The sequence below is a fragment of the Diospyros lotus genome, chromosome 11 (genome assembly GCF_014633365.1).
Source record: "Diospyros lotus cultivar Yz01 chromosome 11, ASM1463336v1, whole genome shotgun sequence".
Taxonomy (NCBI): Eukaryota; Viridiplantae; Streptophyta; class Magnoliopsida; order Ericales; family Ebenaceae; genus Diospyros; species Diospyros lotus.
In genome coordinates, this window is record NC_068348.1 from 19,661,186 (window position 1) to 19,770,515 (window position 109,330).

The following is a 109,330-nucleotide window of genomic DNA, read 5'->3' on the forward strand; positions in this document are numbered from 1 at the left end:
GCAGGATCATAGTAAGTCATTCTCAAATCAAATTAGGGACATACAGAACTTTGAAACCATAAATAAAAATCCATTTATAAGTGTAATAATTTCACAGATAAATCGCACCCAAAAAAGCTTACGCATGAAAAGCTCGGCATCAGAGTCCATAGACTTCTCATTGTGTGAAGAAAATGAGGGTGGGATCTGTGTATATATAGACTACAAAATAAAGGTATACACACAAAATGACTACAAAATACACACATATACATACACACGCACACATATACACATGCACACACACACAAAATACATATAAAATAATTACAGCACACAAAATGACTACAAAATACACATATATACATAATACACATATATACATACACATGCACACACAAAATATATATATACATATACACACACATACAGGTAGAGGTGATGGAGCTGGAGACGGCGAGGCAGCGAGGAGACTGCAATGGAGCTTGAGGCGATGGCAGCAATGTAGAGCTTCAGGCGGGCCAGCTGCGATGAAGAGCTTCAGACGGGCTGTGCAAGGATGGGGGGAAATGATGGAGGGGCGACGACGAATGGTGGGGCGACACAGGAGCTGGCAATTAGTGAGGGAGACAGGTGAGTGGGAGAAAGAGAGGGAGAGAGTGGGACAAAAAGAGAGAGACAATGAGTAATAGGGAGCTGCAGGAAGAGAGGGAGAGAAAGAAAGAGAAAGTGACTGGGCGGGAAATAATTTAATTTAAGCGATTTATCTGAAATATTAAATCTTAGCCATTGAAATATAGACATTTTCAAAACCTTTGTGTCTTATTATATAGATATACACATACATACGACATACACACGACACACACACTATTATATGACGCCTTTCTGTTTCCAACCAAATAGCAGAACCGTGCCATGATCATAGTAAGTTGTTCTTAAATCAAACTAAGGACATACAGAACTTTAAAACCATAAATAAAAATTCATTTATAAGTGCAATGATTTCATAGATAAATCGTACCGAAAAAAGCTTACGCGTGAAGAGCTCGGCATCGGAGTCCATAGACTTCTCATTGGGTGAAGAAAATGATGGAAAGATCTTTGTAAATATAGACTACAAAATAAAGACACACACAAAATGACTACAAAATATACACATATACATACACACACACATCAAATACATAAATATACGCACAAAATGTAGTTACACACACACACACAAAATTACTACAGAATATACATACACACATACACATACACACGCACACATACACACACACATACACACAAAATACATATAAAATGACTACAGCACACACACAAAATGACTACAAAATACACATATATACATACACATGCACACACACAAAATATATATATACATATACACACACATACAGGCAGAGGCGATAGAGCTGGAGATGGCAGGGTAACAAAGAGGCGGCAATGGAGCTTGAAAAGATGCCTATGATGGAGAGCTTCAGGCAGGGTAGTCACGATGGAGAGATTTAAGTGGGCCATGCAAGGATGGAGGGAAAAAGAAAGGGGCAACGGCGAGCGGTGGGGTAACACGGGTGTCGACTATGATGTGGGTGGGTGGGAGTGTAACATCCGGTGTAACCGGTGTTAAGAGAATAAGAAAGGAAGTAAGAAAACTTCCAAAAATACCCTTGAGGTGGTGATGAATCCTTGAGATTGAGGGTGCCCTATGAGAGGGGTATTTTGGTAATTTGGATGGTGAAATCCAATAAAAAGGGTATTTTGATAAATTGGAAATAATTCCTATGTGGAATTAGGTGAATAAGTGGATTAAATCCCAATTTGGTATTTATATGGAGATATATGGGATTAAAAAATTCACAAAGGGTATTTTGAAAATTTTGGAATCTACTTCCATAAAAGAATTTAATTATGGAAAGTAGGGAAAATGGAGAATATGAAATTATTGGAGGAAATAATTATTTTTCCCTAAAATGGTGAATTAATGTGGTAATGCCACATGGATGGCCAAGATAAAGAATTGGAAGCCAAGTTTGTGTCTTAAAGTGACACTTGGCATAATCTTGGAAATTTGAGAGAAATATGTATATTAGTGTTATATGTATTTCCCGCATCACCCCGCATGGGCCAGACTCGGTCCGATAGACCGGCCCAATCACCCAAGGCCAAGAAGGCCCGGACGACCCCGTCAAGGAAGGTCCAGCCTCCACCAAAGATCCGGAACTCGTAAAGCGAGCATATGGCGAGCTCCCGGTAATCCCCCAACGAGCTCGGAGCAATCGACTAACGAGCTCCTGAAATATCCTCCAGATCGCTGGCCCATCCAGGTCGCTGGCCTAAAACCTCCAGCTCGCATGAGCGGCAAAGCTGCTGAGAAGTCAGAGGTAGGGTCCGATCACTTTATCTGTAACAGCCCATGCCCTTCGTAATGAGGATCCCACTCCCGGTCTTGCGAAGGCGGTAAGAACTGTTTGTCCCCCATTATACAAACACTGTATTTTTATATATTATCTAGATTGTAAAAGCCCCTCAAGATAAATGAGAATCAAAGAGACCATGAGGGGCAAGGAGGACAAGAAAAATAATAATTAGATACCGCTACTCGGGGAGAATAATGAGATGGCGGCCGTGGACTAGGCATCGTTCTGGCCGAACCACGTAAAAGATTCTGGTGTACACGCTTGGAACTTTGGGGGGAGGGGTTTTCTTCCTTCCTTCTCGGTATTTTTGGATTGACTCACCGCGGCCCAAAACGAATCACGGTCGGCCGAAATCAAACGTCGACATTTTGGCGCTAGAGGAAAGGGCCGCTCTGATCAATAGCCATGGCTAGAGGAAGGAATACTAGAAGTTCCGAGGCGGCGGTCGACCCACCTGAAAATCACCACGACCGACCACGAGACTTACCACCAAATGGAGGACCCATTGCCCCGACAGCCGATACTCCTTTGCCGCCGCCCGCCGGAGACGCTCCTGGCATACCACTGAAGGATCATACACGAGGAAACAAAGCATGCAACGGAAGCGTTTTAAAATCAAAACCGTTCCTCGCATTGATTAGAATCTAAGAGACTTACTTTTGCGGCGGATTACCGGACGGAATGGAGCGATGGGAGCTTCTTCGCGTTGTGGAGACGACGGCTGTCCTGCTAGCCTTCGGCTCCGTCGCATCAGAACTCAAACGCACCCTTTCGGTCTTCCGGAGTATGACTCGAACTCGTGGCCTCTCTTCGGTGAAGAAGAATGAAAAACGACTTGGATGAAAAAACAACCAAAGAGAGATATATATAGGGAGAACCCTAGGGTTAAAACCCTAGTGGGCCAAACCCTAATGGGCCAAGATCATTTAATTAATATCTAATTGGGTTAGCCCAATTAATTAATTAAAAAAACCCTAATGAACTATTATTTTATTCTAGCCCAATTAATTATGGACCATTCTGAATAAAATAATTCTCTCTCAATGTAATTCATCCAACAAGCCAAATGTATTAAAAAAATACATGAGTTACATAAAGCTACCCCGGGGACCAAAAGACAAATTATTCACGGCTACTAAAATGACCAAAATATCCCTGCTACCTAGTAGCTATATTTTGTCATTCTAAGTGTTCCAACTATCACCATATGGTAACACTGACCCCACGAATAATTTTACATATGCCATGTCTTTGACCTACTAGTGTAATGACGAAAATACCCCTCTGCGTAACACCCATCATTTAGAAAGGAATAATGTACTAACACCTTTCTAAATGACTTCTACCATCCTTAGATCACTAGTCCAATAATCCGTGACTACTCGAATGTACTTGCTTATCACTGGGAGCTACCCAGAAGCACACACTCTTAAGTCACGTTCCCAGGGCCCTGGATTATTCGATTATTCTTGGACAATCACAAGGGGGTGAATCACAAAAACTATCTTGTATTAGTCTGTCTTAGCTAATTAGAAACCATACTCCCAACTCAAAAGGATATTGATCTTTGATAGACCTCACCTACAATGAATCTAAGAATATAGCTCTAGGTTCACTAGACCACCAACTAATACTCAAGTATTAGAGTACTCATCCACGTAGTAGCAGTGATAGACTAGCTTCATGATAATTAGTACTTTGTCATTAGCTTCTATCGCAGGTCCACTCTACGCATTCCAAATGCGCTTGTACAATTAGAGTAAACGGACTGTTTACTGGCTAAGGCAAGCCATCCTCCATTAGGATCTATTGCACAATGATCTTATCATGATAGAATGCCCAGTTCTATCAAAAGATCAAGAGTAATATTTTCTTGCTTATTAAGTACCCATGATTCATGCCTAACTGTGAAGAACGACCCATCACATGAATCACTTACTTAATAGCATGGACACCTTTCCAACAATTAAATGCAAATAATATATGTGCCATAAACTGAATAAAAGAAACATCATTACCATAAATTAAACAAAACGTGTCTTTAGGGCATACATTTCCAACAACCACCACGGGTCCCTGTCCAGCCTACTGTCCAAATCACTGGGACAGGCACGATCCGGGACTGGCAGCAGCGCCAGGAAGCATTGGAGAATACGGTAATGCAACTCGCTGACGCGGTCAGAATTCTGGCCCAAGCTCAAGCACGGGCTGTCCACGACCCACCGGCGTCGCCTCGCAGGGTCTGCCAACCGCGGGAGGAGAGACACCCACCCGCGGAAGAAGATATCGGGGATAACTATCCGTCCCCAATTCACCGCTCCCCAGTCCGAGAAAGAAGCAGGCGATCGCAAGCCCAGCAATCAGTAGGACCGGACTCAACTGTGGAAGAGCTGTATCAAAGGGTGCGACAGCTGGAAGAACGACAAGGAGTCCGCAGCCAGAATAATGGCCGTGGGGATAGGACGCCGTTCGCCAGAGAGATTGAGCTCGAACCCCTACCCCGGAGGTTTAAGGTCCCGAGCATGCCACAATATAATGGGGACAGCGACCCCTATGATTACCTGGATGCGTACAACGTGCAAATGGATCTACAAACAACCAGCTCGCTGGCTAAATGTCGTGCCTTCCCAGCAATCTTAAGAGACATCCCCCGAGCTTGGTTCAGGAGCCTTCCGCCTCGTAGTATCAACAGCTGGGAAGAGTGCCAACAGAGGTTCCTTAACCAATACAGGGCTCTAAGGAGACAGCTCGCGCCACCTTGCCACCTCGCCACCGTATTCCAGAAAGCAAACGAGCCACTAAGGGATTACATCACTAGGTTCAGGCGCGAGGTGAGCAACGTCGAGGATCCCTCGGATGAAAGTATCCTAACGGCGATCTCTGCCGGCCTCCGAAAAGACGGAAAGCTCTACGAGAGCATCTACCGAACCCCGGTCAAAGACCTGGGGGAATTCTATGAACGAGCTTCCAAGGAAATCCGATGGGAAGACGCCTTCGGGACGAAGAAGCCCGTCGGGTCAAGAGAAGAAGCTGGGGGCTCCAGCCAGAATAAGAGAAGGCACAACGGAGACGCCGGAAGAGAAGCTCGGGGGGAGCGCTCGAGCAATGAAGTGTTCAAGCGAGCTCGGAAGGCAGAGGGAGATGAGCGACCTCATAGATCACAGCGCTTTGACAGCTACTGTGCCCTGTCAGACCCCCAAGAAAGGATCTTCGCCATCGAAAGGAACAAAGAGGAATTCGGGAAGCCCAACCCGTTAAGAACCCCAACAAATTCTGAAACAAAGAAAAATTTTGCGTGTACCACAATGAGGTGGGTCACAACACCTCGGAATGCTGGGCCCTAAGGTACGCCATCGAAGATCTGATAAGAAGAGGTCGCTTGAAAGATTACGTGGTGCGACCGACTAATCAACCAAGCCAGCCGCCGGTACAGCAGCAGCCTCCCACCGATGATGACCAATCACCGGCTGTACGAACCATCTACACGATCCATGGCGGGCCCCACCTCGCTGGATCCTCCCACAAATCCCGCGACAAATACATACAAGAGGCCAACCATGTCTTGCTAGCGAGATCAGGCGAACAGCCGGTTCCCGCGAAGCGGCCTAGGGGTAACCCAATCCCAGAGAAGATGTTTTTCTCGGAAGAAGACGCCAGAGACGTCCATTGGCCGCACAACGACGCACTCGTTATACGAGCCCAGGTCGGCAACTCCGAAGTGCGAAGGATAATGGTGGACACGGGCAGCTCGGTAAATGTAATGTACAGAGCATGCTTCGATCAGATGGGTTTGGGACCGGAACAGTTGAGTTCGTCCCCAGAGCCACTCTATGGGTTCACGGGAGACGCAGTGATTCTCGTCGGTCGGATCAGCCTTCCCCTCACCATCGGGGATGCGAACCGCCAGGCCATTACTTTGGCAGAATTCCTAATAATTGACTGCCCCTCAGCATACAACGTCGTACTCGGAAGGCCGGCGATGAACGACCTGGATCTAGTCACCTCAACCAGGTCGCTTACGGTGAAATTCCCGACCCCCGACGGTGTAGGGTGTGTACGAGGCGAGCAGCACCTCGCAAGACGTTGCTATGAGGACGCCCTGAAAATGGGAGCAAAGGGAAAGAAAGTAAATATCATCGCAAAAGTCAGCCCGCGATCAACTGGCCGATGGGAGGACCTGGATCCACGCAAGGTCGACTGCGAAAAGCCCACCGGTCCCATGGAAGAGCTCGAAGATATCTCAGTCGGTGAGGCAGACGAGGAAAGGCACCTCAAGCTAGGCAAGAGTCTAGCCCCCGAGGTAAAATCCCAACTTACAGATTTCCTTAAAGCTAACCTTGATGTATTCGCATGGAACCACGAAGATTTGGTGGGAATCGCCCCAGAAGTCATGTCACATAGGCTCAACGTAGATCCAAGCTACAGGCCAGTGCACCAGAAGAGGAGGCCAATGACTCCGGAGCGTTATACCGCTCTTAAAGAAGAAGTGGACAAACTCTTGGCGAATAATTTCATCAAGGAAGCCCACTATCCGGTCTGGGTGGCCAACCCGGTCCTAGTAAAAAAGAAAAACGGGAAGTGGAGGACCTGCATCGACTTCACCGACCTGAACAAGGCCTGTCCTAAAGACAGCTTTCCCCTCCCCAGAATCGATCAGCTCGTGGATGCAACGGCTGGTCACCGCCTCCTCAATTTCATGGATGCCTATTCAGGCTACAACCAGATCCCCATGAACCCCACGGACCAAGAGCACACCTCGTTCATAACCGACCGGGGGCTCTATTGTTACAAGGTCATGCCTTTTGGATTGAAGAATGCTGGCGCGACCTACCAGAGGCTGGTCAATAATATGTTCGAAACACTGATCGAAAAAACCATGGAAGTATACGTTGACGACATGCTGGTAAAATCCGAGCAAGTGACGGACCACGTTTCCGATCTAAAAGAAACGTTTGGAGTCCTCAGGAAATATCAGATGAAGCTCAACCCGCTCAAGTGCGCCTTCAGTGTAGCCTCTGGAAAATTTCTTGGGTTTATGGTAAACAACAGAGGCATTGAAGCCAACCCAGACAAAATTAAGGCTCTGCTCAACATGAGGTCGCCCATAAGAAAGAAGGAGGTGCAAAGCCTCAATGGTCAGGTCGCGGCTCTGAGCCGTTTCATTTCAAAGGCAACTGACAAGTGTGCCCCGTTCTTCGAGCTTCTAAAAAAGGAAAAAGACTTCAGATGGACAGAAGAATGCGAGTTCGCATTCCAACAACTAAAGGAGTACATGGGACGGGCCCCACTGCTCGCCAAACCTAAGGAGGGAGAGAGGTTGACCTTGTACTTAGGAGTATCCCAACAGGCTCTCAGCGCGGCCCTCATTCGGGGGGAAGAAGGGGTGCAGCACCCCATTTATTACGTCTCCAAAAGCCTAATCGATGCAGAAATAAGGTACGCACCAATCAAAAAATTGGCTTACTGTCTAATAGTGGCATCAAGGAAGCTGCGACCCTATTTTCAAGCTCATGAGATTGAAGTCCTGACCAAATACCCATTGAAACAAATCCTCCAAAAATCGGATACCTTAGGCCATTTACTAAAATGGTCTATTGAGCTCGCTCAGTTCGACATAAAGTACAAACCAAGGACGGCAATAAAGGGTCAAGCGTTGGTAGACTTCATTGCCGAGTTTACTGGGCCAATTGACGAGGAGCCAGAAAACCTGAAAGGACCGTCCTGGGAACTATACGTCGATGGATCATCGAACGAACAAGGAGCGGGAGCCGGGGTTATGCTAATAAGCCCCGAAGGTCACAAAATCCTCTGCGCCCTGAGGTTCGGTTTTTTAGCCACCAATAATGAATCCGAGTATGAAGCCTTATTAGCAGGACTCCGCTTGGCAAAGGAAATACGAGCTGAATTCTTGGAGATCTTCAGCGACTCTCAACTAGTTGTCAACCAGGTGCGGGGAGAATACTAGGCCAGAGACACGAAGATGGCAGCATACTTACAGAAGGCACGCGAACTTTTAGCCACTTTCGAAAAATATGAAATGCATCAAATCCCCCGTTCCCAGAACTCTCATGCGGACGCTCTGGCTCGCCTAGCAACTGCTCGGGACGCAGAATTCTTGGGGGACATACCTGTCGATTTTTTGGCCACCCCGAGCACGGAACAACGAGATGAAACGCTACTGATCACGGTGCCCCAAAACTCATGGATGACCCCCATCTTGGAGTATCTGCAAGACGGGAAACTACCGGAAGACAAGCTAGAAGCACGTCGCCTGCGAGCTCAAGCCGCCCGATATTGCATCTACGATGAAAGACTGTACAAGAGGGGATTCTCAGCCCCACTCCTGAGGTGCATTGACGGCACCGATTGCCAGTCTGTGCTAGAAGAAATTCATGCAGGCCACTACGGTAATCATCCAGGGGCACTCTCTCTGGCACAAAAGGCCCTCCGACAAGGGTTTTATTGGCCTACCGTGAAGCAAGATGCCATAGAGACGGTCAAGAAATGCGAGAAGTGCCAAAGGTTCGCCAAGGTTCCGCGAGCTCCGCCGGCTTACCTGCAGCAGATGAGCAGCCCTTGGCCCTTTGCCATTTGGGGCATGGATCTAATCGGGCCGCTGCCCACGGCTCGCGGAGGATGCAAACATGCCATAGTGGCAGTTGACTACTTCACCAAATGGGCAGAGGCCAAAGAGCTCGCACAGATCACCAGCGCGAAGACACAAGCTTTTACATGGGATAACATAATCTGCAGATTCGGAGTGCCACAGCAAATAGTAACGGACAACGGAACCCAATTCACCAGCGAGCAATTCATCCAATTCTGCGAGTTAATGGGGATTCAAAAGAGTTTCACCGCCGTTGATCACCCCCAGGCCAATGGGCAGGTCGAAGCAGTCAACAAAATAATCAAGCAGACCCTGAAGACAAAGCTTGAGGCTAGAAAGGGGGCCTGGGTGGATGAACTGCAAACAGTACTATAGACCTATCGGACAACAGCCCGAAGTAGCACTGGAGAAACCCCATTCTCGATGGCGTATGGGTCGGAGGCTATGATCCCCGCTGAGAATAAAGTGGCCAGCCACCGAAGGGCCACCTTCAGCTCAGATCGCAATAACGAGCTACTGGCGGCTAATTTGGACCTGCTCGAGGAATCAAGAGATGTAGCTCGCGTGAGGATCGAGATTTATCAACAAAGGGTGGCACGATACTATAACAGGAAGGTCCAAATCCGACGTTACAACGTCGGAGATCCGGTACTACGCCTAGTACTGCCAGGAGCACGGGCGGCAAGCGATGGCACCTTAGGTCCTAACTGGGAAGGTCCATTTATCATCAAAGAAAATTTGAATAACGGAGCATATCATCTGGAAAACATGGACGGTCTCCCCCTCCCACGAGCTTGGAACGCAGAACACCTTCATCCTTACTTCAGATAAATGTAATCGTTCTTGCCTATGCTCTGTCTTTTTCATTACGAATGACTTTCATGATTCTGGTCAGAATTTATGAACTTTCATTGCACTTTATTCTTATTGGTATTCGATTGAATGCCCCCGTAACGAGGGGTCAAAAAGCCATGGTTTGCGAGCTGAGAACCAATCATCTTGACTTTATGTCATGGTTTGGAACCTACTGAGCAACCGCTTCCACAAGTAACCCCGAGCTTGGGTTCGCTAGCCAATGTCCTTTTATCTTGGCTTAAAGCCTTGGTCTGCAACCTACCTGGGTGTTCCCTCTCAGTTCAAATAAAACTTGTAGAAGCCACTGGGTGTTAGCTGAGGCCGTAACGCGACCTACCTGGACACATATCCCGGCCGTACAAGTCAAACGAGATAACAAGCCATGGTGTGTTAGCTGGGGTCACTCTATGACCCGCCTGAACATATAACTTGGTGGTACAGGCTGCGCTTTCACTAGCTGGGGTCCTCCTATCTTGGCTTAAAGCCATGGTCTGCAACCTACCTGAGTGTTCGCTCCCAATTTATTGAAAACTTATTAAAGCCTCAACATGCCGGCCGAGGCCATGGCATAATCTCATACCCTAGCAAACTTTGCGTATTGGACCCTATCAGCTGAGGTCCGTCTTAACTTGGCTAAAAATAAAGCATTCGCGACCTACCAGGCACACGCCCTATAACAAGCTTCTCAGCCACTACATGTTAGACAAGATCACAAGGCCATCCGACTTTACATATATCTCGGGAAGGCTCTCGTTATTTCGTCAAAATATGCCGAACGGGGTTTCCTGGAAATTGCCTAAGTATGAGTGTTCGCGCTGATTATTACAACTATCATCAACGAACTAGTTAAAGAGCGTTAGTCTACGAGCTGATAAAACTCCGGATCTACCTGGACCTATGTTCGAACAGTTCATTATCAAGTTACATACTCAAAAGTTTCTTATCAGTGAACCTTTCAAAAATACGGGAGCTTTGTTGAAGAGATTTTCAAGTTATACCATGAAGAAGTTACTTTCAAGTCATGATTCAAGAATCGTCATGCCAAAACCTCGTCAGAGTTAACTTGAATTCGCGAAGAAATCTGAGGCAACGTGCACAAAATGCCAATTTTTATTATTAGATGAAGCTCACGTTACAAAAAAAAAAAATACATGTGGGAATCCTAGCTAAGAGGGGCGTTCGGTTCTGCAGGATCAACCTCGACAGGGCGAGCTTCAGTAGGTAGGGTCGGCTGGAGATCGACCTCGACAGTCCCGGCTGGGCAAACCTCGGCAACCTCCACAGGAGGCTCCTTGGCAGTCTCACCAGGCTGAGCCGCGGCGACCCCGGATAGCTCGGCCCCGACCTGAGGAGCTTGCGTTGCGACCAAAAACGAGTCAAGGGGACTGGCATCATCAGCATCCTCCACGGCCTCGGCAGCATACCGAGCCACCTCCTCGACAGCCTGCGCACCAAAGAAGGAGAAATCCATCTCAGGATGGTTCACCCAAAGGGTGTACAGAAATGCCAAGCAAGTGTCGGATCTAGTCTCCCTACACGCCGCGTCCATCCGCTCTCCGACCTCTGCCCTTATATCGTCAATGGTCCTCTTGGCAAGCTCCTCGCATCGGACGACATGATCATCCGCCCGTGTCCGCTCCTCCTTCACCGCCCTAAGCTCTGCCTCGGTTGATTTGAGTCGCTCCTCAGCCCTCCGCAACTCCGCCTTCGCTCCATTTAGCTCGCCGGTGAGCCCGGAGTTGGCTTGCTCCCACATGTTCTTCAACCTGCGAAGCTCCTCGTCGAGATCTTTATTCTTCTAGATCTCCATCCTCAGACGCGTCAAGCAACCCTCCACCTCCTTTTGAGTGGCAAGGAGCTCGACCTGGAGATCTTTCTTCTCGTCCGAGAGCTTCGTTATTTCGGCCTTTTGGGCGTTCTTCTCGTCCTCAAGCTTCGCTATTTCGGCCTGACGGGACATGCTCACCGACTGAAGCTGCTCCTCAAAATCTTTGTATTGAGCTCGGAGCTTCACGACAGCAAGAGAAGTCTGCAAAAGAAGAAATGTTAGCTCATTAAAAAAGTAGGCTAAGAAACCGAGGTACGAAGAATTCCTACTTACCACCAGGCTGTGACGGGCGACAAAATCACAAAGGGGGATTCCCTTTAACTTCGGGTCGTCGAGGGGCTTCGAGTTCGGACCCAGGAAGTCGGGCACGGAATCCAGGAGGGGACCAACAAAGACCCCTCCTGGCAGGGCCTCCACGGCCAGCTCCTTCTCACGGACCCTGACCCATTTGGCCCTGATATCCTCCCCTTGTTGCAGCTGGTCCGATCTCCGTTTCGAGCTGGCGGCAGGAGCGTCTCGAACCTCCACTGCGACCTCCTTCCCACGGGCTCCACTCGAACCATGGTCTCGGGAGGCAGGGGGCCGATGCCCCAGCTGCAGATGAGCTTGCTTTGACTGTTGGGGCTGACGGGGCAGTGTTCTTTGCCGCTGCTCCTGCTGCCCCCCCCCCACGCGACTGTTGGGTTTGCTGCTGCTGAGGGCGTGATTGCGGCTGCGGCTGCTCCGACCTGCTATCCCGCGAGCTATAGCTCGGGGTTATGGAGGACGTAGTGCTTGACCTTGCCCTATGACGCTTCGGTTGGAGGAGCTCGAGATCAACCATATTATCGTCTTGGTCGGCTTCCCCTCTTGAACTGTTCGTCTCAGTGAGCTGTAAGCCGGAAGGGAGAATCTCCGCACCCAAGTCCCTGAAATGATCTCCCTCGATAGTCTCGGTGCCAAGAGGAGGGGCGAGCTCGTATTCGCAAAGTAGCTCGTCCGAAAGTTCAAGAATTTCCGAGCTCGACTCCACAGCCACAAGTTTACCAAGGATATCAGTCTCCTCGGCCGATAAAATCGGGTTCTTCCCCCCAAAATCTGCATCAAAGCATGAGCAAGTTAAAACAAGCACTCTCGGAACAAAGGAAAGATTTATGAGAGCTCATATTCTCTTACCAGGGGTCAGTGCGAAGCTACAATTCCTAAGTAGAGAAAGGGAAGGGCAAGACACGAAGAACCAACTGGACTTGTAATCGCCCACGTTGGACTTCCCCTTTGCTTTACCCTGAGGAAGGGCGGCCTTGTACGGAGAAGGACGAGCCGCCAGGTAATACAGCCCGTCCTTGGCATTTTTGAAAGAAAATAAAAATCTTATCAGTTTTGGCGAAGGGAGAGGAAGTTTGTTTATAAGGAATAAAACGGCCAAAGAAGTAAGTTGGGCATACGAATTCGGTGTTAGTTGGAAGGGGGCGAGCTTGAAGTCGTTCAAGAGGGCGATAAGGTACGGGGCTACTGGGAACCTAAAGCCAGACTCGAGGTGTTGGGGGCTAATAGCTATGAAATTGGCTGGCGGGTAGGCTGCATGGGAGCTCGAAGCAGGGATGTATATTCGGCAGGTCCTGGGGAGACGAAACTCCTGAGCACAAGTCATCACCTCATGAAGCTTGGCCTTGGACGAGAATCTCTTGAAGACCACAAGATCAGCACTCCCACCAGCGATCTGATCTTGAACCTTCAGCTCGGTTTCCCGAGAGGTCGGGATGGCGACCTCCCTGCACCCCGAGCTCGCACCCCCAAGATTTTGGCCCTCCATAATGAGACAATCTTCAGAGCTCGAGGTGTCGTTTTCTCCTACGATATAATTGCAGCGCTTTTGACCTGAATTTCCACGGTGTTGGTCTGACATCTACAAAGGAAAAGAGAGAACAGTCAGGTCGCAAGTCGCGAACCAGACCTCAAGAAACTAGAAGAAAAACCCTAAAACGTCCCCTAGGTCTTCCAGGCCGAGCGCTTCGCAAAAGGGGTACCGCCTAGGGCGGAGGGGCTGCAGCCGCAAGCCCGGTGTTCCATGAAAAGCTAATCCTAAGGTCATTGGACCCAAAGGCCCAGCAAACGACAAACTGAATCGTGCCGTTTCCCCAAAAATGAGAACGACATCGATCAACGAAGCCAGAGAAAGCACCGACGGCTAACCAACGGTGGACGGCCTCACAAGAAAAAGAAGAAAGTCACGACAAACTTACCTAAAAGCTGCGCTTGACGACTGAATGGGGACTCGTACCAAGCACCGGACGAGAACGGCAGACGTCTGAAAGCACGGCGATAATGGAGGCCTCGAGAGAGGAAAGAGAAAGCAGGGAGGCAAAGGTTTGAGGGAGTTTCAAAATAGCGTGAAAGAAGAAGCGGGTGGACACTCCCCACTATTTATACTGACGGCCTGGTCCATCCCAACCGTCGGATCAAATGACGACTTATCACATGCTCCGCATCCAGCGGCCGCACAACAGCTTGTGGGTCCCACGAGTGTAATCATGCGCAGAAATGGGGAGGGGGCGCGCATTAAATGCGCTGCCGACAAAGCGTGCTGCGTGGAACGACGAGACTTAAGGTGATTGGGCAGAAGTCGGAGGGATGGAAGAACAGCTGGCACGCGTCAGTTCCCAGCACGAAGATCGTGCCGCGAACTGGGGGGCTTATGTTATATGTATTTCCCGCATCACCCCGCATGGGCCAGACTCGGTCCGATAGACCGGCCCAATCACCCAAGGCCAAGAAGGCCCGGACGACCCCGTCAAGGAAGGTCCAGCCTCCACCAAAGATCCGGAACTCGTAAAGCGAGCATATGGCGAGCTCCCGGTAATCCCCCAACGAGCTCGGAGCAATCGACTAACGAGCTCTTGAAATATCCTCCAGATCGCTGGCCCATCCAGGTCGCTGGCCTAAAACCTCCAGCTCGCAAGAGCGGCAAAGCTGCTGAGAAGTCAGAGATAGGGTCCGATCACTTTATCTGTAACAGCCCATGCCCCTCGTAATGAGGATCCCACTCCCGGTCTTGCGAAGGCGGTAAGAATTGTTTGTCCCCCATTATACAAACACTGTATTTTTATATATTATCTAGATTGTAAAAGCCCCTCAAGATAAATGAGAATCAAAGAGACCATGAGGGGCAAGGAGGACAAGAAAAATAATAATCAGATACCGCCACTCGGGGAGAATAATGAGATGGCGGCCGTGGACTAGGCATCGTTCTGGCCGAACCACGTAAAAGATTCTGGTGTACACGCTTGAAACTTTGGGGGGAGGGGTTTTCTTCCTTCCTTCTCGGTATTTTTGGATTGACTCACCGCGGCCCAAAACGAATCACGGTCGGCCGAAATCAAACGTCGACAATTAGAAATGTGGGAGCATATATATATGTGGATTTATGAGTTGGAGAAGGATTTAATTAAATGCAAAAATAAGTGATTTTGGTCTTTTAAGCATTTAATGAGAGGCGTGATTATATGGATTGAAGTAAATCCAAAAAAAAATGGTAAATGATCACCATTAATGCCTTGAAAAATATGAGATTTAAATAAATGCGAAAAGAAAATAGGAAAATGGTCCCATTAATGCTTTGGAAAATTATGGGATTTATTTAAATGTGAAAAAAAAGTGATTATGTCATTCAAAGTGGTCTCTCATGTGATAGGGGAAAATGACCAAATTAAATAAATAGAAAAAGAATTCTATTTTTGGGATTTCAAGACAAGATCAAGGGTGGAGATCTAAGAAGACCAAATGGCATGGATTGTGCTTCTTGTGTTTTCTCCAAGGGAGAAGTCTTGTTTATTAAAATGGATGGTTGAGATTTAGTTTTTCCTTAAGCACATGGATTGTGCCTTTAGTGAGTGGCTAGGATGCATTCTTGAAATATGAAAAACTAGTATAAAATGGCAAGTAAGGAAGTCTTCTCTTCCTTTGGCCATTTGGAGAAAGAAATGAAGAAAGAAGGAAAGAAAGAGAGAGAAAGAAGTCTTCCATGGAAGGAAAAGTGAAGAAAGAAAGAAGATGATGAAGAAATCAAGGCAAGTATACTTTCTTCTCTTTATTTTTTGGTATGCTTGTACGCAAAAATTAAGTGGCTTGTTGAAATGCCATTTTAGGTGGGAGAAAATGATGTTGGAAGCTTTCTTGAAATAAAGATTTAAAGGTTCAAGAATGCGGTAGGGGATGGCCCCATGTGGTGGAGGCCTTGCATTGCATTGTAAGTAGGTTGTATAAATTTTTATATATCTTTTTGCATGCTTTACTTGTACATGAGACCTATGGCTATGGGGTTGGGAAAGTAGTAGGTTGATGCCTCAAACCATGTTGGGTTGTGAGGATGGAATAACCTAACTATGCTTGCATGCATTTACCATTACATAGACTTGTTATGCTTGTATTTACTTTGCATATGCACCCTTATTGAGTTTTTGAGCTCATGAGGTTTCATCCTCCCCTTGTAGGTTGTTATTATGTCAAAGGAAAAAAAAGAAAAGTGGCAAGCTTGTGGTGGGAAGCTCTTGGTGAATATTTCTTTTTGTTGTAAATTTATGGCTTATGAAAGCCTGGGTTGTGGTGTTGATTTAAGAAATGTAAACTTATTCGATTGATAATTGCTTTTTAAAGCCAAAGTTATGAGTGTATTTTCTTTTGAAGGTTTGATTTTATTTTGAAATGAGGCATTGGCTTAAGGCATGTTGAAGCCTAGGTTGGGTGAAAGCCTCATTGTTGGGTGTGTTGTGAGAAGCAACCAAGATATAAAATAAAATGATTTTGTTAGAAAATAGAGACAAAATTTGGATGAAAGTGAAGTATTTTATTTAATTTATTTTTCTGAAAAATATGGGTTTAAAAGCACAAAGAAAAAAAAAAAAAAAAAGAAGTGCAGAGGTAGCCAGCAGCAGCAAGCCGCAGGGCGGGCTCTCGAGCGCGCGCTCTAGGGTGGGTGCGCGACCAGCGCCCTGCAGGGCCCCGTGTGGGTCCCGGCCGTGCCAGTGGGCCCCGCTAGCCAATTTTTTTTAAAAATTTGAATTTTTTGGGATTTTGGGCCATTTCTTAATTGATTTTGGGCCCCGGAGGAATTTTTCAAAATAAAGGGATTTTTCGAGCATTTTTGGAGAATAATGCCGAAATTTTGAAAAATTGAAAATGATGAGTTTTTCCTCCAAAAATTGGTAATCAATCAATGGATTGATTTAAATGGTGATTTTATAGAGCCCGGTAAAAATTTTTGAATGGGAAAAGAATTAAATAATTGAGAAAATGGCAGCTGGGCGTCTTCATGAGTTTTCTTTTCAACCGAATGCGGTGTGGTTGAAGCCCAATTCTGCTAGGGAATCCTAGGGTTTGAGGGAAGGGAAAGACGAGCCTAGTTCCCACTTAGGGTGTTTCGTCTTGAAACATGGTCCACCCTTCACCAAAGGCCGAGTAGGTGGACAATTCGGATATTTGTTCACGAGTAACACCCGTAAGTGGGAGCGGGGCGTTACAAGGAGAAAGAGATAGGGAGAGTGGGACAGACAAAGAGAGACAATGAGTAAGAGAGAGCCGCAGAGGGAGAATGAGAGAGAGAAAGTGGGAGTGACTAGGCGGAAATAATTTAATTTGAGCCATTTATCTGAAATATTGAATCTCAGCCATTGAAATGTAAACATTTTCAAAAACCTTTGTGTCTTATTATATAAATATACACATACACACGATGCACACATTCTTATACGGAGCCTTTCTATTTCCAACCAAATAGCAGAATCGTGGCAGGATCATAGTAAGTCATTCTCAAATCAAACTAGAGACATACAGAACTTTGAAACCATAAATAAAAATCCATTTATAAGTGCGATAATTTCAAAGATAAATCGCACCCAAAAAAGTTTACGCATGAAGAGCTCGGCATCGGAGTCTATAAACTTCTCATTGGGTGAAGAAAATGATGGCGGGATTTGTGTATATATAGACTACAAAATAAAGGCGCACATACAAAATGACTACAAGATACACACATATATATACACACACACGCACAAAATACATAAATACACACACAAAATGCAAATACACGCACACACAAAATGACTACAGAACACACAAATATACATACAAATGCACACACACACAAAATACAAATAAAATGACTACAACACACACGAAATGATTACAAAATACACATATATACATACACAAAAAAAATACATATATACATATACAAACACACATACAGGCAAAGATGATGGAGCTGGTGGTGACGGGGCAGCAATGAGGTGGTGATCAAGCTTAAGGCGATGGCGATGATGGAGAGCTTCAGGTTGACCGGCCACGATGGAGAGTTTTAGGTAGGGCGTGCGGGGATAGGGGGAAAGAGGGAGGGGTGATGACGGGTGGTGGGGAGACGGGGGTCGGTGGGATGGAGAGAGAGGTAGTGAGTGAGGGAGGCGGGTGGGTGAGAAAAAAAAAAGGAGAGTGGGACAGAAAGAGAGAGACAATGAGTAAGAGAGAGCCGCAGAAGGAGAGGGAGAGAGAGAGAGAGAGAGGCGGAATAAGTAGACAGGAAATAAAATATCTAAGCCATTCATATCTAACATTTAATCTCAGCCATTGAAATGTAAACATTTTAAAAACCTTTTGTGTCTTATTATATAGATATACACATACACACGACGCATACACTGTTATACGGTGCATTTCTGTTTCCAACCAAATAGCAGAATCGTGGAATGATCATAGTAAGTCGTTTTCAAATCAAACAAGGGACATACAGAACTTTGAAACCATAAATAAAAATTCATTTATAAGTGTAATAATTTCACAGCTAAATTGCACCCAAAAAATCTTAGGCATGAAGAGCTTAGAATCGAAAGTCCATAGACTTCTTTTTGGGTGAAGAAAATGAGGGCGAGATCTGTGTATATATAGACGACAAAATAAATACACACACACAAAATGACTAGAAAATACACACATATACATACACACGCACACACATGAAATACATAAATACACACAAAATGCAGTTACATGCACACACAAAATAACTATAGAATGTATATACACACATATACATACACACGCACACATATACAAACACGCGCGTGCACAAAAACATATAAAATGACTACAGCACACACACAAAATGACTACAAAATACACACATATACATACACACGCACACAGACACAAAATACATATATACATATACACACACACATACAGGCGGAGGCGATGGAGCTGGAGGCATATAGGTGGAAGCAATGGAGCTGGAGGTAGCGAGGCAACGAGGAGGCGGCGATGGAGCTTAAGGCGATGGAGAGCCTCAGGCGGGCTGGCTGCGATAGAGGGCTTCAGGCGAGCCGTGCGAGGATGAGTGGAATAAGGAAGGGGGGACGACGGGCAGTGGGCGACACGGGGGCAGCCTACGATGTGGGTGGGTGGGAAAGAGAAAGAGGGAGAGAAAGGCAATGAGTGAGGGAGGCGGGTGGATGGGAGAAAGAGAGAGGGAGAGTGGGACAGAAAGAAAGAGTCGCAGAGAGGGAGAGAGAGAGAGAGAGAGGGGGGGGAGGGTGAGTGACTGGGCGGGAAATAATTTAATCTGAGCCATTCATCTGAAACATTGAATCTCAGACATTGAAATGTAGACATTTTCAAAAATCTTTCTGTCTTATTATATAGATATACACATGCACATGGTGCACACGCTGTTATACGGCGCCTTTCTGTTTCCAACTAAATAGTAGAACTGTGGAAGGATCATAGTAAGTCGTTCTCAAATCAGACCAAAGACATACAGAACTTTGAAACCATAAATAAAAATCCATTTATAAGTGCAATAATTTCACAGATAAATCGCACCCAAAAAAGTATATGCGTGAAGAGCTTGGCATTGGAATCCATAGACTTCTCATTAAGTGAAGAAAATGATGGCGGGATCTGTGTATATATAGACTACAAAATAAAGGCACACACACAAAATGACTATATATAAAATAAAGGCGCACACACAAAATGACTACAAAATACACATATACATAGCCACACACACACACAAAATACATAAATACACATACACAAAATGCAGTTACACGCACAAACACAAAATGACTATAGAATATACATACACACACATATACATTCACACTCACACATATGCAAACACACGCTCAAAATGCATATAAAATGACTACAACACATACACAAAATGACTACAAAATACACACATATATATACATGCACACATACACAAAATACATAAATATATAAATACATACACACACACACGCACACGCACATACAAGCGGAGGCAATGGAGCTAAAGGCGTACAGGCGGAAGCGATAGAGCATGAGGCGGTGGGGTAGCGATGGAGCTTGAGGTGATGATAGCGATGGAGAGCTTCAGGCAGGCCGACCGCGATGGAGGGCTTCAGGCAAGCCATGCGGAGATGAGGAGAAAGATAGAGGGGCAACGACGAGCAGTAGGGCGACACGGGGGCTGGCTACGGCGTGGGTGGGTTGAAAAGAAAGAGAGAGAGGCAGTGAGTGAGGGAGGCGGGTGGGTGGGAGAAAGAGAGAGAAAGAGAGTGGGAGATAAAGAGAGAGATAGTGAGTAAGTGAGAGCTGCAAAGAGAGAGGGAGAGGGGGGGAGTGACTGGGCAGGAAATAATTTAATTTAAGCCATTCATCTGAAACATTGAATCTCAACCATTGAAATGTAGACATTTTCAAAAACCTTTTTGTCTTATTATATAGATATACACATATACACGGTGCACACACTGTTATATGACGCCTTTCTATTTCCAACCAAATAGCAGAACTGCAGAAGGATCATAGTAAATCATTCTCAAATCAAACTAGGGACATACAGAACTTTGAAACCATAAAGAAAAATCCATTTATAAATGCAATAATTTCACAGATAAATCGCATCGAAAAAGCTTACGTGTGAAGGGCTCGGCAGCGGAGTCCATAGACTTCTTATTGGGTGAAGAAAATTATGGCGGGATCTGTGTATATATAGACTACAAAATAAAGGCACACATACAAAATAACTACAAAATACACACATATACATAGACATGCACACACACAAAATACATAAATACACACACAAAATGCAGTTACACGCACAAACACAAAATGACTACAGAATGTACATACACACGCACATGCTCAAAATACATATAAAATGACTACAGCACATACACAAAATGACTACAAAATTCACACATATACATGCACGCACACACACACACACGCAAAATACATATATACATATACACACACATACAGGTGGAGGCGGTGGAGCTAGAGGCGGCGATGGAGCTTGGGGCGATGGCGGCAATGGAGAGCTTCAGGTGGGTCGACTGCGATAGAGGGCTTCAGGTGGGCCATGCAAGGATGAGGAGAAAAAGGGAGGGGCGACGACGAAATGTGGGGTGACATGAGGGGTCGGCTACGGCTTGGGTGGGTCGGAAGGAGAAAGAGGGAGAGAGAGGCTGTAAGTGAGGGAAGCAGGTGGGTGGGAGTAAGAGAGAGAGAGAGTGGGATAAAAAGATAGGGACATTGAGTAAGAGAGAGTTGCTGAGGGAGAGAGAGATAAGGAGTGATTGGACGAGAAATAATTTAATCTGAGTCGTTCATCTGAAATATTGAATCTCAGCCATTGAAATGTAGACATTTTCAAAAACCTTTCTGTTTTATTATATAGATATACACATACATATGGCGCACACACTATTATACGACGCCTTTCTATTTTCAACCAAATAGCAAAACTGTGGAAGGATCATAGTAAGTCATTCTTAAATCAAACCAGGGACATACAAAACTTTGAAACTATAAATAAAAATCCATTTATAAGTGCAATAATTTCAAAGATAAATCGCACCCAAAAAACTATACACGTGAAGAGCTTCGCATCGGAGTCCATAGCCTTCTCATTGGGTGAAGAAAATGAGGGTGGGATCTGTGTATATATAGACTACAAAATAAAGGCACACTCACAAAATCACTACAAAATACACCCATACACACACACACACAAAATGACTACAGAATGTATATACACACACGCGCGCACACACACACAAAATACATATAAAATGACTACAACACACACAAAATCACTACAAAATACACATATACATAAACAGGCACACACACACAAAATACATATATACATATACACGCACACATACAGGCAGAGGCAATGGAGCTGGAGACGTACAAGCGAAGGCGATGGAGCTAGAGGTGGCGAGCCAACGAGGAGGCGGTGATGGAGCTTAAGGCGATGATAGCGATGGAAAGCTTCAGGCGAGCCGTGTAGGGATAGGGGGAAAGAGAGAGGGGCGACGACGGGCGGTGGGGTGACATGGGGGTCCGCTACGACGTGGGTGGGTAGGTGGGAGAGAGAGAGGGGCAATGAGTGAGGGGGGCGAGTGGGTGGGAGAAAGAGAGAGGGAGAGTGGGATAGAAATAGAGAGACAATGAGTAATAGAGAGCCGTAGAAGGAGAGGGAGAGAGAGAGGTGGGGAGTGACTGGGCGAGAAATAATTTAATCTGAGCCACTCATCTGAAACATTGAATCTCAGCCATTGAAATGTAAACATTTTCAAAAACCTTTGTGTCTTATTATATAGATATACCCATACACACGGCGCACACACTGTTATGCGACGTCTTTCTGTTTCCAACCAAATAGCATAACCGTTGAAGGATCATAGTAAGTCATTCTCAAATCAAACCAAGGACATACAAAACTTTGAAACCATAAATAAAAATCCATTTTATAAGTGCAATAATTTGACAGACAAATCGCACCCAAAAAAGTTTACATGTAAAGAATTCGGCATCGGAGTTCATAGACTTCTCATTGGGTGAAGAAAATGATGGCGGGATTTGTGTATATATAGACTTCAAAATAAAGGCACACACACAAAATGACTGCGAAATACACACATATACATACACACGCACACATATACACACACAAAATACATATAAAATGACTATATCACACACAAAATGACTACAAAATACACACATATACATACACGCACACACACACAAAATACATATATACATATACACATACACACATACATGCGAAGGCGATGGAATTGGAGACAGTAGGGCAGCGAGACACATATACATACACACGCACACATATACATACACGTACACACACACAAAATACATATATACATATACACATACACACATACATGCGAAGACGATGGAGCTAGAGGCGACAGGGCAGCGAGGAGGTAGCGATGGAGCTTGAGGAAATTGAGAGCTTTAGGCGGGTCGTGCAGGGATGGGGGGAAAGAGGGAGGGGTGACGAGGAGCGGTGGGGCGACACGGGGGTTGGCTACGGCTTTGTGGGTGGGAGGGAGAGTAAGAGGCAGTGAGGGAGGGAGGCAGATGGGTGGGAGAAAGAGAGATAGAGAATGGGATAGAAAGAAAGAGATAATGGCCCCGTTTGTTGCAGCTTAATTAAAGAAATTATAGTTTATAGCTTCTAAAACTTAGAATAAGTTGTGAACCTGTTTGCTGTAGCTTCTTAGAAGTTGTAGTTAAGTAGTTGTGGTGTTTGATACCATAAGCTGTAAAATAACTTATTTTTGTATAATTGTTCATAATACCCTTAGTAGTTATAGAATGATAATTTAAAAATTAATTAGTGTATATATATAAGTTTCAAGTGTTATAAAAGAAAATTAATTAAAGTATAGAGAGAGAGGAAGAGATTTGAAAATGGAGATGACGGTGGAAAAGAAAAACCCATGATTGCGTAGACAAGAGGGTAATTCTTTGCTAAAAATAAGGACAAAATTGTCATAAAAATGTAATTATTTAAGCAGAAGTTATAAAAGCTGGGGTAACCCCAGTTTTGAAAAAGCCAGCTTCTAACCCTTTTAAAAGCTAGTAGAAACTATAAGTTAGAATTCTATAAGCTAAAACAAACACTACATCCCAACTTTTTTAAAACTAGAAGCTAGAAGTTGCAGCTTTTAAATTGCAACAAACAGGGCCAATGAGTAAGATAAAGCTACAAAGAGAGAGGGAGAGAGAGAGAGAGGGGGAGTGATTGGGCCGGAAATAATTTTATTTGAGCCATTCATTTGAAACATTGAATCGCAGCCATTGAAATGTAAACATTTTCAAAAATCTTTGTGTCTTATTATATAGATATATATATACACATATTATAATATGATTAAATTATCATATTATAATAACAAAATAACTTGTTATATCACCCTTTGACTCTGGATAGAATATTTTATCACAGACTAGCCATATTTATCTCAATAAATACCCAATGAAATGGAATTGTCATACTATTTTAACATGCTAAAATGATATCAAATATTAATATGCATTGACTTTATTTTAAATACATTATAATTGGTAGTTTTTAATGAATCTAAAATAAAATTAGAGTTTAATTATAAAGGAGTATTATAATTGTATTGAATATTTTTTTCGAAAATCTCAGGAATGGACTGTTAATTTGGGCTCCACTACGGGCCAGCCCAAGTCGCAAGGGCCAAGCCAGCCCAGACCGTAATAGAGAGTTACTGAATTCACGGACTGTGGGCTGCCCTGTTCTAGCCGGGCATAGAGACCCGACCCGACCCCGAATGTTCTCCCACTATAAAACATCGAAGCAAGACGGCTAGGGTTCCTCCTCTCCCGTTTCCATCTCCAAGACGACCTGAAAGAGCTTCTCTTCTCTCCTCTCTCAACCGACCAACATGGTGCGCCCTCTCCCTCCCTCTCTTTCTCTCCATATATATATATATATGTATATATGTATGTTTACATGTTCATTCATATACGCATATATTATGATCAACGTGTCTTATTTTCTTTGAGATGTTTCTACCAAAAACTTAATGGGGGCGTGAGATGACTGCGTCTCTCTCTTACGGATGGTTCTTGGTATATACTGATTTTTGGCTTTTTGGTGAGTTTGGCTTTTCGGATGGTAGATGTCGAAATATGTTGGAAGGTGGATATTGTAGTGTGATGGTTACTGTAGTCAAAGAGCCAATAGTTGCTGCCCATTTGTTCGATCAAGGTCTCTGATGTGTTCCAAGTTCAGCGGGCTATGTTTCTTTAAGCATTTTAGTTATTATTTGTTGTAACTGACCGGAATTGATTGAGAAGTTGACTTAGGGTTTTTGCATTGGCATGAATTATTGCTCTCTTTCCCTCACTTCCAAAATTTTTATGTGAGTGGCTATCACTATCTGGTGCTCTTTCAGCATAGATGGGTAACATGGGTTCTCTGTGTAGTCTTCCCACATAGTTTATACGGGATGAAATGTACAAATAATGTCCTTGGTTTTTCTGTTTCCATTGGAATTGTCCGTGCGCGTGTGTTTATAGTTATGCCTGTGTGTTGACATTATCTTGGAATCATACATGTTTATCTGAAATTGATCCACTTTGGAAAGAAAAATAACATATTTACTCATCTTCCCAATGTTTCATGGGCAAATGCGGTGCAGATTTGCATTGCTTTTTTCTCCTTTAGTTAGTTATTCTTCCATTGGCATTTTGTCTTCTCTTTTCTCTGATTGCTAGTTAAATTTTTTTATGCTCCCTTTTTTATTAATTTGTTTTCAAACACTGTATGACTTAGCTGCGGGGGAGCAGTTAAGGTCCCATTTTGGAGAAACTGGTGGACACTGACAGGTTTTTATGGTAGCAAAGGGGACGGTTACCTGTCCCACATCTGATACTGAGTAAGATCCTGAGAAGCTTATAAAGCTTGGGCTTCTCCCTAGTATGAGGCCTTCCAAAACTATAAAGGCTTGACCCAAAGCAGATAGTATGGTACTGGTTTTGAGGAATGGGGTTGTTACCTGTAGTATTAGAGCCGAGTCAGCCGACTTATTGTGCTGATATGGATTGTAGAGGGAGCTGTGCCCTTAAAGAGGGGTGGCTTTTTAAGTCCCAGCTGCAAGAGGGCAGGGGAGATTGACAAGCATTCTCTAGGTTCTGCAGTAGCAAGGGGGCATTCATCCACCCACATTGGATGGTGAGGGAGATGTTGAGAAGCTTGTAAATCTTGGACATCTATGCCTATTATGAGGCTTTTTGAAGCTGTGAGGACTCTGGTCAAAAGCAGACAATTTCATGCTGAATGGGGAATTGTTTGTTGAAAGAATTCCTTTGTGTGTACTTATCTTGGATTCCGTTTGTTCTAATTGAAAATATTTCTATACATGGGGTGAAAAAGGTGAATTGTCTCAATGGAATTTTCAAAGTTTGATGTAGAGTAAATGTTGTTCTTCATTCTTTTAAACAATGCTTATTGTTTTTAAGTGTACCTTGTTATATTTCTTTTTTTGATATTTCTGTATCGATACTGGTTGATTTGAGGGGAACCTTTTCCTAATGGACTTTGTTTGATGCAGACTAAGCGAACGAAGAAGGCTGGCATTGTTGGAAAGTATGGTAAGTTATAAGAGAGTGTTTTTGGTCTTATTGGTCATTTTGTATGTAGTTTTTAAAATGCCTTTGCTTCTAGACTGGTGAATATTTTATAAATGGCATATGCTTCTTGGTGGAGAACTTTGATGAAACTAGCCTTTTGTAGCAGCAGACTGATTCTAATGCTTAGTTTGGCTAGGCTTTTATTTTTGTAGCTTTTAAGCTAGGTAGTGTTTAAGCTGATTATAGCGTTTAAGTTAGGTAGCGTTTAAGCTGATAATGTGTTTGGATAAATGTACTTTTAAGCTATCAGTTAATAGTTATGTATTTGATTTGAAAGAGCTGATAAGCTATTACAACTTGATAAAAAGACGAAAATAGACATGTTAAATGATGTAAAATTTTATCATTAGATGTTGATAAATTATACATAATTATTAAAAATATATTAATACAATATTATTATATGTATTATATATGTTATAAACAACAATACATATTATTATCAATATATATATAAATGTTTATTGTTGTTATATATATATACATATATACACATAGACGGCATCGGGGAGGAGGGGAGGCAAAGCACGGACGGATACCGATAGTGGTCGATGGGGTGACGGACGGCCGCTGGTGGCGAACTTGAAGCAGATCAGGGAGAGGAACGGCCTGCGATGGAGGAGACGATGGGAGCAGCGGTGGGGAAGACGACAGCCAATGTTGCCAATGGGGGCGATTGCCGACGGGAAGCAGTCGATGGGGGCGACGGCGATGGTTGACGGTGGCGGCTGGAAGAGCTGAAGAAGAAGAAGAAGAAGGCAGGAGGCAAAGGTTGAAGAAGAGGGCATGGCTGGAAATTAGCAAAAAGATGAGGGTAAAATGGTAAAATGCTTGGTCAACCTAGCTTCTAAATAAGCAGCGTTTTGCAAAAGTTATCTCCCAATAGCTTTTGCAAAACGTTGTGGCAGTAGCGTCTAAGCTACCTAGCTTAAATGTTGGTGAGGTGCACCCAAACACCTCACCAGCTTTTCTTAACGGCTTATAAGCTGTTGATACAGCTTATAAGCAGTCTAACCACTTTGCCAAATGAGGCCTAATTCTTGTCTTAAATAGTGGTAGGATGAAAGTCTTCTCATATTAACTGTCTAGGGCACAAAGTTCTAATAGTCCTTTTAAGTTTAGTTTTGAGGGTGTTTTGTCTGACCCAAACAGAAGACTTCTATGTGCAGTAACAATTTACACATTTTGAATGTGTCTTGTAGGCCAAGGAGAGGAGGTCTAGAGAATGTGTAATGATTTCTGTACAAAGGAAATCATAGAGTTAAGGTTTTGTGATATTTTTAGAGGTTATCATAACTGTATTTGCTATTTTGGGATATAGTGATACATTCTTTTTGATTAAAGAATTGTACTATATCCAACTATTTATAAGCGAAGAGTGGCATGATTATACGGAGACTGTCAATTCAAGAATTCCACAGTGAACTGTTTCAATTTTAATTTATAATCTGGACAGTATTGATATCACTCTTCTGCATTGTGTGTCTTACAGGTTTTTACTAGGCTATTTTATTTAGCAAACCCACACAATTGTTCCTTGCAAAGAATACCTGAATTTCTAATTAGCCACTGATTTCAGGTACTCGTTATGGGGCTAGTCTGCGAAAGCAGATTAAGAAGATGGAGGTTTCCCAGCATAGCAAATATTTCTGCGAGTTTTGTGGAAAGGCACGTGACTTTGGAATCATAGCTGACCTCTTGATTTGAATTGTGTTTTATGCCTAATTAAATGTGGGATTTCTGCAGTATGCTGTGAAGAGAAAGGCAGTGGGGATTTGGGGCTGCAAGGATTGCGGCAAAGTCAAGGCCGGTGGTGCATACACGTTGAAGTAATTTGCTTAACTGTTGTATGCTTCTATAAGTGTTCCCTCAATTTTTATTATGATTAACGAACTAATGCCCCTTCTTTTGATTTTGCAACAGCACTGCTAGTGCTGTGACTGTCAGAAGCACAATTCGGAGGCTGAGGGAGCAAACTGAGAGCTAAGCGCCTTAGCATTAGGCCTTTTCTATGTCTATTGTTGTGGTAATTGCTTTATCTGGCTGGTGGGTACGAACAGCTTTTAAGCAATTCTCTTTCTATAATTTGAAGAACTATTCACTTTTGTTAGAGGCAGTGGGCATTTCAGAAGTAGAATGGCAATGGTATGATGCAGTGCAGGGGTGTCTTAAAATTTACCCTATCCTCTATTTGGGTTTAATTCGATTATTTGGGTGTTGAGAACTGTTTGTTCATTTCAGTGTTACAATGGTGATGGAAATAATTGGGTGGGGCCAATAGAGCTTCTTACTGCATATCTTCACGGCAAATTCAATCTCACCGTCCACAAAAGAATTCGCTTTTTCGTGCTTAATACTTCTGCTACTCTGAAAAATAGACCGAGGTGGCATTTTTTGAATAAAGGCATTTCTGTGATGTTGATTCAAAATTAAGATATATACATATACATGTTAACTTGAAAGCAAAAGTTATTTTTTCGTTGTGAAAGATTAAATTTAGAGCTTGCTCTTGTTTTTAGGCAAAACCACTATTGATCAAGATTTGAAAATATAAAGCGGTCAAATGAGTAATGTGTTGATGTTAATTCAGTAAGTTACGAATTCGATCTTTATCTGACACAAGCGTCAAATGTTTAATCTATAATTTACTTCTTTTGACGTAATTAAAAACACAAGCACCGTTCAAAGACAATCATTGCAAGATTTAAAATTACAAACATTACCCATATCAATATCAACATTTCTTGACAGTACCCCTATTTGCTAATTTTTTTTTAATCACAGACCAAACACATGTAACAAAGTGTTCCTACGATGATTTGTCTAAATGATACTGTTTTTTATTTACAAGTAATTCTAATAAAAGTAGTTTTTACATAGTGATTCTTACAACAAAAAAGATTTCACTACTAAGCCAAACAGGCACTAAGCAATGACCGCCAGCACAAGTATAATAAACATATATTTTGACCTCAAGCGCCTCAACCCTATACTTCAAAAACTCACAAACCATGCTCTATGTATTATATACATATTATTGAAGCAAACAGAAAAAAAAAAAGAAGAGGAACCCATCCTGCTCCCCAGACAGCCATTTGCTTCAACTGAATGCGGTTCCAAGCAGGTACCTCTCTAGAGAGAACAAGTTCAAGAGAATCTTGACAACTAGCAGATAAAAATTGAGAACTTCAGCATTCTTATATTTCCCCCGATCAGTACAATCAAACAATCCGAATTCGCATCCCATCATTGTTATCGTGGGTATGCATTCGGTTTTGTACAGCTTTTACAGCTGCAACTCTTGCTGCATTGGCTGCTCTGTTAGCTGTTGCCACGGCTTTATTCACCCTTTCATCCACCTTCACGATTTTAGCTGCTTTCTCAGCCACTTCTTGTGCCTCCTGATAGCAGGCGGAGCAACAGACAAAATTCTCAACAAAATAATTTCTCATCAAGAGAAAGCCAAATCTATAATGTGGAAACATCAAGAGCATGTCAAATCTATAAGGTGGAACAGACACTAATTGCTTGTGACTCAGACTGAATAGGAAGTTGATGAAAACTCTTTATCCATTTATGTTTGGCATATTTGTTGGATAATATCACTACTTGCTATGCAACAAACTTGCAAGTTAAGTTTGAGACCTCACTGGGAGTAGGTTCTTCAATTTCTCTCTATGGGCATCAAAAGACGTGTTAACAAGGTCTATCTTTCTTTCTCTCAGATTTAAGAAAAAATAAACACCCGCATATCATCGGCTAGCCAATGGCTGCTGAGCATGAATTTCTCTCCATTCCTTGCAGTCAGATTTATTCACTAGACGAACATCTACTTTGCCAAATATGTCAGAACATTAAGAATGTTGACAGAGCAAGGCAGGAGTTTATAAACCAACTTCAATATCATGATTTACCCAGGATGATGATTGCACTTTGGAGAAAAAACATATGAAAATCTGTTTAGGAGTCAAGATTAACAAAGGTCAATTACCTGCACAGCATTAAGAATTTTGGAATGGTAATTTGGGAAAGAAGATCCAGGTAAGGCTTCTTGAATACTTGACACATTGAGAATCCCATTTTGCCAGTGTCCTGATTGAGTATCACCATTTCTGAACGTGTACATACCAAGCCCTTGCCTTCTTCCCTCATGCCAGGCTCCTTCATAACACTGTCGATTACCAAAATGGTATACCCCAAAACCATGCATCTTGTCGGCAAAGTACTCCCCAGCATATTTGTCCCCATTTCTGCACGATCATGTAGAGAGAAAATTTAAAAACCAAATACACGTGATGGCATGTCATGAGCTTTTTTTAAACACATGACAAGTATTAACTACATCTCTTTTAGGAACAATCGTTGTAGCTAGCAACCTTGCTTATAATACTACTAATCAACAAAGAAAATTTTTACTTCAAAGTTTTTCAATATTTTCAATTTTCCCCAAACAGAATAAATACCTTAATAAGGTTAATACTAACTAGGGAATGCCTCTCTAATCACCATAGGTCCTCACCCAAAAGCAATACACTCACCTCTCCAGTAGACTACCAATGTGAAATTAAGGCTTCATTGGTATGGGTTTTTTAGTTGGCTTCTGCTGTTGGCAGCCACAAAAAAGCTCCAAGTATTTGGTACAACTTTCAAAAGTTGTTTTTAATGAGAAGCTCAGCCTAACCCCTTTTTTTGGGCCTCTGGCAGCACTTTTTATTGAGCTTTTGGCTTCTAAGCTTTTAAAAAAGATTTGCTTGTTAATGGCACTTGGGACTTGGTTCCACTTCCTCCCAGGAAGTCCTTGGTTAATGCTGGGTTTTTACTGTTAAAGTTCGTCCTGATGAATTTATTGATGGATTGAAAGCCTACTTGGTTGCCAAGGGTTATACTATATTTGGTCTTGATTATGGAGATACCTTTTCACCTGTGGCTAAGATTGCTTCAGTTTGTTTATTTCTTTCCATGGCTGCCATTAGACATTGGCCTCTTCATCAACTTGATGTAAAAAATGTTTTCCTTCATGGTGATCTTCTTGAGGAGGTCTATATGGAGCAACCACCTAGGCTTATTGCTTAGGGAGAATCTCACCCGGTTTGACACCTCAAGAAATCCTTGTATGGTTTGAAGCAATCACCTAGGTGATGGTTTGATTGCTTTAGCTTTATAGTTCAATCTTTTAGATTGACTATGAATGAAGCTGACCATTTTGTTTTCTACTGCATGCTCCTAGTGGTGTCATCAATTTGGTTCTCCGTGGATGATATTGTCATTACTAGCGATGATTAGCAGGGGATTTCTCAATTGAAGGCCCATTTGCATTCTAATTTTCAAACTAAAGATTTGGGTCCAGTGAGGTATTTCTTGGTATTGAGGTTGTTAGATGTGTGCATGGCATTTTTCTCTCTCAAAGGAAGTATTCTCTTGATATTTTGGATGAGGCAGGTATGATGGATTCTAGGCCCATTGATACACCTATGGATCCTAATTCTAAGCTTGTTCATAGACAGGGGGAGCCTATTCATGATCCGGGGCAATACAGGAGACTAGTTGGAAAACTAGATTATCTTACAATGGCTTGATTAGATATTGCATTTGTTGTTAGTGTGGTTACCCAATTTTTGGATTCTCCTTGTGATGGTCATTGGCAAGCTTTGGTGTATATTAAATGTTTGTTTGGTAAAGGTTTATTACTTGAGGATAAAGGTCATACACAAGTAATTGGTTATGCAGATGATGAATGAGCAGGCTATCCATTTGATAGGTGGTCCCCTTCTAGCTATTGTGTTTTGGTTGGAGGCAATTAGGTTTCTTGGAATAGTAAAAAGCAGAATGTTGTTAGATCTAGTGTTAAAGTTGAGTATAGACCCATGGCACTTAGCTACATGTGAGTTGATTTGGCTAAAACAACTTCTTAAGGAGTTGCAGTTTGGTGATTCAGGTGGGACAATCAGGCTGCTCTTCATATTGCATCTAATCCTGCTTTCATGAAGGACCAAGCATATTGAAATAGATTCAGCGAGGAAAACTAGTTTCTGGAGAGATTTCTACAGCATTTGTTGGGAATATGGATTAGCTGGCTGACCTGTAAACTAAAATTCTTCAAGGTTCAAGGATTGAGCACATTTGTTCTAAGCTAGGCACATATGATATGTATGCACCTGCTTGAGGGGGAATGTTGAGAATTCATATCAGTTTCATTGTATTTGGTGTTGCATATATTAGTTGTACCTTGTACCTAGTTTAGGTAACTTGTACATAGCAGTTACAATGTTTTAGTATAAATACTTGTAACACTAGCTTAATAGATTTGAATCAGTTTTTCCCTCCAACCTCTCTTTTTCTCTCAGTTCTGTATATCATTTCACATACATTAATAGACCAAACACTCTAAAGGAAGTTTGCTTTTAAAAAATGTTCATAAGCTTAAGCTTTAGCTCCACTGACACGAGACCGTTGAGGGAGATTTGGACAGGTTTATTGTACGCAAAGAAGTAGATTTTAGATGTATTTGTGTTTGTGATTATGTTGGGAAATTGTTCTCTTGTATTTGTGGGTAGTTTTTATTTTATGTTGGACATATATATATGTCTATATTTTGGATTGTGAGGCAGTTATTTTGATACAGTTTCTCAGATTTTCTCTTCTCAACTGCTCTATTCTCTCTCTCAATACTCTCTTCTTCTTCCTTTTATTCTTCTCCTCCTTCTCTGTTTCTTCTTCTTCTTCTTCTTCTGTCACTCCTCTTTTTCTCTCTCTTCTCTTCTGTCCTACATCATCCACCGTAAGCCATACCAAACAAAGCCTAACTTGTGATTAACTCCACTCCTTTCCTAGCATCCTCACCAGACCAGAAATCAATTTGACCCAAACCAATATCAAAACATTTTCCTGGCCAACACCCACTTGATGGTGGTCTTGAGTTGGCACTAACACCATGAGTCTTCACCCAAAAGTACTAACTAAAGGCAGCTCTTGAGTTCATAAGACCAAAAAATATATTCAAGACCACTCTTGTAGACTACCGATATGATCCAGACCAATCCAGTAAACTACCAATATATTTGTGACTCCAACAACCCCCCCCAAAAAAAAAATAAATAAAAAAAATGTGCTAAGGTCCTTGGTTTCTGCACCTTCTTAGGATATAGTAGAAAATGTAAGGAAAAATAAAGAAAAAGGCATTCATATTGGGAGGATCATCTTTGAAAAAACTATAAATAAATTATAAATGTCACACACATTGAAAACCATAGTGTATATGAAAAAAATTTAGAGATAGGAGTATATGAAAAAATCGTAAAAGATAAAGGGTAAATGAAAAAATCTTGAAAGGCATATGGAGACAAATGAACAAATCTTAAACTTAAGGGGGTAAATGAAAAATCTGAAAGTCAGGGGGCTCCATGACCCCCCCCCCCCCCCCCCCCTCTCTCTCTCTCTCTCTCTCTCTCTCTCTCTCTCTAGGCTCTGCCTCTGTTGGTAGCAATGGTAAGTAAGACTGCTCCTTTGTGATTGGTAAGTCAAGAGGGTTCAAGTTGTAGAAACAACCTCTTTGCAAAGTACGGATAAGGTTGCATTTAAAAATCCCCCTCCATCAACCTTGGCAAAGCAGGGTGCCTTGTACACTATGTATGCTTTTTTAGTATTATAACCATAATTTACCAGTTTCGCATACATTTGCCTTCAAAACATAACTAAACACACAAAGCAGCAGCTTCTATGAATGTCTTTGACTTTTACAAGTTCATTCAACAAATATCTCTTTCTCTCTCACTCATCACTCAATGTTTGAATGGGGATAAATGTATAAAATTCCCTCTCTCTCTCTCTCTCTCTCTCACTCAAACCCCATCCAAATAATTTTAGTTTCTGGTGGACAAGATATGTTGAAAATGTGCTACATGACCTGTTGTGAGTATTTTATTTCTAGTCTTCTGGGCAACACATATTATTGAAAGATAAAAACTTTTGAAGACATGCAATAACATACTCCAGTTAATCTCCTACGTCCCACAATCAAGGAAACTAGTTTGGTCAAAGCTCCCGACTTAGTTTAATCTGCTACCTAATCTCTTATGTCCTGTAGCATTATAATAATTGAAACCATAAAAGAAAAGATACCCCAAACGGCTTGAGGATGTAATAACTTCAGACACTAAATAAAAGATGACCTTCAAACTTGACACAACATTGAAACCACGAACTCAATAGACCAAACAAGGGCATAAACTCCAAGTTGGATGAAAGAGAGTTACCTGAAATGGTAGTGGCCAAGGCCATGCTTGACTCCCCACTTGAACTCCCCAAGATACCTGCTACCATCCTCACAAGTATAAGCTCCACATCCATGACACTGCCCATTACACCACTGGCCTGCATAGATATCACCCGTGTAAAATCTATACACCCCAAACCCATGCCTTAAACCCTGCCGGTACTGGCCCCGGTACCGGCTTCCTTTTGCCCAAGTCTCCACGCCATAGCCATCATACTTACCATCAACCCAATCTCCTTCATACCTCCCACTCATGGAATAGTAATGAACCCCACTTCCCGAGCACTTGCCCTTGTGGAATTCACCCTCGTACACATCACCATTGTCATGGACCTGCACCCAATAGCCAGAAAGCGGAATCTTTTCTGATTTGGACTTTGAGCCAATTGACCAAACAACTGGTGGGCGAGGCGTCGAGGCAGTGGTTTTAGAGGAGAACTTGGGAGACGAGCGAGCAATAAGTGAACGAATTGAAGGCAGGAGAAAGGGGGCGAAATTAAGCGTAATCACAATAGCGGCAGACAAAGCGAGGATTGATATGAGACGGAGAAAGAAATGATTGCCTTGGTTGGAAGTGAAGAAATACAGAGAAGGCAGTGAAAGAGGAAGAACGACAAACCGTAGATAGCTAGAGAGTCTTAGAACAACTTTTGTAGTGGCCGAAGCCACGGTAGAAAACGAGGAACAGCAAAGAATCGACGGGGATTGGGACATTATAGTCCTTCTCTGCGGCGCATCGTGGCAAATGAATTCATCCTGGGACCGTGTTTCGCTTGAGAAAGGGGAATCCGATTTCCAAGTTTGAGATGCTATTGGGTCTGGATTTGGATGTGATACGAAGAAGAAGGGGTTGTTGGAGGATTGAAGGAAGGGAAACAGGTGGGTTGGATTGGAACCGGAACTGCTTTGTTTTTCAATCAGATGAGAAGGTGGGATTGCCAGTTATGATGCATCTAATTAGGATGGAAGAGAAGAGAAGAGAAGACGAAGACGAGTACCCTTTTGCACTCCTCACAAAAACCCTTGGCTTTGTGCAAGACGAGAGGCGTCGCGTGCCATATATATACGCAGTAGGCTCTCATCTGTCTGTGCTCTTGCCTTCTGCCTTTTGGTGGGGAACGCCCTCCGGTGTACCCCGCCCAATCCATCCATTGATGCTGATGTTTTCAGGAATTAGGGTATAGTTGTAGAGTAGTAGTAGTAGTAGTCTTTCTTTATGATTTTTCTTTTTATTTTTATAAATCTCTATAACTTCTCACAAATTTTTGCTTCTACATGCATCCAGGGAGTCTGCGTTTGAGAGTTTTGAAGCCACCAAAATGAATGATTTATAAAATAAATGAAGAAAATATGAGAGTAAGTTTGCTCTATATTACTTTCACTTATTTACTATAGTGTGTGATATCATTTGGAGTTGATTTTTTTATCATTAGGGTTTAAGCATTTTTTGGGGACTAAACCCATGCATAGATTTCTGTGCATACGCCCAATGCTCATAAGATGTGGGACTAATACGTGATGTATGATTGTGCAAGTAAAATTAATTTTTTTTATATATATCCGATACACATAGTGAAATACATAAACACACACCATATATTTGGGTAGTTAAATTGTACGTATATTAATTTCATGAATAATAATAATTGCATATGTGAAGTTCGATGTTAGATTGAGATACAAAAATGCTTTTTGTATTGAAACTAAATTTCACTTCGTCTTGTGGTGGCCCTAGATTGTCCACACTAAGTATGTTATTTGGTACTGTTTCGATCACTTTTTCCTGTGCTAGGCTAGAGGTTGCCCGTATTCACCAGCACCCGTGTCTCAAAATTCTCACATGACAATCACATACTTGTGATTTTTAATAGAAGCATAGGAAGAAGACGGAAGTAGAAATTACATAGGTAAGCCTACAATCAAAAGCCTCAGTAATTCCCCTTATATATCTCCCCTCAATTGCTCCTGCCACTTCACCCCTCCTAATTTCACACTACGTGTAGCACAACTAAAAGCTAAAGCAGTGACTAGAAGTTGACTTCCCAACCATTAGGAGTCAACCTTCGCAACCACTGGGAATCAACTTCCACAGGGGAAAGTCGACTTCCCTGTCCAGCAAGTCAACATTTGGTTTGCTGTCTCTCGAAACGCAATAGGCATACGATGTCAATCCCAAACGCAACACTATACGGTGTATGACTTTTTAGATTTACTACCCACTAGCAATCAGATAGTACCAAAATCCATTTCAGCACCGTCCAATACCTTTACCTATTACTAGAATCTCTTCATATCCTGGTGATAATCTAAGAGTTCTTGAATAGCGCCTAGCAGCAGTTCAGGACAATATAAGTGGCAATGAAATCTCACTTCAAGTAAACCTATTATAGATGACGATTATCGTATACTATGATCATTCCATCACCTAACATCTCGATTGAGCGAGATCCATAGAGTGATAAACTCATAAACTTAGTAACTATGTGTCTAACCTCATCAATGTGACTAAATGACACATCAGGAAATACATTTCATGATAATCAATTTGCCCTGTTTATGGACTGTATGGTTACACTAACAGTAAATCACATAGGACACTCACCCCATCAATGACGACAAAAATGATGAATCCTATGCCCAACACCTATCTCCATATACCAGTAATATAAAACCACATGGATGCACCTCTTAACCTCGCAATTGGATGGTTTGGTCCATTAGCAAATCCCGCACACCAATATATAAGACAACCGTTTTAGTTCAAATCTAAGGATCAATTACACCATTGCAACTAAACGATATGACAATTATCTACTATGTCACGTGGTCAATCATTAGCGTCACATTTGATGCGTTATTCCCTAACAACCACCCACATGTCTACTGGACACATTCTAACACATTCTAACTCATATGGCGTGTGACACACCATCCTCCTATTAGTAACTCATACTGAACGAGATAGTAACTCATGTGTTAGTCCATACTCGACTAATCGGAGTCCTCATCCAAATAATCTAAGGACTATAAATCATTTAAGAAGTCATGTTACTAGAGAATCTTGTTACACAATCTCAATATCTTGAGAATAAAATTCTCAAATAGAACATCTTGGGACTTATTCATATAATAACTGGAGATATTATGAATTATAAGAACTTGTCTTATATTAATATATACAAATATACAACAAATGTGAATAATTAAAAGCCCACTAGACATCATCTAAATCTAGGGGTGAGCACAACTTCAATTAAACCAAAGTAACCGAATCGAACCGACAAGTTCGGTTGGTTTGGTTCGGTTATTTTTTTTGAAAAGTTCAATTTTCGATGTTCGATTTAGTTTTTTGCTTGAAATAACCGAACTTACAAAAACGATGCCGTTTTGGGTTTACTATAAAAGAAAAGTGAAAATATCTCACACAAAGTCATAAACACAATCACATAGAGAGAGAGAAGACCTAGATTAGAAGGCGAAAGGACGGAATCGATCCTTCCGTTCGCTCAACCCTCTCCCTTCCATCGTCTCCAACTCTCCGGCATGGCGACACCATCGCCCCCTTCGATGCCGACGTCGACGCCGTGGCACCTAAGGTAGAGACTCTCACTCACTTGGAACTAGAAGGTTGGACCGAGACGGACGCGAGTTGCCGAAAAAGACCAAGACCAATAGAGAAATAGAGACCCTTTGAGTCCATCACCATTGGTGTTGCCTTCACCTTCGACGCCTTTCCCTTTGCCGTCAGTAGTCGGCCGCCCCTCGCCTTTTCCTTCGCCGATCGTTGTCCCCTTCGTTAGACCTAGATCGATGCCTTTCCATTTGTTGATCATTGTCTCATTCTTCTCCTTGTTTCTTCCTTTCCTTGTGCTTGGACGATCGACCCATACCAACGATGACTGACCGTTGATAGAGGTTAGTATTGACAATTAGGTTAGGGTTTTGTAAGATTTTTCAATTTTTTTTTTACTTTCAATAAGGTTAGTTTCTTGATGTATTTCTTCGTTTGCATTATGGGTTTTTCGTTTGTATTTCCTTCGTTTGAACAAATGGATTTGTATTCTCTCAATCTCTCGTATGTATTTCCTTCGGATCTTCCTCATTGTAAATGATTTTGCATTTTTCTGTATCAATGGATGTTCTTGTATTTCATTTCTGCAAATTAGTTTGTTTCTATACCGGTTTTGCACAATCGATTATTGGTTATCTGTTTGGTTAACTTGGTTTAGAATTCGGTTAGTTAGAATTAATCGGTCGGTTTGATTTGGTTATTACATGCAATTCAGTTCGGTTGGTATTTTTTGGTTGGTTCGATTCAGCTATAATCGATTGTACACCCCTAGCCAAATACAACATTAAGGCACACAACACTAACAATCTCTCACTTGCACTAATACTAATTTACAACAAATCTATAAGTAGTGATTCACCATCGATAGGAATCAGATACCTATTTTCTCAAGATGTTGATCCAGCTGTGACTAAGTCATACCCTTGGCGAGTGGGTCACCTACATTATTTGTTGAATCTATTTTCTGCAACTACACGTCCCCATGAGTTATAATTTCTTGAATAAGATGAAATCGACGTTCAACGTGTTTGAACTTTTGATGAGATTGAGGTTTCTTTGCATGTGCAATGTACTCGAAAGAAAATACTGGTGACAGAATTGACAGAACCACTCCTACCTCAGAAAGAAATTTTCAAATCCAAACAGTTTAACAACATCACATGCTGCCATGTACTCGACTTCAATGGTTGAATCTGCTATGATTTCTGGCTTGGAACTCTTCCAGCTCACAACACCACCATTTAAGAGATATATGAAACCAGATGTCGATTTTTGATCATCAACATTCAATTGAAAATCCGAATTAGTGTATCCATCCACATGAATATCACCACCTCCATAAATTAAGAGCATATCTTTAGTTCTTTTCAAGTACTTCAAAATATGCTAACAAAGTTAACTGCTTAAGCAATTTCAAGCCTTGTAGATATCATCGTATACATAAGACTCCTACTACTGAAGCATAAGGTACCTTATTCATACGGTCCCTCTCTTCAAAAGTGTTTGGGGATATCCCATTAGAGAGATGAATTCCAATCCGAAAATGTAATTGTCTTTTCTTAGAATTCAACATGTTAAAGCTCTTTAGCATTTTCTCTATGTACAAGCTTTGAGAAAGACCTATTAACCTCTTAACTATATCTCTATAAAGACTAATCCCTGAAATATATGTAGCATCTCCCAAATCCTTCATGGAAAAAAACACTTTAGGCAACCAGGCTTTAGTAGAGATCATCATGTTCACACTGTTACCCATAATAAGAATATCATCCACATATAAGACTAGAACACAATATTGCTCCCACTAGCCTTTTTATATACACAATGTTCATCCAAATTTCTCATGTAACAAAACTCTTTGATCTCATGATCAAAACAGATATTTCAACTCCTCGATGCTTGCTTTAGATCATAAATAGATCTTTTCAGCAAACATACCTGATATGGATCGACGAACTCAAAACCACGCGACTATTCCGTGTAGATCTCTTCTTCAAGAAACCCATTCAGAAAAGTCACCTTAACTTCAATTTGTCAGATCTCATAGTCATAATAAGCAGCAATAGTTAACATCATCTTGATGAACTTAAGTATCGCGACTAGTGAAAAGTCTCGTCATAGTTAATTTCTTGATGCTGACGATAGGTTTTAGCCACCAACTGGGCTTTTATAGGTAGAAACCTAGCCATCAACACCGGTCTTTCGCTTAAAGATCCATTTACACCCAACATAAACAATCCTTCAGGCGGATCTACCAAAACCCAAACCTAGTTGGAGTATGTAGACTCCATTTCAAAACCTATAACTACTTGCCACTTCGAGACATCGATATCAAATATCGTCTTCTCATAGGTGGTAGGATCAACTAGCTTATCACTATCCTCATATAAGAACAATTCTTGCATTTCTTCCATTGATAAACCATACCATCAATCCGAATAATGAGATATTCTACCAAACCTACAGGGGACCTGTGAATGATTTGTCTAACTTGATTCACCAAACTCAGTAATCTGAGTAGGTATCCGTGGAACATAAGATTTTTCTTTTGCTAAATCTATTTTCTTTCTCGTACCACCATCCTAGATGAACTCTTCTTCTAAGAAGATGATATGCCTAGCAACCACAATACTTTGGTTAGTTGAAAAATAGACATAATACCCTAAACTGTCTTTAGGATACACTAAAACGATAATTCTCAAATCTAGAATCCAACTTCTCTGTCATCAATCTCTTAAACATGAACAGGACAACCCCAAATTCTAAAATGTTTAAGACTCGGATAGTACCAAAATCCATTTCGACACTAGCCAACACCTTGACCTATCACTAGAATCTCTCCATATTTGAATAAAGATATGAGAGCTCCTAAATAACACCTAGTAGTGGTTCAGGACAATATAAGTGGCAGTGAAGTCTCATTTTAAGTGAACCTATTATAATTGATGATAACCGTGTGCTATAATTTTTTTATCACCTAACATCCTGACTAAGAAAGAGCCATGGAATGCTAAACTCACAAACTCAGTAACTATGTATTTGGCCTCATCAATGTGACTAGATGATATCTTAGGAAACACTTTTCCTAATAATCAATCAACTCTGGCCAGGGACTGTTCCATCATACTAACAGTAGATCACATTGGACGTTTACCCCATTAGTGATGATGAAGGCAATTGATCATATCCCCAACACCTGTCTTCATATATTAGCAATACGAAACCACATGGATGTACCTCTCAACCTCGCAATTGGATAGTTTGGTCCATTAACAAATCTCGCACACCAATATACAAGACAACCGTGCCAATTCAAGTCTAAGAATCAATTACACCATCACAACTAGACGACATGACCATTATCCATTATGCCATGAGGTTAGTTATCAGCGTCACATCGGTGCGTTGTTCCCCAACAACCACCCACAGGTTTACTAGCCATATCCCAATGTCATATGGCGTGTGACACACCATCCTCCCATCAGTAACTCTTACTGAACGAGGTAGTAATTATTGTGTTAGTCCATACTCGACTAATCAGAGTCCTCATCCAAATAATCTAAGGACTAGAAATCATTTAAGAAATCATGTTAATAGAGAATCCTATCACACATACTCAATATCTTGAGAATAAGATTCTCAAATAGAAAATCTTTGGACTCATTCATATAATAACTAGAGAGATTATGAATGGTGAGAACTCGTTTTATATTAATATATACAAATATACAACAAATGTGAATAATTTTAAACCCGCTAAATATCATTCAAATTTAGTATTATAGCACACAACACTAACAATATGAATATTCAATTATTCCTTAGAATAGAGATTATAAAGTTACACATTATCACAAAAAAAAAAAAAATTAGTTTGAAAAATTATACAAGATATCCTTGAAGTTTTGAATGATTGCAAGAATTATCTTTGACATTTGAGAAAATACATCACATACCTCTTAGGTTTAATAGTATTTTGTAATTTTTTCTTTATTTTAAAAAACCCCAATTAAAAATTAAAAAAATTATCAAAATACTCTTATATATAAAACTTTTTTTCTCAATTTTTTTCATGTCTTTCTCATTTCCTTTTATCTCTCATTCTCACACATGCTCCATTTACTATTGCCAACCCTCTTTTCATCGCCATCACATTCCTTTTATCAAATTCAAGATAGATCCAAGAGAAAGAAGTTTAAAAAGAGAGATCTAAGAGACTTTCCTAACAGAGTAATTCTGAAAAAACTCTCCTGACTCCGAAGATACTTTGGAAGACTCTCCTAGAGCCTATCACAGGTCCTTGATACAAGATGATTGAAAATACATCAAATAATCTCCAAGATCTTTACTTAGAGATCCATAACAAGCAATTAAGAAAGACTCATATGCCCCTTCGATTGACAACCTCAATCTTTATAAATATGGAATAATCCCTCCAATTGAGATACATAAAAACTCTTACACAAGTTATTTAAATACTTTTTCAATTTTCATCTAAGACCAACTTTAATTAAATATCGAAGGGGTTCACACAATTGTCTTCTATTTTATAGGTTTCTTAGAGATTAAAAATTTATGATGAATATTTTTCTGTAATTATAAATTTATTATTGTACTTTGTCAGCAACAATAACAAATACATAGTATTTTTAATCCCAAAACAATTATATCCAGTGATAAATATATTATATTTTAAAACATTTCATTTGTTATGTGTGGCCACGTGTTCTAACATAAGACAAAAAACTAATCGAAACGTATTTTGTCAACATGACCCAAACTAATCATATATTATTACATATTTATGATAAAAATAAACTTGCAAATAATGATTAATGACTATGTTATATATATATAAGTTTACATTTATCACAAATACATAAAAAGTATGTGACTAGTTTAAACTATGGCTGACACAATGCCTTCAAAACATACAAAATAGTTTCCCCAACTAATCATATCAATGGAGCCATCAAGAGAGTGGGTATGTAGTAGTAAACCACAATATAACACGTACAAACACAAGTGCAAAGTATGAATAATGAAGTTGTCACTGGAGACTCTGTTTTGTAAGGGTCCAAAAGTCTGGTGCTTCCCCAATCCAATCATGACTTTTTATGACAAAAGAGTATCTTACCCTCTCATTATGTACCGTACCTTCCTTTTCTAAGTGCCAGAATATTATCCAGTAGTAGTTAACAAGAAGAATTGAGTGCTCATCCTTTCATTCAATTTTGCTTTTGTTATAAAGATTTAATTTTTTATTTTTACTCTAGTCCAATCTTAAAATAATATTATTAGTATTTTGATATTTAAGTGAATAAACAAAATATATATATATATATAATTTAGTGAAAATACTCCTATAAGTTTATCTTCCTTACGAAGATCACTGCTAACTAAAAAGAGATAGGACAAGAAGCATGAGTGAGTGAGAGAGAGAGAGAGAGAGATGGTCCAACACTGGACATAACATAAACATAAAGCGCATCAGAGCAATCAATCACTGGCCTCCCTCTTCACCAAGAAAACTAAAAAAAAAGAAAAAAGGACACCACCATACTATACATGTCGCCAACATGTCCATAGCCCAATCCAACTAGCTATAGTTGTACGCTCCCCACCCCCACGAAACTACTCTATTGTTGGGGTGGTTTTCATCGAGCTGCCTGCTCACATGATGTTTGCCTTTGCTGCATTGGGAACTTCCTAGAGCTGCAAATGGCTGTAGCCGACATGAATAATATTATTGATGACCATCTTTCAGCACTTTACGTCACTTCTCTAACAATTCTCGTACAGTGAGTGCACTTTCATCTTTGGTCAAACACTGAACATCCATTTACATCAATCAAAATATTAGTCATCAAATATATTCTTCCTCTTCCCATTGCATCAGTCCATGCATCTCTCACTGCCCGACTGCCAAAACATCGCAATGGGTAAAGTGGTAAACTACCCAAAGAAAAATTCCATACAGAAATTTCAGAGTGAGATTGATTCTTGGAAGAGAAGCCTGTCCGGCTTTAGATTTACGAAAACAGACAGATATAAATGTATTGAGGAGGAATTTTGTCAAACAAGTTGAGCTCAATCTTACTCCCAACTAACCAAATAATTTTGGGTCGGCTGGCTGACTGGAGAATTCACAAAATCCCATCTACTTATCCAACACGGTAGGTGGAGAGTACCTGTCAAACCAATCTGGTCCAGCTACAAATCTGGACGGCCTGCCTTGGCTGGCTCCTCCTCTATACCTCTATTTCATGGCCCTTCCCAACACATAACCTTGTCCTTATCATCAGCTGCTTTCAATGTGCACGTCCTGTTGTTAGCTTTGATCCAAAGAAATTAGAAATGCAATGTTTCGTGTGACTCAACTTCATTAGTTTTGAATTTCATATGCAAGAAAGAAAATAAGCATAATCTAAATTATTGCACATGAAAATTGACTCAGATATCACAAGCAATAATTGCATTAAAACTTACAGAATACAACCAGTCAAGGGTTAGGGGAGGGTCTTTTCTGTATGCAACCTTGTATTTGCTCTGCAGAGAAACTGTTTTCACAACTCAAAAAGTGACCTCTCAGTTATAAAGGAATACTTTTAGTATTGCTACCAAGGCTCACCAACTTTCAACGAGGGATTGAATATTTTATATTAACTACCCACTTAAATTCCTACTTAAATATGCAAGTCTTTCTTCAAATATACAATTTTTTAGGTAAGATTTAACATTTGTCAGAATATTATCAGGTTGCAGAATCCTTTTAATCAAAAAATCTAGATTATTTATCATATATGATTGATTGGATAAACTCTTTATGGGATATTAAATCCGTTAAAGAGTTTTTTCTAATTAGAATAGGATTACGTTCCTTGTTTAACTTATCATGTTCTCCTATAAATAGGTTGATTTTGTTATCATTTCATTATATGACATATGGGCTATTCCATGAACTCCAAATTGGAACCTAGATTAAATTTCCCGCCTGAAACATATGTTACAAGAACATAGATGATTCCACCCCCCAAAAAAAAAGAAAAAAAAAACGCTTGACAGATAAAGAGAAAGGATCACAGAGGTATTGAAGTAGAATCATGCAAAAGAATGTTCAAGTATAATAGCAACCTTTACTTAGGTTCCTTTTCAGAAGGATTATATGGCCAAACTCCAATAGCTCATACTGCACATATCATTTTATCATTATCCGTCTCCTTAACGTTCCTGTTCTCAATTTTTTTAGTTTCTTTTTACTTTTTACTTTTTTTCCTCTCTCAAGTTTTGGATACTAATTATTAATTATACCCATCTTGCTTATTATTTTCATGCATAAACTGTTAGATAGTATTTGCCTATTCTCTTATATGACCTAAAATCTCGTATTTCTTATTCCGTGTAGGACAGACATTTAAGTATTAGATGGCCTTATTTATTCCTTCATATAGCCTAAAGCCTTCCCTGTTTCATTTGATGTTGATTGAGCATTTACAGTCTAAGGACCTAGAGAGGGCCAAGCAACCTAGCCCACTCCCAGGCCAAGGGCCTTCCCCCCTCGCGGATATATGCAGTAGTTTCATGCATAGTTGCTGCATGCAGCAAAATATTAATAAAAGACTTGGCAGGCCTGCCTGTGGGCTGGCCTAGTATGGCCCACCTGTCCTGGGCCAATAGTGCTGGCACACAACAGCCCGTTTGACTTTGCTCAGTTGGTTCTTATCCAGTTATTAATTTTTTTGATTTTTATTAGTTTGAAAACTAAAATAAAAAAGTGTTTCATTGTATATTTTCATTTTAAAAAATGTTAAAAAAATAGTAAATAAAAAAATATATTTGCTGTTCTCATTTCACTTTCATTTTCATCCTCATCCTATTGGTCACCAGCAACCAGAAGGGTAGACAAGGGGTATAGCCCAATGACAAAGTAAGAGGTGGAAATGGTCTTGCTGAGATGTTGCTCATTGGACCATCAGTAGTGATCCCATGTTCGAGCCATGGCCACAACAAGGCACATCCCTAATTTGCTTCCTTATGGGCTGCGGGGCCGGTGTGTAGGGGTACTTGTGATGATGCGTAACCCAAAAAAAAAGGAAAAGCAAAAAAAGAAGTGCACTATATCAAAAATAAAACTACAAATAAACTATAGTTATCAAACATGTTTTCATTTTTTAAAATGAAAACAACCCAAAACAAAAAAATAAAAAATAAAAAACTGAAAGTTCTGTTAAACAGCCCCCAAACTGTTAGGGGATATCTCTCCTTTTAATTCAATGTAAGATATGTGATAAAGATCCTATTTAATTTTTAAATATCAACTTTGAGCCTCAATTTCCCTTTTAAGCCATTCTACTTTCATATTGAAGAGTTGTTGACTTTTTAGGTGAAAATAGAATACCTAGTAAAAGTTAAAATATAACTTATTACAAATATTATTTACCTAACATTTCTTGGATTTAGAAAGTTATATTTTTTATTTAAGACTTAATATGAACTTTATTTATTTTTGGCTGAAAACTAAGTTAAGAGGGCTTAAATGGAAAGATAAAAGTTGGAGATGTACATTTCAAATTGGAACAAGGAAGAGGATTACTTTGACAACCTTTGCTATTTTCCGCATCCTTTTTTGATTAAAAAGGTCACCCAAATGAGAAATAATGTCTATTATAAACAAAAGAAAAAGACCCAAATTCAATCAAGTTATGAAGTCATTTTCTATCCTTGTTTCATTATTAATTTAAGGGTAAATTACACTCAGCACTCCTGAGGTTTAGCAAAAAGACAAATATTCCTAATGTTTGAGATATGATAGTGACATTCTCTGACTTTATAAATCTAGCTACACTTTCTCCATATCATTGTTAAAATTATTAATATGGAAAAAATACCTTCACATTTTCTCTCCTGCTTCCTTTATTCTCCTCTGTCCACCAACCTAGCTAGAATCTAGCAGTTTGTTCTCTTTCTCTCTCTCTCAGGTTCAATGATGGCTAAACCATCGTTAAACTAAAGAGAGAACTTACAGACATCTGAATTCCGGCTAGTTTGCCATAGAAGGAGAAGAGATGGAAGGGGAGATAAAACATGAGAGTATTTTTGTCATTTTAAAATTTCTAACATCTGTGAAGTAACAGATGTAGAGTTGTAAAGTCAGATAAAGTCTTGGTTATTTCTTAGATATCAGGGGTGTCTATCTCTTTTATCAAACCTCAGGGGTGTTTGAGTGTAATTTATTCTTAATTCAACTGTCTACATTTGGTTGGTGGAAGATGTAGCTGAACTAAGACTCAGAAAACCAACAAACAGTTAAGAGCTCGGTATTGGTGGCTTGCTAGAGAAGAGAAAAAGATGTTGAATCTAACAATTGTCTGTTTGACCAGTCTAGATACAAAGGACGGAACCATTCAGCAATATTCACTTAAGAATACCAAAGCAGTATTCGAGCTTCCTAATCCTTGGTTTTGTTTCTAAAATAACTCTGGATTTCATAAAAAGGAGCATCTATTGTGCTCAAGGCTCCCCACCTTAAGGGTTAAGGAAGAGTTATTTTCATATGCAATCTTACCTTGGCTTTACAGGGAGACTGTTTCCACAACTAAATCCTGTGACCCATCAGTAAAAAAGGACCAACATTACTGTTGCTATCAAGGCTTGCCCTCAATTCCCCCTCCCTACTTGAGAAGGACTCCCCTATAGACAGTAAGGAGTAAGGTAATGATCCAAAATACAGGATCCAAATGGCAGAATCTTAGGATAATGTTCCCAACAAACATCAAAGCGACACTGACTCCATGGGGAGAACCAATACAATATGTCTCAAGATTCTGTTCAACTTGATTGTCAGGCTGTGAAGGAAGAGGCAGAAGACAAAAATCGCACTTCAAAGATAGAAGGCAACAGAGCAAGTACCACCTATAGAAAAATCTGTCAATAAACTAGGAGGCTCCAAAGTGCATCCATAATGAAAAAAGTCATCAATATTGAAAATAGGATTAATATCCACATCCGAAGACAAACTAATGCAAGAGGCTCAACCTTTCCAATAACGAGAAAAGGTTGGATTGAACATGAAATTTCTTGAAATAATTTTTAGGGTTATTTTCATAATCCCTTTTATTGAAATCCGAATTGCCAAAACACACATCAATAGCAATTTCATAATTTTTATTAGTTAATACAATTTTTTCCCTAACATCAACATGTAGGTCATGAATGCATTCTTCAAAAAGTTCAGCAAAGGAAGTTTGGGTATTAAGAAGAGGTAATTTAATAAGTCAATAGGCTACCAAACAGAAAACCCAAAAACAATTTCAAGATGACCTCAATAAACCAATTTGCTCCAATCCATTCAAAAGGTAACTAAGAATTTTTACTATAGGAATTGTTTGAATTCTTGCATATTCATAGTATAGATTAACAGTCATTAAAGGTGAGTCTTGACACCTTCATAAGGAAACTATCAATCTATCTTCCAAGGAAACCAGCTATTAAGGAAACACATATAATTAGGAAACTAACTAATTAGGCAGCTAATTGATACAGAAAAATCAAGTAACTGTACATTCCATATCTACATTAGGAAGCATAATCTTCTACATTCAATGGTGATCCACTTGAATGTCATGGCTGCATTCCAGTTCAGGATCTCGGTTGTGGTCTATTTCAAGCCAAGATCCAGTAGTTGTAAAACTTGGTGACATGCATTCCTCCTTGTGACGGAAACTGGAATGCAGTTGAGATAGAATCTTGAGAAGCGGTTGACAAATTGTGATGGAAAAAAAAGGAGAATGATTAGGAAAGGCTGCGATAAAGGTAGAATAGAAAATATGTGATAGTGGCAATGAAGGCCAGAGACTGGCAATGAAGGCTGAAGAGATAAAGAAAGCTAGAAACGAGAAAGGCAATGAAGGTCGGAGAAAAAATTCCCTAGAAATGTGGCTCTGATACCATGTAGGAATTCTCGAAATTCTTGTATATTCATAGCATAGATTTATAATCATATTTACGATGAGTTTTGACACAAGGAAACTATCAATCTATCTTCTAAGGAAACTCACTAATAAAGAAACATATACAATTAAGAAACTAACTAATTTGCCGGCTAATTGATACAGAAAAAATCATTATGAACTAATTAGCCCACTACGTTCACAAGCAAGACGAATTCTAGGTTTTTTTTCAGGACCTCCACATTCTGAACTCTTAATCACAATCACAATTTCATTTTCTTTTCCAATTTTCTTAACTCATCCAATGAGTGCTTCTCTAGTATCAAATAGCTAATACAAGAAAAAACATTTAGATATATTTTTTCTCTAATTAAAATAATTATTTCAAAAAAATTATTAAAAATCTATCATACCTGATTAGTAGTAAACTGTTGAATAACATCAAATTGCTGAATTGCACAATTGGATTCATAGAAGAAAAAATCAATAAAATAAAACTAATAACTTACCGAATTTATTGAAAAACACCATGCGTCTCGAAGACAAGGGTTCGAGAAAAACCATGCTTCCTGAACCTTGAGATTCGAGAATCATGGTATTCCAGAATGTAAGACTTCGGGAAGCTGTAGCTTTCCCGAACCCTAGCATTCGGGAAAGCTTGCCTTTCCGAATCCCAGAATTCGGGAAGCCTGGCCTTTCTTGAAGCTTGCAATTCGGGGAAGGCAAGCTTTCCCGAATCCCAAAACCTGAGATTCGAGAAAGGCCAGGCTTCTCGAAACCTGAGATTCGGGAAGCAACTTCTTTCCCGAATCCTATGGTGCTTCCCAAATAAATTATGGAATACCTCCATTTTCCCAAGCATAGCCCACAACATTGTTACACAGATTACACTCTTACAAACACAAATTTACTTACTTGTGCGTGATATTCTTTTTCTGAATAGTTGTTCTGTTCTTTCTCAAACTCTTCCCAGTTCTTCATCAACATTTGAGTGTAGTAATCCATGATCGATTGTAAAATGACTGAGTCGCTGATATTTTGAGAGAAAATGGATAAGTATGGGTGTGGGTATGAAATAAGAGGGATGAGAGATTTGAGAAGAAAATAGGTTCACTTGCGATATGAAATAATAATTGCTATGGAGACCGAGAAGAAATTACAGACTTTCGCTGACGGAAGACAGTGTGATGAAAAGTGGTTGAGTATTGAAGATGAAGGGTAAAATTGAATTTTTGTTTGAGGGTATTTTAGGTAATTGAAAAGTGGTTGCAGAGAGTAAAAACGTGGCTAAGAATAGAATTTCCCTTCTCTCTTTGGTCTCTCTCTTCTTTCATTGCTCTCGCTACTGACCCTCTCGCCGCCTTCCTCTCACCGCTGCATTACCTCACATCACCGTTGCATCGCTACCTCACCACCGCAGAGTCGGCCCAACAAATTTCAGAACCTTAGGCGAAAAAATTTGTCTAGACCTTTTCGAAAGTATTAATTTTTTTATAAAAAAATAAATAATATATCTTTTTACATAAACATTTCATCATTTTATTAAATAAAAAAAGCTAAATTTAATCAACTACAAAAATATTTTAGATTGGATCAAAGTTCTTGAGCATCTAATCTAAACACCCAAAACTTTTCCTTTCTTTCTCAAAGTAATTTTCATAAACAGAGCATAGGCATACACTAACATACTAGAATTAGTAAATCAAATAACCAAAATGAAAGACAACAAATCACAAGTTCACAACAAATCAAAGCCAAAAAAGCACCCACACAAGAACACCTATAAAGTCTCAGAAACAACAAATCGAGAAGTTAAAATTGAAGAAGAAACTTGTTGGCGCAACGACGACACCAATGACGGATGTGACCTTCAAAGCAGCGGCACAACTGTCTGGTGCCGCGGCCAAGGCCTGAGGATGCGTCTGCGGCTGCGAGCTCACTGGCAAGAGAGACTGCTTCGTTGCCAAGGAAGAGCAGAGTCAGCCCAACAATCATAATACAATAACACAAATCATAGATGGCAGATGCTGAAGTGAAGCTTGAAAGCTAAAGCAAGTAATAAGTATGCTGTGTGCAGTGACCATTGAAGCGCGCACACACGCAAAAAAGAGAGAATGGGGAAAAGGGAAAAATTGGGAAGGGAAAGTGGGTTTGATGGGATTTGGGAACAGTAGTAGCAACAGTAAAAATTTGGGAAATGGAGAAGGGAAGATAAAAAGGTTTATTATGTTTTGTATTTAATTTTTTAATAAAATATTTATTATTAAAAATATATATATATTACAAATTTTTAAAATTAGAGCCTTCCAATTTTTGGGGCCTTATGCCCCCTCATATATGGTTTCATTACTGGGTCGACACTGCACCACCGTCTCGCCGCTACATCCTCGCCTCGCCATCTCGCAATTGCCGAGGCAAGGCGGTCAACGCGCGAGGAAACCTCGATGATTGACGCACGAGAGGAGGCAACGACAGCAACATAAGGTTGGTTAGAGAATAAGAGGAAAGGGGGGAGAAAGAAGATAGGAGAGAGGGAGGCTTGGAAAATAAGAAGGAAGCAGAGAGAGGAGAAGTCGCTAGCTTTTCATGGGGGTTATTTTAATCTCATTAAATATGGTGAACAAAATAACACTCAAGCAGACCAGGGTCGGGCCAGCCCAACATGACCTAGAGCCCAGCTCGTTGGGTAGATTGGAATTAATTATTATTATTATTATTACTATTATGTTGTAAAGAAGAGAAAGAAATTTAAAATTTTGAAGCATAATTTTATTGAAAGAATATAGTTTTAAATATATATTAAATTTATGAGCATGATGTCAAGTTATAAATAGGAATGACAATGAGTAGCCTATTTATCCATTTGCATATAAATGTTTAAAATATATTTCATATTTAAATCTTTTAAATATAAATTTTTTAATTTTATTTTAATTTTTAATAGGTAATTAAGGATTATTTTAACAAATGTCCAAATAAATGTTATCTGGTCAAAATATGAATTTCATAATTATTCTAATTTTGAATAAGTAAATAAAATTTATTTATTAACCCATTGTCATCCCTATCTATAGATATAAAATCACAAAAGTATAAAATTTGAAATAATATAATATCATAAATTATTTTTAATTAATAATACCCTTGAGATTAAGGGTGAGTATTATTTAGTTTAAATCACCAAACTAAACATAGATAGTCTATTACTTTAACTTCCCTCTCCATTCTCCAATGTATAAGCAAGCATCCCGTCTCACTTCCATGTTTATGGGACGCTTCATATTATTATTCCTAGATACAATAATGGTTTCTCATGACGAAGAAGAAACAGTAATAATGAAGCGTCTAACATGATCTACAATCTAAGATTTAGGCTTGCCTTACTTTCTTGATTTACCCTCTCTCTCTTTCTGTCTCTCTCCTTCTTTATCACCGACGTGTGAAGCCACTAGCCTTTACCACAGATGCCTACCCTTTCCTGCTAGTCTCTACCACTTTGTAAGAATTATCTTATGATTTACATGATAATTGAAATAAATATTTTATCAAATATGATTGTGTTTATCTGATAAGATAATTGATTACTAAAATTCTATTTAGTTTAGAAGATATATATAACTCCTTATTAGCCTTGATGAAAGGTAACTTCTATAATTATAAATAGGGGTTTGGTCATTTTTCTACTCCATACATAGAAAAACAAATTACAGTTATATTTTCATCCATCATCAAGGTTGGGGTTAAGAAGGCAAAAGCAAATCTAGCAGTTTTCTTCATCAATTAGCAATCTCCTTTACGCATTTAAGTTCAAATGGATCAATGTACACTTTTATTTAATCTCCTTGTGTGAATTACATGAAGTTTCTAAAGATTTATGTGTTGGTTCCTTAGGATATGGCTCTTCAAGAGAGGGGTGAATTAAGTGATTAATTTTTTTTAATTTTAATAAATCTTCTTGATTAATAATTTTATTTAAAAATATATATTTGATAAATATAATAAATTATATTTGAGATTAATAATTAATGTAAGGCACAAGATATAATAAAAATAAATAAAATGAGACACAAGATAATTTATAGTGGTTCAGTGTCTCCACACACACTAGTCCACTCTCCTATGGTCTAACTACTCTTGGGGTTCCACTAAACCAATTTTACTAAAATTTTCACACTACCTCATCTTGGAAATTAGATACACACCTAGAGTACAATAGATTCTAAACAACCACTACACCAAGGTTTCCACCCTAACTTATTTTAAAAACTAGATACACCTAGATTTTAATGGTTCTAAGAAACTTATACAATTCACAATGGTAATCTAAATGTTTACAAATAATTTGTCCACACTTGATCACAAATAAGCAATTAAGAACAAGTTATACAAAGCAAATAAAATATAAATAAAGTAAATAAATTTGTAAACTCAAATGGAAAAATTCAAATTTGTTGTAGAAGACTTGAAGAACTTTTCTCCTATTTCCTTGTGGCTTTTTGATTGATGTGTAATAATACCTCGTGAGTCTTGAATTGCTTGAGAGCGTTTGAGAGCTTTCATGTGCTTTGAATTTGCAATTGAAGCGCTTGGATATCTCTAAAATGAGTTTGAGAAGATATTTATAGACATTTTAGACACTATTCCAATGATCAAAAAACTGACCATTATGGCGAAAGTCGACTTTTGTTTGAATCATGACCCTCTACGACAGAAACAAACGACCGTTTTGCAAGGTCCAGTTGACCGGTTCAAAAATCGGTTGATCGATTTTGTCATGTTTTGGTCAACCGAACCCAAGAGTCAGTCGACTGAAGTTGTCTTTCGTTACAAATTCTGTAAATTGCATCTAGGTTCGCTATTAACTCTTAATAGCATGCCTATCAACTCTTGACAACTATTTCGATTAATTTAAACCTGATCCATTAACTCTTAATGATGTCATCATCATTAACTCTTAATGATTAATAATTACAGCTTATATCATTAAGTCAATCACTATACTCAGATATGTGTGTGACCTTCTAGGTTCACTATTGAGTAATAATCGGGACACGTCAAACACTTTGACGATGATCAAACACTTTGGTCTATAACGAGGATCTCTCAATCTCTTCGATGTACCTCGAAAAATCCTAAGTGACAACTAGTATTATGCCAGGATGATTCTATCAGTAATGAAGTCTTACTTCAAAGATAACCTATTTGGACATTCAATTCCCATGTACTATAATCTCTCCATCGACTAACATCTCGATCGAGTGAGAGTCATGGATTGATCAAACTTACTAACTAGATAGTTATGCCAAGATCTAACGTGGTGTGATTAAGATGACACATCAGAACTCTTTCTAACATTGGAAACACATTTCCAATCGTGTGCACCTTGGCCATGGCTTTGAGCAATCACAATCACCATAGATCGCATAAGATGTTCACCTCATGCTGGAGATCAATAGATCTCATTAGCAATCACCTACCTCCATACGCTATTGCATAAAGACCATAGTGCATCTCCCATCCAAAAATTATGTGGTTCTTAGCAACGACAAATCTCAAACATCAACATACAAGACAACTGTATTATCTCTAGTCTAAGGACCATTAACACAATCGAAGCTAACAAATCATAAATCTTCTCAACCATGTGATCTATCACTTGCATTATATTCAATAAATATTCCACTAACATTTATCCACATGTCTACTATATTCATCTCATAGATTATAACATACGACTCACCATCTTTTATCATTAGTATCTTATCCTAAACTCTAAACTCATGTGTCAGTCCGTAATTGATTAATTATAGCTCTCTTATGATAAATCTAAGGATTGGAAATATTTTTAAGAAATCCTTGATCTGAAAGTTTTTGTCACATATTATTAACACTTAAGAATAAGACTATCATCTGGAAATCTAAAAACTCATTTATATATACAAATTGGAGAGGTATGGAAGAAGATATGACCTTAAAATATAAAAACATATGTTATTATATTTGCAAGATTTACACCATTAATCCCATAATATAATAGATAGATGTTATCTAAATCTAGCATTAGGACACTAATATTAACATGTTTTTCTCTCTTGAATCACTCGTTTGTTTCTATGCATCTAATCGAGCAATCAAATAAAATATACATTTGACTTAGTTATAAAACATAAAGGCAGAATTTACAATGCATTTGACTTAGTTACCATTAGATGACAATTACAGTTACAACTAACTAAGACTTGACTGATCTTTCATGCGCCTTTGGGCTTACAAGATGCAAACAAATAACATAGATTATGAGGAAACCTTTTCACTTATTGTTAGGTTTGTTTCAATTTGCTTAATATTAGTCATTGTAGTTCAATTGGACCTAGTACTCTATCAGATGGATGTTAAGACAATGTTTCTTGGTGAAGAATTAGATTAAGAGAACTATATGGATAAACCTAAAGGTTCATAGCCAAAAACCCAGAACACAAAGTTGGCAAACTCAACAAGTCCATTTATGACTTGAAACAATCATGTAATCAATGGTTTCTTTGATTTCACCAAACCATTCTTTTGAATGAGTTTAAGATGATTGAAGAAGATAATTGTGTTTATGCCAAAAAGGTCTAAAGAGAGCTTTGTAATCTTGTCACTATAGGTAGATTACATCTTATTGGTTAATAATAATTTGGAGATGCTTGTTGCTGCTATTAAAAAATGATTTTCTTTAATGTTTGAAATAAATGACATGTGTAAAGTTAATTTTGTGCTTGGTGGCAAGATTCTAAGGGATCATTCTAGGAAACTTCTTGGTTGATGCTTATAGACATCTATTAAAAAAATTCTAAACCGATGTTGGATGCACAATACACTACAAGAAAAATATTTTTTAGCGACAGAATAGTCGTCGTTAATTTTTTTTTAATTTAGCGACGGAAACACCCGTCACTAAATAATTTTTAATATTTTTAAAATTTAGCTATAGATATGCTCGTCGCTAAATAATTTTCATGATTTTAATTTTAAAATATAATTTTTAATTTAAAATTTTTATTAAATTTCTTAATTTAACGATAGAATTATTCTGTCATTAAAAGAAAATAAAATTAAGATTTAATTTAAGATAATTTAGCGACGGAATAATTCCGTCACTAAATGGGAAAAAATTTAAATTAAAATTGAAATCTTTTAGCGACAGAATTATTCTGTCACTAAAAGAAAATAAAAATAAAATTTAATTTAAAATAATTTAGTGAGAGAATAATTCAGTCGCTAAATGGAAAAAATTTAAATCATTTAAATTAAAATTATTTAGTGACGGAACAAATCCGTCGCTAAATGGAAAAAAAATAAATTTAAATTTAAATCTTTTAGCATTCCATTGCTAAAATTAAAAAAATTAAAATCTAAATTATAAGTTTTAGCGACCGAATTATTCCGTTGCAAAAATATAAAATTCATAAAATATTTAAATTAAATTTAAAATCTCATTTGACAAAGAAAATTTTCATATTTAAATGTAGAATATTTCATATTTAAATTCAAAATTAATGATAGAATATTTCATTGTTAAGTTATAGAATTAATACAAAATAAAATTACAAATTAAAATCAAAATAGGAACTGAATTTTTTGCATCTAATATAATATTTTATAAAACTTCCATTAGAATTAACAAAGAAAAAAATTAATAAACATTAAAATTAAAATTAATATCCGTTTAAATTAGCGACGGAATATTCTTTCTGCATTCAAATATAAGACAAACAAAGAAGCCCATATTCAAATATAAGGTAAAAATTAAAAAAAAAAACATATTCAGATATAAGATAAATACGAGTAAAACATATTCAGATATAAGATACAAAGAAGAAAATATATCTAGATATAAGACACAAACATATATTTGCATATTTGAATATCATGGAAGGCACTCGATCATTGTTTATATATAGAAAAATTACAAATAAACTTAGAGTTAGTTACAAAAATTACAAATTATAAAATTTATTAGATTTTGAAGATATTTTTTATTAAATATTTAGAATTATTTACTTACAAAATTATTTCTTGAACATATAAATCGTAAATCATTTTTTTTCGCTAGTTTAACGTTGAATTAGAGTTTAAAAATATTATTTATATATATATATATTTTTGTTTATTTAGTATAAACATATAATTTATATAGTATTTTTGATTTATTATTTTTTGTTTAATATATTATTTATATATGAATTAATTCTTCTATTTGAATAAGATCTCAATTCTAGCGACAATTTTGTTAGATATCTTACAACTAGAATCCCTTATTTTTTTATCCAATTCCTCCACTAAACCCTATTTAGATTCAAGCATGTTATACTTTTTAGTTATTGAGAGAATCTAAGTACTCTATTTCGGATTCGAGAAATAACTCTCAGAGATATTTCTTTTTGGAATATACAGAAACGAAACAATCAATCTATCAATATTGGAAGACTTAAAAAAGTCTTCTAATGTGCCATTGATCGTGAAATATCGATTACTTATTGAACCCTGTAAATTGCATGAAAGTAGGATACTCCAAATTCGAGATTCTGTTTATTATTTATATATATTATTTTATGTTTATTATTGAGTATAAAATATATTTTTCTCTCTCTAAATATATTATTTATATTTTATGATTTTTTAAAAAATATTTGAATTTTTTTTTAAAAATAGCAACGGGCAACTGCCTGTCACTATTTCAAATAGCCTAAACAGCACCTCCCCCCGCACGACTCCCTTCCCCCATTTCCCGTTTAGCGACAGGTATCTTCCCGTCGCTAAACCCTCCCTCGTGGCCCCCTGTCCCGTTTAGCGAAGGGCATCTGCCTGTCACTAAACCCTTCCTTGCGCGCCCCCTTTCCCCCTCTTTCTCGTTTAGCGACGGGAAGATGTCCATCGCTAAATCCTCCCGTGCCCCCCTTTCTCGCTCGCGCCCCTCTTAGAATTTCACCCTCTCCCTTTTGAATTCCCCCCTATATAGATCCCTTCCCCTCCCCAGACACTTTCTGTCTCCCCTCTCCTCACCCCCTCTACACTCCTAGCCTCACATTTAAAGTTCTGTTTATTTATTTATTTTTTTGGTTGTAGAGTTTACATTTAGAAGATACGAGCATCAGTAAAATTTATAAGGTATTTTCTTTTTTTTCTCTGTATATTATATTTTTAGTATTTTGTTATTTTAATTTTTAAATACATCTTTGAATGTTTTTTAGATGAAAAATATCCATGTTATTTATATTTATTGCATGTATATTATTATTTAGTTTACATTTGTATAGTTGCATATTTTGTATATATTATTGTGTGTTGTATATATATTATTGATAATTTAAACGAGATAAAAAAAATTAGAAATAAAAAATTATTATGTCATTTTTTTTCAATGAAATATTAATTATACATAAAAAATAAAATGAATATATAATTTATTTGTAAAAATTGTTTTTAAGTAGTTATTTATTAAATATATTATAATAATAATTTTAAATAAAAAGCTTAATATTTGTATTTTAATTGATTCTCATTTGTATTTTAAAATAAGAAGTACAAATATAATGTTATAAATATTGTTGTCGAGTTGGTTATTTAGTAAATATAATTTTAAAATTAGAAATACAAATATAATGTTATACATATTGTTGGTGAGTTAGTTATCTTAATTAATTAATTAAAATAAATTGTTAATTATCAGAAATTTATTTGTATATATTTATATTACATAAATATAAAAATTTATATTCAAATTTTAATTTATATAATTTATATATTTTATTATTATTATTATTATTTTATTTATATTTAAAATTTTATTTTTTTATTTTTTTTTGAATCAGTAACAGAACATCCCCGTCATTGAATTCATCTGTCGCTAAAATTTAGCAATATCAATTTTAGCAACTAAATTTTTAGTTTTAGCGACGAAATTCGTTGCTAAAAGATGAATTTTTTGTAGTGATAACAACCCAAAATGTCATAATTCAAGTGCTAATCTGTGCCCAAAGACTCCAAAGGAACAAAATGACAAGGGTCAATTACCTTATGCAACTGTTATTGGGAATCTAATGTATATTATGTTGGGTTATTCAATAGATTTTGAAGCAATCTTAGTTCCAAGAATTGGAAGACAATAAAGAGAATTTTTCACTATCTTCATATGGGATCACAAATTACAGGCTAACCTTTTAACATTCAGACTTATGTTTGACTGGTTATAGTGATACAGATTGGGAAGGTGACTTGGATTAGCGAAAGTTTATCTCAAGATATGTTTTCTTGCTAGGGGTTAGTGCCAATACATGGAGTTGTATGAAGTAATCATGTGCATATTCTCCACCATACAAGTAGAATTCGTAGTATGTTCTGCAATTGCTCAAGGGGTCATTTGATTGAAAAGTTCCTTCAAGAGCTTGGATGTCTCAATTGTTATTGAGACACTTGTTACAATTTATTGTGATAGCAAGATTGTCTTAAAATATGTAAAAGATTCCAAAGAGTAAACATATAGACATCAAGAATAATTACATTTGAGAGGTAATCACAAATAAAGAAATTGTTCTGACTTAATTTTCTACAAAAGTTATGATGGTTGATCTATTGACCAAAATTGTTCATTTCGATACTTTTAAGACCCATGTTACAAGGATATGCGTGCATATGATTGTTTATTGTATTTTCAGTTCAGGACATAATTGTTTTGTGATTTATTTTAGTTTCCTAAAATGGTATAGTTGTTCTTTATCATTCTTAATGATATACATGTGTCATTTCTTTTTATTTTGTGATTATGGATGCATGAATGAACACTATGCATTAAAACACATACATATTAATATGCCACCAAGTTTAGATTAGCCCACTCATACGAGTAGTTGCCTCTAGCACTAATAAAGCAAGCAAAGATGAGGTATTAAATGTTTGTGTTGGATCCCTATGTTTTTACTGTGAGTTCTATTTATACAAGTACCTTTTATGATATTTGATTATGTCGTGAATCTATAATTTGATGCTTGCTATTTTAGCATGTTGCTAGAAAGTTATGATTAATGTGACCATATGGAACATGATTAGGAAAGTAGTTGAATTGTGTAATGATATTAGGGCAAAGGGAAGACATTTTGATATCATATCACAATGATGACACATATTACATGTAGAGTCACATCATGGCTTGAGATTTTGATATGGTTGTGGCTTCATTATTAATTATGTTTGTGGTCACAAGACTTAAAGCATGATTTCCAGTTATATATACACTTATAAGGGATTGAAATATACTAAAAAATGTTGAGTTCTAACCTAGTCAAGAGGGGGGGTGAATTGACACCTTTTAAAAACTTTAATGCAAAACTTATGCACGTGTATATATATATATATATGAGAAAACAAATTTAATACAAACCAAAATTATAGTTGAGAGTACGTAAGCACTTAAATACTAGATGAATAATATGATATCCGCCGGCTGTACTAGTATGTGCTTAGATCCAATATACTCTTCAAATTACAACTTGGTGAAAACATCTGATTTGAATGCACACAATAACAAGACTTTAAATAAACCAAATGGAATATTGAATGAGTACAAAGAATGATCAATTAAAACAAATCAGAATATAATAATCAACAAGAATGTAGGCCTTAGGATTTGGCCACACAAAACCAAAAACAAATAAGTATAATCAAACAAGAATAAGTAAAGAGTGAAGAGAAGAAGAACACAACGATGTATAGTGGTTCGGCCCTTATGGCTTACATCCACTACCTAAGGATTTCCTTCCTTAGGATTTTCAAACAAATCCACTATATGAAACTTTTGTTACAACCACCAAAGCCTTCACTTGGCTTCACCACCACCAAACTACTTCTGGAGTCTCACACTCACTAGTTTGGATTTTGTACGCTCTTTACAAGATACAAGAATAGTAGAGATTGAGAAATAGGGTTCTCTCAAAAATAATACAATGAAGTGTAGAGAACTCTCTTAGTTTTCTCTCAAGAAGATAGAGGAAAAGAAAGACTTAGAGATGGTGAAAATCTTGGCCAATGATGTAGAAAATAATAGGGCTTCCAAAAGTTGTTCCAAAGCCTTCAAGAGATCCTTTTATATAGTGTTAGAGTAGGCTTTCCTTGATCAATCTCAATCCTCCATGTGTCAAGTCTTCAAGCCAATCTTACCCCTTCATATTGAATTCTTGATTTACCTTCCATAATCAGCTAACTTGATTGATCTTCAAGACCTTTGACTTTTGTTGATCTCCAATCATCTTTGAATGAGCAAATCAATTCCAGTAATGCATGGCTAATTTTAAGGATTAAAATATCATCCAAACCCTTCATAATTATTACAAAATCAAAATTAAATAACAAATGATTAATTCTGACTTCTAGTTGATCTTCAAACTCCTTTGATTGTGCAATTGGCCCCTTAGCTTCCATAACAAGTATAGCTAATTTGAAATTTGAATTTAAACCTCCAAATGGTGTAAAATCCAACCAAATATTCTTAAATAATGAAGCAAATTTGTCAAACAATGAAGATATCAATTATAACTTCAAAAGCTCATAATTGATCAAGTTTCCATACTAAAAAATGTTGACAAGTAGAGAATCAATTTGTGTAGCTGAATATATGCAAGATATCCTTTGAATATTCTCCCATAATGAAGATATCAATTAGCTATAATGAGTATGATACTTGATTCCATGATTTGAGTCTCCATATCCTTTTAATGAGAGAGAATCAGCAATAAAGGAAAGTAATATCAATCAAGGTTTAATTTTCAAACCTTAATTTCCTCCATTAATGTTGAACAATAATGCTGAATCTTTAACTTCTCCAATTAAATGCAATTCAAACAATTCTTCCATATTTAATTGAGTAGATGAGCTTTTAGGAACCTTTAAATTTACTTCATGATTCTCTTACCATATCTAGACCAACGAGATGATGTAGCCTTGATGAGTGTGCTTCACGTGGCTGCCATGTCATCAAAATGCCATGTTAACAATGTCATGTCGCCAAGTTACATATATGGCAACTCCATATAGTGGACTACTCCAATCTCCTCAAAAACTTCCATATAGATCTTTTGAACTTCCCAACAAGGATTCCATATATATATTTTCTAGACTTTCCATTCCAAGAAGAACTTTCCATTCATAGATCAAATACTCAAATTTCTAAAAAACTCTCTAAAAACTTGTTTCCATATATAATGAAATCTCTATATCAATATAAAAAGTTTCCATATATAACCTGTGTCAAGAAATCACTAGAGAATAGCTTTGTAAGCCTTATGAAGATTTCATGTTTTGTTAGTACATAAAATATAAATGAACATTCACATTCACACATGTCAATCATCAATCATCAAAATCTACACTCAACAAAAAAGATGTGATTTAACGTGAGTGTGTGGTGCATGAGACACCATTAGTTATTGTCTTCCTGTTGATATCTAATATAAAACTACTATACATAGTGTGTTTTATAGTCACATAGTGTATTTCACCCTTATAATGGATATGTATTTGTGTAAAGATTGAGATGAGATATATGAGATTTTCTATATCCATGCATGTCGGTGGCAAATGTAAGAGATGTATGATTGCACTCACATGGATTGAATTATCTATTGATAGTAATTATATAGTATTTATATAAGATAAATAGATCACCTAATTATTTCTCTTATATAGGATAATTAAGAGATGTAATTAATATCTCCTTCTCTTATCAAGGATAAGATTCATCTTCTCACTTATCTAAGATAAGTAAGAGAAAGAGAAACAGAATTATTTATCTATATCACTAGTTATTTATAAATAAATGCATTTTTTTCATAAGTTTGATATGTTGTTCTTTATACAAATCTCTTTCTTCGCATACCATCTAAGAGTAAAATTTTGTGGTATTTATACCATAAGTGTTAGTGGTTATTCTATTAATAATCACACATCGCGGGCATAAAATTTTCCCATTTGGGACTCTTAAGAAACTTGTAATACAAGTCTGACCTTGAAGTAACAAAGTATATAAATAATATATTTTTACATTACGTGTAACTAATATTGTTTACAATTTCATATATTTCACAAATTAATTTTTTTTATATATTACATAGTTGATTAATATTAGGAGTATTCATTCAGTTTAGATTAGATTAGTCATATCTTAGATCAGACTGAACCTAACGAGTTAAAGAGTTAAAGAAAGATCAAATTGAAGCATATCGATCTGGTCTAATACCCAATATATCTTTATCCCCTTTTTATATAAATTTTGAACCCAAAAAAATACACATTAACATATGTTAATAAGTTAAAAAATTATTGTATAGTTTTAAAAAAATACTACAAATAGTACTAGTCGAATAATTTATCTATCTCTTTGGTGATATTTACTAATGAGCCTAGATTTAATCATTGACAAAATGAGACAAATAAATGTGGAGATCATATGATCAAAGTGGCATTAAATGTTAAACCAATGGCCATTGATTTTTTTTTTTTTCTCTTTTGCATTTGATCTAGAATAGTAGCCACCAAATAAAGGTTAATGTTCACCATTGCCATTAAACAGATTTTTTTATTTTTTTTTATACTCAGCACCAACATTTTATTTTCAAACAAAATATATATATTGCACCTAATTTTTAAAGAAAAACATTTTTCATTAACTGCATTTATGGTAATAATAAATGTATGCACTTTAACATCAACCAACATAATTGTATTTATAGACTTTGAGTATTTATAACCTACATATAAGTACATACAGACATAATAAACAAATAGGTACATTGTAGCTCAAGAAGAAGGAAAGAAGAAAAGATTTTCCAACTCAAAAAACAAGTTCAGACCATGCTGAGGTAAAAGATGGCCAGCTAACTACAGTAAGAAAAATCAACATACCACGCCTGCATGTTCACCATTTGAAGAAGCAACCTAACAAGAAGGGGAGGCAGAAGCAGCTTCTTCTCCAGAGAGTAGCCACGCAGCTTAACTAAAGGGAATCCAACAAGCATCGTTAATAACTTTCTATGAACTTCAAACTACCCCGAGTGAGAAAAGGCATTATTATCTCAGAGAACCTGTTGCCGCATCGCAGAGAATGTACAGCAAGCAGTGGAGGCAGAGCTATTCTCATTAAACATCAGCAAAATATTTTTCTTCGGCATCATGATTGGCTTCTCTCAGCCAGTGGTCGTCCAATCTGTCATCCTCATCGATTTTCGAATAATCTAAATGCTGATGATCTTCCCCTGACAGAAACTTTTGCTGCATGATATGGGTGAATTGGTCCATTCGATCTTGCATCTCCTCTTCGGATAAAGTTGCTGCCTCAGCGTGCTTCGCCTCGGTGGATTGATCAACATTGTCAGAAGCATCAGGATTTTGTGAATGCATCTAAATAAAGGTTAAAGAGGCACGGTTAGCAAAATACCAAGAGTTGCTAGTCAAATTATCAAATTTCCAAATTACAAAAAAAAATTCTAAATTACGATTTGCTCATGAAAACTTTGGGGTATATACAGCAATTGTAAAAATGACAGACATAATTGTTTTATCAATGGGCATGAAAGGTTTAAAGATACTTGCATCAAAGGCCAAGCTGAGGACTACTAGGAAGTCATAACAAGCACCTAATAATGCTCAAATATGTCCCAACAGGTTGAATAGGACAGAATTAATTGAGGTAACTAAAAACAGACGATGCAGATCCTTTACCTAACAAAAATAAAAAATAAAAATACAGATGACACAGAATATCTTAGCTTTGGTTCAGGGTGTATATGATCCAAGGCCTGTTGTAATGACCGGAGGTTTTGGGTGAATGAAGGAGATTAATATCCATTGTAATGCAAGTGTCCAACACTTACTACAAAGCTAACAAATCTTAGTTAACTACACTTGCCTGGACAAAGAGGTGGTGGAGAAGACAGACCGATGAAGTCAACCCTTGGTGGACAAATAGGAATGTAAAGATACAAGTGTTGAAAAAAGCATGCTTTAATTGGGGATTGTTGTAAATTAGAGATGATTTTTTTTCCTTATTCTTCTATCCGATCCTCTGTATAAATCGGGTTAATGAAACAGAATGGATTCTTTTTTCCAAACTTTTAAAAAAACAAAGAAGACTCAACAAAATAAATAAAAAATAAAAAAGAAGCCTTAACATTTCAGATCCTTTAAACTAGAGTTCAGATTAATTTGTCTTCCAAGTTCCATCAAGACTCGCAGTTGACCAGATTGTATCCTTTTATATGTCCCCCATGTGTTTTCACTATGGTTGCATGAACTTGTAAATAGGTATAAAATATAAATAAAAAATGGTATTTCATCTTTTGTTAAATCACAACCCTCATTCTTATGTAGTTTTTTTAATGATTGCATTGTTAATAGCTTATATTCTTTATGCTACAAAAATTTATACTCCTTATTTTATTTATATGCACTTCACTTTGCTTAAGCATGTGCTTTGCACTTAAGGTTCGTAGGCCTCCTATGCTTAAGTGCGCTTAGCAATTTTCAAAACACAGAAAGATACACAGCACCAATACCTGCTTAGTGAGATGCAGCATTTGTTAGCCTGCAACCATCAACCAACAGTCATGTGAACATGTGAGGGCTCCCAGTTGACAACCAGTTTGTGTGCTGTGGGGAGGCTCTTTGTATAGGAATACTCTCTCTTAATGAATGACCTAGGAATGGCCCTTCATTCTATGTTAAGCACAAGAGGACTGAATTCCATGGTGAGAACTTGAGTACAACCTCCAATTAACAAGACCTTGTGGATCTTGAGCTAAAGGAGATACTTCTGCTTATGTGCCTGAGTGCTCAAGGTATAATAATTAATAGCAGTGGCGAGCTACTAAGGAGGGTGATCATATCAAAGGATTAACAAAAATATTCTGAATGAAGAGAGTTACAAACAAGGATGAGAATGTGTAAATTTCTCCTGGCTGACACCATATCTGGAGAGCACTGCCATGCCATAATGGAGCCTCCTAGGCTTGCCGTGTGCCAACCTTAGTAGGTACACCAACAAACAATACATAATTCATGAACACAACTAAGAGAAATTATGGCAGCACATCCAAACATCCTGCACACTACATTGTGGAAAATAGTGGCAGCGTCAAGGTTTTAGAGCATCCTCAACTAAGGTCCACTGATGTTTGATTGATGATAAGAAAAGGGACATCTGGTCTGAGTACTAGGACTAAGTTGTAAGAGAAGAACTTATATGTTTGTCTTGAGACCAATGATAAATACATAAACTGAATGAAATGTGCAACAACTACAACATAAACGACAATAAAATGGTAATTTAAGGAGTGTAAATGTTATAAGAACTGCAATGGCCAAGTTAGCCGAATAAAAAAAAGACAGGCAAACATATTAGGCAAGGAGGCTGCATTCAGGTGTGTAGGTGAAATCATATATCACCTGAAAATTCCAAAAGTCCTTTAGTTAATTATGGCGTGGTTTATGAGCTAGCATTGCTATTGATATGTCAAATCATGTTTTGTCTCCTGGGAAATGATAATTTCATGTCGAGGTTGAATCAAGTATCACCTGAAAATTCCAAAAGTCCTTTAGTTAATTATGGTGTGGTTTATGAGCTAGCGTTGCTATTGATATGTCAAATCATGTTTTGTCTCCTTGGAAATGATAATTTCATGTTGAGTTATTCTTAATTTTGAATTTTTTTTTTTTTTTTGCATTCTCACATTAGATTTATAGACATGGGTGATAACAATATACGATTTTTCATAAGCAGTAGAGGAGAAATTTAGGAGACAGACTCTTTGCTAAGGGTAAGGCTGCGTACAATTAGCCTTCCCCAGAGCCTGCAATATGGGGTCCTCCTGCACTGGCTTCACCTTTACTAGAGAAAAGAAATCTATTAAAATAGAAGCAATGCCACGGTTCACCATTGTAGAGAAGAAAAGAAAAACAACTAAAACCATTTATGCAACAACATTTTCCCAAAAAAACACAGACAAAAAGAGTAGCAAAGACAAAGTCAACATCCTCCCTCAACCACAAAAACAAGCAAACAACAAAAGTTCTTTCAAACTAAGAAATTGTCTTCTATACCCTCAGAAAAGCTCTACATATCCCCACGCAAAATAAACCACAAGTTAGTAAAAGAAGGGATCAACCATAAAACCAAGGAAATGAGAATAATCCCCTTCAAACTAAAAGTTTTGTCTTCCATACACTCAAAAGCTCTACAATTATGTCCATGCCAAATAAACCACATGACACAGAAAGGGGAGACCAACTATAAGTATCTTCGATGCTTATCAGGACAAACCTTGGCCCCAAACACTAAGAAGCTCTGACCAGCAAGATCCACTAAACTACAAGATCAGGGGACAGATATGTTTGAATTCCCAGGCTACTGTACAATCCAAAAGAAGACAGGTCAACAAATTCCCTACCCCTTTCTCATAAACAACATCAATCATCAAAACTTGCCCTCTCTTCCCCTTTCTTTTAATCTTTTTCCTATATGCCGGGCCATTTCTACCCTAAATTTTATGGCACTAACATGATTCATATCCATATCGGTGCCAAGCCCTGCGTCCATCCATATCTGTACCCATACTGATGATTCTAAGCTTAATGAAATGCGCCTAAAGCAACATGAGTAGGGAAGGGTGACATCAATTTAGCTAATTACGCATTATATTTTGGATTGCACTTGCTTCGATCACTGTGTGTTCCAGAACACTGGAAGCATTAATTTTTAAACATTTATTGGCCACTGGGATACCTTCAATTTTTATGTCTAGCACTTTTTCGCTGATATGTCACTGTACCTTCTCTTTAAATAAGTGATATACATCTCCATGCTTGCCCCCCCCCCCCCCCACCCAAAATATATATATATATATATATCAATAAATAAAACAGTAAAGCCAAAAAGAACAAAGAGCATCCTGTAACTTCATCAATCAGCGAAAATGAGAACAGCTCTGACCCTTAACAGCCATGCTTTACAGGGTACAACATAAAGCAAGTATATCAATGAAAATGAATCATAGGCCAAAATCAATAGAGTTAGGGAAATTCTATATGCAACCACCCTTTTTGCTCTCTACACCCACATTGAAAAACACCTAAAGGAAAAAGTCATTTTTACCCTTGCTTGCAGCCACCCATCATCGTCAACGACTCAAGCTCCCACTAGCGGCCGTGAAGAACATGGCCACCATCAGCTCTCAGCTCCCACCTCCCAACCATCATCGCACCCACTTTCCTCTCTCTCTCTCTCTCTCTCTCTCTCTCTCGCTGGCGTTCCTCATGGCCACCAGATGCTCCCCGAACCCTGGGGTTCGGGTGCAATGATGGCGGTTACGTTCCTCGGGCAGCCGGTGATGAGGCCGCCGGTGGGAGCTTTGCGATGATGGGCGGCCACGTTCCTTGTGGCTTCCGGCGAGTGCAAAGATGGGCAGCCGCATTCGTCATGGCCGCCGACAAGTGCGATGATCGCTGGCGATGATAAGCGATGCAAATGGGATGGTTGTGTACAAGGGTATTTTTGGAAAATAATTATGTAATTGTAGAAGGTGGCTGGGGAGAGCAAAAGAGGTGGGTACAAACAGAATTTCCCATAAGAGTTATTTAGAGTAGATGTTCAGATGCATTGCTTGTGACCATAGAACTAATTTTGTGCCATGTCCCAATTCACAAGTACATGGATTGCATTCTTGCTTGTGCTTCTAATATTCCAGCTCCTCTATTATTTGGGATAAAAACAGTTTAAGTTTTTAGCTTTCAACAATGCAAAATATCACAACACTATTGGAAACAATCTCAGCTTATAACAAATTGAATCAGAAAAGCAACCATCTAAAAATCCTTAACAGTGCCAAAATCAAAAAGAGTGGGAGAGAGTGGGGCACAAAAAATTAAAGCAATCAAACTAAGAGCTAATTCCAAGTTGGCAACCGCATCATAGCATGCATATGCGAGTGTATCCCTGGGGCACGGGGTAGTTTGGCAATCAACTGAAGAAAATAGAGCACAAATCAAGCATAGAAGATCCACATCTTACCTTGATTTTCTACTGTAAGTACACCTACTGTTTACATGTTATATACTCCAAGGTGGCATGCCAGGTGGTGAACTGTCTAATTCTCTAAACACCCTCCCAAGGGTCAACTCTTCATAATATGACTCTCCAAATATGGCCCTCATTGAGGTGGTAAATGGGTTGATATAATCACTCCCTTCAATGAGCAAGCAACATGATGTATCTCCAAGTGCCAGCCTCCTTAAGCTCTCATTGGAGCTGGAGACTCAATTCAGCAAAGGTAAAGTGGTGTCCTACTGTAAGCAATTATCATGAGGATGATGCTAGCGGCAACTAGTTGGGTAATGGAACACTTTGCTTGAGTCCTTGGAAACTCATGTCACACCATTGGCTCAATCAATGAAATCTTCTACCTGAGCACTCCTTAATCATTGCAAGGATACTCACACCTCCAAGTCTCAGGTAATGGAACTCTTCAGCAAGTGTTCCACTCACCATAAACTGCCCCAGCCATCCAGAACCAATGCATACTCCATGCTGAATTGCACTCCCAGAACCTTATTATTGATCTCTAACAATAGGACCTTCAATGCTCAAGGACCTAGGTTTCCCTCTTTAAGAGACTTCTAGGGAGTCATGATTAAAGGCTGAAGCAGGGGCAGATCCAGAAATTTTATATTGTGGGGCACAATTTATAATCTGAAATTATCATTCACAAAATTTATAAATTTTAATACTTCACTTAACTTAAAAATAAGTATCTTTTCATGATGTATTAACTAAATACAACAAAACATCTTTCTTTTTCTTCTTTTTTTATGTTCAGAGAACAATTTCTTTGGGAAATACATAAAGTTTACATATCTAATTGATATTTCCAGAAGAAAAAATAAAGAGAAATGTATACATTGAAAGTTTTTCCAATATAATTTGAAGAATTTAGAGAATCAAAATTCTGATTAAGAAGTGATCCAAAGCACAAAAAACTCTACCCTATTCTATGGTAGACGGCTGTGTTAAATACAGCAATACAACTTATCTCCTAGCTAAAAAATAGGACATTCAAAATACAAATTAATAACAACTTATTTAGATAATAAAAAACCTAATTTTTCGGATATAAAAAGCTTTATCTTCTATCTTCTTATCTCGCCTTTAGTTTCAAATCTTCAAGATATAATTCCAGCTTTATCTTTTCCAATATTATCTTCAACACTACCCCTCAAGCTGGAGCATAGATATCCTTCATTCCCAGCTTGCCTCTTATCACTTCAAAGCCTTGTTTGTTCATTGCTTTTGTAAAGATATTAGCTTCTTGTAGGCCAGTAGGAATATACATTAGGTTTATTCCACCATCTTCAATCTCTTGCTTGATGAAGTACCTATCAATTCTCACATGTTTCATCCGGTCATGTTAAACTGGATTGTTTACTATACTGATGGCAGATTTACTGTCACAGTATAATCTTGTAGGATCAGTATTAGTCATCTTCAAATCATTCATAAATTTTTCCAGCCATATTATTTCACAGACTCCTTGAGCTATAGCCCGGTACTCTGCTTCAACACTACTTCTTGCTACCACACTCTGTTTTTTGCTTCTCCATGTGACAATATTTCCCCACAGCTTTATGCAATAACCAGAAGTTGATTTACTATCTTCAACTGAACCTGCCCAATCAGCATCTACAAACCCTTGAATTCCTCGGTCTTCGTATTTTTTGAATAAAATACCCTTGCCAGGAGTTCCTTTCAGGTATCTTAGGATATGATAAACTGAATCAAGATGTTTGTTATGAGGTGAGTGCATGTATTGACTTACTTTACTTCCTGCATATGAAATGTCTGATCTGATAAGAGATAAGTATATTAGCCTCCCCACTAATCTTTGATACCTCTCCTTATTTACATCTTTTCCTGTCCCATCTATATTGGCCTTCCAATTGGGTTCTAGTGGGGTACTAGCTGGTCTACAACCCAGCTTGCCTATTTCTTTGAGTAGGTCGAGTGTATATTTTCTTTGGGATATAAGAATTCCCTCCTTGCTCCTTGCTACTTCCATCCCAAGAAAGTATCTCATCTGCCCAAGGTCTTTTACTTCAAAAGTCTGCTGTAATTGTTCTTTTAAAGCTTTGATCTCCTGATGATCATTACCTATAATAATAATGTCATCCACATAGACAATTAAAATTGTTTTTAGACCATTAGCAGCATGTTTAGTAAATAGGGTATGATCAGACTGCCCTTGTTGATACCCTAGCAGATGTAATGTGGTACTAAATTGCTTGAACCAGGCCCTAGGAGATTGTTTTAGCCCATATAGAGATTTGATTAATCTGCAAACCTTCCCTTTTTCTTCAAATCCGGGAGGAATTCTCATATATATCTCTTCTTCTAGCTCTCCGTTCAGAAATACATTCTTTATATCAAGTTGGTGTAGTTCCCAATCTAAGTTGGTTGCAATTGATAATAACACACGTATAGAATTGAGTTTTGCAACAGGTGCAAAGGTCTCTTCATAATCTATACCTTGGGTTTGTGTGAATCCTTGGGCCACCAACCTTGCTTTGTATCGTTCAATGCTCCCATCAGCTCTATGTTTTGTTGTGAAAACCCATTTACTTCCTATCACTTTCTTGTTTTCAGGTAGTTCAACCAGTTCCCACGTGCCATTTTTTATTAGGGCATCCATTTCTTCCATTACAGCTTTTTTCCAATTAGGATTTTGTAGAGCTTCACCAATGTTTTTTGGTATGTACACCTCATCCATCTTTATAGTGAATGCCCTAAAACAGGGGGAAAGCCGAGAATACACCAAATGATTAGCAATGGGGTGTTTAGTACATGATCTTACCCCTTTTCTCCAAGCAATTGGGACATCCAGATCAACTGATTCAGCCTCCGAATTTCCTGTTTCTGATTCAGCATTCTGTGTTCTGTTGAGATCTTCAATTGGCACTGCTGATTCATTTCTTGCTCCCTCTCCATGTGTTGGACCTTGTTCCAAGAATAATGATTGGTCTTGCCTTGGTTCGAGATCCTTTCTTCTTGAATATACCTTGAGTGGCAGCTTTGATTTAGGATCGGTTGCAGTTTTTTTTGTTTTTTCTGTAGCAGATTTCTGCTGTTCTCCCCCTGAATAAGTTACATTATTCAGAATGGGAATAGAAGGAACAGCTGTTTCAGGCAAAATACTAACATCCCAACAATTATCTCTACCAAAAACTGCACTAAGTCATCTCCCCCTGCAGGTTAGTGGTAGGATAATAAGACTGATTCTCGAGAAAAGAGACATCACATGATACAAAAAACCTTTTAGTGTTAGGACAATAACACTTGTATCTTGGTTGGGTGGGTGAGTAGCCAACAAACACACACTTCAAGGACTTAGGATGCAATTTTGAGTGATAATTGTGAACGAAAGCTGCACATCCGAAGACTTTAGGGGATAAGGAATTCAGCATGCGGGTAAGGAGAGGATATGATGTAATGAGAGTGTTTAATGGGGTTTTGAAATTGAGGATTTTAGTAGGAAGCCTATTAATGAGATAGGCTGCTGTAAGGACAGCTTCTCCCCAAAAAGATGTAGGCACAGAACTAGAGAACATCAATGTGCGAGCAGTTTCTAGCAAATGTCGATTTTTTCTCTCGGCAATTCTATTTTGTTGGGGGTTATAGGGACATGTGCTTTGATGAATAATGCCATTGTCCCTCAAGTATGTCTCGAATTTAAAGGAGAAGTACTCTTTTCCATTATCCAAACGAAGGATATGAATGGATGTTTGAACATTGTTGAGAACCATTTAATGAAAGTTCCTGAAAAGTTTAAAGACTTCTAATTTTTCCTTCATCAAAAACACCCAACACACCCTAGTATGGTCATCTATGAAAGTGACAAACCAGCGAGTATTGGTTAAATTTGGTAACCTAGTTGGCCCCCATACATCACTATGGATAATGTAAAAAGGTTTAGTTGGTTGATATGCATGAATAGGATGAGAAGATTTAGTTTGTTTAGCAAGAATGCACTCTTCACAATTAAATGAATCACTCATATTATTGCCAAATAAATGAGGGTACAAAATCTTTAAATATCGAAAGTTCGGATGACCTAATCTTTTGTGCCATAAGTAGATGTTAAAATCTGAAACAGTAGAGGAAACAAAAGAATTCTGTAACCTAGAAAGAAAAGCAGGAGCTGCAGCCGATCCTTGCACATAGTAAAGGCCTTCTCTCTCCTTAGCATTGCCAATCATCCTCCCCGAAATGAGGTCCTGAAACACGCAATGAGTAGGAAAAAACGTCACTTTGCAATGCATATCTCTAGTAGCTTTGCTGATAGACAGCAAATTGCATTTTAATGAAGGCAGATATAGAATAGATTTCAGCCATAAACCATCTAGATATACCGAACCTTCACCTTCAACATGTGATATTGCACCATCTGCCATAGTTACCCTTATATTCTTCTCACAACGTTTGTAATCCATCATACCACAAAGAGATCCGATCATATGGTCAAAAGCTCCCATGTCAACAATCCAACCATTCTTATTAAGCAGCTTAGAAAGATAACAATCATAAACTATACCTTGTTTTACATGGGAGGCTGTTGGGTTCGATACTTCTTCAGAATCAGTGGGTTTTGTAACCCTTGTTTGGTTTAAAACTTGTTACAGGATTTCCAACTGGTTAGAAGTTAGGATGATACTTGTACCTTCTTCTGTATCTGCTGCATAGGCTAGTTGTGGTTTTTTCTGATTCTGGTTTCTCCCCTTCCAATTAGCTGGCCTTCCATGTAACTTCCAGCAGTTTTCTTTGGTGTGGTTTGGTTTCTTGCAATGATCACACCAAGATTTATCTCTTGTATGATCTCCTCGAGGTGCTGTTGTCTTTTGTTTGGAGACTGCAAGTGCTGATCCACCCTAATTGTTAACTTCCGTTGCTGAGTGCATCATCACTTTTTTTCTGCTTTCTTCCCTCCTTACTTCGGCAAAGGCCTCCTTGATGGAAGGAAAGGGTTTTATCCCTAGGAGTCGTCCTCTAACTTCATCTAAGTCAGAGTTTAGTCCCTGCAAGAAATCAAACACCCGCTCCTTTTCGACCATCTTTGCATATCTCACTCTATCTTTTGTACACTCCCAGTTTATATCATAATATAAATCCATCTCTTGCCATAGTTCAGATAGAATATTGTAGTAATCAGTGACCGAGTTGTTACCTTGGTGGATGGTTCTTCAGGCCGATCTTACCTCAAAGCATTGTGTTGTATTTTCCATATCCGAATACAGACTTTGAACGGTATCCCACACTTCCTTGGCTGTCTTATAGAATAGGTAGGTTCTCCCTATCTTTGGCTCCATAGAATTGATGATCCAAGCCATCACTATGGAGTTTTCAGCATCCCAGGTATTATACTCGGGTGTATCAGCATCTGGCTGAGTTATTCCACCTGTTAGATAACTCATCTTACCTTTCCCTTTCATCACCAACATAACCGACTGAGACCATTCCCGATAATTGGTTCCGGTAAGCTTATGCTGTGTGATTTGAAGGGTATGATGGTCTACTGAAATAGGCGAAGAGGATGGAAGAACTGATCGTGCTGCGGAAGGCGCGATATTGGAGGTTGCACTGGTGGTTGAGAAATAGGCCATATTGAGGAGAGTTAATGTGCTACGGAAGGTATGGTAATTTACACAAACCTAGTCTCTGATACCATGAAGAATTTAGAGAATCAAAATTCTGATTGAAAAGTGATCCAAAGCACAAAAAACTCTACCCTATTCTGTGGTATACGGCTGCGTTAAATATAGGAATACAACTTATCTCCTAGCTAAAAAATAGGACATTCAAAATACAAATTAATAACAACTTATTTAGATAATAAAAAACCTAATTTTTCGGATATAAAAAGCTTTATCTTCTATCTTCTTATCTCGCCTTTAGTTTCAAATCTTCAAGATATAATTCCGACTTTATCTTTTCCAATATTATCTTCAACATAATTTTTCTCTTAAGAATCTTTAAAATATTCTAAGACTTTTTTATTGTCAACTTTATTAATATGTCTAAATGTATGTAACCAAGAAAATACGTCTTTCTCATCGTCTCATCAATACTCAATACTATTAAATATGTCTTTACTTGAACAACATTGTTTTGGTGCTCAAACTGAATTGCTTTCTCCACAAACTTCAGAACTACTAACCCAACTCCAACTTGTTTAAAAAACAAAAAGAAAAAGAAAAATCACAAACTGAAAAAATACCAATAAAATCAGTCAAAATTGACCACAAGAATAAATGGTGAAATATTTTGTAACATCCTGTATCGAGCGATAGGAAGGACCGAAACAACTTACCCTGATGGGCCTACACGAACTTCTCAAGGGGTCATCCATCCTTCAGCTTCCCTAGTTCAAGCACGTTTAACTCGAGAATTATTTGCCTACATTCAGCCCAAAAGGTATCCAGCTAATGTTGTTTCCTTCTTTACTTATTCTTAATATATACTATCATTCTCTAGGCTCTTGAGTATTACATATTTAGCCACACTGCAATTGGAGGAAAAGGAAGGCAAAATTAGAACACTGTATTTTCTCTCCTCTTCACAAATTCTAGTATATTATTCACCTCTCCTAGATTCAAAGTTTCCTTTACAAAGGAAATAAAAAAAATGGAAAGCTTCAGATGTGCCCTACATTTTCTTCGAAAAACACACCTATTGAGTAGAGAAAATTGATGGTAATCTCCATCAACATTTCTGAATTGGATTAAATTACACATAAAAGTTTTTGGTTGCAATTTCGATACCTGTTTTTTGTTTCCATACATCGAAATAAGACCACTAGGTTAAAAAGTACAATTTATAAAGTTTTCTTATTTCTGCTTCTATAATTACAAAAAACAAAAGATTAAAATTTGAAAACACAAATCATGATAACAGCGTGAAACTGGGGCCAGGAAATTCTTGAGCTCTATTTGGCACCATTCTTGAGGTTGGACTTGACATCTATGAACCAAAAATTTCTAGGATTCACAATGGGGGCACGTGCACCAAGCACCCCCATTGTGGATCCGCCCTTGGGCTGGAGTTACAAGTTTCATCAAGAGCTTACCCCCTCTTCCCTAATACAAGCTTGGCCTTAACAAATCCTAAGAGAGACTCCAAGCAAAATGTAGGTTGTCCTACACTACACTTACAATCAACCATGTTACCCGACTACCAAAACCTGAGGCCATGATTAAATAACCATGTCCCTTAGGTACTATCACTTGGGCTTGACATCTCCATTACAAATAGGGTTTATCGCCATCGAGAAACTAGAAGAACAATAGTAAATCAAGCATTTTCCCTGTCTTCAAACATACTCAGGAGCTCCTTTTGCACAGTACACCCTCTAGTAACTTCCTAGCTCTTCTTTCCTATTTTTGACAGACTTCATGCTTAAGATGCCTGCCTATTCTCAGCAGACTTTCCACTTACCAACACTTTATACGCCCTATCAACTTCATTTTTTTAAAAGGAGCATTTTCTGTATTAAAAATGAAATCATCTATTGTTCCTCTGTAGTTGTTCATGAAATGAAAAACCAAAACCCTGTTGATAAGGAAGCAGAAAATACAAAATTTTGATGCCATTAATTACCATCAAAAGAAGTCAAGACATGATGAGCTAGAACAAAGTTTGATCATTGTTCGTTCCCCACTCTGGCCATTCATCCACTTCTCATCCATACGAAGTTAAGTTGATGCTAAAAGGTGAAAATAAAACAACTCACTATGATCTCTACGTTTCTTGCTCTGGTTAAAGTCATAGTTTGCAAAATGGTTCTGAATCAAGCAAATTCTTATGCAATACCTACATAAAAGACTACAAGAAGCTCGACCATTTGAAATGTCTTGGATGCAGAACATTTTCAAAGGACATGTTGAAATTACTAAAGAATTAAATAAAAAATAGATAAGATAAAATAAATTAAATAGAAAGTGGGATTGAAATAAAAATGTGAATAATCAAACCTATGCATCAATTATGGCACTATGCAAGTAAATATAACAATATGTAGTATATCAAACCATATGAAGCTGGAATCATAAAAATTTGACCTTCCTCCAAATTCACAACAATATCATTTTTTGCATCAGGGCCCCAGTCTCATTCTCACTGAACCAAAGCTCCGGTAGACAGGCCTGTATCCATAAGTTGTTAACAACCTCAGGCAAGGTATGACTATTGATCCTTTTTTTCCCTATTCATCTATTAAGAGTTGAGAAAGAGGCAGGGTGATAAGTTTTTATGCATATACCCCCGCCCTTAATCATCAAGAAGGTAAATACTTCAGGATGGTTCAGAGGCTGCAGCAATCCTGCACATTCTTCTTTAAGCTGTCCAGATTTCAATTATCCAAATTAGAGCAAAGCTTGTTACTAAAGACCTCAGGTAGGCTAAAAAGGGGTATCAATAGAATATGATGGTTCCTAGGATGAATATCAAAAGGGAATGGACCAACGGGTATTAAGCAATTACTCCCATTAGGTAGTACCTAAAACATTTGTAGAAAATATTTGAGAGAAAAGAATAATCTGCTTCTTATTCACTCGGCCAAGAGGTATAAATACATGAATATAAGATACCTACTCTCTATAGAAGTCTATTCTATTTACAAGATATTTAAACTATTTAAAATACAAACTAACTATCTCCTTTTTAGGAATGCAGTTGATTTATCTCCTTCTCCTTTTATCTCTTTATCCTTCCTAGAATTTAGGCTTCCTTATCTTCATCAAATCGATAGCTTCTATATCCTTGAATTTCGGCTTTCTTATCTTTGACAGCTTCTATATTTCCATACTCCCCCTCAAGCTGGGCTGAATATATTATTGAGACCAAGCTTGTAGCTTAACTCATCAAATAGTCTTCTTGGTAGGGCCTTAGTTAGAATATCAGCTACTTGATTTTCTATAGAATAGTTTGAACACTCCTTCTTCTATCTTCTCTTTGATAAAGTGCCTATCGATCTCCACATGTTTTGTCCGATCACGATGGACCGGGTTTTTAGCAATGCTGATGGCTGATTGATTATCACATAATACTTGAACTGGCTCTGTCATATTTACTTGTAATTCTTGGAGTAGTCTTCCATATTCCTTCACAAAAACCTTGAGCCATGGCTCTGAACTCAGCCTCTGTACTGCTTCTAGAAACAACTGATTGTTTCTTGCTGCGCCAAGTGATTAGATTTCCCCATACAAACGAACAATACCCAGAGGTTGATCTTCTATCTAGGATTGATCTAGCCTAATCAACGTCACTATAGATTCTGATCCCTCGGTTTGTTGTTTTTCTGGACATTAATCCCTGGCCTGGAGTTAATTTTAAGTACCTGAGGATGCGATAGACAGCTTCTAGGTGCTTTCTTTGGGATCATTCATGAATTGACTTACAAAACTCACAGAAAAACCTATATCTGGCCTGGTATGAGATAGGTATATAAGTTTTCCAACCAACCTTTAATATCTCCCTTTGTCAACTGGTGTGCTCTCTTTGCCAACATCTAACTTTGTTGTAGATTCCATAGGAGTATATGCTGGTTTGCAACCAAGCATCCTTGTTTCATTTAGGAGATCAAGAACATACTTTCTTTGGGAGACTGAAATCCCTTCTTTTGACCTTGCAACTTCCATACCTAAGAAGTATCGTAGACTTCCTAGATCCTTAATTTCAAATTCCCTTGCAAGGACTTCCTTAAGGCTTTTGATTTCAGTAGTGTCATTTCCTATAACAATGATATCATCCACATAGACAATAAGAATGGAAATTTTACCTTCCTTGGAATCCTTGATAAATAAGGTGTGATCTGTTTGACATTGATTATATCAATATTTCTTGACTGCCCTTGTAAATCTCTCAAACTAGGCTCTTGGGGACTGTTTAAGTCCATAAAGTGATCTCCTTAGCTTGCATACTTTGTTTCTTGTAAGCTTCGTTTCAAAACCATGTGGAATTTCCATGTAGACTTCCTCTTCTAGATCACCATTTAGAAACGCATTTTTTACATCTAACTGATGTAGAGGTCAATCCAAGTTTGTTGCTAGAGACAATAAAACCCTAATGGTATTTAGTTTTGCCACAGGGGCAAATGTTTCTTGATAGTCAATACCATAGGATTGGGTGAACCCCTTTGCCACTAGTCGGGCCTTGTACCTGTCAATCCTTCCATCCTCCTTGTATTTTACTATAAAGACCCATTTGCAGCCCACAAGGTTCTTTCTGGGGGGTAAATCAGTAATATCCCAAGTCTTATTCTTCTCCAATGCCTTGATTTCCTCACGAACAGCATTCCTCCACTTAGGGTGTTGAAAAGCCTCTTAAACAGTGTGTGGAACCTGTATTTTTTCCATATTTGAAACAAATGCACTGAATTTGGGTGAGAGACTCTTGTATGAAATATAATTTTGTATAGGATGTTGTGTACATGATCTTACTCCCTTTCTCAAAGCAATAGGCCAATGTAAATACTCATCATCTAGGGAAGTAGTGTCTGAATTCTCACTAGTTGCAGGATCTGAATTCTGGTCAACCTTTTGATCAGGTTTAAGGCATGTTTGGTCCTTACTTTCCTTCCAGTTAGGCTGTCTCCTAGAATAAACTTGTAATTTGAGAGGAATTGGGGGCTGTATGGACTGGTTCTTGAGGATGGTTACTGGTAGGTTGCTGATTTTCAGTAGGTGAGGATAGAATATCCCAAAACTGATATTCCAAGAAGTTATTTTGAGTGTTCTCCCCCTGAATATCAGGTTTGGGATAGTATGACTGATTTTCAGCAAAGGTTACATCCATAGAAGTGAAGAATTTCTGAAGTTCGGGAGAGTAGCATTTGTAACCTTTTTGATAAGGAGAGTAGCCGGGGAAAATGCATTTTATAGCCCTTGGATCAAGCTTGTTTTGAAGGTGGTTGTGAACATAGACAAATGCGCAGCAACCAAAGATTTTTAATGGGAGTTGGGAAAGGGTCCGAGTGTGAGGAAAGGTAGTTAGGAGAAGTTGACTAGGGGTTTTATGCTTAAGGATGCGTGAGGGCATTCTATTAATAAGGTAGGTGGTTGTAAGAATAGCTTCACCCCAAAAATGTTTAGGAACATTGGTAGAGAACAATAGGGATCTTGCCACTTCTCGAAGGTGTCGGTTCTTCCGTTCAGTAACCCCATTTTGTTATGGGGTATCAACACATGAGCTTTGATGTATAATGCCTTGTTGGGAGAGATAATGACCAAAAATAGAGTTAAAATATTCCTAGCCATTATCAGTCCTTAGAATCTGAATTTTGGCATTAAATTGTCTTGGCACTATTGAATGAAACATTTGGAATATAGAACCAGCTTCAGATTTATCTTTCATAAGAAATACCCAAGTAAGACGGGTATGATCATCAGCAAATGAGATGAACCACCAAGCCCCAGTAATGTTTTTAACCATAGAAGGCCCCCACACATCACTATGAACCGGGAAAAAGGATAAGATGGAGTATATGGTTGTCTAGGATAAGTATTTCGAATATGTTTAGAGAATTGACAAACTTCACATTGCAACATATGTGGATCTTGATTCTTAAATAATGAGGGAAATAACATTCGAAGATACACAAAATTTGGATGTCCAAGTCTATAGTGCCATAACATAATTGCACTATTATTGCTGGAATGAAAATTAGATAAATAATTAGAGGCTCTAGAGAAGTAATACTTGCTGATCGGAGCAAGTTTATTGCTGGAAGTAGTTTCTTAAAGGATGTATAGTCCCGAACATGCCTTAGCACTGCCAATCGTCATCCCCGAAATTTGATCCTGAAATACACACTGATTTTGTGAGAATTTAACCACACAATTATGATCAACTGATAGTTTACTGACTAATAATAGGTTGCAATCTAAATTTGGCACCAAAAGTACTGAGTTTAAGGTTAGATCTGTAGAAACAGCCACTAAACCCACTCCAGCAACCTGTGATAGTGAGCCATCAGCAATTTTTACCACCCAATCTTGTTGGCATGGTTGAAATCCAGTCAGGAGATTGTTATTTCCAGTCATATGATCCGAAGCCCCTGAATCAACAACCCAAACAGCAGAAATATTACCTTTAGCAATCAAGGCATGAAGAGAGTTACCTTTATGAGCTATTGAACTGGATGCTAAAGTAGGAGACTGAGTGATCAGGGCTTTGTCAAACATATTTTTAAGCCATTCCATTTGTTCTTTGCTGAAAACATTGGGTGATGAGGTTGCAGTTGTCTCGTCGGTTGAGGCTAGAGATCCTTTACTTTTCCTTTCATGTGCTGGCTTCCAATCAAGTAGCTTTCCATGGATTTCCCAGCAGGTTTCTTTGGTGTGTCCTATTTTGTGATAGTGATCACACCAAGGACGCCCCCTTTTTTGTTTAGATGAGGTTTGATGACTCCCTCGAGTGATTATGGCTGATTGCTCCAAGGCTGGATTTGTAGGTTTCAACATGACCTTCATCCGGCTCTCCTCTCTTCGTACTTCCGCAAACGCCTCTCTAAGACTAGGCAAGGGCTTTGTACTGAGAATTCTTCCTCTCACTCCATCTAGGTTTTTAAACAAACCTATAAGAAACTTGTATAGCCTTTTCTCTTCCACAATCTTCTTGTATCTTGCTGAATCATCTGTACACTTCCATTGGATAGTATCACACTTATCCAATTGAAGTCAAAACTTGTTTAAGGAGTTAAAGTACTGTGTAACATAAGAATCTCCTTGTTTTAGATCATCAAGCATGCTTTCTATCTCAAATAATTCTGAAGTATTCTCAATATGAGAGTATACTTTCTTAGCAGCCTCCCAAATTTCTTGTGTAGAGTTATAAAGGAGGAAATTCTCACCTATTTCAGTTGTCATAGAGTTGATGAGCCAAGACATCACCATATTGTTTTCAGACTTCCAAGTCTTGAACCTGGTTCTGTTTCTCCTGGTTTGATTGTGCTTCCAGTCAAGTAGTCATCCCACTGATTGTGACCATTGGAAATAGTTTTGTCCATTAAGTTTGTGTCCTGTAATGGCGAACATGTTGCTGTTGTCCATGGTTACAGCATTGCTGTTCGGTAGGGGTACAATCTTGGATGATTGGCTGCTGCTTCTGCCGGCCATTTTGAGTACCAGCGGTCTTGCAATTTCAGGTAGAGAGTGGTTGGGGAACAGTTGATCGGCTGCTACTTCTCTAGGGTTTGATAATCAGGAGGAAAATAAACCTTCTCTGATACCATGTAGAAAATATTTGAGAGAAAAGAATAATCTGCTTCTTATTCACTTGGCCAAGAGGTATAAATACATGAATATAAGATACCTACTCTCTATAGAAGTCTATTCTATTTACAAGATATTTAAACTATTTAAAATACAAACTAACTATCTCCTTTTTAGGAATGCAGTTGATTTATCTCCTTCTCCTTTTATCTCTTTATCCTTCCTAGAATTTAGGCTTCCTTATCTTCATCAAATCGATAGCTTCTATATCCTTGAATTTCGGCTTTCTTATCTTTGACAGCTTCTATATTTCCACAACATTGGTGGAACATCCATAGCTCTTTGCATCTGACACAATTTTAAGATGTTTCCTTCTCAATGTTATGAGAAGGCCATCGATTGACTCCTATCTGGGCAGCTGATGGATGTCTAAATTGTTTGTTCGTCATAGTCAAAACATAAAGTGCATTGTGTTGTTATCACTTGTATGTGAGTGGCAGAGTTATTATTATTTTTATACGTATACAAGTGGCTACATTTATTAGACCTAATCTACAAGGGATAATAGGAAAATTACAAAACCTTCAATTAAATAGGGAATTTCTTATTATATTTCTTTGAAATCCATCTACCAGTTAAAGATACAAAAATATCAGTCTGGTGTACGTAATGTGAGTTCAATTAAATATGATAAAAATGAACCTCAAGCAACAAAACAGCCATCTTCTGAGAGACTAGTTGACAAAAATTCTAACAATAGACAGTCTTAGTCAGAAATTCTTCTTGCAATGAATAAATTGTGTCAATTAACACTGCAAGGGTCATTCAGGGAGCTGCAGGAAAAATGGCTAAAAGAGTCTAAGAGTGCGTTTGACTGCAAAGGTGGAATTAAGTGGAAAGAAAATGAATTCCAGGGAATTGAATTGCATGGAAAATGAATTCCTGAAAATTGGAAGTTTAACCTGTTTGATTGGTATAATTTTTTACCTGAAAAATGATGTTATTTTTCATCTTTTGGTGTTTAATTGGTAAAATTTTCCATAGAATTTGATCATTTTTCATGGAATTCAATGGTGAAAATGTATTGAAAAATATTAAATTTTGCACAGAAAAATTAAAATAATAATGTATTTTAAATTAATTAAATTATTTTCTCAAAGAAATAAAACTACAAAATTATTTTTTTTTTTTGTTTTCCAAAGAAATAATTTATATAGAATATTTTTTATTTTATATATTTATATTTATTAATTATTAAAAATATAAAATATAAATAATTTGGAGACCCTCCCCATCCACCTGCCCTTCTCCCTCATCCCTCAGCCGCCACCCACCCCATATTTTCAATTGCCTAGAAAATTCCATCTCCTCCCTCACAAGGAAATTAATTTCCATGATTTGAAAGAAAATGGCCTCACGTGACCACTGCAAGGAAAATGATTTCCTTGAAAAAAAAATGGTTGTCAAACAATGCACAAGTAGGAAATTGAGTGGAAAATTTGCCTTTTCCATGGAAAAAATTGGCTATCAAACACGCCCTAAGTCTTCAACTAAGTTGATAAGGTTAATTGCATCGGCCTACAAAGCAATAAAAATCCTATTCCTGAGCTACATAATAGTCAAAACAAATGCCTTTCCCTTACCAAATCTTGATGAACAGATAAACCAATTCGAGAAGTGTTATGTTAGTTGGAATATTAGTTGACTATTAGACACATGTAGTAGGCAGTAGACCTAGATTTAGTAGGCTGAGGCCTTGTGTAAATAAAAGCATCGGATAGGCATAGCTAGAAGAATGTTCTAGCATGCTATCAGGCAAGTTGTTAAGCAAGTGGGTGGGATAACTGTTTTGGCGCCCATTTAGGCCACCGATCAATATAAAAACAGCTGATCCCTACCTACTCCCACATGTTGAATGAAATCTAGAAATTAGTTTTCCTCTCAAACTCTTTTCCCTCTCAATTCTCATTCTCTCTCTCTCTAATTCTCTCAATCCTTACTTCTCTCTTTCTCTCGCCCTACTCAATCGAGCGAGAATTCACTTGTTAGATCAAGAATCTGACAAATTAGTATTAGAGCACTTTCCTGGCCTACGCTTCCGAAAGAGGAGATACTATGGCTGATAGTACCCGCATGAAACAAATGGAGAGGCAGTTGCAATAGGTAACTGCTATAGTGAATGAGATGCAACAGTGGGTGGGAAGTATGGATGACGCGATCGGAGCAGTAGATAAAAAGTTGGAAGTGGTGGCGGATCGGTTGTGGGGAGACATGCGCAACCAAATCAGAGAAGAGATGCGGGAGCATAGCAACATGGTTCGAGATCAGATGCAGCAATTCATGCTGATATTCTCGAACCAAGCGCAGGTAAGAATATCCCCGGACTTTCCCCATCGTGAACAATTGGATCCAATACTACCAGGAATGGGTATGGGTCATAGGATGGTAGGATCGTCTAAATTGGGGGGGTGATCAGGTGGGGATGGGTGAAGGAGTAGTGGAAAGGAGATGAATGGTGGTGAACTCGGGTCACTCTAATTTTCCAGTACCCAAGCTAGAGTTATCAGTGTTTGATAAGAGTAAGCCAAGGTGGTGGATCAAGAGATGCGAGAAGTTGTTCAATATCCATTAGGTGGCCAAGGACCAGAAAGTTAACCTGGCCTCAACATATCTAAATGATGTAGGAGACATATGATTTCAAGGCTGGTCGAGGGTGAGAGAAGGCAACAATTGGGATGAATTCGCCAGGGGACTTTGTGAGAGGTTTGGCAAACGGAGGACAGTAGACATTGTAGAAGAATTCAATAAGTTGAAGCAAAGTGGTACGGTTCATGAGTACCAATTTAAGTTCAAAGAACTGAAGTCGCTTATGCTCCACAGAAACCCCTACTTAATTGAAGAGTATTTTGTGTCGAGTTTCATTAGTGGACTAAGCAATGATCTAAGGTCCATGGTGAAAATGATAAGGCCAAGATTGATGTAGGAGGCTGCAAAGGTTACCCTATTACAAGAACTAACCATTGAGGCTTTGATGAAAAAGCAAAGGGGGCCGAGCAAGGGAATGCACCCAAGGATGATGCCATCTGGAGGAAGGATGTAGAGCAAGGAGAATTTTAGAGGAGGAACAGGAGTGAAGTATCTAACTAATACACCCCAGGACTCAAGCTTAACCCCAAGGGATAAGATCTTTGAGTAGAGAAGGCTCGCGGGTTTGTGCTTCCGATTTGGGGACAGATATACATCGGGACACCAATGCAAAAAACAACTACTCCTACTAGAAGGCGCCAAAGGTAAAGAAGAGGAAGAAATTATCATGTAGGAAGAAGGGGATGAAGATGGAGGGGGGGCCATTTCCTTACACGCTATAAAAGGAATGGCCAGCAACAAGATCATAAAAGTAGAGGGTACGGCCAAGAAGATGAAGTGGCCATTAACAGGCACTCACCGCTTTCGGTAACTGTGGCTAATGGAAGCAAGGTCATCAACAAATCTGCGTGTCTAGGATTTTGCTAAGAAATGCAAGGGGAGGACTACTAGGCAAACCTCGGGTTGCTAAAGCTAAGAGGATGCCATATTGTTCTAGGAGTGGATTGGATAAGGGAAGTAAGTTCAATCAATTTTGATTTTAACAAAATAGATGTGACTCTAGAGAAAGATGGGAGGAGGGTAGTATTACAAGGAAATATAGAAGTGGGAGTGTTGTTTGTGATACCAAACATCCCAAGGCTATGATGATCATGTGGGCCACTTTTGTGTGGATACAACCCAATGTGCAGGTCACCAAATAGAGAAGCAAGCCCAAAGGGCCTTTGAGGAGGCAGGGCCAATTTTGGCCCAGCAGCTCAGGCCCAAATTGAAGCCCAGCTCGGCCAGCCCTCTCCCAGGTATATAATACTTGTTTCTCGTTTTATGACCTACTTCTTCTCTGGCCGTTTGCGACTCCGTCCAAAACCCTAGCTTATCCTCTCCTTCTATCTCGCCATTTCTATCTTCTCCGAAAGCCTGGTTCCTTTATCCTCCTTTGACGGATTTTTTGCTGGTTTCGGTTTATCTCTTGATGGCTATAAAACCTATGTGGGTTCGATGGGACGATAGTGTGAAAAAGAAGAGAAACCTAGTTGAACTCGTTGGGTCTCTGTGTGAACCATTTCTGTGTGATCTTCTTGCTGTGTGCTGGTACCGAGCTGGGCCGATTGGACTTTGGTTTGGGAGAGCTTCTCGTTGGTTTGCTGTAGGTGATGATATACAGATCTGAGCCTTGAATAAGCTGTAACCTTCATTGGTATTTTAAAAGGGAAGTTTAACTTTCTGTTCTTGTGTTTGTTGCTATCACTTGTGATTTGATTTGTTCGCTACTAACAGAAAGTGTTTTGGCTTTGTGCGAGATTATTTTCCCAACAAACTGGTATCAGAGCCGAGTTTGGAGACTAAGAGATCATCGATCTCTTAGTTGCGTTCGAGTCTGGGGAAGGTTCAAGAAACCCTAACCTGATTCGAAAATCCTACTCGATCTCTCCACTCCGGTTGTTCTAAGGCGCGTGAGACCCTTCGTCGGCTTCTCGACGTTGAGGTGAGTCTCGGCGACCGGCTTGTGTAGCTCGGGCCAATCGGCGGCCGACGACGCGTGCAGCTCCGGCGACGGTGCGTGGCAGCACCAACGGCCGTGCGAGGCTTTTCGACTATCAGCCCAACCTCAATGGTTTGTCTCTCTTAATTTACTGACTGTTAATCCGGTCAGTTTGGTAAGACTCTTCTAACCCTAATTTTGTTTCAGCAAGTAGCAGGCCATCGTGTGGGGGTGGTCATTAGGATTGGGGGTTACCCTATGGTGGTAACCATTACGTGCTGATAGATATATTAGGATTATCTACTTTGCTGATTTCTTTGTGAACTTGCTTATTTTGGAATTGTGTAATTGTTATTTCCTGACTGTTTAGTTGCTAATTGCATTCTGAAAAATCTATCTGTTGCATTTTGCTTTGTGCATCTAATGGCAACACAACATTTTGAACTAGGTGTTTTTAATGGTAAAGGTGATTTTTCAATATGGCAACAAAAAATGAGAGGAATTTTAGTACAACAGAAGGTTTCAAAAGCTATAATCGGTTTTGCTAAACCTAGTACATCTAAAGAAGGAACCGAAACTGAAATTTCTACTATAACTGAAGAACAAAAGGAAATGGATGAATTAGCATACACTTCCATAATTTTACATCTCTCGGATTCTGTTTTGAGAAAGGTAGGGAGATTAAACACAACTAAAGAATTGTGGGAAAAGCTTGAGTCTCTATACCTTGTGAAGTCTACTCCTAACAAACTCTACTTACTTGAACGATTTTTTAGTTTCAAAATTGAACCCTCTAAGGACTTAGATGAAAATCTAGATGGTTTCAATAAATTGGTTCAAGATATAACAAATTGTGGTGAAACAGTGTCTGAAGAGTACAAAGCCGTTATTTTATTGAATTCCATACTTGAAACCTATAGAGAAGTTAAAAGTGCAATAAAATATGGTAGAGATACATTGTCACCTGAAATTGTTATTGATTCTCTTAGAAGTAGAGAAATGGAACTAAAAAATGAGAAAAGAAATGGTGAAGTTCATATGGTAAGAGGTAGGGGTAGATCACAGTTTAGGAATTCTGAGAAGAATGAGAAGAATGGCAAGCAAAAGGGTAGAAGTAGGTCTAAGTCCCAAGGAAAAATAAAAGGGAGAAAATGTTATGGCTGTGGAAAGCCTGGGCACTATATAAAAGATTGTTATATAGAAAAGAATAAACAAAAGGAGAAGGAAAATAATGAGGCAAATGTAGTGTCTTTTGAAGGTGAGTCTGGTGAGGTTTATATGTTAGTAAACTCTGATTCATCTGAAATTAATTTGTCTGTGAACACCTATTTGCATGAATGGATTGTAGACTCTGGTGCTTCATTTCATGTTATATCTCGAAAACACTGGTTTGCACATTTACATGATTCTGATAATGGGCATGTTGTTACTTGTGATAATGTGGCATACAAAGTAGCTGGTGTAGGAGATATAACTGTTAAATTTGAAAATGGCTATGTGCTAGTATTAACTGGAGTTAGATATATCCCTCAAATGAGTAGAAATTTAATTTCTATTGGGGAACTAGAAAAATTGGGGTTCACAGGTGAGATTAAAAATGGGATGATCCAAATGTTTAAGGGTGCACTTAGGGCTTTTAAAGCTGTAAGGAAAAATGGAATTTATTTAACTAATGTACAAGTGTTAAGTAATATAACTCCCACTGTTGCCTCTCTTAACACGGATCACACACAAAAATGGCACAATAGGTTAGCACACATTAGCTTAAAGGATCTCAAATATCTGAGTGATAAGGGTGTTTTTGGTAAGGATCAAGTGTCAGACCTGCCATTCTGTGACTTTTGTGTCCTAGGTAAACACCATAGACTCTCCTTCTCCTCTAGCAATCATAAAACGTCTAGAATCCTAGAGTATGTTCATGCAGATTTGTGGGGACCAGGGTCTAATCCTACTTTTGGAGGAAATAGATATTTCCTATCTATAATTGATGACTTCTCTAGGCGTGTATGGGTATATCTTTTAAAAGAAAAGTCAGATACATTTTCAAAATTTAAAAGATGGAAAATACAATTTGAAAATCAAACAGGGAGAAAACTGAAATATTTAAGAACCGATAATGGCCTAGAATTCTGTAATTCTGATTTTGAAAACTTATGTGCTGAAAGTGGCATAACCAGGCATAGGACTGTACCCTACACTCCACAACAAAATGGAGTGACCGAAAGAATGAATAGGACTTTGTTAGATAAAGTTAGGTGCATGATGCTAGGGTCAGGTATGCCAAAATCATTTTGGGGAGAAGCTATAGTGACTGCTTGTTATTTAACTAATTTGACACCTTCAGTGGCTTTAAGTGGTGATACACCCTATGAGAGATGGTATGGAAAATGTGCAGATTATTCTGTTTTAAAAACCTTTGGTTGTGCTGCCTTTATACATCAAAATGAGGGCAAATTAGAACCTAGAGCTAGAAAGTGTGTCTTTCTAGGGTATCCCGAAGGAGTAAAGGGATATAGGTTATGGGATAGAAGCCAAAAGGGTGTAAAGATCATAATCAGTAGGGATGTCACCTTTAATGAATCGGAAATGCCATGCCTTAAGGAAGACTCAAACTTAGAGAATGAAAACAAGCTAGAAAACACTAAGAGTAAGGTGGAGAAAGTTAGTACTTTTATCCATAATACCCCAAATGAGGTGGAGAGTAATGCACAAAATCAGGTTAATGAAAATGAGAGTAATCTAGAAGAAGAAACAGAAAGTCCAGATTCCCTAAATGACTATCAATTAGCAAGAGATAGGGAAAGAAGGCCACAAAGACTCCCTAAAAGATTGGAAACTGATTTTAGCATTGGGTATGCTAGCTACCAAGATCTAGTAGATAAAGAGCCAAATACTTATGAAGAAGCTATTAAAAATGAAAATGCTAAAGAATGGATTGGTACAATGAAAGAAGAAATGAGTTCACTTCATAAAAATCAAACGTGGGAATTAGTCCCTAGGCCTAAAGACAAATCCTTAGTGGGTTGCAAATGGGTTTTCAAAGTAAAAGAAGAGGCAAGTGGGGCTGAACCAGTAAAGTTTAAGGCTAGGTTAGTAGCCAAGGGTTTCACACAGAAAGAAGGAGTAGATTACCATGAAATTTTTTCTCCAGTTGTTAAGTATACCACAATAAGGGTTATGTTAGCATTGGTTGCTTACTTTAATTGGGAACTAGAACAATTGGAAGTCAAAACAGCTTTTTTGCATGGTGATCTAGAAGAAAACATATATATGACTCAACCTAAGGGGTTTGAAGATAAAAATAATCCTAATTATGTGTGTTACCTGAAAAAATCTTTATATGGGTTGAAACAGTCTCCTAGGCAATGGTACAAACGTTTCGATAATTTTGTACATTCCATTGGTTTTAAAAGAAGTGCTTTTGATTACTGTCTTTATCTTCAGCATCATGACAATTACTGTGTGTTCTTGCTGCTATATGTTGATGATATGCTTTTAATAGGTCCAGATATAAAAATGATTGATGAGATCAAAACAACTTTAAACAAAGAATTTGAAATGAAAGACCTAGGACATGCTAAGAAAATTTTAGGCATGGAAATCAAAAGAAACAGGTCTATTTCCATTTTGTTTTTGCATCAATCATTTTATATCCAAAAAATTTTAAAGAAATTTGGCATGCATGAGTGTAAACCAGTCTCCTTACCCTTAGCAAGCCACTTTATTTTATCAAGAGATCAATCACCTGCTAATGAAGAAGAAAGAGAGTATATGAGTAAAGTACCATACTCTAATGTCATAGGGTCAATTATGTACTTAATGGTGTGTACTAGACCTGACCTAGCTCATGTAGTTAGCACACTTAGCAGGTTTATGTCAAACCCAGGTCCTAAGCATTGGGAAGCATTAAAGTGGTTATTAAGATATCTGAAGGGATCTTGTGATATAGGTTTAGTGTATAAAAGCACAAATGAAGAAGTTAAATTAGAAGGATTCACAGATTCTGATTATGCTGGTGATAGAGATAACAGGAAATCAACTTCCTCTTATGTGTTTACATTAAGTAAATCCTGTGTTAGTTGGAAATCCCAAATTCAGCATATTGTTGCACTATCCACCACTGAATCAGAATATATAGCTGCAACTGAAGCAATTAAAGAATCCTTATGGCTTAAAGGTTTACTCACAGAACTGGGTGTTTTAAAGAGTAATGTAGTAGTTTATTCAGATAGCCAGTCAACTATCCATTTGTGCAAAAATCCCATGTTTCATGAACGCACTAAACACATAGATATCAGACTCCATTTTATACGTGACATAGTGTCTCAAAATACTATTAATTTGGAGAAAATTATGACTGATTATAACCCCTCAGATATGGGTACTAAGGTTCTCACATTAGCAAAATTTAGGAGCTGTTTATCACTCTTAAATATTGGTAAAATAACATAATCAGTTCTGTGTGAGTGCTGATAAGCTATGTGCTGTTGCTGTGTGCTATTTTTATGCTGAGTGCTATTATATTGCTGTGTGCTATTTATTTGTTTTTTGCTTAGTGCATTATGCGTGTTTTTTGTGCATTCTCGGTGGGTTCCGATTTGCTGGATGTTTGGTATCAAGGTGGAGATTTGTTGTTTGTGATACCAAACATCCCAAGGCTATGATGATCATGTGGGTCACTTTTGTGTGGATACAACCCAATGTGCAGGTCACCAAATAGAGAAGCAAGCCCAAAGGGCCTTTGAGGAGGCAGGGCCAATTTTGGCCCAGCAGCTCAGGCCCAAATTGAAGCCTAGCTCGGCCAGCCCTCTCCCAAGTATATAATACTTGTTTCTCGTTTTGTGACCTACTTTTTCTCTGGCCGTTTGAGACTCCGTCCAAAACCCTAGCTTATCCTCTCCTCCTATCTCGCCATTTCTATCTTCTCCGAAAGCCTGGTTCCTTTATCCTCCTTTGACGGATTTTTTGCTGGTTTCGGTTTATCTCTTGATGGCTATAAAACCTATGTGGGTTCGATGGGACGATAGTGTGAAAAAGAAGAGAAACCTAGTTGAACTCGTTGGGTCTCTGTGTGAACCATTTCTGTGTGATCTTCTTGCTGTGTGCTGGTACCGAGCTGGGCCGATTGGACTTCGGTTTGGGAGAGCTTCTCGTTGGTTCGCTGTAGGTGATGATATACAGATCTGAGCCTTGAATAAGCTGTAACCTTCATTGGTATTTTAAAAGGGAAGTTTAACTTTCTGTTCTTGTGTTTGTTGCTATCACTTGTGATTTGATTTGTTCGCTACTAACAGAAAGTGTTTTGGCTTTGTGCGAGATTATTTTCCCAACAAGGAGCATGTAAGATGATTAGAGGAAAGAAGTTGCAACGACAGTTCAAGAAGAAGATATCACAAGTAGCTCGATTATTTTCAATTGAGGCTACTGAGCAGTTGGAATTAGGGACGGAAGGAACATCTCAACAAGAAGACTCCTCACTCACAGCCCATTGGCAGGTACACGAATTGGCTCTCCTTGATATACTTTTAATTGAATACCAAGATCTATTTGTCAAGCCTAAAACCCTTCCCCCTCAAAGATCCTTGGACCACACCATACCCCTTGTACCTAATGCCAAACCAGTGAACATTAGATCCTACCGATATCCCCTAAAACTCAAATTTGAAATCGAGAAGCTTGTCAAGGACATGCTAACCCAATCTATAATCCAACCCAGCCGTAGCCCATTTGCTTCTCCTATTCTATTGGTTTAAAAAAAAGATGATACGTGGCGATTTTGTATCGATTACAGACAACTCAACGCCATTACCATTAAAGATAAATTTTCCATCCCTATTATTGAGGACCTTTTGGATGAACTTAAACATGCTTCTGTTTTCTCTAAATTGGACCTAAGGTCGGGATACCATCAAATTAGGATGGATCCTAACGACATTCCCAATACAGCCTTCAAAACGCATCATGGCCACTTTGAATTCAATGCCATGCCCTTCGGCCTAATCAATGTACCAGCCACGTTCCAACTTCCAAGCCCTCATGAACCAAATCTTTGAGCCTTACCTCAGAAAGTTTGTGTTGGTTTTCTTTGATGACATCTTGATTTACAACTCCTCTTTTGACAAACACTTAGACCACCTTAAGGCCACATTCGAGATCTTGAGGTTCAATCAATTGTATATCAAGAGGTTAAAGTGTGCTTTCGCACAAAAGCAGGTGGAGTACTTGGAGCACATTATATTGGGGGGAGGAGTAGGAACAGATCCAAAGAAGATTGAGATAGTAGTGGCACGGCCTAAACCCCCCAACATCAGGACCTTGAGAGGGTTCCAAGGGCTTAGAGGGTATTACCAAAGGTTTGTAAGAAACTATGGAACAATTAGCAAACCATTAACTGAAACGCTAAAGAAGGACAATTTTAAATGGAACCCCCACGCAAAGGAAGCGTTTGAGAAGCTAAAGAAAGCCCTAAGTGAAGTTTCAATGCTAGGCCTACATGATTTCAGCAAGCCATTTGTATTAGAAACTGATGCAAGCAACCAAGGAATAGGGGTAGTTCTCTCCCAGGATGGCAGGCCATTGGCCTTCTTAAGTCAATCTCTTTGGCTCCTAGATACCAAGATCTCAGCATTTATGAGAAGGAATTGATGGCAGTAGAAAAGTGGCAACACTATCTCAAATTCTTACTGCAACAAAGGTTGCACACTCAATTATAGAAGAAAGGCGTGGCCAAGCTTATGGGATTGGATTATGTAATCCAATTCAGAAAAGGAAAAGAAAATATAGCAACAGATGCTTTGTCTCACTGCCAGGAAGGGGGAGTTTGTGAAGCCATTTCAGCAATAGTCCCAGATTGGCTATAAGAAGTGACCAACAGCTATCAACAAGGAGAATGGGCAAGGGGATTATTGGAACAGCTGAGTGTGGATGCCAAAGCAAACCTGATTACTCACTAAACAATGGAGCAATTTGGTATAAGGGGAGACTAATCATTGGGGACAGTGAAGAGTTGAAGGGCAAGATCTTACATGCACTCCATGAGTCTCCCATTGGAGGGCATTCTGGCATTCAAAACACTTACAGGCGGGTTCAGCAGGTATTCTTTTAGCCTCAACTAAAGAAATATGTTTGGGATTATGTGATGAGGTGTGATGTGTGAAGAAGGTGTAAACATGAGACAATAGCTCATCCGGGTCTTCTACAACCCCTACCACTACCAGACCAAGCATGGATTAACATCACTATAGATTTTGTAGAAGGCCTTCCACGATCAGAAAGGAAGGATTGCATTATGGTAATGGTGGATAGGTTCTCTAAATTCAGCCATTTCGTTGGCTTATCCCACCCGTTCACTGCGTAAGAAGTAGCAAGGATATTCATGGATAGTGTGGTGAAGCTACATGGCATCCCACGGTCTATAGTTTCTGATAGGGACCGAATATTTACTAGCTTATTCTGGAAGAAGCTGATGAGATTGCTAAGCACGAAGTTGTTGATGTCTACAGCATATCACCCTGAAACTGATGGCCAAACAGAAAGGGTGAATCAGTCCTTGGAGCTATACTTGAGATGTTTCAGTTTCCTACAACCTAAAGGATGGCACAAATGGTTGGTAGTTGCTCAATGGTGGTACAACTCAACTTTCCACAGCTCCATCTAGATGACACCATTTGAGGCCCTCTATGGCTAGAAACCAAGGCTCCTCCTAGCCCTGGCCAGACACTCTACCGTACAAGCTGTGGACACTTATTTGCAACAAAGATAGGAGGCCATGAGATTAGTGAAGGCGGAATTGGCTAAAGCACAAAACTAAATGAAGCAGATGGTCGACAGAAAAAGGAGCGAACAGGTATTTTCAGTAGGGGAGGAAGTCTACCTTAAACTTGGCCAGTAGCATCTCAAGGCCTTGTCTCATTAGCCAATCAACAAACTAAGTCCTAAGTATTATGGGCCATTTCCCATAATAGAGAAAATAGGGGTAGTGGCCTACAAGTTACATCTACCGGACGAAACACAGATGCATCCAGTTTTCCACGTCTGTCTCCTTAAAAAAGCCATTGGTACACAGAGATCGAGCCCAATACTACCCCCCATAGCCAGAAAGGAAAAGCAAAATGTCGTGCCCTCAACCATCCTAGACAAAAGGGCAGTGCCGTACCTGAGATTTGGGGGCCCTGAGGCGAAATCTAAAAATGGGCCCCCATATCAACGAATAAAATTAAAAACTTTCTAAATTAATAATTAAAAACTACTCTCCTTACATTTTTTGAGGCAAAAATATCAAATCAAGTTTACATAATCAGGTATTCTGCCAACATCAATAAAATAGACATAGCTATCCAATAATCCAAATCTCCCAATACATCATAAATGAAAAACGAAATGATTCATGAAGGAGAAACTAACCGTAATCGCTCAAAGTTGATTCGTTGAAGCTAACTAGCTAAGCAGTAAGCAGATCTAGATTTTGGAGAAGCAGATCTGCTTCAAAGATTGAATTTGATTATCCGATCCAAGGCAACGCGAGCGGAGAGAAGAGATTGAATCTGGAGGCTGGAACGGCGGGGAGCGTCTGAGTGAGGCAACGAGCCACCAGTGATCGGCCATGAGGACGAGCAACTGCCGATCGAGCAGCAATAGGCGAGAAAGCGAGGGCAAGTGCGAGAGGGCGAGCTCGGCGAGGGCGAAGGGCGACGATTCGAAGGAGCGGGGAAAGGAAAGAGAGGCAGAGAGAGGCGAGAGCGAGGGCGAGCCACCGATTGCAAAGGCAAGGCGCGAGGACGAGAGCAATGGAGAGGGAGTAACAGAGCGCGAGAGAGCAGCCAAAGCGAGAATGGGAGAAAGGTACAGCGAACATGAAGCTTTGCAAGGGGAGGGGGTAGACTGTGGTTCGTGGGCAACTGGGCTGGGCGGCTGGGCCCTTACCAAAAGGGGAGTTTTCAATTTATGGGCCCCCAAATAACCAAATTTTCATGGGCCCTGAGGCAGTTGCCTCATGGGCCTCATGAAAGGTCCGGCCCTGCAAAAGGGTAATCCGCAGGAATGGAGCCCCCTCATTCAGGTCCTAGTCAAATGGTCATCACTCCATGAGGACAACAACACTTGGGAGTCCCTGCCAACCTCTTACAAATTTTTTGAGGACAAGAAATGCCTTAAGGGAGGGGATTGTTATGTTAGTTGGAATATTAGTTGAATATTAGACACATCTAGTAGGTAGTAGATCTGGATTTAGTAGGTTGAGGCCTTGCGTAAATAAAAGCATCGAATAGGCATAGCTAGAAGAATGTTCTAGCATGCTATTGGGCAAGTTGTTAAGCAAGTGGGTGGGATAACCGTTTTGGCGGCCATTTATGCCACTGATCAGTATAAAAACAGCTGATCCCTGCCTACTCCCACATGTTGAATGAAATCTGAAAATTAATTTTCCTCTCAAACTCTTTTCCCTCTCAATTCTCATTCTCTCTTTGTCTCTAATTCTCTCAATCCTTCCTTCTCTCTTTCTCTCGCCCTACTCAATCGAGTGAGAATTCACTTGTCAGATCAAGAATCTGACAAGAAGGCAGGCAGGCAACATCAAAACCATACCAATGAACCAATAAAAGGGTCATAGATTCATAGTTAGCACAAAGAAGTTAATTACCTCAGAAGGATGCAAGGTCCCATGGGCTGCTACAGTGTCTTCATTTTGTTCTCCTTCTACTTCCTCCTCCTCCTCCTCCTCTTCTTCTTCCTCCTCCTCCTCCTCCTCCTCCTCCTCCTCCTCCTCTGCTTCTTCTGGCTGCTCTCTGTCATTCCCAACCCAATCACTACGAGCCACGCCCAACCTCTGTTGCTCCCCCCTGATCTTCTCCACCAAAAAGGCCTCCTCCGACCGCCGCATCAGCGTCTCCGACCAACGCTCGCCGGGCCGGGCCATGCTCCTCTCGCTAGGATCCTGAAACTTGCCAACATACTCGTGGTGCAAGTAAGGCTCTCTCTCCCTCATCGCGTCCTCCGAGAAGTACTGCCCCTCTTTCATCAACTTGTCCATGTAGGCCCGTCTCCGGTTCTTGATTTTGACAGACCTACTCTTGACATCCTCCATCGTCGGGCTGATTAAGCTCCGGAGATGACTCAAATGCCAGTTGATTTCGTAATCGTCTTCTTTCAAAGCGTGGAATTGTTCGAGCTCGTCGGTGGTCAATTGCGGGCCGTAGCGTTCGAGGAAGAGAGGGACGTCGCGGGAGAGGAGGTCGAGGAGGAGGGATTTACGCAGGGAAGGAGTGGAGGCGGAGGCTTGAACGGCGCGAGGGAAGTAGAGGTTTTCGAGCTTTGACAGTCTCTCCGATATGCCTTCCATGGCTTCCCCGCTCACAGCTCCCGCTGCCGCCGTCGTTGCCTCATGCATCTCCATCTCTCTCTAGTTGCTCTCTCTAATTCTCTATTTCAGAGGAGAAATGAGCACACAAAATTACTCTTTACAACCCACACAACCACCGAAATTTTCAATAATTTTAAAATATTTATTTTACCCCCACATCCCAATACCCACCCTCTCAGCTGGCCGGCGCCTCATATCTCTCTCTCTCCCACTATATACATATATATATATATATATAAATGTCATTATTGGGTTGACAATGACGATTAGACCACACACTCTCTCTCTGTGATGGTCGTGATGTCGACCGTCAATCCACACATTTTCTCTCTCTCTTCGCCAAATACACACACAGATATATATATATATACACACTCACACACACCTATATATATATATACACAGACAAAAATACATGGCCGCGGCCATAGAACCCAGCATTCCCCAACTGTGTTCCCTGACAACTAGCAGTCGGGATACGCATTTTTTATTATTTTAATTAATTTTTTATTATAATAAATAAAATTAAAAATTTTAAAAATAATACAAATAAATAAATTCTTTTTAAATATATGCATTTAATTATAAATTAACCAATTTTAAATTTTAAATCATGGTGTTGAATTAGTTAATACTTAAGAAAATTTAAAATTAGTATTAATTATATATACACACCTATATATATATAAAATTAGTTAATTTATATACACACCTAATTATATACACACACAAACACACCTATATAAAATTAGTTAATTTATAATTACTTAAAATGTTGATATTTAAAAAGAATTTATTTATTTATATTATTTTTTTATTTTATTTTTATTTATTATAATAAATTTGTTTAATTAAAAAAAAAACTTGTACCCCGACTGTTGGAAGTCGGGGAATGCAAGGTTCCATGGTCGCAGCCATACATTTTCATGTGTGTGTGTATATATATATATGTTGTGTGCGTGTGTATGTGTGAATGTGTAAGAATAATTTTATTGCAGACAAAAAGAGCCCTTAGAAAGCTTCACAAAAAGGGCCCATTGAAAACGAGTTCCAAAAAAGCAAAGGTATGCTCTAATCTATTTTTTATTTACCTGATAATGTAGTGCTCAAATTCTCAATTATAATGACTGTTACTTTCGTTTAATGTCTAGATGGGATCCTCAAAAGTAAACGAAGGCAATGCCCTGATGCAAAACATTGTTCAAGACGATCAAGCATTCAGTGAAGGTTTTACACAAGAATGACAATATCACGATTTGACATCGATCTCATACTTAGAATTAATGATAAGTACTTGGATGAGATTTGGATAATAATCTAAGTTGTCATTTTTAAAATTTTTACAAGTTCGTTTAGGTTATATCTTGGTGCTTTCTTCTCTTTGTTTTTTTTTTTTTTCCAAGCTTCTTTTGGTGCAGCTCAGCCCTTCATGCCAATGTACGCGCCCTATCCACGACCTAATGACAACCCACCGAATGTTTGAGGCATTCATTCCAAGTTCTACTCACCAACCATCCCCACTATCTAGTTTACAGGCTTCAATTTATTTTATGTTTTGTTGTTGCATTATATTTATTGTAATTCTTTCAATAGGCATGATGTTGCACTTTATCTTGCAGGTGTTGGATATGGAAGGACATGGATGGCCAGCATCCAAGATAGTTTCAACCACAAAATGAATGTTTTTGTTCATGTATATGATAGTCAACTTTGATTGCCTTTTTTTCTTTCCTTCCAGCATAATACATTTTCTCAGGTAAATTGATTCAAAGTGATTGTGAAATCCTCGGGCAAATTGTTTCGTTCCAGGTACTATGCTTGAAATTTTGGATTAACAAGGGAATTGGGGTTAAGCAAATCTATCTCATGTTATTTTTTTGTTGGAATTATGATTAATTTATTTTGTTTTAGTGTTGTAACCCTCGCAAATGCATTTCTATATCTCAGATATGTTTTGCATGACGTGTATTTAGGAGAAAAAGGGTAAGCATTAGTTTATTTTTTTATTTCTATTTTAGGACTGGTTTATCTGGTGTCAAATGAATTGAGGAGTGTGGGTCTTGCTCTCTATTGGAGTGTGATACCCAACAAGTCCAAAGCAATGATGGTAAAATCAAGTAAGTATAAAACTATCATAGGTTTTAGCTCGGGATTAATAGAGTTAAAGAAAGGTCCGAACCCACTTATAGGAAGCCCGATAAAAATATGGTCCAAGTAAATTTATCTTGTCTTTGAGGAAGGCGAGCTTGACTTAGTTGCTCAAACAAGAATCAAACCCAACCCATTTTGGTCTCAGCCCATTACCTTCGCACTTTAAGGCTTGGTTTGGGTTTTTCTTGGGATCAATTCTTGATTTTACCTTAGTAGGTCTTAGATCGATAAATCTGAGCCTTAAAGCCCCCCCTTCATCTCCTCCATCACCAGTGATTCATCGGAGCTCAACAAGGAGTTTCTTAGAGATTGTTGATTATGCCGAGCTATTCATAAGGTAACTACTATTTGTTCATCATTGTTTTTACAATAAAGTTGCTTAGTTGTTAGCATACAGTTGAGTGTTACTGATAATTCCTTTTGTTGTTTATTTTTTCTGTGACAGTGTGGTAGGAGGAAGTCAATTGAATAACTTCAGTAGTTTCTCAAATAAAACAACAAAAGGAATAATTTTGGGCATCCAGCACCAAAGAACTCGTCAAGTCACCTTGATTTGGCTTTTCTGTGCTTCAGATGCGACCATATGTGCGCGTGTTTCAGTTGTGGCCGGGACCTGCAATGGAGTACTGGGAAATGTCCAATATGTCAAGCTCCAATACTTGATGTTGTTCGCGTGCATGTTGGCTCATAGTGGATGGGAGAACGAGTTCTTGCGCAGAGGACTTTCTCTAATCTAATCTTCTAATTAAAAGAGAGAGAACTCGAATGCAAATTTTTTCTTCTTCGTTATTTTGTTGTGTTGATTTCTATTAAACTCTTTAACCCATCATGTTAACAAATTGCAAACAACCTGAAGATTATCCATTTCTTCCTTTTACACATGCATTGTGTTTGTGTTTACATGCTGTAAATTAGATTGGGAAGCTGACCCTACAATCTTTGTAAATCATTTAGCTGACCTAAAGATTATTTAGCTGACCCGACAATCTTTGTAAATCAGATTGGGAAGTATAGAAAAGCTAACAGCTTTTGTTTTGATTCAATTCCACACACGATGATATACAAGATACACGTAAATATATATCAGCAAATGTACAGTTGGAAGTTTGAATTTAAAATACAACCATTCTTATCTTCAGCTAAGTTTGAATGGCCAGGATAATAGCCTGGAGGATTGGAGTAAATTGGAGCATCTAAAGTTTGAATCAAATAGGTTCCATTACACGCCCCCGCAAGATTTGGGTATCGTCAGCTACGCTAATCTTGGAACGAAGCAAAAGATGACGTCGCTTGGATAGAGGCTTGGTGAGACAATCTGCTAACTGATCTTCCGTGGAGACATGGTGAACTTTAAGCTGCCCTTGTTGCACGTGGTCCCGCACGAAGTGAACATCGATGTTTATGTGCTTCATTTTGCTATGCATGATAGGATTGTGCGTGAGATAGGTTGCACTTAAGTTGTCGCAAAAAATCACTGGTACATGCGGGACAGATATACCCAGTTCTTGGAGAAGAGAATGTAACCAGCTAATTTCCGCAAAGTATTAGCAAGAGAGCGATACTCCGCCTCAGTGGAAGAACGTGCCACACCGCGTTGTTTAGAGGATTTCCAAGAGATTAAGTTACTGCCATAGAACACCAAATGGGCGGATGTGGAGGTGAAGTCATCTTGTTCCCGGCCTAATCCGCGTCACTGTACGCATAAAGTGTAGAACCAGTTGGTTGCTGGAGATGAAGTCCATAGAAAATGGTAGCTTTGAGGTATCGGAGTAGGCGTTTCAAAGCTGTCATATGGGTGATGCTGGGAGTTTGCATGAACTGTGCTAACCTGTTGACGGAGAAAGCAATATCGAGACGAGTCATAGAAAGATACTGAAGACAGCCTATGATGCTTCGAAAAAGTTTGGGATCAACCACAGCAGTGACGTCATGTTGCATGAGAAGTTGGCTTGTAGACAGAGGAGTAAGAACTTCCTTAGCTTCATGCATTTTGGTCGTTTCAAGGAGGTCCCGGATATATTTGTGTTGGCTGAGAAACAATCCCTTGGACGTTGGCACCACCTCAACACCAAGAAAAAAATGAATGTCATCTAAGTCTTTGATGGAGAAGGCACGGGCTAGAGCATGAATGCACTGATTAATAGCAGAGAGAGTGTTTCCAGTAACAAGGATGTCATCAACATAGACTAAAGCATAGAGGATAATGGATCCGCTTCTGAGGATGAAAAGAGAGGAATCAGATTTGGAGTTGTTAAAACCATAACTGCTCATAAACTGACATAGGGTATGAAACCAAGCACGTGGAGCTTGTTTGAGCCCATATATAGACTTTTTGAGATGACAAACATGGTGCGGGAACTCTGGATGAACGAATCCAGGGGGTTGTTGCATGTAAACTTCTTCTTCAAGATTACCATGAAGAAAGGCGTTGTTGACATCAAGCTATTGGATTTTCCAGCAATGCTGCAGTACGAGGGAAAGCACCAGCCTAACTATGGATGGTTTGATGACTGGATTGAACGTTTGAGTGTGGTCTAGCCCCGGTCTTTAATGAAAGCCCTTAGCAACTAACCGTGCCTTAAACCTGTCAATAGAGCCATCGGGTTTCCTCTTAACACGAAATACCCATTTGCAACCAACTAAATTTTGGGCAGCTTGTTTGGGTACCAGTTCCCAGGTGCCTTGCTGTATTAGTGCAGTAAATTCCTGGCTCATTGCAGCCCGCCAGGTAGGGGACTTCAAGGCTTGAGTAACACATGTTGGTTCCACAGGAGAGGGGAGAGGATGTTTGGTGGTCATCAAGAACTTTTTATTAGGCTAGCGAATGTTGTGCATGGATCTGGTGACCGGTTTGGAAGGATGAGACGAGAGATGCCCTGACGCTATAGTGGCGTCCAGCCCAAGTATCAGTGACCTCGGGGTGGGCGTAGGGGCAGTTGGATGAGGTGATGGACTGGTGAATGTGGGAGCTGACACACTGTGAGGTTGTGGGTTGTTGGTGGTGTAACGTTGGATTAGTGGGTGATGAGAAAGACTAAAGGAAGATAAAGGGAAATGTCCAGAATTTGAACTTGGTGATGACGGAAGTGGTGGGGCTGAGATAGATGGAGAGAGGTCCAGATCAGAGTTGAATGTTGAATTGAAGGGGAAGAGTGACTCATGGAAAATGACATGGTGAGAAAGATAGATTTTGTTGGTGGCGGAATGGAAACACTTATAGGCATGGTGTTGAGTAGAGTAACCTAGAAAAACACATGCTGCACTATGAGGGGATAACTTGTGGGGAGCATAGGGTCGTAGCCATGGATAGCATAAGCAGCCGAATACTTTAAGAGAAGAGTAGTTAGGAGAGCGGCGAAAGAGAAGTTCAAATGGTGATTGGCGATGAAGAGTGGCAGTAGGCATCCGATTGATTAAGAACACAGCGGTTTGGAAGGCAAAACACCAAAAACGGGATGGTACAGAAGAGTGACTTAGAAGGGTAAGAGTTGTTTCGACGATATGACGATGTTTGCGTTTGGCAAGACCGATGTGCTCCGGAGTGTAGGGAGGACTAATATAGTGAGAAATCCCATGACTATTGAAAAGTGGTTTGAGTTTCATGTACTCAGTGCCACCATCTATGTAGATGGATTTGATTTTGTGAGAAAACATTTGTTCAAGTTTAGCAAGAAATTGTGGAAATATTAAGGTAACTTCACTTTTATTTTTCAGTGGATAAAGCCAAACATAACGAGTGAAATGGTCACCAAAAATGACATAATAACGATAACCGTTGATGGAAGTAATTGGGGAGGGACCCCATACATCCGAAAAAATGAGCTCCATAGGAGAAGTGGTGGTGATGGAGGAAGCATGGAACGGGAGCTTATGACTTTTATTAAGCCTACAAGAGGTACAATAAGAAGATCTTATGGAAGTGGTAGAGATGCCAGTTTGTTGCAGGACTTGACGAAGAACTTTGAAGGATGGATGTCCAAGGCGGGAATGCCAGACCAGTGGAGAGAGACGAATGGCGGAATAGCTAGTCAGAGAATGGATAACACGAGGTCAAAGAGAGTAGAGGTCACCGTTACTTGGTTCGTGCATCAAGGTCGCCCCTGTTGCTCGATCCTTCACACAAAAAAAGAATGGATGAAACTCAAAATAGACATTATTGGTTTTGCAAAATTTGGAGACTGAAATCAAATTATGACGAGCATCAGGAACACATAAGATATTATTAAGAGAAAAGGTGGCAGTAGAAGTAGGGAGTTTTGTGGAGCCAACATGAGAAATTGTCAAACCTGTGCCATCACCGATTTGCACTTCATTAGAACCACCATATTCGGAATGAAGTGTAAGATTATTGAGGTTGGTGGTGACATGATGGCTTGCTCTGGTATCGAGAATCCAGTCCGGATGAGGTGTAGACGAGGCAGAAGCGTAGTGGGCCATCAGTGCCGCATTCAAGTGCATCAGTTGGGGGTAATATTTGGCAATATGGCTAGGAAGATCACAGTACTGGCATTTTGGTGGTGAGCGATTGTTGTTGTGTGGTGGGAACCCACTGAATTTTTTATTGGAGTTACTCTGTGGACGACTGAAGAAGCCTCTATTGCCAGTGGGGTAAGGCGACCGAGGATTGGATTGGAAGCCACCGTTGTTGGACTTTGGAAAAGAGCCGTTGTGACGAGAACCACGATTAGGATTTTGGCCTGACCTTTGATGGAAGTTTGCAGTAGGAATATGGACCTCAGATGACACCTCATCACGTTTGAGGTACTCTTCATGAGCAACCAAGTGGCTGTGTAGTTCTTCAAAAGTGAAAGGATGATCTCTGGTGCGAATAGAAGCTGCAATGTCATGGTATTCCGGTCCTAAGCCATTTAGGACATAAAGAGTCATGTCATCATCAAAGATAGTATTATCAAGAACACTAAGTTCATCTACAATTTGTTTAACAGAAAATAGGAATTCAGTGATAGAGAGGGCGTCTTTCTTGCTCCGTTGAAGTTTGTTCTTCAAGGACATGACATGAGAGCGTGAGGGATTCGCATATTTGGATTCAAGAGCCTTCCAAAGTTGGTGAGCCGTGTCACAAGCAGACAAGGCAATGCTATCACGTTCATTCATTGATGCAAGAAGTAAACTTACAATGAGTTGATCTTGACAGAACCAGTCATCATAGGCTGGGTTTGGAGTACCAGTGCCATCTGGACCCGGGAACTGCATGGGTGGGGCTGGGCAAGTGCCATCAACATAGCCAAAGAGCTTCATACCATGAAGAAGAGATCTCACTTGACGACGCCACGCAAAGAAATTAGTGGCAGAAAGTTTGATGGAGATCTGAGCACCCGATTGGAAGAACTGTATAGGTTTGGTTTGAGAAACAGTAATGGACTGAGTCTCGGGGGTTGTAGTAGAGTTGGAAGGGAAAGAGGCCATGGATCTATACTCGTTGGAGAGGTATGGGCTCTGATACCATATAGAAAAGCTAACAGCTTTTGTTTTGATTCAATTCCACACACGATGATATACAGGATACACGTAAATATATATCAGCAAATGTACAGTTGGAAGTTTGAATTTAAAATACAACCATTCTTATCTTCAGCTAAGTTTGAATGGCCGGGATAATAGCCTGGAGGATTGGAGCAAATTGGAGCATCTAAAGTTTGAATCAAATAGGTTCCATTACAGGAAGCTACGCAATTCCATCCAAGTAGAAATGAGATCAAATTCCACAAGGAAGAGTATTGTAGCCTCTAACATCTTTGTTTGACAAGAACTTCAGTTTTCAGTTTGGGTTTTTTTTCCTTTAATTTTATGCTCACTTTTCATTTATCATACACAACAAAGAAAAAGAGAAGTATATATGTTTGAAAATTTTGATTTGCTTATTTTGATTCTTTTTTTGATCTTTCCATCCAAGTAAAGTTAGTTACTTAGATTTAGATAACTTTCATGGTCCATAAGTTCATGACATGGTAATCAACAACTCTTAAGCTAAGATGATTGGTAATAAAAAATAGACAACAATAAATAATTAAGCAAGATAATAATTATAATAACAAATTCGAGAATAATAAAAAAGTAATGCCCAAAACAAGATAACAATAAATTACTAATAACTAAGATAATAATAAATTACAAGTACATAATTACACCAAAGCTAAATACCTAAATCTACTTTCGTCATTTTTCATCACCCATAAACTGAACAAAAAACAACCCAATCCTAACACTATCATACCTCTAACAAACCTACTTTCTTTTGTCTTATACTCTTGAAGTTTCATTTTCAATTTTATATTTTATTGTACAATACAACTATGCTCTTTTTGAAGCTTCAGTAACTTTTCTTTTTTTCTTAAAGCATTTTCTTCAAAAACCTTGACTTATTCTTGTAAAACTCTCTCCTTATCCAATAATACTCCACATAATGTTTTGTCACGATCTATGCGTTCATCATCAATTCATTGAAACCATCTGCAATCATCATCTTGTCCACAAAATCATCTAACAATTAATTTCATTCATATTAACGACTTATACATTTATAAGAGAATAAATTAACTTCTAGAATCGACACCTCAAGAATTTCCTTCTAGGATTACTCTTAGTCCATAATGTGTAGCACTTTACAGATACACTATGTTTACACACAATTGTCTAATGCGGACTACATGAGTTAATTGAAGCTTCACCTATTTCCAAATTCGAAGTCATAAATCTTGAGATAGTAAAATTCTTGATGATTTGCTATATCCAAAAATATTTTTTATTTGTTTTAAATTGTATAGGGAAAGACAAGATGATAAATGAATTCCAAAAATCAAATTCCCAAAATCTAAACAAATACCATTACCAGCTACATCAAAACAAATTACAAAAATCTATGCAGAAATATTTTCATGACCCAAAAATATACCTTTGCTAACTGATACCTAAAACATAAAATATATCTTTGCTAACACGGTCTTCCTAATACCTAAAATATAAAATATACCTTTGCTAAATTTTTCCTTAAAAGTTTTAAGGTTTGTTTTTAGAAAGCTTTACTTACTTGGGCCTCATTAGGACTTTTTGTGTTTGGTTGACTTGTCTTTTGTTGGGCTTAAGTTAATGTTGGTTTTTCTTTTAAGTTTTATTGTGTATTTGTTTGGAAGAAAGGTTTAGTCTCAATTTGTTCATCAGTCTCACATTTTGTTCTTTAGTACATTTTCCCCTTAGTGGAAAAAGTTGTGAACCTTCCCATCTCACACTATTCAAATAACCTTTTTAGACCTTTTCTAATATTCTTTTTCTTTTTTTTCATAAATAAAATGAATGTTGATTAAGACAATAAAGTTTATATTAAAGAACCATAAGAAATAGCAGTCACACTCAGACTTCTCAATACAAAACAATAAATTCTAGTCAAACAATGGTTATGGTTAATCAAATAGAGCACCATATTGTCTTTTATTATTATTATTATTATTATTACTCAATGAAAAATAAGGGAAAGACAAAGACACCATACATTCCCTCAAAAGGGGCAACTGAACGGAGAAGAACTCAAGTGATAGAACTAAAGGAACAAACCTAACTACCTGGCTGAGACACAAACCAAAACAACAACAAACCAAGGGCATAAGCTAAATACACATTAACCACAACTAACCACTAAGTCGAAGATCAAAGAGCCAAACTAAAAGACCATCAAAACCCCACAACTTCCATCTTCCAACATATTTCAAGAGGCACAATTAAGGTCATGTTTAGATGTTTATCAAAATCCCATGGACGAATAAGCAATATAATGTCAACAAATTAAAGAACTCATAATTGCTTTGAGGCCTTGAGAATTTTGGAGATGAGCTTCAGATAACCTTATGGCTAAGAGATGTTTCAATGGGGGTTTATTAGAGATCATGGAGAAAGCCTGCAAATGTTGGAACATGGGTTAATTGAAAACTAAGGCATGGATCATACAATTTCAATATTTCCATTCATTCATCACCCAGTAACCCAAAAGATATTGCAAGAGAATAAATAATCAGATAGAAAGATATAACTTACGTATCAAAAATAAAATATTTATCAAATCATCATTCAAGGTGATACATAGATGCATATATGTGCATGGGGGTAAAAGATGAGGTTCTGATCATTCATTCTGCTAGTCATTTTAGCAAACAGAAGTTGGGCAACTCGCTCGAATTACTACTGAAATCCACAGTAAAGAGGATGGTAACTTCAATACAGATCCTTTTGCATTACATATATATATATCATGGATGTATGCTGAGTATCACAGTGAAAATAAATCACAAAGATGCTCCATAAATCACAGTTACACTTTTGATAAACCCAAATTGTGCGTATATACATATATATCATGGATGTATGCCAAAAATCATTACTGATAAAACTAAAAGACTTACCTTCTTATAGATCTGGGCCACTTACACCTTGAAAATATGCTTGGATCGAAAATTAGAGTTCTTGACATACAATGAAAGATGCTGCAATGTAGAAGGCGAGGAAGCTATCGCAATGGAGAGGGAGAGAGAGGGTCGTTTCAGTGCAGGCGAGAGTGAGAGAAGTGACGATCGACAGATAGAGAGAGACCGACAGCCTGGCAAGGAGAAGGGCAAAGAGAGGGAGGAAACAAGTCGTTCTAAGCGGGCGAGAGTGAGAGGAGGCCGAAAATTTGAAATATTTGCTTTTGGGCCACACTTCATATCGCGAGATTCCCCGATATTCTGGGGTGGCATTTCGAGGGGCACTATGGGGTGCCGAATAACATTATCCGTTACCGAATGGGGGCTAAAAGACCAAAATGCCCTCGCCCACTTTGCAAATTTGTAAAGTGAACCACTGCCCTGCTCTCTCTCATCTCCTTTCCCATGACTGCGATGCAACCGCCGACCGCCATTTGCCTCACCTTGCCAACCATCGCTGCATCATCCAACAGTCGGTGAGGCGATGGCAACGAGGCGAAGGGCAATCGATAGTCGCATCATGACCATGGGAATGGAGAGATGAGAGAGCAGGATAGTGGCCCATTTTGCAAATTTGCAAAATGGGTGAGGGCATTTTGGTTTTTTAGCCTTTATTCGGTAAGCCCCTCGATAATCCCTTCTGGCTCTTAAGAATTTTCCTAGTTCATACTGATAGGGCACGTGACTATCACATGATTGGGTGCAAAGCATTTTTTGCCGAGATAAAATTCATCCGCGTACCAATTATTTATGGGAAAATAGCAAAAATAACCTAAATTTTTTTCGTAAATTTGTAATTTTATCTAATTATTTTAATTTTATCAATTATATTTTAATTAATTAAATTAAATGCAATTTTATTCAATACCTAAAATTAATTTGAAAAGAGTATGTTAATACTGATGTGACATGTCATGTGTAGTATACTTAGTCACGTGTAATATGACGCGTGGTATGTTATGTCAGTATTAACACACGCTTTCTAAATTAATTTTAGGTGTTGGATAAAATTGTACTTGAGACATAATTGTCAAAAATGAAATTAGATAAAATTGTAAATTTACGAAAAGATTTGGGTTATTTTTACTATTTGACCTTTTATATATATGGAGTTAGCCAAAAATAATGAGAAATATGGAGAAAGAAAATAAAGAATGAAGAAAGAAAAAGTAAGAAATAAGAAGCTAGAGATAGTCTCCAATAATAGGAGAAGGTTGCTGGAGGAAAGAAATTGCAGGAAAAGATCATAATAGCGGGTGAAAAACTGAGAATAGGCAATTTGAGGTGCAACAAGAGAGCATTCGATGAAGGCTTATTTCATTGCCTTCAAACCTAAGACCTAAGACCTGGTACAATTCATGCACGTGTTAATTTGAGAGAAAAAAAGAAAAGAAAAAACAAAGGATAAAGCTTGAGTTGGATTAATTTTTAAACACTTTGCTATAGAAAATATAGG

The 109,330-nt window shown here is 38.6% G+C and overlaps 3 protein-coding genes and 1 long non-coding RNA gene across 20 annotated transcripts; 1 reads left to right on the plus strand and 3 right to left on the minus strand.

Annotated features, from left to right (window-relative positions):
* The first annotated feature begins 24,361 nt into the window (after window positions 1-24,361).
* LOC127813564 (60S ribosomal protein L37a) lies at window positions 24,362-28,438 on the plus strand. Of its 2 annotated transcripts, XM_052354586.1 has the most exons (5): window positions 24,362-24,456; window positions 26,125-26,164; window positions 27,783-27,871; window positions 27,950-28,032; window positions 28,127-28,438. In XM_052354586.1, the coding sequence occupies exons 1-5, from the start codon at window positions 24,454-24,456 to the stop codon at window positions 28,188-28,190; spliced, it is 279 nt and encodes a 92-aa protein (XP_052210546.1). In that variant the 5' UTR covers window positions 24,362-24,453; the 3' UTR covers window positions 28,191-28,438. The 2 variants fall into 2 exon arrangements, with proteins under 2 accessions (XP_052210546.1, XP_052210545.1); XM_052354585.1 differs by lacking the exon at window positions 24,362-24,456 and having other exon boundaries at window positions 26,119-26,164.
* A 583-nt stretch (window positions 28,439-29,021) lies between these two features.
* Window positions 29,022-35,639, minus strand: LOC127813566 (uncharacterized). The gene is made up of 3 exons (XM_052354588.1): window positions 34,456-35,639; window positions 30,195-30,453; window positions 29,022-29,604 (listed from the first exon to the last, which is right to left on the minus strand). The coding sequence occupies exons 1-3, from the start codon at window positions 35,187-35,189 to the stop codon at window positions 29,425-29,427; spliced, it is 1,173 nt and encodes a 390-aa protein (XP_052210548.1). The 5' UTR covers window positions 35,190-35,639; the 3' UTR covers window positions 29,022-29,424.
* Window positions 35,640-43,510: 7,871 nt separating this feature from the next.
* Window positions 43,511-44,587, minus strand: LOC127813672 (uncharacterized). Its single transcript, XR_008026167.1, has 3 exons — window positions 44,536-44,587; window positions 44,238-44,371; window positions 43,511-43,968 (listed from the first exon to the last, which is right to left on the minus strand). It is a non-coding gene; the product is annotated as an uncharacterized LOC127813672 (long non-coding RNA).
* A 19,138-nt stretch (window positions 44,588-63,725) lies between these two features.
* LOC127812919 (uncharacterized) lies at window positions 63,726-97,355 on the minus strand. Of its 16 annotated transcripts, XR_008026018.1 has the most exons (4): window positions 96,533-97,351; window positions 81,968-82,338; window positions 81,236-81,751; window positions 80,815-80,915 (listed from the first exon to the last, which is right to left on the minus strand). XR_008026018.1 is itself a non-coding variant. In XM_052353496.1 (3 exons), exons 1-3 carry the CDS (start codon window positions 97,283-97,285, stop codon window positions 64,259-64,261), a joined length of 1,014 nt encoding a protein of 337 aa, XP_052209456.1. In that variant the 5' UTR covers window positions 97,286-97,352; the 3' UTR covers window positions 63,726-64,258. The 16 variants fall into 16 exon arrangements, 11 of the variants coding, with proteins under 11 accessions (XP_052209456.1, XP_052209457.1, XP_052209455.1 ...); XR_008026016.1 differs by lacking the exons at window positions 80,815-80,915; window positions 81,236-81,751; window positions 81,968-82,338 and adding exons at window positions 63,726-64,020; window positions 64,109-64,424 and having other exon boundaries at window positions 96,533-97,342; XM_052353496.1 differs by lacking the exons at window positions 80,815-80,915; window positions 81,236-81,751; window positions 81,968-82,338 and adding exons at window positions 63,726-64,424; window positions 73,246-73,340 and having other exon boundaries at window positions 96,533-97,352.
* Window positions 97,356-109,330: the final 11,975 nt, after the last annotated feature.

Bases quoted from the DNA above. Each gene is read 5' to 3' on its own strand.
- LOC127813564 (XM_052354585.1), top strand. From the start codon at position 26,119: ATGCAGACTAAGCGAACGAAGAAGGCTGGCATTGTTGGAAAGTATG. The intron at 26,165-27,782 runs GTAAGTTATAAG...CACTGATTTCAG, and splicing joins TGGCATTGTTGGAAAGTATG to GTACTCGTTATGGGGCTAGT. The intron at 27,872-27,949 runs GCACGTGACTTT...GGATTTCTGCAG, and splicing joins TCTGCGAGTTTTGTGGAAAG to TATGCTGTGAAGAGAAAGGC.
- LOC127812919 (XM_052353496.1), bottom strand. From the start codon at position 97,285: ATGGAGATGCATGAGGCAACGACGGCGGCAGCGGGAGCTGTGAGCGGG. The intron at 73,341-96,532 runs GTAATTAACTTC...TGCGTGTTTCAG, and splicing joins GGACCTTGCATCCTTCTGAG to GACCTCATTTCGGGGAGGAT. The intron at 64,425-73,245 runs GTTACAGAATTC...ACCTTTATTTAG, and splicing joins GCTCCTGCTTTTCTTTCTAG to ATGCATTCACAAAATCCTGA.
- LOC127813566 (XM_052354588.1), bottom strand. From the start codon at position 35,189: ATGTCCCAATCCCCGTCGATTCTTTGCTGTTCCTCGTTTTCTACCGTG. The intron at 30,454-34,455 runs GTAACTCTCTTT...ATGATCGTGCAG, and splicing joins CTTGGCCACTACCATTTCAG to AAATGGGGACAAATATGCTG. The intron at 29,605-30,194 runs GTAATTGACCTT...GCCTGCTATCAG, and splicing joins AAATTCTTAATGCTGTGCAG to GAGGCACAAGAAGTGGCTGA.